Below are 144,179 nucleotides of genomic sequence, written 5' to 3' on the forward strand. Positions count from 1 at the left end.
ACATGTACCCCGAGATGGATCCGTTTAAAAGTAGCTCCTACGTCACCTTATAGTCCGTTTGAATGATAAAAAAAGGTAGATAACGTATTCGTTGAACCTTTACAGTAAGTCGAATGCGCTGCTCTTCCAGTCAGCGAAATAGGTCTACATAAACTTTGTGTACAGAGCTATTACTACATAAGGGGCCTTATGGTGGCCCAGTTCTAACCCCTAAACTTAAATAATCTTCATCTACTCCTACAGACATTACCATAACCAATGCTTTCGAGAGATTCTTGAATTTTTACTATACCGTCAAGTCAACCAACATCCACCAAGCTCCCGATGGACGCCAGGCTTCTCGGTTTGATAACGGTTAGTGTTTGAATATCAGGGGTACGAGAATGTGTCTCTATAAATGATTCATTCATTGCATTTACTTCTGGAGCATAATTTGGCTCCACGTTTTGCCTGAACCATTAAACCTGGCTAAGTTTAACACCTATGGTACTAGTCATTTGAAAAAAGTTTACATGGTAAAGGCAAGTGGATCTTAACTGTTATGTTAATGTCTGTATTGGACTTTCATTGATGAAATAGATAAGTATATAGATAGTGGACAGATAGATAGATGTATAAACAATTAAATATAGATAAGTAAACACAAAAATACATATTGTAACTGGCATCACAGAAGAGAGAAGTAGGTTTTACTATCTACGCAAATATTAACAAGCACAACAACTATGCAATAAACCATCACATATCATACTTGATTATACACGTAAAATTCAGCAAAAAACGAAGAAAAAAACTTGTGGTAACCATATTCAACATTATTTAAAATTTTGTATATCTTAGACATAACTCACGACAACGATATTTATAAAAACAATACTCACGTCTTCCCTCGAGTCACCCTTCATGGAGGGCGTGGCCGAAATCTCGAGATAGCGGAAATCGCCTTCGGTGGCAGGCTCCCACCGGAAGCCCAGGGAATCGTCAGGCGTAGGATTCCTGTAGGATTAAAAGGAGGAGTCCTTTACCCCCCTGTATATATGGCATCATTCAGTTCAAATTCCAGCAAAAGATTAAACAAAAACACAAACAAAAGAAGGTCGACAATTCCGTACCCGTAGTAGGCGAAATTCGTCCACGCTGTTAGCATGACGTTCCTGACGAAGAGGTCCTCCGCACTGGACAACTCCAGGGGCTTGTCAGCAGGCTGGTCTGGCAGCTTCAGCAAGGGGGCCACTCGAAACAGGTACAGTAAGTCGTCGGCGTGTGGAACCCCTTACGAGGAAGGACGGAGGAGAAGAGCATATATATATTTCTATAGATTTCTCGTGAGAGTAACTTTGAAGAGAGAATTCTAGTAAAAAGAATTCATAAAAAAATTATTGCGTGTGTACTATAAATAGCAGTTACAATGACAATAACATATACAAAGCCACAATTAATTAACTTTGCAATATAAATAGCAGTTACAATGATAACAACATATACAAAGGCACAATTAATTAATTTTGCAATATAAATAGAAGTTACAATGACAATAACAATAACATATACAAAGCCACAATTAATTAAATTTGCACTATAAATAGCAGTTACAATGACAATAACGTACAAAGCTATAATTAATAACTTTGCACTATAAAAATAGCAGTTACAATGACAATAACATAAACAAAGCTACAATTAATTAACTTTGCACTATAAATAGCAGTTACAATGACAATACATAAACAAAGCCACAATTAATTAACTTTGCACTATAAATAGCAGTTACAATGACAATAACATACAAAGCTACAATTAATAATTAGCTTTGCACTATAAATAGCAGTTACGACAATAGAATATACAAAGCTACAATTAATAATTAGCTTTGCACTATAAATAGCAGTTACGACAATAGAATATACAAAGCAGCAATCAATAATTATCTTTGCACTATAAATAGCAGTTACGACAATAAAATATACAAAGCCACAATTAATAATTAGCTTTACACTATAAATAGCAGTTACGACAATAAAATATACAAAGCTACAATTATTAAGTAGCTTTGCACTATAAATAGCAGTTACGACAATAAAGTATACAAAGTTACAGTTATTAAGTAGCTTTGCACTATAAATAGCAGTTACGACAATAAAGTATACAAAGCCACAGTTAATAATTAAATTTGCACTATATAACTAGCAGTGTCAATAACAACAGTGCGAATCATTGTCTCGTATACTTACAGTGCCTACCAATCTCGATACCAGGGAAATCGCCAAAGGAGATCTGACCTCGGTGAGCCATTTCGTACCTGAAGGTTAACACGCCCTCCTCCCGGGCGTGATACGAGGTCACTACGTCGTGGCACAAGTTGAAGAACATGTCGCCCATCATCTGCAGATATGGCGGGGCGCGTTATAGTAGATTCACATCAACCATGCATGATCTGATGTCTAGGCCAGTCCCTTACGACGCTCCTGATTGGCTGTTGATAAGCCAATCACAGCACTGGAAACTCAGTCTCTCGAGACCTACGGGATACGTCTTTCAAAAGTATCCCTCAGCAGGAGATGTAGAGCATATATCCTGCCTATGTAAACTCTCTCGAGAGAGACTGAGTTTCCTGCCCAGTAATTGGCTGATTAACAGCCAGTCAGGAGCGTTGTAAGGGGCTGGCCTGGACGTCAGATGCACGGTTGATGTGAATCTACTATAGTTAAGAATGATTTTCGCAGACTGTTGGTTTTCTAGATAATATCAGATAGATCTTCATTTTTTTTTAATGTATGGACAGGATTTTTCTTATATGGCCATTTAACTTCAGGCAAATGAATAAATAATATTTGATTATTCATCAGTCACTAATACATAAGTTCGCACTGTATGTCGTAACTCACAATTGAAAATACTTACAGAATAGATACTATAAATCACTAATCTATGGTTCGTATTTTTTATATATAATTCGTAACTCACAATCGAAAATATTTACGAAAAAGATCAAAACTATAAATCACTAATATATTTAGTTCGTATTTTTTTATAATTGGTAACTCACAATCGAAAATATTTACGAAAAATATCAAAATTATAATCAATAATATATAGTTCGTATTTTTTTATAATTCGTAACTCAATTGAAAATATTTACAAAAAATATGAAAAATATAAATCACTAATATATAGTTCTCATTTTTCTATAATTCGTAATTCACAATTGAAAATATTTACAAAAACATCAGAACTATAAATCACTTCTATATAGTTCGTATTTTTTTTTATTCCTAGCTCACAATTGAAAATATTCACAGAACAGATAATATAAAGATAATAAATCACTAAGATATAGCTCGTGATATCATTCATAAATCAAAATAATAAATCACTCATATATCGTTCGTATTTTTTTATAATTCGTAAATCACAACTGAAAAAATTTACAGAACACATAAAAAACTAAATAAATATTTACCTGTGTGAATTCCTCAGCGTAGGGCAGGCCAAAGTTAGACCCTCCCAAATAGTAGTTGTAGATCTGTTTTGTGTTGCTAAGCGACTTATTCTCACTCAGAGAAAAACTTACTGGCCCCAGGGTATCGAGGTTCGCTCTCAGTTCGTCTATAAGGTGCCTCTGGGTGTTGTACATAGCTGCAAAAAAAGATAAATAAATAAATAAATAAAAAATAAAATAAATAAATAACAGATAAGGTTATTTCTATTTCAGAAGCAACGGAATTTACAAGGTGGAAAAAAAATTAGTTTAAAAACAGTTTTTTAGAGAGTGCCCGTTGCTGCAAAAAAAATAATAATTAATTAAACACTTAAAATAAATAATAAAAAAAAAAAAAGATAAGTTTATTTCGATTTCAGAAGCTACGGAATTTACAAGGTTAAGTTTGATGGAATATTTTTTTTTATTTAAAAACAGTTTTTTTAGAAAGGGCCCGTTGCTGCAAAAAAATAACAATTAATAAAACACTTAAAATAAATAAATAAAAAACAGAGAAGTTTATTTCGATTTCAGAAGCTACGGAATTTACAAGATTAAGTCAGATGGAAAAAAAATTTTATTAAAAAAATTTTTTTTAGAAGGGGCCGTTGCTGCAAATAAAAAATTAATTAATAAAACACTTTTGAAAAAATTATTGCCGTTTAACAAGCTATATAACCCCAAGAAAGGAACACTATAAAGTCGAAGTGTTATGGTAATGAGAGAGAGAGGTAGAACTATATAACTACCAGAGAGAGAGAGAGAGAGAGAGAGAGAGAGAGAGTAGGAAAATGCAGTCTAAATTCATATACGAATCATTACAGATTTTTTCTCAAAAAAAAATCCAGATTGAAAAAGATAAAAATAAATTAAAAAAAAACTACTGACATGAGCAGCAAAAAGAGCTACTAGACCAAATCAATCTAGATTAAAATAATATATATTAAAAAAATCTGCAGAAAAAAATTCTAGCCTAAAAAATATATTACTGACACGAACAACAGAGAGAGCTACTATTATAGGCCTAGGTATTCATGAGTGACGTCTTACGTTGCGTGAGACAGGCGCCTTCGTTGGCAGTGATCCCCGACATCAAGTTGACTTTGGTGTATCGCCCCTCCTTCATGAGCTTGGCTGGGTGGTCCGGTATATAATCTCCGTCCACCCTTGGCGCTGCCATAACAGGCAAAAGAAACCATTGCTGTAGGTGTAATATACAGTATATATATAATTCAGAGAAAGAGAGAAAAGGTACTAACAATACTTCATGCATAAATAAACAAAAACTAGGCAAAAAGTTAAATTAACCACCCCGAGTCATAGTAGGAATAATAAACTATTGCTGTAGTTGTTAATACAGTATATATATAATTCAGAGATAGGGAGAAAAGGTACTAACAATACTTCATGCATGAATAAATCAAAACAAGACAAAAAGTTAAATTAACCACACCGAGTCATAATAGGCATAATAAACCATTGTTGTATGTGTAATACGGTACGGTATATATTATATATATATATATATATATTATATATATATGATATTTTTATATATATATATATATATATATAACTTAGAGAAAGAGGAAAGGTATTAACAATACTTCATGCATAAATAAAAAAAAATAAAAACAAGACAAAAAGTTAAATTAATGACTCCTAACCATCAACTCTGGAGGTATGAGAAGCATTACTCGCTCATCGGAGCAGAAGAAGCAGCAGCAGCCTCACTCATATGTAAACAAACCTTAGACTAAAAAAAATGTCAAGGGAAAAAACTAATGGGTTTTGCGCTAACAAGCAAATCCTGAGACAAAATGTTGATCTTGCGGGCGTCGGCTTTCTGCAAACATTTCGAGGAAGGCTTCGCTGCCTGCGTCTAGGCTGCAGCCGACGGACGATCCAACCTTGGCGGCCCATTTCTTGTGGTCGGAGTTCGTGGCCCACGGAGCGATGGCCGATCCTGACTGCATGATGACTCCGCTAAACAGACCTCGAGGAGATAAGGCATAGTGTATATTAATTGGACATCATTCGGTTTCACGCCTTAGAGAGAGAGAGAGAGAGAGAGAGAGAGAGAGAGAGAGACTCTTGGTCTAAGTCAGAGCCTTCAACTGACAAAAAAAAAAAAAAGTTACATACATGACAGACAGAGAGAGAGAGAGAGAGAGAGAGAGAGAGAGAGAGAGAGAGAGTGGGGGGTTGGGTAAACATAGTATATAATTTAATATTCGGTTTCACACCTTACAGAGAGAGAGAGAGAGAGCGTGTTGGTGTTGGCCTAGGCTTTTGTGCCTTCAACTGATAGAAAAAAAAAAGTTACTTACGTTACAGAGAGGGATAGAGAGAGAATGTTGGTCTAAGCCAGAGTGTCTTCTACTGATAAAAAACACAGTTACACACGTTACGAGAGAGAGAGAGAGAGAGAGGAGAGTTGGTGTTGGTCGTTAGGCTTTTGTGCCTTCAACTGATAGAAAAACACAATTATCTTGTCTTCTGAACCTGAAGAAAAAAAATCAAGCCAGAGATATGTTATACTCCTCAGTACATCAATCAGTGAAAAGGCTGATTATACACTAAAGCATCTGCAATCACACCCTTTGCGTGTTGCAACTATAGTCCAGCAACGAAACAAGTCGCGAATTCTCCTCAACAACACCCTGGAGGCAAGGAAACACGCTCTCTGCTCGAGGCGTGTGTTTTTCGTGATGGGCGCATAAGATGAAATAGGAAAGTTCTTTCTGCTGACGGATATAATCCAAAGTTCACGTGGTACACTGAACTAGACTTATATATCTACAACGTGGTACGCCGAACTAGACTTATATATCTACAACATGGTACACTGAACTAGACTTATATCTACCTACAACGTGGTACACTGAACTAGACATATATCTACGGAGTTAATGTGGAATGCGATGTAAACGTTCGTATTTTAGGCGTGTGCTTGCACTCATTATCGTTATAATTATTTGCTTGAGGGGTACAATTTAATTACGAGATTGTATGAATTAGATAGAAATGTTGGCAAGCAATAGCAGAGGTGGCAATCACATTCACGCAATATGCACTCATACGAAGATTCGGTGAGTGAATTGCCGCTCTGTCAGCTTCATTTCTTTCTGGTGAGTGAAAACAACAGTTCTATTTGCTCGTACTAACTGAAGTTTGCAATGCGCTCGATAACATATAGATATCTGCTCGTTTTAATTGAAGTTTGCAACGCACTTCATAGTACTAAATGAGGGGTATGCTTTGGGTCTAATTGTGATCGACAAAAACTTGCTTTGAAGCTGAAATTATTTTATTTACACTACTTTGTCTGTTATTTTCTTGGGGATCATTAACCAACACAAGAACTGAAGCTGTTAAGTAAGGAGACCTTAAAAAATAGATAAGGGTAGAATGAAACTGAATATACAAAGCCGGAAACCACCAGATAAACAAGACACATATACCAATTTCAACTTCGTGAAGAATTTTACCTTTGGCTTTGGGCGTCAGCATCTGAAAATGGACGGACGCACCACCCGCACTCTCCCCGAAGATCGTAACCCTCTTGGGATCCCCTCCGAAGTTGTGGATGTTCCTTTGAACCCACTGCAGGGCTAAAGTCTGGTCTTTTAGGCCGAAGTTTCCGGGGATCACCGAGTCTTCCGTCGATAGGAAACCTTGGAAATTGAAAAAAGAATAAATTGGGTTTCTTGAATTTCTTTAATCATTTAATTGAGGAAATAACAAGAATTAAAGGTTCTACAAAAAAGTTTCTGAAATTAGGATGGTCTTTATTGTACAAAAACGCTGATGGCACAGTATCTACTGTAAATGTTTAACAAGATATGCAGAGCTACAGTGAAAATTAAATAAATAACAAAAACCTCAGCTTAGGTGGGGCAAATCGCAAGGTGACATTTGTTTACAAGTAAAGCAGAGAGACAGCAGAGTATAATTATTAGCAAAGATCTAGGCTGACACACTTGTTATTTTTTAGCTCTTGAAGGATTTCGACACGTAAATGCCACTCGATTGTGTTTTAAAAGCAAAACTGTCAAACAAAAATAGGTATGTACTTTTACACTTCTCTATTTTGGTCTTAACTGAGAACCCCAGTAGTTCATTCTGACTCTGTAGCTACAGATCAGCCCAAGCATAACTTAGTCAAGAGGATCTTTAGCCAAAATACTGATGTATCTTAACTTCATCAAAATCCCAATCATAGACACACACAGACGCACATACACACACACATACACACACACACAAACTGCTCTTTCCTGAGAATCCTAACTACCATTAAGGACTCTTACCTAAGAATCCTAACCTGTACTGAATGACCACGAGGATAATATCCTTATTCATTAGCACGTGAGGCAAGTACTCCTCAGCGGCGCCTCCAAAAAATCCTCCGCCGTGAATAAACACCATCACCGGAAGGGCGCTGCCCTTTTTTGTTGAGGCAACTGCATCAGCAGCAGCCTGCGAAGGGGAAGATGAAATGATTTACGTGAGTTTTTTGTCTTTTGAAGCGTAGCCTGTGACAATAGAAAACGGTGAAGCGGAGTGATGAACTATGAAAGAAAACAGGTCTAGAATAAGATACGATAATGGAAGAGTAACAAAACTCCGAAGAGAGCGATAGACTTACTTCTTAACGAACACGTAGTTATTTGGAATTTCAGTGTATACAGATATATAGGTATGTGAAATGAGTATGTATATACAGTGTATAAGTATGGGTATATATGGATATATATATATATATATATATATATATATATATATATATATATAATATATATATAGATATATATATATCGATATAATATTATATATATTCTATATATATATATAATATAAATATATATATTATATTATATATTAAATATATATAATAAATACATCGAGCTACAAATATCCTTTAATATCTAATTCACTCTACCTCGGAATTAATATTTTATTTTCATATATGCTTAACCGAAGGGGAATATTAGGCGATAATAGAATTGTCGGCGCCCAGGCGCGAACCCAGGACACCATACAAATCCAGGAACGTCAGTGAAGCTTTACCCACTCCATTTGTATGGTGTCCTGGGTTCGCGCCTGGGCGCCGACAATTCTATTATCGCCTAATAAAATTCCCCTTCGGTTAAGCATATATGAAAATATATTAATTCCGAGGTAGAGTGAATTAGATATTAAAGGACATTTGTAGCTCTCTCTCTCTCTCTCTCTCTCTCTCTCTCTCTCTCTCTCTCTCTCTATATATATATATAGATATATATATATATATTATAATATATATAATATATATACATATATTATAAATAGTAAATTCAAGTATGCTAAGCTATGAAAAAATATAAATAATTCTATTGATTCTGTATATAAATTTCATATATTGTATATTAATTTATTGTAAAAAGACCTTTAAAGTGTATGTTTTTTATAAATGAGAAAAAACTTCTTAATGAAGAGATTATAGAGAGAGAGAGAGAGAGAGAGAGAGAGAGAGAGAGAGAGAGAGAGAGAGAGAGAGAGAGAGAGCTTAGTCTAAAGCATTGCTCTGAGATGAACGTGTACTCGAAGCGCCGGCCTTGTTATATAGATACCAAAGATTATGCTCATTAATTTATTTATTTATAGAATGCATGATAAATCTAGAGAGGTGGAGGAACTTCGAGATAAATCAAGGATATAAATAAAGATGACAAGAATATGCACCAAGTGATGGAGATAACATAAAAAGAGAAGTGATTCATGAGGTCGAATATATCGAATGCTCAGACACAACAGTTATCAGTCTAGGTTCTCTATTATAATTTTTTTAATTTAACGAAAAACTAAAAAATGAAAAGTCAAATGAAACAATTAAATATGAAAGTAATATTATCCATTAGTCTAGTACTTCACACATAAATCATATAACAGTGAACCTATTATGTATAAGATTTCGTCAGTATGGGAATAAAGCTTTAAAAATATCGGGAGTAGGACTGAGATAGTGATGATATGAAGGAGAGAGAGAGAGAGAGGTGTATGTGCGCAGGTACGCATATATGTACGTATGTATACTGTAGACTCCAATAATCTCTCTTCTTTCAAGAATAAAGTTCTACTCCTTTCGGGCTATACTCACCCCAACCCCCACCCACCCACTCCTACTATTTTTCGGTACCATTATAGACCTACTGCAGAAAAATTTACATTTTGACGTACCTTCGGCAGGAACACATTCAGGTACAGACAGTCCTCCTTCCCGGGCATCTGTTCGGCCGGTATTTTAATCCCAAAGACCATGATACCGAAGGGTAAGTTGACGCATGGCGAGGGCATCTTAGACCCATCTTTGATACCCGTCCAGCCCCTGCTCGCTACGGGGTCCTGGTGCCGGGTTATAAGGAAAATGGAAGTGCATAGAATAGTAAAATGACTCTCAGAGCATTAGACAATAATCAGCAGCGTCTTTTTACTAAAATTTCTCGTCATGATTGTGTCTTCTAACTTCTAAGTCTAATAAATATACTATACTCTGTTTTTTTCCATCTGTCCATCCGCCTTGGTCGTCGCGCATGGTAACACTGCGTCCCGGGCTTTAAATAGCTACGCTATGTGTAAGTTTTAGGTAAATAAAGACATCTTGGTGTACATTTGCAACTGAAAAGTGTTTTAATAATTTACTGTATGCGAATTACACCGTTAATATTCGAAATAGGATATTATTTAAAGGCCGGGACGCAGTGTTACCATGCGCAAACACTACAGGCGGATGGACAGATGGAAAAAAACAGAGTATAGTAACTGAGGCTAAAGATAATGAATGTCGTTATAATCATTGTCCTTTCAGTCATTATTATTAAAATATTAAACCTTTCTTTAAATGCAAAACAAGACCAGAGACAAATCAATGCAATGTACAAAGAAGGCTTTCATGAACTGCACCTTCAGTCATTATTATTAAAATGATATTAAAACTTTCTTTAAGATGCAAAACAAGACCAGAGACAAAGCAATGAAATCGACAAAGAAAGCGTTTACGAACTGCACTTTGTGGCAGCTACAAATGAACGTATAGTACACATGTTCCTTAGCTTCAGAGATTAAAACCTGAAGCAGCATATTAGACAGAACCTCTTAAAAAAACAAAGACAAATAAAGAGAGAGAACCTTGAACCTAAGATCGCCCACGGGAGGCTCGGCGAACGGAATGCCGTAATAAGAGTAGAAGACTTTGCCCTCCGTCGCCTCTTCTGCCACCCCAGACACTCTGCCTCCTTCGGTGGGGATCACAGGGGCTTCAGGGGCGCTAGCTGAAGCGCTGCTCAGAAGCACGCTGATGGCGATGCTTGTCCAGATGGACGAAGCCATTCTGAAAAGCGAAAACCATGTTGGTCACAAAGATATAAGAATTAATGTGTTATGGTACTATTTACTTTCGGACAAAGGTGTTATGGTACTACCAGGACCCACTCAGTGGGTCCTGGGTACTACTATTCACTTTCGGACAAATTCTGAAAAGCGAACGCCATATTGTTCACAAGGATATAAAAAAAAAATGAAGGTGTTTGGTACAATTCACTTTGTCAAAATCTTTCTGAAAAGCGAAAACCATATTGTTCACAAGGACACAAGAATCTAGGCGTCATGGTACTATTCATTTTCGGACAAAGTCGTTCTCAAAAGCGAAAACCATGTCACAAGAATTTAGATGTTATGGTACTATTCACTTTCGGACAAAGTCGTTCTCAAAAGCGAAAACCATGTTGTTCACAATGAAACAAGAATTTAGGTGCTATGGTACTATTCACTTTCGGACAAAGTCGTTCACAAAAGCGAAAAACATATTGTTTACAAGGATATAAAAATCAAGGTGTTATGGTACCATTCGCTTTAACAGAAAACACAGAAACAAACGGCGGTGTGATAGTGATAGAAACGGTATGGATTAAACGAATTTTACTTAGCTTAGAGTCAAAAGAAGTAATTTTTTTATGTCAAAATTACATAAAAATGGCAGTACCAGTAGGCCTATTTAGAGGTCCCAGTCTTGAAAAGTCTTGTGACCATATTTTGGTCCACATCGACAAAAGTGAAAGCAAAGGTTTATTGAGCAATCATTTGTAAGCATTCCTTCCTTTTCCTCCGGGAGTTTCCTCGTAAACTCTCCTTTTATCATCATCATCATCATTATCATGTTGCTAGCGTGTCATCTTCGTAAAATAACAAACGAAAAACAAAAAACTGGGAGCCATGAAGCTTGAAATCAGCTCCTCGTCACAGCAGCAGCGTTTGACGTCATCGGAACTGCTTTTGAGCGGTTTTTTTCTTCTTTTTTTGCCGATGTGAATGAAAACTCGTCCGGTCAAATATCCCTTCTGTTCGCGTCATTGGCTTTGCCTGTTAGCAAGCTCACGTCATGACCGAACGAGACGGTCTTTTTGGACTTTCACGGCTACAATTTGGTCCAAAATGCAAGATATTGTGACTAAACAGAAATCGTTAGCGTTCGCCATCTTTCCCCCAACTAGAGTGTTTTTTTTTTATCTGCTCTGGGAGACGACAGAGAAGAGACATGGGCCTATATAATTCCATACCGCAGGCTGTAGGAGTGAATTCAAGTTATAATCGGCCCTTGTCGGTTTATATTTATCAAGTGACAAATTCTACACCTGCTTGAATACATACTACGTTTTTTTCTCTTGTATTTTTCAAAGTCAGGTACTCTGCTCTGTTGAATCTTGCAAGGCACGTTTCTTGTTTTTTAACATGTTCTTCAAGAGTTCAAGTTCATTATAAATACAATTAATAATTCAAAAGGAAGTACGCCTTCTTGACTTACAACTAGCAATCATTCTCGTGAAAAGTATGTTTCACTGCAACCACACTTATGCACTTTAGGCCTAAGTTAGGTTGTTTTTGCAGCGTCCCTTCGGCCCTGAGGTGAACCCACCTTAAAAAAAAAAAAAAAAAAAAAAAAAAAAAAAACTTTCGCCTCACTTTCAATCCCTCTAACGTCCTTCAGTCTCGCTATCCAACACCTCGAACGGTTCCACCTTGGTCAGTGTTTACTACGACGATCAACAGATGTTCCTATAATACAGAATTAAACAGCTCATTTTGCTTTCTATTTTGGTCACGTTTTCAGAAGTAATTTATCGATTAAAATGCAGCACTAAAGTTGAAAGAAAAAACATGATACGTGACTAACAGATTGTAGTACATAACCACTTCATACCCGCAAGTAGCTTTACTAAAAATAACGGCCTCCACAGATACCAATCTGCAGCAAGACAAGATAAAAAAAAAAAGCCAATTTTTAGTACTTGTGGTCTAAGTACCCGGATGGTTTCCAAGAATAAAAGACTTATCACATGCACTCTGTATTTCGTAATGAACGTGAGATGTTTGTCATTTCACCATTTATTGCAGGAAGAGTCAATCCTGAACCAAAACAGACAGTTGTTAGATAACTGGTAATAATAGGTTAGTCTTGAAAATGACAGATACTAAACATGACAATTCTTTTGTTGTGTGACTTCAGTATACAGGTATTCCTTATAACTGCTCAAATTGGTCTTCTACAATTATTCTTTTTATGAAATCTCTGGAAATTCGAGAATGACAGTACTGAAAACAGGTCACAAGCATTTCAGGAAAACGATTTACCTACAAGATTTTTCTTGTAGGCCTAATATCAACTAGTACCACTTTCAAATGCGGGCATTTCTATTGATTACCTTGAATTCAAATCTTTGCATGACAAGACTCAGAAAAATATATGTTAAAAAAAGTTAAATTGAGGCTCTTGTATCTTCATTATGTAGCGTTTCTCAGAAGCAGCGTTAGAAAAAGTCATATTAGTCTTAAAAAAAGAAAAAAACCGGAATAATAGGAAAAGATTGCCACCAGTTTCTATGACTAACTTAAATGTTCGAATTGTTTACTTATCACTTTTATTTCAAGAGTTATTCGATGTGGTGGCTTTTACACGAAACGTTAGTGTTTAGCTAATGAATGAAAACTAATGGTAAGAAAAACTAAAACAAAACAAAATATAATTATGATAACTGATTTGTCAGTTTGCAATGAATATTACTACAATTAAGAAAAGCGTATGTGATACTTTGAGTCTAACAGGGTATTAAATATTAGTCATATATCAGTTTGATATTCATGTAAGCCTAGTCACTAGACGCTCAAGAAAATTTTAAATATACTTGAGACAATTTTAGATATGCTGATAAATTTGACTGCTCACCATGAATACAATTACTGACATAAATCGACCGTCCACTACATTAAAACAATCGGAACTTTGATGGAGTAATTTTCTCAGTTACAATCCGAATAGAGACACAAAATAAGAACTAAGATTCTCGACTTATATAACCTTCTATTACGGCGTTTTGAAGTTTTCCCTTATCCGGTTTACCGATGTTACACAACCGAAACTCGGGTGAGGGACCAGCTGTAGTTAGAAAAAGACAAGAACCTGTTTTTGCCTTTTGCTTACTCGAGATGTTTGCTTTTTTTATTCTTGAATGTAAACGTTTTATGAATAACTGTTATACTTTTGTTTAGTCTCTCTTCTAGGAAGAAACCATAGGCTAGTCTTGCTTTCCTCACTTATGGTAGTACTTTTGTTTAGTATCCATTCTAGGGAGAAAACCAGCCTTGCTTTCCTCACGTATCTGGGGAGAAAACCATCCTGCTTTCCTCACGTATCTGGGGAGAAAACCATCCTTGCTTTCCTCACGTATCTGAGGAGAAAACCATCCTTGCTTTCCTCACGTATCTGAGGAGAAAACCATCCTTGCTTTCCTCACGTATCTAGGGAAAAAAACAGCCTTTCTTTCCTCGCGTATGAATGTTTCTTGTGCTGTCGACAGTTTATTTTTTGTGAATGAATTCGCAAGAATACGTCCTGAATACTATGTTAGGCTATGTAGTACACTCTTAACCACACACTATATACACATACACCCCTTTACTTACTTCCCGGACTATACACTCGGGTCGAGTTTCCGAATGGGTGTAGTATTGAGTAGTTCGGGCTCACACAGCAGACACTATGATACAAGCGAGTGTCGCGTCTTCTTATCTCCCGCCGACACACACATACTCTACTCCTCTCCCCCCCACCTAGACCGCCACCCAACCCCCACACCCCTGGCTTCCTGCTAACTCCTGCTACATCTCTCTCTCTCTCTCTCTCTCTCTCTCTCTTTATTTATCTATATATATATATATATATATATATATATATATATATATAGATATAGATAAAGAGAGAGAGAGAGAGAGAGAGAGAGAGAGAGAGAGAGAGAGAGAGAGAGAGAGAGAGAGAGAGAGGTAACTGATAGCTCTCAAGGAGCAGCCTGCTTGCTGGTTCGAATATTATACATTCAACGCCCCAACCCCTCCTCTCTCTCTCTCTCTCTCTCTCTCTCTCTCTCTCTCTCTCTCTCTCTCTCTCTCTCAAGCAAAATACGATACCTTGAATCCCTTATAATAGCCTCGGATAAACAAATAAACCAGCGTCCCATGACTGACTGATTCGTGGCGAAGACAAAACGCTGCCTTTCTTATACCAGAACAGCGCCGTCACCGTGACTAACATCTCTCTCTCTCTCTCTCTCTCTCTCTCTCTCTCTCTCTCTCTCTCTCTCTCTCTCTTGTAAACACGAAATTGGTTCCTCGTCGGTAATCACCGAGAATGACTCTTTGATTTTGACACCTAATGGGTTGCCCACCAAAGTCCTGATGGTGCTTTGTTTATACGAGTTGGACGTATAGGTCTATTTTTAAAGTAAAGTCCAAGGTCTAGAGAGGGAGAGAGAGAGAGAGAGGAGACCGTGAAAAAATCTGAGATAGACTTATAGTATATTAAAAAAAAAAAAAAAAAAAAACCACGTTTGATATAAACTTCACTGTTGCTATATAATTTTGTCAGTTTTTTTCTGCGCCCAAGGTTCAAGTGCCTTTAATGATAAGCAAATTAGATCATTCGGACAAAGGCCGTGAGAACCAAAGTGAAGATGCATGCATATTTAAGGTATCTAAGCAGATACGTACACCAAATTATGTATTATGTAATACACGTATATAATACACACTCATGCACACACACACATATATATACTACACACACACACACACACACACACATATATATATATATATATATATATATATATATATATATATATATATATACTACATATATATATACTACCTAATGATGTGCACAATTATGTATACTTTGGAATGTATTAAAATTCGAAAAGTTCAATATTATCCTTAAAGTGTTTGAATAGTATAGCAAAAAAGACAAGTTGACGAAAATATATTAAATTAACAAAAGAAAACAAAATATTCTTTCTTCAATCCTGGAGACCAGTTTTCTGAGAACATCGAGCTGTAGTCCCAATCTATTAATTAAGTAGTTCCCGCCCACAACCCATCGCCCACCCGTCCTTAGTAAGTAAATCAACCCTACAATTCCACTAAGTAGGAATAGTTTGTGAGGTTGGAAGTGAAGTAAAAGGCTTAAAAAGTGGATGCAGTTAGGCGCCAATACCCTTTAGTTATGTTTACACTGCGCCGTATGAGGTGTATTGACGGTACTAGTACGATACTCTGTTTTTTTCCATCTGTCCATCCGCCTGTGGTGTTTGCGCATGGTAACACTGCGTCCCGGGCTTTAAATAATATCCTATTTCGAATATTAACGGTGTGATTCGCATACAGTAAATTATTAAAACACTTTTCAGTTACAAATGTACACCCAGATATCATTTTATTTACCTAAAACTTACACATAGCGTAACTATATAAAGCCCAGGACGCAGTGTTACCATGCGAAAACACCACAGGCGGATGGAAAGATGGAAAATAACAGAGTATAGTCCTCTCCAACACCACCCCCAACTCTATCCCAAGGGGTATGTGTTCTCGTGGGTGGAGCTAATGTGGAGCTGTCTTTACCAAAAAAAAAAATAAAGGAGAAACTCTCTGAATGGCTTTGTGTTGGAACAGACAGGGCAAATTGGACTCTGAGTCACGCAGGTATTAAGTAGCCATCCGCCTTTTCCAGTTTGTGTACGGAGAGTCTAGTCTCTAGTCGTACTGGAATTACTCATCGCTATCATTATCATCATCATCATCAATAGCGTCACCAACACTTGCCAGACACTATAATGAGTGACAGGGAATCCTTTTTGAGCTGGTCATCTGATTAATCTCACGGCTAATTAATTGGCTTACCGCGAACATAACAAGTGATTATTGCGAAATAAAGCTTTTAAAAGTGTAGCTGAATATTTTCTATTTGAAAATAATTAGGTCTGCAAGTTGAATTTGTTTGATTTATTCATGTTAAATGCTGCCAAAATATGTATTTATAGATGCAGTGTATATATATATATATATATATATATATATATATATATATATATATATATATATATATATATATATATATATATATATATATATGACTGGTAAAAATGTTTCTGTAACAACAGAATTCCATCTAATAAAAGGAGCCCATAAAAACACCAAAATGTAGAGAGAAAAGTACTATATTTCAGAGACTGCTGTCTCTCTCTTCAGGTATATGAATGAGAAAAGTTTACAGAAAAGGTGGTATTTATACCAAGAGATTCGTCCACAAGTAGCCAATTTAGGTCACCCCCGCTGATAATCTTCCTTTAATCTTCTTAAGCGTTGGTTGAATGAACACTGCGTCGACGATATCTGATATCCAATTCCCTTTTGAGATGTTCATTACCTGCTTTCTCTTTTATTAAGGCCGATTCCATCATTTGACTCTTGTACCGGCAGTTGCTGCTATAAATTACACGTGACATATTCCAGTTTATTCTATGGTTATGTTTCATTTATATGGTTGAAAATAGCCGAGTTCTGTTGTCCATACCTAACTGACCGTTTGTGTTGTATAATCTCTGGGAAGTGATTTACCTGTAAATCCGATGTAAGATTGGTCACAGTCCTGGCATGGGATCTCATATACCCCAGAGTCTTTGGGAGATGTCTTTTGTTGGACGTTAATCAGGGATTTGGCTAAGGTATTTGGGTAGGTAAATGCAAAAGGGTTGGATTTCCCAAGGGTGTGAGTTACTCTCTTAATCGTCTCCAGGTGGGGAATTTTTATTTTATTGTTGGGTGTGTCTCTGGTCTTGTCTTTAAGGGGGTCGGTAGAAAATTACGTTTGCTTTGAATTGCTTTCTCAATTATATGGTCAGGATACTTTAAAGATGAAAGTTGCTTGCGAATTAGTTCAAATTCTTTTTCCAGGAAATCTGGGGAACAAATTCGTAAGGCTCTTAAGAATAGGTTGCTAGCTACACCTATCTTGATAGTATTGTCATGATAGCTAAAGTAGGTGAATATATGAAAGTGAGAACGTTGGTTTTCTGTATATGGTAAAATTTTGTTTATTCTGTCGTGTCTCTGATTATTAAAACATCAAGAAAAGGAATTTTGTTGTCTGTTTCCCATTCAACCTTAAATTTGATGCTGGGCACTAATGCGTTTAATTTTGAGAGGAATTCATTAAAATTACCCCACTTATTATCCCAAAATGTTAGTATGTCATCCACGTATCTCATCCACAGCATGTTTTTTGGGTTTTATTGCATTTATTACTGTAGTTTCAAAGTATTCCATGTACAGATTGGCTAAAATAGGACTCCAAATAAAGGACTACCCATACTACACTCCGAATTTTTGCTTGGAGAATGATTCCCCGAATGAAATACGTTATTAGATCCACATAATTCAACTAACTTTATTATTTGTCAAGTGCCAAAGGGAAATGATCTGAATAGGGGGATAATTTTTCCCTTAAAAACTGAAGAACGTCCTGTACTGGTACTTTTGTGAATAGGGAGTCTACGTCAAGGCTTAAAAGTTTTATGTTGTGAAGTGGGTATATGTGCTTCTCTGAATTTTTTGTGACAAAAGTCTTCCGAATGTTTGATGTGACTGGAGAAAAGGTGCCTAAAAAAGGAGAAAGGAGGCCAGCTAACCATTTAGAAATTTTGTAATTGAAAGCTCCGGCGCATGAAACGATGGGTCTGAATGGAAGATTGTCTTTGTGAGTTTTGGGAAGACCATAAAAGTAGGGTAATTTAGGATTAATTACTTTAAATTTCTCTAATAGTTCAATACTCTTTTTGTCTTGGCCAATTAAGTTCAAGAATATTGAACTATTAGAGAAATTTAAAGTAATTAATCCTAAATTACCCTACTTTTATGGTCTTCCCAAAACTCACAAAGACAATCTTCCATTCAGACCCATCGTTTCATGCGCCGGAGCTTTCAATTACAAAATTTCTAAATGGTTAGCTGGCCTCCTTTCCTCTTTTTTAGGCACCTTTTCTCCCAGTCACATCAAACATTCGGAAGACTTTTGTCACAAATTCAGAGAAGCACATATACCACTTCACAACATAAAACTTTTAAGCCTTGACGTAGACTCCCTATTCACAAAAGTACCAGTACAGGACGTTCTTCAGTTTTTAAGGGAAAAATCATCCCCCTATTCAGATCATTTCCCTTTGGCACTTGACAAAATAATAAAGAGTTAGTTGAATTATGTGCATCTAATAACGTATTTTCATTCGGGGAATCATTCTACAAGCAAAAATTCGGTGTGTAGTATGGGTAGTCCTTTAAGTCCTATTTTAGCCAATCTGTACATGGAATACTTTGAAACTACAGTAATAATGCAATAAAACCCAAAAACATGCTGTGGATGAGATACGTGGATGACATACTAACATTTTGGGATAATAAGTGGGGTAATTTTAATGAATTCCTCTCAAAATTAAACGCATTAGTGCCCAGCATCAAATTTAAGGTTGAATGGGAAACAGACAACAAAATTCCTTTCTTGATGTTTTAATAATCAGAGACACGACAGAATACAAATTTACCATATACAGAAAACCAACGTTCTCACTTTCATATATTCACTACTTTAGCTATCATGACAATACTATCAAGATAGGTGTAGCTAACAACCTATTCTTAAGAGCCTTACGAATTTGTTCCCAGATTTCCTGGAAAAAGAATTTGAACTAATTCGCAAGCAACTTTCATCTTTAAAGTATCCTGACCATATAATTGAGAAAGCAATTCAAAAAGCAAACGTAATTTTCTACCGACCCCCTAAAGACAAGACCAGAGACACACCCAACAATAAAATAAAAATTCCCCACCTGGAGACGATTAAGAGAGTAACTCACACCCTTGGGAAATCCAACCCTTTTGCATTTACCTACCCAAATACCTTAGCCAAATCCCTGATTAACGTCCAACAAAAGTCATCTCCCAAAGACTCTGGGGTATATGAGATCCCATGCCAGGACTGTGACCAATCTTACATCGGATTTACAGTAAATCACTTCCCCAGAGATTAATACAACACAAACGGTCAGTTAGGTATGGACAACAGAACTCGGCTGTGTTTTCAACCATATAAATGAACATAACCATAGAATAAACTGGAATATGTCACGTGTAATTTATAGCAGCAACTGCCGGTACAAGAGTCAAATGATGGAATCGGCCTTAATAAAAGAGAAGCAGGAAATGAACATCTCAAAAGGGAATTGGATATCAGATATCGTCGACGCAGTGTTCATTCAACACCCGCTTAAGAAGATTAAAGGAAGATTATCAGCGGGGGTGACCTAAATTGGCTTACTTGTGGACGAATCTCTTGGTATAAATACCACCTTTTCTGTAAACTTTTCTCATTCATATACCTGAAGAGAGAGACAGCAGTCTCTGAAATATAGTACTTTTCTCTCTACATTTTGGTGTATGGGCTCCTTTTATTAGATATATATATATATATATATATATATATATATTATATATATATATATATATATATATATATATATATACTCTCGCATACTACTGTTCCATCCAAGATCCATATAAATACTGAACTTATATGGTAGTAAAACTTGCCTTAATTAGATAAACACACACCTTTGAGAATATTCTATTGCCACAGACAAGAATATGCTCAAGTAGAGGAAAGTTTCCATCTTTATTTGCACTTACCTACTATGAGATTCAGGGCCTCTGTAACACGGTTTTTTGGACTTTGCTCCTTGTCAAAGCATCGGATGTAGCTGAAAGTTGACATATGTATATTTTACAACCACACACAAATTTTGTCAGCATTATCAATAACCTAAACCCGATAGAATGAATTTTTATAGAGTAAAAATGATCTAGCCGACGCCATGGCCAATGATTACGAGCCAAGAGTCGAAAAACATTTATTATGTAAGCAAGGTAAACAAACACCTTTTGACTAAATGTTGCCCCGCCCATCCACCAGACAGAAATTCCATCGGCTCCGAAACCCAAAGACTTTATGAATGGCGGAACGATACAAAGATATGGTTGGGGTATCAGTGCTAGCGTAGTAATACTACTGTAGCAGCAGTGCCGCAACAGTATAGCAGTAATATACAAGAATTAATCATTTAGGCCAACTGCTGGGATCCTTGAGGATCATTTAGCACTTCTTACAACTACTCGAGAAATTAGTTTTTATAGCCAGAAGTTAAATTTTCTAATCCAACAATGCCCATGGTAGCCTTCAGTATTATCCTGAATTATAACGAGGCGAAAGTGGGTGGAGCCTCATGAAGTCACCATTCTGACGATAATTATTGGTGAAGGTTTAGAGCCAATATACGGTACCGGCTATTTTTTGTCAGTAAATAGATAGATAGCCAATAAATAAAAATTGCTTGACATATAGCAGTTATCAAATCAAGCTTGTCTACTATGTTTTTGATAATTACCAACTATTCCCTACATCTTGTCAATCTGATTGTGACCTATAAAGTAGACTGTAATTTCTTTGGAAACTTATTTTGGAAGTTAGACTAATAATCAAAGTGTTTTTGTATTTATTAACATATTTTGTTGGTTTGTTCATTATGACAATTATCAGAGGAGAGGTTCCAGAGTTCATAAAGGTGTACTGCTTTGCTTGTATTTAAATTTGTAGGTCATTGTTGCCAGAGGTTTAGCCTTCGTTACGTATAGCCAATCATCCATCGAGAAAGAGGGAAAAAATGCTGTCATAAGTTACGTAACGAGTGCGTTCGAAACCTTTTCTCTGAGTAAGTTGGCCCGTCTTCAAAAAAGGTCACTTTTACATTATAAGTACCAAATTTATTCAACCTACGTTGTGCAGAATACACTCAAAATTTATGTGTTGATATAATATGTATTCTGAATAAGTGTTATATTTATTTGGAAAATGCAAGATAAAAAAGTTATATTGCGAAAAAAAAAAAAAACAAAAACCGTGTTACAGAGGCCCTGAATCTCATAGTAGTTCGTATATCACCAATAATAATTGATTTACATTATTATCTATCAGTTCATTAACTTCTTGATTTATTTTTTTCTAATAACTGGTCCCTTCTTTCTGTATATTTCCTGTTACCTTCTGTTATTTCTTGTTCCATATGAATAGGGTCCATTTTCTGAATAACAATAATAAAAAAAAGTCCTATATATCTTGGACGATGTCTTGCAAACCATGAAATGTGTACAAATAACATTTATGGTGACATATCAAACCCTTTGATTGACTGGCTACCGTAAAAAGAGTGTAAATTATCGTATAGTGATATGCCATTGTGTCCTGCAGTTTTAAAATTATTCCTGTTCACAAAAAGTGTCCATCGTGTATAGATGATGTAAGTGGTACCAATGTATCAGTGACTTTTTATGTCCTACTTGACAGAAAATAAACAGATACTTTATATTGTCTTTCGTAGCGTTGCTGTTGCGCTTAGAGCCGGCTGCCAAATGTACAATGATTATTCGCTCTATTTTCCGTCAGCGTTCATGACATTTAAGGGATAACCGCGCACCAATCACTACCGTTCCCTGTTCAGCTTAAACCACGGTCTAGTAGACCGGGTCTTAAACCGTATGTCTATATAAAGAATGAGTATTCGGTTCATAAAGTTACGTTTTGAATTATATACTTAAGAAAATAACATGGTCTCGTACTAATAACTGGTACCTAATGTTTATGCTCAATATTAAGCTAACCTCATGCATTTCACCGTCTTTGTTTTAGCTGTTGTTTTTTGTTATCATTGTCGGGCCGCTATTCTACTTATTTCATAGACTTGTTTTACTATTTTCTCAACGGTCTGTCGTCTGATTATCGTCATTATTCTTCCTTTGGAATTTGTTTCCACTGGTACTAGAGCTGTAGTATAGATACTGGACACTAATGGTTACTGTCTCAAAGACTATCGCTATTTGGAAAGGCAGTTTTTCAAGAGTGAAATATTTCCAAGGGCATCTCTCTCTCTCTCTCTCTCTCTCTCTCTCTCTCTCTCTCTCTCTCTCAAACGGACTGAGGTATTAACCCGGTATGTCTCCGCCTCCTCCGAGGTGTTATAGTCCTATATAATAAGCATGGCCGAAGCTCAGTGGGACGCCTTTTTTAGTACTAACCCCTCGGGGATCAAAGTATTTATTATATACGTTAAAAGCCGCCTAATCAAGGGCAGTCGAAAGGCTGCTAAATAATAATATCGACAGGATTTCACCTTGAAAATCGCCGTAACTGCCTGCGGTCAGTTTCGACTAGCAAGCAATTACTTATCTGGTCCAGATATCCATTTTTTCAAATGAATATATCAGAAACATTTCATCTTTGAAACGCTTTTAGTAAATTGTTTCCAAAAGGCTAATGAAATCTACCACATTCGACCAAGTAATAAAGTAAAATAGAATAAAACACGTATGAAATAAATCATTAACTCAATACTGATTCACCTCACACACTGTGTGGTGCAGAGGTCATTGCCTTAGAGAGTCTACACATACAGTATGCCTTTGTTTAAAACGCATAGACCTGTATTCATCAAGCAGCCACGCAGCGATTTCTTTTTCATTTTTAGCTGGGGAACGGCTTCATTATGACCTTTAGTTTTGTATGATGCGACCCCCCGGCACTATCCAGCTTGCTGGTGGAATGGAGCTGGTGTTTGGAAGCTGAAATAACATTCTGTTTGTATGAATTGCTTATATATATATATATATATATATATATATATATTATATATATATATATATATATATATATATATATATATATATAATACTTCTAGGGCACAATTTTTTCACGGATACAACATTCATTGAATAGAATGGCTTTTTCACTGTTTACCAGCTTTTTTAAATTGATTCATATTTTCTAATTATTTTCTTCACTTCATTGTTCAGGTTACTAATGGACACTAATGGGGTTCTTCCATTACTCCAGTATTTTTTACAAAAACGCGACAGCTGTTTCGTCAACCTATACGTATTGACGTTATCAAGCGTACTGATATTTGTATCAGTACGCTTGATAACGTCAATACGTATAGGTTGACGAAACAGCTGTCGCGTTTTTGTGTAAAAATACTGGAGTAAAATGGAAGAACCCCATTATGTGTCCATTAGTAACCTGAACAATGAAGCGAGAAAATAATTAGAAAATATGAATCAATTTCAAAAAAGCTGGTAAACAGTGAAAAAGCCATTCTATTCAATGAATATATATATATATATATATATATATATATATATATATATATATATATATGATAAGGAGTTTTCTGGAAAAATTTTATGTATACAAACTTTTCTGGCGTGTAGCCTATGTGTGTGTGTGTGTGTGTCACATATTACCACAGTTGATGCATTTGCTAGGTACTTTTCCAGGATTAGGACAAGACTTTGAAGGAAAGGGAGAGAGAAAGAGAGGAATAATTGTTCCACTATATAAAGGTAAAAGGGGTAGATTTAGGTCACTGGCGCTATTTTTCAACGCCACCACTTTTGATATAAACTGGATATACCTGTGGTAGTACTATCTTAATTTAGGTCAGCTGAGAGTCGTAGCTTCTTCACAATTCCGGACTTTTTAAAGGGTTAGTTATAATCAGAATTGATATAACTTCTTTATTCGGACTGTCATTCATCCCTTTTTTAATAAAGTCTTTATTATATTTTATATTAACGCTCGTGTGTGTGAGAGAGAACGAAACGAAAAAAAAGGCGGGGACTGTCGTTTTGGCGAATTCCCGCCTCTCACAAACAAAGAACGCGTACAGCTTTAAACGGCTCGCACTTTGCCGCACTCGCTAATCCATTTCCACAACATTTTAAACGCTCTCCTCTTTTGATGCACTTTTACTTTATCCGTGTAAGGACAGAAACCACCGTAGGGGGAAAAAAAGCAAAGTTAAAGGCCAGGAATGCAAAGTTGGCCAGTGATCCCATGCATGTGCCCCGCCTAGAATTGACTTAAATAGACTGTCTTTGAATAAATGAACTCGAAGCTTTGCTAGACACAACTTCGCCTATTATTGGAATGTCACAGTAGGAACTTGAGCTACCCAAGGGGAAAGACCAGGTATTACTATTCCCCATTCCATGTTCTTTTCGTCCTCAAGTCACCGTAATCTGTGCGGTAAATAAATGATATAAATGAATAAGAAAAGAGCGAACTTATTAACTTAGCTACCTAAATTGTTTAATCTGTCAACAGTGACAACGACAAATGATAAAATAATGGCAGTGGTCATCGTTTGTAAAACTCAGCCTCTTTTTTTTTCGGATTTAGAGTTGGCAGATATTTTTGGTTACTTTACAAAATGACAATTACACTGCTGTTGGCGAACTTATGACTAATGTCAAAGGTTACAAAATGAGGTTTCGAAAAATAATGTTAAAGTGTCAGTCAGTATGAGTGTTGCACTGATTTAGAGAAACACTTCACCTTATATATATATATATATATATATATATATATATATATATATATATATATATATATATATATATATATATATATATGTGTGTGTGTGTGTATATATATATATATATATATATATATATATATAGATATATATATATATATAGATATATATATATATATATATATATATATATACAAGAAATGTTGCTGCAAATCAATGCAGCACGTAGACTGACACTTTAGCATCATTTTTTCAAAACCTCACTGTGCTACACTATATATAATAATATATATATATATATATATATATATATAATAATAATATTATATATATATATTAATATATAATCATATATATCAGATTTTTTAATATATCGTTTAGATTAAGATAGTTTTGAGTATCCTAATAAACGAACTGGAAATATATGCAGAACAGAAATCGTGCCAAACTAAGATGCTTGCAGGAAAGTAAGACGAGGGGAAAATAAGATAAAAACCGATAAACCCTTAGAATTACGAAGATGAGAACGACCTGAACGCATGGCTAAATACGTAAATACGTTCCTCATGTTAAACATGACAGTATATAATCCCCCTTCAACCTGGTAGAAGTGCTGCTTCAAAATCAAATGCCAAAGGTGAGACCAGGAGGAGGAGGAAGAGGTAGAGGAGGAGACCAAACCTCCATGATGCCGAGGGAAGAAGAAGAAGAGGCGGGGACTTGCCCAGTGTAAACAACTCATGGTGGCTCACGGAATTATACTCAGCTGTTTTCTTTCCCGCAACGTTATGCAATCGGACTCCTCACTCTTTTAACCCGAGGACTCGTCGCAGGGAAGTCATTTTTGGGCGTCTGATTGGCCCTCTGCACCGCCCTGTCTGCCCTTAACGTCAGGTATATACTAGGTAGGTACTAAAGTGCCTCGTGGAGCTTTGGCTTACGTCAAAAAGAGGGTCATTTTGACGTCTGGTCGAATTGGTGTCTTTTTCCCGTATTTTAGAAGTATGGCGGGATAAAATTTTGATGTTAATCTTGGTGAAAACTATTTATTGAAGCATCTTTAGTGTATTTTCGTGCCTATACTTGCTATAACCTATAGGTTTACTATAGGCTAGCCTATACCTATAGCTAGGTAGGGTAGATCATCACAGCAAGCCACGCAGGCCAGCTACCATCAATGCAAGCCACCCTCCGAAAAAGTACATTATAACGCGTCCTGACACCCGAGATGGGCATCAGTCGCGACTTGTTGTTGGTGAGAAACGGAGCTAAAGACCTCTACTCTCCTTTCGAAGTACAGTATTTTCCCCAAAGTTAGAAATTAAGGCCAAATTTTAAGATTTAAACAGATTTAAAACAGAGGGTACTGAAAACGGTCTCAAACGTAGTGCAAATCTCACCAAAACGCGTTCACATTTTTACTTACAACTCGAGGTATTTAGAAGATTGACGCCATCTCGATGTTTACGGAGTAGCTTGTGTCAATAAACTAACCATTTCCTGTGATAAATCCGCACACCACTTGTGCCCACAGACGCTGGAGCACTTTTATCACAACAATCGAAACACGATTTCTCATCAACAACAAGCCAGGCGTAAAACAGCTGTTGGGGTAGAAGATGACGAGAAAGCGTGCTCTTGGCTAATTTTAAATAAGTAGTAAAACATCAATATTTTACATATTTATGATGATTAATTTGAAAATATTCGTTATTGAAAAAGTAACTCGACTCTGACTCAAATTTAAGTAATTATTTTTCTGAATTAAGAACGTTCTTTCAAGTTCTGTATTATGACGTCACGACATCTTGACTTTCGTACCTATTGTAAATAATTGCTATACTCAACTGTCATTGCAGAACAGTTTACCAGTTATTCGTGCAGATTGTTATCAGCTATACATGTAATTATTATAATCGTAATGCGCATATATATCTTTATTATTTACTTTTTGGATATATGAAGATGTTTTACTGCTGGATTATCGCCGTAGTGTGACGCAATCGTTTTCGGTCCATGGGCCTCTGTCTGTTTTTGCACCATAAGAAATTATGGGGCCGAATTTGCAATGATCCAGAAAGTCGTTAAAACAAGAGGAAGTTAGCATTGAGGGGCATATGTTTTGACTGAGAAAAATACAAATTTATTCAATAGCTAGCTTGTAAAAAATACTTGGTTATAAAAACTTGATTGACAACTAAGCAGCATGTCTACTATGGGTTTCAGAGACAGTGCAAGCACGTTTTTGGGCAATACCTATTTCTGTAACGAACACTCGTAACAGAGCGAGATTTTTCTTTAGTGCATTACCCCCAGTGCCGTAATTTATAAGGGTATCGTGAATCACTAATCGTAAGAATACTACACTTGTCCTTGTACTAATAGACCAAAACTCCATTATCCAGAAATGGATAGGAACACACCAGTAAACAGCTCCACCTACCCTCTCCCCCCACCTCCACCGCCACCCCTGTCCTTCTTCCTTCCTTCACCTTCCCTTCTCTCTCTCTGAAAGTTGTTGCAGTTTAAACTTATTTTCTATGGATTTTTCCATCTATCTATCTAATAATAGTAGTTTACATTGGTGGATATCTAACGATTCACTCGGTTGTTACCTGCCCATTGACCGATATATTTATACATGATCCACCCTCAACTCTCTCTCTCTCTCTCTCTCTCTCTCTCTCTCTCTCCTATCTCTCTCTCTCTCTCTCTCGTGTCTCTCTCTCTCTCTCTCTCTCTCTCTGTTTTCTTTTATCGTAATTCGAAAATGAACAAGAAAATATATTTCATACTTGTATAGCATTAATTAAATACTTTCAAGTTTTTAATTCAGTCGTAATGATGAATGTAGGTGCATCTACTAGTGCTCGCAAAATAGTTTAAGCAGGACATAGGTATGTAAAATTTAAAAAATGAGAGAGAGAGAGAGAGAGAGAGAGAGAGAGAGAGAGGAGAGGAGAGAGGAAGAGCGGAGAGAGATAGAGAGAGGAGAGAGAGAGAGAGAGAGAGGGAGAGAGAGAGAGAGGACGGAATAGGAAGGGACATTCACTGTGGCCAATCGGTATGTGCTTACCCTCCACTGGGTATAAGACTATAAACAAAACGTTGAAATTGGTGAAATTAGGCTATGTATTGGAAGTATATATACATAAATATTAAAGCAATTTTATCATTCATTGCATTACTATGACAACTAGAATTCATGGAAACAGTTTATAATAATGGAACGGCGATGTGTGAAGCCTCCACTAATGTGGCAACGATGATTTTGCCATTCTTAGCATGCAAACATTAAAGCATGCAAACATTAAAGGTTACATTTATTTCTGGCATACGATTATTTAAGAAATTCAAAATACTAATAAAGACTGAAATCAATGAAAAGTGCTAGCAAAAACAAAAAAGCAAAAAAAAAAAAACAAAAAAAAAAAAAAAAACGTAGTCTTTCCTCTATGCACTTTTCCGTATTCGTTCCTCTATGGTTTTCGGCAGCCAGATGTACGAAAACGTTAGAAACATTTGATTTTTATCTACGTTAGAAATATCTGTAATTTTTCGGGGTAATTTGGTTGCAAAAAGGGATAATATACATGAATTAAATCAAAATTTTTTTTTTTAAATAACAATGTAAATTTAAACTAAATAACGAGTAAAGTAAACAGTTTAGGGAATAAAACTTTGCAGTTTCGTCGTCTGTCGTCGTCTGTCGTCGTCTGCTGTTTGTAATTGTGTTTATGGCGCGCACCAAGTCGCTTAGAAACAAACCAGGAACAGCAACGGGTTTTAAAGTGCAATGTGGAGTGAACTGAGACCAAAATGTGTATAATAACAATCAAATAAGCACTGTGGAGTTTCAGTTGTGATGGCAGTAAGGATAAAAACCGCCGATTACAAGGTAAGAATGAATTCAGTTCCAACCATAACCCCGGGAATAACAAGTTTCATACTTTCACTAATATAGGCAACAAAATGTTGTTTTATTGTGCTGATTACAACTGCAATCTTGAGTAAGATCAATAAACGTTACATACATACGCTAACATTGTTCAAATGAGTGCTGGGAAGGCTGGGGAAAGATGGTGTCCGTCACTGATGAGAACCGTCCATGAAAAACGTAGCCGCCATATTGGATTTCAAACTGCCTTGAAAACATATTTTACGAAGAGCTCACATGCTTATTTTAGTTCGTATGGGGCTTTCATATATCACAATATGTTGACGAAACTTCAGTCTTTTAAATGGTATGCTTAGAGTTGCAATTGTATTCATGTTTCACCAATTAAATATCGAGTGAATAAGACCCGTCTACCGTGATGAGGGTTGGCCTGTACTGATGTTTCCCCCTATCCTATAAATGGATAATAGTGATATCGAGATACCTAGACAGCAACCTATCCCGTATTGTACCAAATTAGGAGCATAATGGAGTTAAATTTAATGTTATTCTTGGTGAAAATTATTTATTGAAGGCTATTTAATGCATTTTCTTGCCTATATAACCTATAGGTTTACTGTATAGGGTAAAGAACCGCATGGCTTGGATCAACTCACCGACGATCACAGCATGCCACCGTACGAAAAAGTACTTAAAACGCGTCCTGACACCGGAGATGGGCATCAGTCGCGACTTGTTGGTGAGAGACGGAGATAAAGACCTCTACTCTAATTTCAAAGTAAGTATTTTCTCCAAAGTTAGAAATTAAGGCTAAATTTAAAGGATTAAACAGAGGGTAGTGAAAAGGGTGTCCAACGCAGTGCAAATCTAACCAAAACGCTTTCAAAATTTTTACTTACGCTTAAATATTTTAGAAGATTGACGTCCTCTTAATGTTTACGGAGTTGCTTGTGTCAACAAACTTCCCATTTCCTGTGATAAATCTGCACACCAATTGTACCCATAGATGCTGGGGCACTTTCATCACAACAATCGGTACACGGTCCCTAACCACAACGTTTTTAAGGAAACTACTGTTTTGGTAGAAGAAGACGATGAAGCGTGCGCTAAGATAATTATTTAAATAAATGGTAAAACATCAATATTTTACATATTTATGATGATTAATTTGAAAATATTCGTTACTGAAAAAGTAACTCGATTCTGACTCAAATTTAAGTTATTATTTTTCGGAATTAGAACGTTCTTTTAAGTCCTGTATTATGACGTCACGACATATTGACTTTCGTACCTATTGTAAATGAGTTGCTATACTCAACTTTCTTGCAGACCAGTTTACCTTATTCATGCAGATTGTTATCAGCTATTCATGTAATTGTTATACATAATCGTAATGCACATATATATCTTTATTATTTACTTTTTGGATATATGAAGATGTTTTACTGCCGGATTACCGCCGTAGTGTGAAGCAATCGCTTTTGGTCCCTGGGCTTCTGTCTGTTTTCGAACCATAAGTAATTATGGGGCTGAATTTGCAATGACCAGAAAGTCGTTAAGAAAGGAAAGTTAGCATTGAGGGGCGTATGGTTTGATTGAGAAAAATACAAATTTATACAATAGCTAGCTTGTAAAAAATACTTGATTACAAAAAACTTGATTGACAACTAAGCAGCATGCCTACAATGGGTTTCAGAGACAGTGCAAGCACGTTTTTTGGCAATATATCTGTAACGAACACTCGTATCAGAACGAGATTTTGTTATAGTGCATTACACCCAGTTCTGTAATTTATAAGGGTATCGTGAATCACTAATCGTAAAGAATAACGACACTTGTCCTTGTACCCAGAGACAAAAACTCCATTATCCAGAAATGGATACGAACCCGCGTAAAAAGCTCCACCTACCCCCCCCCCCCCCCTCCACCGCCACCCATGTCCTTCCTTACCTTCGGCCTTCTCTCCTCTCTCTCTCTCTCTCTCTCCTCTCTCTCTACTCTCTCGTCTCTCTTTCTGTTGCCATTCGGTATGTGTTCAACCTCCAAACTGGGTATAAGACTACACAAAACGTGGAAATTGGTGAAATTAGGCTATGTATTGGAGTATATATACATAAATATTAAAGCAATTTTATCATTATTGCATACTATGACAACTAGAATTCATGGAAACAGTTTATAATAATGCATCGGTGTATGTGTGAAGCTCCACTAATGTGGCAGCGATGATTTTGCCATTCTTAGCATGCAGACATTAAAGGTTACATTTATTTCTGGCATACAGTGATTAAAAAATCAAAATACTAATATAGACTTAAATCAATGAAAAGTGCTAGAAAAAAAAAAAAAAAAACACTTATAATCCACTTATCTGTAGTCTGCTCCGCTATGGTTTTTGGCAGCCAGATGTACGACAAGGTTAGAAACGTTGGATTGTATCTTCTTCAGAAATATCTGTAATTTTTCGTGGTAATTTGGTTGCAAAAAAGGGATAATAGACATGAATTAAATAAACATTTTTAAATAACAAAATAAAGTTGAACTAAATAATGAGTAAAGTAAACAATGAAGGGAATAAAACTTTGCAGTGTTGTCGTCTGCTGCTCGTAACTGTGTTTGTGGAGTGCATGCTTAGGAACCAGGAACAGCAACTTGGTTCAAGTGCAATGTGGAGTGAATTAAGACCAAAATGTTTATAATAACAATCAAATAAGCCCTGTGGAGTTTCAGTTGTGATGGCAGTAAGGATAAAACCACCGATTACAAGGTAAAAATGAATTCAGTTCAAACCAATTAAATATCGAGTGAATAAGACCCACCTAGCGTGATGATGGTGGATCATCCGTGATTGTTTACCCTATCCTATAGGCTTAGCTAAATGGATGAAAGTTATATCCAGAAACCTAGGTATGATGTGGTCTATTTCCTGTATTGGCGGGGTTAAATTTAATATTAATCCTAGTGAAAACTATGTATTGAGGTATATTCACTTTATTTTCGTGCCTATATAATTTATAGGTTCACTCTATATCGTATAGTAAATGGATAATAGGGATATCGACATACCTAGGTAGCTACCTATCCTGTATTGTACCTAATTAGGAGGATAATGGAGTAAAATTTAATGTTAATCCCAGGAAAATGATTTATTGAAGGCTGTTTAATGTATTTTCTTGCCTATATAACCTATAGGTTTACTATATATCCTATGAATGGATAAAAGTGATGTCGAGATATCTAGGTATGATGTGGTCTATTTCCTGTGTTAATTAGGAGCATAATGGAGTAAATTTACCCCCCCCCCCCCACCACCCCCCCCATGCTTCTAATTAGTTATATGGGAAATAGATTATCATACCCAACTCGATATCATTTACTACTTTTATCCATTTATACGATACAAGTTACCTAGTAGGTCTTATATGGTGATGAAATTAAATTAAATAGCCTTTAATAAATAGTTATCGCCAGGATTAACATTAGTTTAACCCTGCCATGCTTCTAATTACAATACAGGAAATAGACTATCATAACTAACTCGATATCATTTACTAATTTTATCCAATTGTAGGATATATAGTAGGCCTATAGGCTATATAAGAACGAAAATACACTAAATAGCCTCAATAAATAATTTTCAGAGGGATTAACATTAATTTAACCCCACCATACTTCTACTTAATACAGGAAATAGACCACATCATAGGTTTCTCGATATCACTTTTATCCATTTAGCTAAGCCTATGGGATATATAGTAAACATATAGGTTATATAGGCAAGAAAATACACTAACTTCAATAAATAATTTTCACCAAGATTAACATTAAATTTAACTCCATTATGCTCCTAATTAGGTACAATACGGGATAGATAGCTACCTAGGTATCTCGATATCAATATCATCCATTTGTAGGATACCTATAGATCTACCAAGGTAATTGATAGACCTATCAAGATAGGTATGGTAGTTTAGGCTTGTGGGTAGTAGCATATTTAGGCAGGGCTATGTTCGGTTTTTAGCGTAGACTTAGCCTAGGCCTATTTTAATAATTGGCTAGAATGTGGTTATAATTTTTATCAAATCAAAGGTAGGCGCCTAATGGCTAGTCTGAATTATCATACGGTAGTTGCCTAACCTCAGAGGCTAACTTCAGCCCCTCCCCTCCCATTTGTAGAGGCTCTCATAATTGTTATAGGCCTATGGATAAGAATTCAGAAACAATTGGTTTGTATGAAAAATGTCAAAAAAAAAAAGTAAAATACTAAAATGCAAGTAATATTGGACTAGTCAGAAAAATACTGTGATTCTATTGAAAAGCTCAGCACATATATATTTCAGGCCCTAGCCCTAATTGATTTAATGACAGCTTTTTGACTGAAACAAATATAGAGAAAGGTGTATTTTTTTACTGAACAATATAGAGAAAGGTGTAGTACAGTGTTCTTTTAGAGGATGTGCTGCTGTGATATTTTACATTGAGTCCCAAGTTGGTTTCCAAAAAAAAAGATTAAGATTTTCATGAAACTCGGGTGGGTTGTTTATTTTTTAAATAATTTTTAGCTATTATGTATTTTCAGTGCATAGGAGTATGGGTGCATGAGCACCACAAAACTTTGTTTTGTTATATCTGCTTGTATAAGTGTATTTTACTGATTTTTATTCTTTTAAAGTATTCATTCAACATAACATTCCCAGCATTAAGATATATGACAGTGCTGAATGACCTTCCATTCCCAACACAGCTTTATGCCCAAGTACCATATTTATTCATTAATTCATTTGCATAATTTTACATTACTGAATTACTCATTTCAGATAAATTTACTGTTACATCGATAAAATGCGGTGCCATTACGAGGTCCTGGGCGTTAAACAAAATGCCACTAATGAAGAACTCAAGAAGGCCTATCGGAAGATGGCCTTACAATGGCATCCAGGTGAGAAGTTACACTGTTTGGTATCCTACTTTTAAATGTAATTTGTTTCAACAGAAATGGAAGCCATTACCTTTTACAAAGGAGCATTCCTGTCTGAGCTGGACGTGGTAGTTTAAGCTGATGGTAATTTTTGTGTGTGTGTGAGGTGTATGGGGATGGGGCACACTCACCCTCCTTAAGGCAACACATTTTCTTTAGTGGTTTAGTGGTTAGGATATGTGTGGGTGTGTGCCCTTTACCTGACTTGTAGTTGCAGCTACTGTTTCTGTATCGAGTATACTGTGGTGCTTGTGTTCACTCACAAATACAAACCATATCTTTATGTAGAAGTTTATCTCAGGGACAGCTGGAAATGTTAATTGAAACTGGTCACTAAGTGGTTAATTGGAAGTAGGTGGGTATGGGATCGGGGGCTGGGGGGAACCTCTCTGATCCCCCAGAAGCCTGTACTTTTTCTTTGGCTGTGGCTAAGTTAAGAGGTTTGCTTTGCTCTGAATCATAATCAGGTTAAAACTTCCTTTATCATTTTCATTGTTTTGTATGTACAGTCATACCCCTACATATGAAAGTCCCTACGTACAAAAAATCCAGGTTACGAAGGCAAAGATGAAGATTTTTTGTATCTGTTTACGAAAATAATTCAGGTTGTGAAAGGAGAACAATTTTAAAACTTGAGTGCTGCCAACTCAGTAGACTCGCCACCATCCTCCTGCTCTCCCATTGGTTTCTAATGCTAGTCACCGCCGTAAGATCCTGCTCTCCTATTGGTCAGCATCTGTCCCATCATGCATCTATGTAAAGGCATTCCTTGACCATTTCATTGTGGCAGCGTTATTGTAAACATCTGGAATTCAGTCATTCACATAGATTTAGTTTGTTAACGTATATTCATGTTAATGATTTCGCCGTCGTTGTACTGTAAGTTACTTTATTGTGTTGTGTATGAACTTAATTATTTACGTTATTAGCCTTGGGTCCCAAGAATGTTGCTGAAGTTCACGGAAAGAAGAGGATGCTTTCTATGGAGACGAAGATGGTGATAATCAAGAAATGTTAATGTTTTCTGCCATTTGTTAATGTGTTTTGTAAAGTTTATTGTTAATGTTTTCTGCCATTTTTTTATGTTTCGTAAAGTTAAGTGTTCATGTTTACTGCCATTTGTCCTTCTCCTCAATCGCCACTTTCGGACAAAACCTCACTCGACAAGTAAGGTTCTACATTTCACTACGCACATACGTACATGTATATACAGTATTTCTTGTATCCTGTACACTAATACACTTTATTTACAGGTATAGTCACGGTTAGGTTAGGTATTGAATGGTCCAAATTGTTGTATTTCATTATTTATTGGTCAATTTAGCTTTATTATAAAATTTACTGTGGTGTTTTTGTAGGGCCTGGAAAGGATAGGCAATTTACATGTAAAACATACATAGTTCTAGATCCGAAAAAATCAGGGTATGAAGGCCACTTCGGAACGGATTAATTTCGTAACCTGAAGCACTACTGTATAGTGTTCTGTGTTTTTGTTCAACATGGATTGGAACAAGGAAAGTGAATAACAAAAGGTGTGAAGGACTTAAGTAGGTGTTTGGCTGCTTTATGTCCTTGGTGTTTGGGTAATCGCTTTTGTTGTTCTGCAGGGATAGGTCCTGCAGGAAGAGTGCTAGCTGGTCTCCTTCAGTGGAGGTTGGCTGCACCAGAAGAAAAGTATATAAGATATTGGATGGTTACTTCAAAGAGGATTACTGTACTCTGCCTTTGATACTATTGCATTGCCTTGGCTTCTTCCTCCTGGACTGTCCTCTCCCTTTCCCTACCTTCTTGGTAATTTTAATAAGAATTCTGCAATAAATTTTTATTATTTTGGCTCAGGGATATTTGAAAACTGAATTGCATATATAGAATCCACAGGAACAAGAACAGGATAGCACTGCTGTATAAAATAAGACCAATAGAACCTTTTTTGGAATCTACCCATAAATATGTCACTTCAGAAAGTATAGTATCTCACCCAGGGCTGTCATGAAACACAGAATACATTTTTTTTATCAAGTATCATCATGTACACAAGGTACTGCACATACCTATGCAGTTGGACATGTGCAGTGTTGCGTAATTCATTCTAGAGCATTTATTCTTTGCGTATGTAACTGTATTTGTATCAAAATATTATAATAACAAAAAAATCTTATCAGTAAAGCAGAGGTTAAATGAAAATGCATCTGTATATTAGGCCATGGCACCACACTTGTCAACCCATCCTATTTTCTATGTTCACCAATTTTTCTAGTTAAAAATTGGAGAGAGAAGAACTTCCATGGCCACTTAGCAATCTGCAATGTTGTACATATACAAAACAACCTTACTATTAAACAGTAGTCTAGGTTGAATATAATATAAGGGAGAAGAGTATATACATGTATTGTGACCATTATATGGACAATTGATGTCACTGTAATCCAAATGGGTTTCAGAGTAACAAACTCAACTGCACTGCTATACAAGAAGCATGTCACATTGTTTGAAGGTGCATAAGCCTCCTGAAGTATAGGCATATAAGGGAATTTAGTAGGTGTTGATGACAAATGATGACAATTTGTAGTTTTTACATTTGTTTGTATGTATAACTTTCATCTTTTTGTTGCCAGATAAAAATCTTGACCAGTTAGAAGAGGCAAAGAAGCAATTTCAGCTTGTTCAGGCAGCATATGAAACGCTGAGTGACCCTCAAGAACGAGCGTTTTATGACCGTAACAGAGACAGTTTTCTAAGAGAAAGAGGTAAGATATTGATGTGCTCTTGGACATAGCTTTCACTTTCACATTGCTGAATAGTTTTGTATTTGTGTCATTTTACTATTTTCCTGGTCAAGTTACGAATTGTTTTTTTTGCACTGTGTCGATCATAGTTATATGAGTGAAGCAAACATATTATTTTAATCATTATTACCAAAGTTTATATTTGGAAGAAGACCTCTCCAAGGGCAGTTTTATAGAAAATAGTTGATGTTTTAACGTCATTCAACATACAAGGCTCTTTATTTTTCTTGCTGTATTCTTCTCATCAGTTTGCTCCCAATTGTAGTTTTTAGCTCCAATTTCCATCCTTGAAATATGATAAAGAAAGAGGTGGGACCGGCAAAGTGGGAAAAGAATGATGCTGTGATGATAGGCACAAAAAAAAAGTTCACACACTAGTATAAAGAAAAGGCAAAAGACAAATATTCATGAGTGAATTTTGTTTGAAGATCATATCAAAAGTTAAGAAGTTGCTGGGAGATGTGATGTCCTGAGGCTGGAAAATTTATTTGAGATCTTAAAGATCGAGGTGATTGTGGTAATGGGATCTTTAGTGAAGGAGTTTTTCCAATCAGTAGTCCATATGAAACTACTGGGATGGAGTGTAGAAGGATGCTCAGCAAATTGTAGGAAAAGGGGGTAAATAAAGACTCACACTAGGTGAAAATTCAAGTATAGTATGTAAGGACAGGGAGAGGATATATATATATAGTTATATATATAGTATATATAATTATATATATAGATATATATATATTATATATATATAATATATATATAATATATATATATATATATATATATATATAATATATTTTCTTTACATTGACTTAGTAAAGGGAAATGGACATTTAATAGCAGTACTAATGGTGATGGTGGTGGTCTCTTCCCAACAAGCTGGCCAATATCATTTAATTTTTTCTTGGTTCAATTTGTACCCATATTTTCATCTGTGCAATATGCAGTTACCATAAGAAAGTAATTTTTTGTAGCATTATACATCACAAATACCAGTTCCTGCCCTCCCTTCATTCTTGCTGCTTTTATAAGCAGGCATGATTTTTTTATGCACAGATGATTTTTAAAATAGCTTAACCTGTGGCTTCCAACTCTTGTGTTAGAAGAGAAATAATGGGGGCTCTGTTTTAAGATCAATAGTACACCTTAAGGAATGGACTGTAAATTAAGATAGTCATTGTTTTCATTTATGCGTTCTTATGTATTATAATATATACATATATTTTTTTATTATATTTAATGTGATTATTCTTTGGTATTTTTGCAGGTACTGAAGGATCTAGTAAAGGTTCACAGAACATTGATCTGTATGAGTACTTTTCCTCTCAGTGTTACTCTGGTTTCAATGATTCAGAAAAAGGATTTTACACTGTTTATAGGTAAGGTATTTTTTCGGAGGGGGTGTGTTACCATATCAAATGTCAATCAAATGGGAAAATTTGTTTTTGAAAATATACAAGTATGTTTTGGGTGTAGGTATTCAGCTTTCAGTGAATTTTATTTTTAAAGAGTTCATTGCAGAATGATTGTCCATGTCATGAGGGGTTGGTAATGACTGTAGCTTGTAAGGTAGTAACTAAAAACATTTAATGTAGTTAATTTAGGTACTGAATGAGGGCATAGTTATTTAAGTATAAGGCAGTCCCCGGTTTACAACGGGTTCTGTTCGTACGCTGCGTCATAAACTGGAACATCATTGAAAATCATCAAAAATCCTAATAAAAAAAACTACTTTCAATGGTTTTGATGTATTGCAAACAATGTAATGAATCAGATGATGGGTGATAATAATAATGATGATGAAAAATTTACAGACAACTGTTTGAGAGAATTGCAGTTAATGATCTGAATTATATGGATGAAGAAGATGACATCATAATTCCAAGCTTCGGACATAGTGACATGGATTTAGAGGTACGTATGTGGGAAAGAAAGTCTGCATTTTTTTAATAGTCTGGATATTTTAGTCTTATTTGTTTCAGACTTGAATCTAAATTGTTATTGAAATATTGATCTTCTACAATAATCATTAGGTTTATCATTTTGTACTTTTACTTTATTGTTCAAGCCAATACCTATAGGTGGTGAATGTTGTCAGTTTGAAGGTTTTAGGAGTAAAGCATAAAACTGTTTTATCATCTGTAAGATAAAAGAATTGTTGCTCCATGATCATAATAAGATATTTCATTAACTTTGTGCCCCCTCCCCCTTTTTTTTTAAATCTTTAAAAATTTGTTTTGTCTTCAAAACAGGAGGTTGCTCGATTTTACACTTACTGGTCAGGGTATTGTACTTCAATGGCTTTTGAGTGGGCTGATGATTTGAACATAAAGAAGCTCATCAAATGGGACGTTGGGTGGAGAAGGTGAGTTCTACCAAAATGTTTTCAAGCTAAAAGGCTCCCGAGTTATGGCCAGTATACGATATGAATGCTTTATTATTCACCAAAGAGGTATTGTTCTTTAATGTACTTTTCTTAAAGTTGTTTAGAATATTTGTTTTGGTTACCTTAAGGTTTTGACGCACCTCAGTAGTGTGGTTGGTATGGTGCTGAGGTCCCACCTCAGTTGTTGCGGGTTCGATTCTCGGCCATTCCATTGAGGAGTGAGAGATGTGTATTTCTGGTGATAGAAATGCACTCTCGACGTGGTTCGGAAGCCACGTAAAGCCGTTGGTCCCGTTGCTGAATAACCACTAGTTCCATGCAACCTAAAAGCACCACACAAACAAAACCTTAAGGTTTTGTCTTTGTTAGCCCACCAGTTATTTTATTTGCCGGCATATGAGGCACACTTTTTCCAGCGAAAGGTCAAGGAAAATCCATGTGCATCTTATATGGTAAAAATCAGTGTCATGGTTACCCTGTGGCAAGCAATGAGCCACTGGTTCTAGTAATAAGTTGCCTGTAAACTGAACTCCAAACCCCTCCCGAACAAAATTGGTTCCTAAATTATTAGTAACTACTGTGCTGTTATAATTGACTATTATCCAAGTCTGCATTATATAGCAATAGTCTTATTCATAAAGAATATGGTGAAAGCCTTAAGTAATGAATTCCACTAAAACAGCTGGTCCACACAAACAAAATAGTGTTATGTTTTCCTTCTGCAAGTGGTTGTTTAGAGCAATTTAAGAAGGAATTTTAAATTCCCCTAAATACCCACTTTTTGTAGATAAAATATAATAGACATACATAGTTAAATATCTTCAAACAAAATACTTAATGTATTTATTTAGTACTACTATGGTAAATTTCTTTAAAAAAAAATTTTTTACACAGTTTTCTTGTACATAAATTTTAGATGTATTCCTTTAAATACTGAGACTCTTCAACTTAGCCACTATCTTTAATACACATTCCAAATTTTCAGAAAATTGAAAAAGAGAACAACAAAGCCCGTCAGAAAGCTCGTAAGCAGTTTAATGAAGAAGTTAGGGCTTTGGTGGCCTTCGTTCGCAAGAGGGATAAACGCTGGCTGGAGCGTAAGGTATAAAAATTAGTTTTGAATTTTGCATTAAAATAGTCATTTAAATTTGTAATACCAGATATGAGTGTTGTAATATTAAGTCTCCACTACTGTAATGGTGGTTCATCAACTTTGCCTGTTTTAAGATAATGTTTATAATTTTTGTTAATCATAACATGAATCTGATAGCTTGGTATCTGTATACAGAAATTACAAGCTGCCAAAGCTGAGGAAAAAGCTAAGCGGCAAAAAGAAGCTCAGGACAGAGAAAGGGAAGAAAGAAATAAACAAATGGAAGAAAGTATCCAGCAAGAAAGGGAAAATATGGCTGCATATGAAGAACAGTTAAGGGTATGTTTTATTATTTTTGTGTGAAAACTAAAAGGTTTGGAAGTGTAGCATTTGATTTGTTTAGTGTAGGCCTTCAGGAAGACAGAGGGGGGGGGGGGGGGGGGTGGGGGGGGGTTAATAATAAAGTTAAGCTTTAAAGGGTCTAAAGGGTCATTCGATTCATCTCAAGGTGCAAGTTATAGGAAACAGTAAGTGGCAGTTCTTTACTGACAAAACATTTCGAGTACACCTGGTGTGACTAACCGTACTTTAAAGGCATTGTTTTTTAATGTTATCAGAAAGCCCAAAGCATTGACTTTTAATGTTTTATTTTTTTTTTTACACACCCTACAAATTCCATACGTAAACGTATAGTCAAGAACATATACCAGTAAAGTATTCACTATTATGGCCTGAATTTATGACTGCTTCAACTACAAAAGCAGCTACAAGGTTACCTTCTGTTCGTTTAATGTCTGTACAAGCTTGGATCCAGCCTAGTACAATATTGTTGTTAACTACATAGATAGAATAGTATACACCATTTCATTTTTAGGGGTATAGTGGAGTCTTATAAGTTTTTGGATAGAAATTTTAAGTCAAGTAGGTTTGATTAGCATTTTGTATAGTGTTTGATGGTCAAATAATGGTCGAATTGCATCTTAATGGTTATATTATTACATGATTAATCAGACAGCATCAGATAATTCCAGTAATTTGTAACAAAGGTTGTTTCCAGACTTCACAAAATTGTGCTATACAGTATGGTATTAAATTGCAGCATTCTGGATAAGATTTCTTAGATATTGATGATCTGGATAAGTATACAGTACTTTTTTTTTATCAGGACAAGATTTTTCATAAATTTTATGCTTGGATAATCAAGTGAACATTATTTAATAGGAAATGGAGGCCCGGTTTGCAAAGGAATGGGGAATAACTGAAAGTGAGGAGAGTGATTATGATGATGAAGAGGCCCTGGTCAGTCAGGATGCTGGTGATGGGGTGGCTGAACTTGGTGACGACGAAGATATCGCCGACTATCTTATTGATAATCTCTATTGTGTTGCTTGTAATAAAACTTTCAAGACTGACAGAGCGTAAGTATGCTCTACAGGTTTTATGTGCCAGTTCGTTAGTGTGGTGTAGTTCCTCGTTGGAGAAGGGGTTTTCGCTCTCGGCTGCCAATCCGGTGGTCTGAAGTTTGATTCTCGGCTCTGCCAACGCGGAATCAGAGGAATTTATTTCTGGTGACGGAAATTCATTTCTCGATATAATATGGCTTGGATCCCACAATAAACTGTAGGTCCCATTGCTAGGTGACCAATTGGTTCCTAGCCTCGTAAAAATATCTAATCCTTCAGGCCAGCCCTAGGAGAACTGTTAATCAGCTCAGTGGTCTGGTTAAACTAAGATATACTTAACTCCATTGTGTGGTAATTGCGAGAAGCTTAACCCGCTTTCATGTATTTTTAAAAGTATCTCTTACCCTTTTATTTTGAGTTATTTCAAATGATTCATGGTCCCCAGCATACATACTGGGAATTCATGCGCTAGGCAAGGCTTTTATTGTTTTGAATTCTAATTTAATTTTCTTGTATCATTTCTCATAGATGGAAACCATGAGCGATCAAGGAAGCACCGAGAAAACGTGAGTCACTGAAGGTAACAATGCTGGCAGAAGAGAAGCAACTGGAAGAGGAACAACCTGTAGAAAACACTTCACGTCTTGCTGATAGCGGATCAGCTGGTCAGTTACATCTTCAGATAATGAAAGTTTTTAAATATTTTTAGATGTTATACTCATGTACATATTCTAAATATTTTGCTCCATGTACTTTTCATCAAGTGTTGGTTTCTATTTTTATCATATTAATTCTGCTTCAGCATATCTTGAATTTAAAATTTGTTGTAGAAGTACTTTGCATTTGTTTAAAAAAAATTTTCTAACATTATATAATTATTGTTTCTATTTCCTAACGTATTTGTTATTCTCTGTGTTACTAAATATACTACTAAATATTTCTTTCAGATGATGAAACCACAACAGCATCCATGCCAAAATCAAGGAAGAAAAAGAAGAAGAAGAAACAGAGTTCTACAGAAGATGTCACCCCCCCACTTACCTCTACTAGCAAAGCCGGTGGAAAATCAAAGAAGAAGAAGAGACAACAGTTAATCTTGGAAGACAGCTCAGATTGCAACCCCTGACACAGAAAAGTTATTATTGTAATGGCGACAGGACCACAGTAAACGGCCATGAAAACTCAGAGGACAGTAGCCAGAATAAAGACATAGACAAAGAATCTAGAGACGATGTTAAAGAGCAGAGTGATCAAGAAGTATCCTCAAAGGCAAAGAAGGGAAAGAAAGCAAAAGAAGAAAGAAGAAGAGCTAGAGAAGCAAATGCAGCTTCTAAACCACCAGAAACTATTGTAAGATTTTATAATTTTATATTACTCTCCATATTTCCTTTCAAAATATGGAGTGCCATTGTGAGTTATTTAATTTTTTTTTGTAAAACCTTTTGAAAGTGTACTAAACATTTTTTAATATTATTTTGCTTGCTAAACTCAAATCACTTTAAGAGCTTTATGCTTTTTTTGCTATTGTAAATAACTAGTCATTATTGAACTTTTCTTCTGGTTTGAAAAAACAACTTAGATTTCAATCCCTACGTGAAACATGTTTATCCATCTTTTTAGAATCCTATACTTCATTGTGGTAATGCCCAAGTATATTTGACAAAACATAATTAGTTCACAGGGATTCAGTGCTTGGTGCAACCCATTAACCAAGAGATTTGGCTATTGAAAGTTACAGCTGCTAAGTGTTATTTCATAAAGTGTCTTTACTGATTCCATTTTCAACTATTAAAGGATTCAACTACATTTTCATGAGATTGTGTAGGTATTATTCATACATTTCTAAAGGTTTGATTCAGCTTATCATTTGTCTTTTCAGGAGCTACGTTGTACTATTTGTGGGGCTGAGTTCCCCTCAAAGAACAAGCTTTTCACTCATATAAAGGCAGAAGGACATGCAGCCCTAAAAACTACTGCTGGCAATTCTCAGTCTGGAAAAGAAGCAAAGTGCGTGCTAAATAAGTAAGTATATGATATATTAAAATATATAGCTGTTTTACTAATTTAAATAAAACTTTGTTGTGAAATTAGTTTTTGCTTCACCTTTGTTTAGAGGAAAATTTTAGGTTGTGTAATGATACATTGAAAGCTTTGTGTGACCGTTTTTAAAAAAAAATTGTAGAGGGATTATTTCTTGATCATTGTAACTCGTCTCAAACATCAATTATTAGCTAAGTATACAGTGCATATTAGCCTCACATATTTAAGCATCCCTTCACGGCTATTCCCTCTATCCTTTTGCCTGAATTAGGAAAATGATTGTGTTGCATGCACAATCTCTTACCTCAACTTGAGTTGTATATAGTGAAAACTTCCAATTAGGCTATAATTTTTTGATAGTTTCATGAAAGTTTTTAGCAAAGTGATTTGATGTATACAACTGAAAAGACTGATACTTGTAGTTAAATATATTTTTTACCCAAAGAAAATCACTCAAAAGTTTTGTCTTAAGTGTAAAATAACTGAAATCTTAAAATGAATATACAACAGGTTATAATTTAACATGGAATCTTGTTTGAATATGGTTACTGTTCTATAGTTTTCCTGGTATCGACTTTTTAAGGCTCAAATAGAATTTTGCAATACAGTTATATCCATGGTACTTGTCCATTTCATTTGGTACAGAGGTGACAAAGCATTTTAAAATATACTTTCCATTACTGTCATGCAACCCTAAACCATGGAAAAGAGAAATGCGATAACATAATGTTTGGTTCACTAATTAAGTCTTGCTCCTTTAATAAATAAAGTTGAAATTCTAGACGTACATATACAACTAAGTCTGTTGTACAGCTGATGTTTTCTTCAGCATTTTGCATTTCCAGAAATTACCTCAGCCTTTACTTCCATCTCCAGACCCAAGAAGTTAATTTTTATGACAATTAACTTTCACTGGATCTACGAATAATAATGAAAACCATACCAAAAATACATGAATATATGTATTCTCTCTGTAAAAAAAGTCATGATATGATACAAATAATGCAAACTATTATTTTACATCACAGAGACTTATGCTAATCCTATTTGTGTAAAGAGCAAAAATTTATAAGTATAAACTGGCAGCAAAAACAATGTCACGTTTCAACAACTTGATGCCCTCAGAAAACTTGTTTTTCAAGATCTATTCCAATTGCTTTTGATGCTTGCACCATTTGTCTTAGTAGTTTCCTCCAGTCGTCTCATTGCTCGGATAATCGAACCTGAAATTGCATACACAAACAACAAGTTATAAAGTTGTCATCCAAAAAGAAATTTTTATACATTTAACTTACCTGTCAGATATATACTTAGCTATTTGACTCCGTCGTCCGACAGAAATTCGAATTTCGCGCACACGCTACCTGTAGGTCAGGTGATCTACTTACCTGCCGCTGGGTGGCAGGACTAGGAACCATCCCCATGTTCTATCATATTTTTTCTGTCGGCCATACTGGCAACATCGTTGTGGGTATCTCCGGCTGGATTCGTATTTTGCATCGCAATTGATCTTCGTTTGGACTTCTCTGTGACGTATTTGCATTGATTGTACTGGCATACGCGATTGTGGACCGTTTTTGGAATTTGATTTGGATTGTTCACATGATGTCTGATTCTGGAAATGTGTGAGAATGTGTGTGAATGCGGGTTGTAAAGTTAGGATGCCGAAGGCATCAATTGATCCTCATACTATTTGCAGGAAATGCAGGATGTATGAATGTTCTTTTGGTAATACTTGTAATGAATGCAAGGATTTGAGTGAGGAAGAATGGAAATCTCTAACCTCATACGTGAAGAAGTTAGAAAGAAACAGGGTGAGGAGGTCTTCTTCCAAACCTTTATCTAGTTCTAGCGGGGTTATTAGTAATAATATACCCTCTCTTCTCCTTTTACTGCCCCATCTAATGTACCTGCTCCTTTATTAGAACACACAGATTCGGCATCTGAGATAGCGAATCTTAAAGCGCTCTTCGGAAAATGGAAACCAAAATGGCGGCCTATGAAGGTAAGCAGTGTAATTATAGTGCTGTGGATAGTGATAGTAAGTGTCCCCAGTGCAGTGGAGGGGGCGTCTGATTGTCTTCACAACGCTCCCAGGCCTAGACCTCTTTCAAGCTCCCAAGCCCAGAGGAGAAGGAATGTCGAAAGCCGTAAGGAGTTGTGGAGGATCCCCAACAGTCAGACGTCCCCTTCGGCATTTTCTGTATCGCCACAGAATGCCAGAGAACGTTACAGAAAAGCGTTCTGCGTGAGTGTTTCTCCTCCTCGAGAATTCCTCACCTAAAAGAGGGTGGAGATCGGCGGATCTTTCTCGCCCCCTTAAGAGACGTTTGGATGAACCCAGGATTACTTTCTAGTCCTGAGCGTTTTCAAGAGGAGGACCATCCAGTAATTAAACAACGAGGGTAGACAATAATGAAGAGACTAAAAGAATCCTTCGCACTATGCAGGATTCCATCACTTCTCTTGTGGGAGTTCTGTAAATTAAAGACCCTCCCAGAAGGAAAGACGATTTCCTGCCTATTAAGAAGTCTAGGCTATCGAGGGTCAGACTCGCCATAGTATTTTGTCTTCCTCTGATTTGGAATCGGATTCATCAGCCTTGCATAGTAGGCCGAGCAGGATCCGTTCTCCTGTCAAAGCGCAAGCACGAGACGCCAGACAAGAGCGTCGAGTTTGCGAGACGTGAAACGTCAGCCAGGCGCGAGCGTCAAGATAGGCGCGTCATGCCATCCAGAATCAGGAGCCTCCAGGAACGAGGATCCAGGCAAGAGCCAAGGACGCTACGAGGCGCGAGACGTCAACAAAAAGTAGGGACAACCTCTCAGGAGAGAGTCGTCAGGCAAGCGTCAGGACGCTCCAAAGCGGTTGACGCCAGCCAGAAGCATGACGCCTCCCAGGAGCGAGGTGCGAGGCAAGAGCCAGGACGCTTCGAGGCGCGAGACGTCAACAAGAAGCAGGACGCCTCTCAGGAAAGAGTCCGTCAGACAAGCGCGAGGACGCTCCTAAGCGGTTGACACCAGCAAGAAGCAGGACGCCTCCCACGGGAGCGGCTTCTCCTGATAGTAGAATCGGTCAGGAAAGAGCGATCTCCTTCTAACCTGGAACTGGAAGAGATTTCTGAGGAAGAAGTTTCAACCTACGACGGGACTTTCCAATTATAAAGTTTTTTTTTAGCCTCTCGTTACTTCTAGAGGAGTTTTGCGATTCTCTTAGTCCTGCAGCTCCTCCTTCGCCGAGATCTCTGTTTTCGAGCACAAAAACCCCGAAATCCTCGGCTTTCTTAAAGATGAAACCGGCGATCTCAATGAAGAAAGCCCTCCAGTCTTTAGATTCGTGGCTTTTTTATCTAAAAAGGAAACTTTGAGAACGGTTTATTGCTCTCCTCCAAACTGACGGGGAAAAGTTACCACAAAACGGAAAAAAAACGATAGGCATTTGGTATAAGACAGAAGAGGCGATGGGATTGATGCTCCCTTCGTCGGCAGATTCAGATTTCTCGAGTCTTGTAGAGTCTGTGAGAAGACAGTCTCTCAATTCAGCAAAGGCGTCCTGGAGTATGTCGGAGTTAGATCAGCACCTTAAGGGAATTTTTCACGTCTTAGAGGTATTCAACTTCTTGGATTGGTCTCTTGGGGTGCTGGCTAGAAGACGAGTGAGCCAGATTTTCTAGATCCAGAAACTTTGCACAGTGTCCTATCTTGCATGGATAAGGCTGTGCAAGATGGTTCTGGTGAGTTGGCGGCTCTTTTTTTGGATCTGGGATGTTGAAGAAAAGATCTTTTGTTCCGATACGTAATACAAACCATCGGTCCTTTAACAATAGGAAGTAGCTAGCGGCAGCTGGAACGGTCGTAAGCTTCGAACAAGGGGAGAACGGTAGTTTTAACTGCTTGTCCGACAGTCGCGCGCCCGCGCGACTGGGAGGTAAACAAATCACGTTTTGCTTTCTTTCGGCCGCGGGTGTGAAGGACGTGTTCGTCATCGCTCTGCTGCCCTTCTTCATCGTCGTATGCTTTGTTATATTGTGTTTTTCTACTAATGGTTTGTTTGACTTGAAAATGAAACTGTAAGTACACTGTTTTTCATTTTCATTACTTAATTATGAACCAAAACATGGAGTTATCGCCGTAGATGCGGCGATTTCCTCTCTTTTCATGAATTGAACCCTTGAATTATGCCTCGGTGCCGAGGGCGAACGCGCTCGCGCCGAGTCATGTATTTTGGGCGGGAGTGTGTAATGAAAAATGTAAGTACTCTCGTTTTCATTATATGTTTGCCCGTGCGTTCGTTACCGAGAGTGTGTTTGCGCTCGGCACGAGCCTTTTAATTTTGTATAATAGAATGCAATGAAAGTGGATTCGCAATTGCAATATTCTTTTCATTTTCATTTATTTATTTGCATGAAATTTAATTTGGATCAATTTTCGTTCTTACCCGGGAATTGATCCTTACGATTTTTTTTATGTGAAATGAAATCGCAAGTGCAGTATTCTGTTTCATTTTCATATATATTTTATGATAGCATCATATTATTGGATCAAGTTTCCGTTCTTACCCGGGAATTGATCTTTTCCCCTTTAAGTTCTATGAAGTGAATCGCAAGGGCAGTATTTCTGTTTTCATTTTCCATATTAACTTTTCACTGCTGTGCGGGGTAGGGGAAGCGAAGGTCTGCCAGGAAGTCGTCGAAAGCTCTCCCGCGACTCCCTTGGTATCCGATTCTTCTTGTCTTCCTTCCTGCCCCCCGCTAGCTTCTTCGTTGTATTTTGTATTTGGGGTCTTCCTTGCGTTCGGGGTGGGCATGTCTTCCCCCGTGCGTGAGGGAACCCCTCTTAACTAATCTATATGTTACCGCAGGTGCTACATCCGTGGGAGACGACCTTGGACAGGTATGGACCACCGCGGAGGCAGGGCGTGCCTAGCATCCACGGGCTGCTGCAGCGTCTAGCGAGGTCTGGGGCGGTCTCCACTACTACCACGGCCGCTTATGCTGCTCCCCCCCTCCTGGTCTACACTCTCCATGCTGTTGTCGATGACGCCGTCTGCCGCTACTAGGCCGCAGCCGTACCGAGGTGGGGTTGCCGCCGCCGCCTGTTTTTTCTTCGTGTTGCCTGCCCCAGACTTCCGCTGTTCAGCAGCTCGCCCCTGGACCGGCCGCCAGGACCCAGGTTCCGCTGACTGCCGATGATTCTACGAGGCGATCGCTGGGCCTGCCGTACCTGCCGCTGATGTGATTCCCGCTGTTGGCTTGGCTGTCCCTTCTGGGTCTACCGCTGCCACCGCTGTTCCTGGCCGCTCCTGAGCTGGTTGCTGTTCCTGTCGCTCCTGATTCCTGTGCCTGTCCCATGCTGGTCCTGCCCACGGTGGTGTCTTCCCCAGTCCCAGGTTCCTTCCGACAGGTGCAGTCGGGCCCGCCCTTTTGCTTCGGCAACTGCCCCGGCTCCCTCCTGGATGGAGGACCTGACGACTGTCCTGCGAGAGCTGACGAGGAAGAGGAGAAGAGGAAGCTGTCCATCTTCGTCTTCATCGTCTGCTGCTGCCTCTTCCCCGCCTTCGACTTCTAAGGCCATAAGCCGAAGAAGAAGAAGGCTGCCTTCCCCCCTAAGAAGTCTCCTTCGGGAACTTCTAAGGGCCCGTCCCACCTCGGTGGGACGGGGGGTCCTTCTGCTGGTCCTCCATGCTCCTTCGGGAGCGGGGCCCGTCTCCCCTTCCGTAAGGAAGAGATAGACGGGGTCCCACAGAGGAGTATCGGTTAGCTCTGGTACTTCCTCGCCTGTGCTAGCGCGATTGCCCGCTACGCCAGGTTCCGGCTCGGTCTCTCGTTCGCGAGAGATCCCGAGGTGTACGTTCTCCCTCTGGGAGACGTGCAGCCAAGTGTTTCGGCGGCCAGAGTTCGCTCGGCGCCAAGACGCGGCACGGAGCAGAAGGCGGGTGAGAGACGCTCAGGTGACTCTTGCCAGCCAGCGGCCTGACTCTTGCAGCGACCAGCTGGTAACCCGGGTTTTTTTTCCCCCCTAAGAAGAACTCCTTCGGGACCTTCTAAGGGCCCGTCTCGCTCCGGCGATTCGGGGAGCTCTTCTGCTGGTCCCTCCTGCCCTCCCTCGGGAACAGGGCCCGTCTTTTCTTCTGACCAAGGAGAAGAAGACGGGGACCAGAGGAGTACCAGCTTCGGCTGGCACTTCCTCGCCTGGTTTTAGCGGTTCTGCCGCTAAACCAGGATCAGCCTCGGCTTCTCGTTAGCGAGAAGTACCGAGTGGACGGTCTCCCGCGGGAGACCGTCCAGCCAAAGTCTTGACACTCGAGCTCGCTCGCCGCCAAGACCTAAGCGCGGAGCAGAAGACTGGCGAGTGTCGTGCAGACGACTCTCGCTAGGCCAGTGGACGCTCTCGCAGCGACCAGCTGGCTGCTCGTTGTTGACGTGACGGTCGCTGACCAGCCACGGGTTGAGGCGAGGAAGGGGTCCCCGCGGTCGTCGGTAACAGCCACGGCTTGGTACCAGCGGCTCGACGCGCCGAGAGACGCTCGCCGGTTCTCACCGCGACAACGAGCCTAGCAGGTCGACCTGACGCCGCTCCCATCGGGACCGGGCGGAGACGGTAACCAGCAACAGCTCGCCTGACGCTAGACATCAGCGTCGACGTTCTCAGTCGAGCCGCTCGCCACAGGTGCGGCGGCACGGCCAGGCCTGCAGATCGATCCCCACCGCGGGTTGGTGATCGGCTGCAAGCCCCCCACGTACGCTGGTCCTGCCAGCGAGCGGGGGGGGAGCGTCAGGTCTGTCCCTCCACTACCTTCAACTTCCTCGGGCTACACCGGGGATAAGAGCGAGGTAGCTAGGAGTGATCGTGAGAGGTGCGCCGCTCACGATCCAGTCACGACGCCGCACGTGCCACGTATGGTCTTAGGACCAACCAGGACGTACGCGCAAGTGATTGGAGGCGACCGTCAAGGGGAGAGGGGGGTGGTTAGCGTCAGTTTCTGTCTCTCCGATACCTTCAACTTCCTCGGCATACGCCAGGAAGAGCGAGGTATATAGGAGTGATCGTGAGAGATGCGGCCGCTCAACGATCCCGTCACGACGCCGCAACGTGCCAGGTTGGTCTTAGGACCAACCAGGACGTACGCGCAAGTGATTGGAGGCAACCGTCAGGGATCTGTTGCTGGCCCTTCTTCTGAAGGGGAGGGAGGGGTCCTGGGAGCTGCTCTTGTTGGAGGGACTGGACGGTCCTACCTCCTCAAGACGCTGTAACTTCCGAGATTCAGAGTAACTTTACCCCAGGTTATTGCACTGATTCGTCAGCACAACGACCGGGGGTGGGAAGGATCGCCGCTCCCACCAGCAGAGCCCATGTCTCTGCTCGAGTCGTTTTGGGGCCCCACCGAGAGGGAACCCAAACCGACGGTGGGTTTGCCGCGATCGGAGCTTGCCGATTCTGTCTTGAACCAGAGTCTCTCGTCTCCGGACAAGAAGGCTCTCTCAGTTCTGGCCGGTCGATCAAGCTACTTCCACCTCCTCTACTGCGACAGCGGCGTTTCTACGTGTCTTCGGACACCGTATTTAAATACTCCTTCGGTCCCTCCTGAGAGGTTTTCGACCTCGACGAGGACTGGAATGAGTCGGAGGACGGTATCGGCTCTCTCCTGTCAGGTGTCGATCAGCCCCACCCAGACGACGTTCACAGTGGCGGCAGACCCTTACCTACAGTGAGAGTTCGTAACCCTCCTCGGGAAAACGTTTTCTCCTGACGATACGTTTTCCCAGACTCTGAGAGGCATCGCCGCAAGGCGATGGCTGCTCCTACTCTTCTCCAACTGCTAGTTCCACTGGGAAGGCGAGCGAGTATCCAATTCCTCCCCCATTCCCTCTCTCCTTACGGCTACGAGGGAAAGGGGAAGGATCCTACAGAGATTTCTCTGTAGGATCCCACGTTGGGGACTGCGCTACCAGGGGGGACCTTCGGGTCCTACCTGACGTAAGCCCCGGTCGTTGAGGAGGGATCCTGCCCCATTCTCGATTTCTACGGGAATCGAGAGGACCACCAGCCGATATCGTTTGACGAATTCGGTGGGGTTTCGCAGACTGCTTAGAATTCTACGGAATTTCTAGCGCATTCAGAGTGTTAGAGTTTCTTACGATCTCCAAACACTTAGGCGAGACCACGGTCCCAAAGTGAGCGAGACGAGAATCCCCGATATGTACACGATAATCGGGAACCTCGCCTATGCTCGAATTCCTGGAATTTCTAGCATTAGGGAGAAGACTGCTGCTGAAAGAAGACTATCTCACAGTAGGCGACCAACCTGGAATAGAGAAGAACGGACGGGAATATCCAGTTTGGCTGGAACTATCGTCTTAGTATTCTGTTCACCATTGAAGCTTTCCTTCGAGGAAGACTTCTCCTTCACTCTCTTTAATAGAGAACGAAGGTGGTCGATCTCCAATCCTTATTTTTGTTTTTCTTGAAGGAAAGAATTTAGGATGGAGATCGTTGTTCAGAATCCTACAAATATACTACGTATATTAACCTCGCGACATGATTCTGCTAAGCAGTTGAATGGTCCGAGGGTAGGCGCATATCCTGGTTATTCTACGGATTGCGACTTAGACGAAAAAGTATTCTAATTGAACTGCAACCCTGGGTTGCCTGCAACCTCCCAGGAGTTTCCAGTTTCAATTTTATATACTTATGGTGTTGTCACAACAACACCATTTAAGCTTTTATATTTACCGAAATTCGTTTCGCTAAATATAATTGCTCGAGCATATCTTTTTATGCTCGGTGGTTCTAGCCGAACGCATTCCTTCGTGGAAAGGATTACTTGGCAAAACTCAGGATGACGAGTCAGCGACAGCTACTGCGTATTGAATTGCCCGAGGCATTTCAGTATCAGCTGCCGCTTTGAGGTAGACGGTTGTTTATGTCTTTCTCACCTGCTTTGATTGAATAACAACCGTATCTCTGCCCAACAATCACGGACTTAAGTCTCTGATTAACGGGGATTCTCGCATACATGAATGACCATCTACTGCTGTGAAACGCTAGTATTCATCGTCTTCGGTATTGCGAGAATTTTAAACAGAGATATCTATTCGACTCTCATCTTTCTGTTTACCGCACGGTAACAAAATCTGTAATAGTCTCTTGCTGCATCGTATCCCGATAATGCGAATGATTTTTGCGGAATCTGAGTTTGTCCTCAAAATATCTTGTATTCGGAGGTGTACAATTGTTCATTGTTCACCCCGGATTAGCAGATGTATTGATGAAAGACATCGCCTACTCCCACACCTGCCAGCTCTACTTCCAAACGTTCGCGCCCATGAGAAGCAGTTCTTCAAGCGGCTCTCCCCTGTGTTTCATTACTGAAGAACGCCCCGCTTTCATTGCACAACGGACAGCAATGAAATGGCGGTTAGCGTTTTCAGTCATTTGTAAGCACAGGTTTTAGAATCTTGAGATTCCTTCTCTCGATTCAGCTGGAAGACGTAGGTTGCATTCATTGCCTACCTTCGTCTTCAACGTCACATAGTGTTGTTTCTCCTTAAGCTGAGATTCAACGTCTATGACATTTTCTTGCCATCAGGGACCTCGGTCTTTTGAAGGCAATTGACTTTCGCCTTTTGAGCTTATGCATTAAGAGAATCATCGCCGCGCCGTCCGGCATCGGTGACTAACAAATATTTTATTTGTTGGTCTCTCAGCATAACTCTTTAAAGGGCGAAGGTCACGTGACTTACCCGGATGCTTGGACAACTTGCCTCTACTGATTCCGAACCAGTCAGTCGGCAGCTGTCAGAGCGCCCGAGTCAGTTTACGAAACTATGCTGTGGACTTAGTTCGGTTGTTCCAGAGCAATCATTACTTCGTCTAATAGCTTGTCAGTATGAGTACTGTACATAACCAAAGTCGAGAAGAGGGATAGGTCATACACTATTCCCTTCTTTTCGTCTTAGGTAAACTGCATGACTTCTCTTGAGAAGTCAAGCACAAAGGGATGGGGATTTGTGACGCTCGATTTCGTACCGATTCTTCGTAGCGAAGACTCAGAACCCTTCGGTAACTGACGATTGGTTCGAGTCCTTCACAATACCCTCCTCCCCAATGGACTTCACCGCCTTCGATGCGAAGGAGATGCTGCCTTGTCCGCAAGAACTTCTCCGTGGCGCAGGTACTGAAGGCAGGGGTCTGGTCAACCAGACCACATGCCCTTCCTTCTACCTTCGGGATATTGCCCACAGGTCCTTGGATCCTTTTTCCTTGGGACCCGTGGTGGCTGCTCAACACGTTGTGTAGCGAACCCAGACCCTCGCAGGCTGAACAGCATCGAGTCCTGGTGTGACCATAAGAATGGATGAGTGAATGAGAGTGTGACTGGCTCCTCTTCCCATCTTTTTCTTCCCCTCTACCTGTGGTTAGAGGGCACGGTCGTCACCCTGCTGGATAAGGACAAGATGCAGGTGAGCTACTCAACAGAGCCCCATCCTATCCCTTTCACTAGGATAGGAGCGTATATACCACCACTTCCTCCAACAAGGGGGAGGAAGTGGATGCCAGCTTGAGACAACCCATACTTTATGTTGCCTCTTGCAAACAGGAACAAGTTTCTTGCTTGCGGGTACGAAGAGATACGCTTGCCTCTCTCTTAGTACTCGGCCCAGAGGTCTGACCATTGATCCTGCGGTGCACACCCCGATCAATCGGACAGAGGCTTGGATCCCTCCCTCGCTCTTACGACCAGGGAGGCATTCCAGGGATGGACGAACACCAGTCTGTTCATCAAAAGACTCAGATTCCTCCCACCAAGAAGTGAGTCTTCCTATTGTTAAAGGACCGATGGTTTGTATTACGTATCAGAACAAATGACAATTTGTCGAAAATTGCATTTTTCCTAACTATACAAACCTGAGGTCCTTTAGATATGGTCCCTCCTCATGCCACCCCTCTCTCTGCGTATTTTGCATGGGCCAAAAGCAAAAAGTGATTTGTTTACCTCCCAGTCGCGCGGCGCGCGACTGTCGGACAAGCAGTTAACTACCTTTCTCCCCTTGTTCGAAGCTTACGACCGTTCCAGCTGCCGCTAGCTACTTCCTATTGTTAAAGGACCTCAGGTTTGTATAGTTAGGAAAAATGCAATTTTTGACAAATTGTCATTTTACAGTTCCTTCCTAACGAAAGGAGTTTCTCCTTCTCAGAGGTCCGCTTTATTATTCGCACCTCGGTCAGAAAACATCTGTTTCCTTCATCTTTAGTGAAGGATGTTGCGAGATCCTTGTCGGAAAAGGCTACGCAGGACCTTCTTGTACAATCTACAAAGAAAAGTAGACCTGCAGTAAGACTCAGAAGAAGGTGGCTCGGACTCCAGTGGTGCCCTTTCGTGGAGCCCCTTCAACTCGATCAACTTCGGAGAGAAGACCCTTCGACAAGCGAGGGAGGTCTTCCTTCCGCTCTTTTAAAAAGAGCAAATAGCAGCCATGTCTCCAAGCACAGGTAGGGGCCAGACTTCAATTACTTTCTGGATGCCTGGTCCGTAGAGAAGCAGATCCCTGGACTCTGTCTGTCCTACAGAAGGGGTACATCATTCCCTTCGTAGACAGACCTCCTTTCGCAACATCTCCAAAGGATTTGTCGACGAGTTTACAAGGACCCTGGACTGAAACGAGACTCTCCTTCCAGACGGTGGTGTCGATGAGGGACAAGATGCTATAGAGCTAGTGCAAGATCCTTTCTCCCGGGGTTTTACAACCGCCTTTTCTTGGTTCCAAAGGCTTCGGGGGGATGGAGACCCGTCTAGTATGTAAGCGTCCTGAACAGGTACGTGGAGAAAAAGAAGTTCTCCATGGAGACTTCAGCTTCAGTTCTGTACTTCCCTACGTCAGGGAGATTGGATGGTATCCCCTGGACCTTCAGGATGCTTACTTTCATGTTCCGATTCACCCATCGTCAAGAAAAATATCTAAGATTTGTTGTTCAAGGACAAATCTTCCAATTCAGGGCCTTGTGCTTCGGCCTATCGACCGCCCCTCAGTATTTACGTATCTGATGCGGAACGTGGCCAAATGGCTTCATTTAGAAGGGATACCGCATCTCAATGTATCTCGACGATTGGCTAATCCGGGCCAAGTCAGAGAAACGGTGTTTGGAGGACCTACAGTCTACTTTGAACCTAGCAAGACGTTAGGATTACTCGTGAACCTCGAGAAATCGCAGATGATCCCCAGTCAGAACTTAGTCTATTTGGGGATTTTCGGATGGATTCTCGGGGTTTTCGGGCTTTTCCGTCCCAGGAAAGGATTGCTCGGGGATTACAAAAAAATCTCGAGCTTCCTAGAGAAAGAACGGAGTCGGTGAGGGAGTGGTTAAGTCTTCTGGGAACCCTTTCCTCACTAGAACAGTTCATTTCGCTAGGAAGACTCCACCTTCGCCCTCTTCAATTCTTCTTAAGAAGAATTTGGAGTTGAAGAACGGACAGCTTTCGGACACTTTCAGTATTCCTCTGGAAGTAAAGAATCATCTGAAGTGGTGGATTTTTCCCTTAGAAAAGAACGAGGGCTTGTCTAGAAGTTCGGAACCCAAACCTAATCTTGTTCTCAGACGCTTCAGAGAAGGGATGGGGAGCGACTCTAGGGACAAAAGAAATATCAGGCCAATGGAGGAAGGATCAGCTAGACTGGCATATAAACTCCAAAGAACTTTATGCCGTTCTTCTAGCTCTAAAAGCCTTCGAGACACAGGTGTTAGGTCAAGTGGTACAGGTCAACTCGGACAACACCACAGCGTTGGCCTATATCAAGAAACAGGGGGAACTCACTCTCTTTCTCTGTTCCACTATAACAAAAGAGCTGTTGTATGGGCAAAAGAAAAGAAAGTGACTCTTAAAAAAAAACTCACAAGATTCGTGAAAGGAAGAGAAGAACATCAGAGCAGACAGGCTAAGCAGGTTAAACCAAGTTCTCCCCACAGAATGGACCCTTCACATTCAGGTGTGTCAAGCTCTGTGGTCCCTGTGGGCCAGTCCACATATAGACCTATCGCCACCTACCTATCCAGAAGGATAGAGAACTTTTGCTCCTTAGTGGAAGACCCGAGAGCGATAGCGGTGGACGCATGCTACTGGACTGGTCAGGCCTAGATGCGTACGCATTTCCCCCTTCAAAATGTTAGGAGTGGTGTTAAGAAAAGTTTGCGGCATCAAGAGGACGAGATTAACACTCATCGCTCCCTTTTGGCCGTCTCAAGATTGGTTCACAGAGGTACAGGAATGGACAGTCGACTTCCCAAGATCTCTTCCACACAGGAGAGATCTTCTCAAACAACCCCATTTCGAGAGGTACCATCAAAACCTCCCCGCTCTCGCTCTGACTGCCTTTCGACTATCGAAAGACTTGTCAGAGCGAGAGGCTTTTCAAGCAAAGCTTCAAAAGCAATTGCTAGGGCCCGGAGATCTTCAACTATTCGGGTCTACCAATCAAAATGGGATGTATTTAGAAGATGGTGTAAGAAGAATAAACTGTCCTCTTCCGATACCTCTGTGACCAACATAGCTGATTTCTTGATTTTCCTTAGGGAAGAATCAAAATTATCAGTTTCTACCATTAAAGGTTATCGAAGTATGCTTTCGGCCGTATTTCGAAACAGAGGTTGAGAATTGCAGAAGATAATGACCTCCACGATCTTATTAGATCTTTTGAAACCTCAAAAACCTTTTCTCCTCGCACTCCGAACTGGAACCTAGATGTAGTTTTGAGATTTCTATCATCTAGTAGATTTGAACCTCCTCTCAACGCGTCGTTTAGAGATCTAACGAGAAAATGTATTTTCTTGTTGTCGTTAGCGACTGCGAAGAGAATTAGTGAAATACACGCTCTAGATTCTCGAGTAGGATTTAAGAGCGATGCGGCAATTGTGGTTCTTTCCAGACTCTGTTTCCTGGCTAAGAACGAGAACCCCTCTAAACCTGGCCAAAGAGTTTTTTTGAAGTTAAAGGACTTTCAAATCTAGTAGGAGAGGAATTAGAAAGATCTTTATGTCCGGTTAGAGCTTTGAAGTTCTATTTAAAGAAGAAGACTGAACTAAAACGGATGTAAACAAAGCCTGTGGTGCGCAGTTAGGGATCCTAGTAGACCCATGTCAAAAAATGCATTAGCATTCTTGTGAGGAGCATTATTACGGATGCTCATAATGACTGCACTGAAGACTCTTTCAGGACTCTCCGAGTGAAGGCTCATGAGGTTAGAGCGGTAGCCACTTCATTAGCATTTCAGAAGAACATGTCTTTAAAAGACATTGTGGATGCGACTTACTGGAGGTGTAATTCAGTGTTCGCATCGCACTATCTCAAGGACGTTAAAGTAACATATGAAAAGTGTTTCTCTCTGGGTCCTTTTGTATCAGCCGATACAGTGCTGGGGCTGGGAGCACATAACGATCCTTAGAAAAAAATTTGTATTTGTTCAAAATTTTGATAGTACATAGATCTACCTTGTGAGACGAGTTGTTGGTTTTTTCTGCTGATTAGTATGCTTGCTGGCGTACGGACGTCCGAGCTTGGATCAGTGGGGGGAATCAAGAGACGTCTTACTGAATAGATTGTACAAACATTTTTTTTTAATTTTATTTTTATTTTTGTACTTTACTGTACGAATGTTTGTGTTTCGAGTTTGTGGTCGTTTGCAAGAGGTTAGGGATAACTTCTTGCAATCTTAGAACTAACATGGATAGGTTGAGGGTGATCGGGATCGATGTTGTGCTCCTTGTATAAGGTCTTGTCAAGTAAGTGGATAAGCACCCATTGACGTAGTCCTTCCAGGATCTACCAAGTAGCGGGTAAGACCCCTTTGGCAGAACCACAAGAACTCTTAGCCATAGATCAATATCTCGCTGAGGCTCTTGAGACTGTCTAGACTCCTGGATTGTACGTATTCATGAAGTCTTCAGTCTAAACAGGTAGGAACCAAGGTTTTATTTATTTATTACCTACAACGATAGTTGTGATTCCTGTTTGATTCTATATTTAGCTGTCTCTTTCCCACCTCCAATGTGTGAATCAGCTAAGTATATATCTGACAGGTAAGTTAAATGTATAAAAATGATATTGTTATGATACAATAAAGTTTTATACATACTTACCTGGCAGATATATACAAAATTATACCCACCCTACCTCCCCTCAGGAGACAGGCGGTATAGAAAAAATATGATAGAAACATGGGGATGGTTCCTAGTCCTGCCACCCAGCGGCAGGTAAGTAGATCACCTGACCTACAGGTAGCGTGTGCGCGAAATTCGAATTTCTGTCGGATGACGACGGAGTCAAATAGCTAAGTATATATCTGCCAGGTAAGTATGTATAAAACTTTATTGTATCATAACAATATCATTTTTCATCAGCATTTCAAAAAATTAGTTTTGGAATGTGTGTAATGTATGGTAGTTTGAGACCATGAAAATTTGTATTCTGTATAAGTGAAATAAGTGCAAGCTTATGCCAGACATATGTGTGTGCACAGATGCCAAAAAAGGATTTTAAAAGAAAAACTTAATGAATTAAAAACTGATGCAAACTCCCACCTTCAAAAATATCTGTCTTTTTGCAAAGTTCCAGGAAGGATGCTCCGTTACACCATTCGTAAACAACATCCATAAGGAAAGGTCTAAACTGCTCTACATACAAGTCTTCATTGATCTGGAAATAGATGTGTTTGTCAAAATTTACTCTTTAATCAAGAAATTCAACAGTATACATCTTACAAAATTGCTGTTTCATTACTCTGGATATAGTATCAATGTATTTCTATTTCACCACTAATTTGTCAACAAAAACTGAAAAGAGAGCTTGGTAAACATACTTCTAGTTTACACTCGTGACTAACACGAGCTATGCGTCGGGCCATGTCTTGCATTTGTCTAAGTGGACCTGATAATTCCTCACCAAGCCTGGGCATTTCTGTGCCCTTCTCATCACAAACAAACGGTGCTTAAACAGAGCACATGTCTGAGCAGCTGTAAATATAATGTTATCATGTTAGATAAGATGTTATGCTCTTAATAGTACATTCCAAATACATACTACCATATGTGTGTAAATTTCATATTGTATGGTAATCTCACATATTTCCATAGATTTTTTAAAACTTGGTATTTTTTAAGTCATCTTTACATTTGTATAAGACACACTTGATAAAAGTACACAAAAACGTACGTGATAAGTCTTTTAAAAGTTAAAAAGACCATTAAAAAGCATTTCAGTAATGAGGAGTTCGTCAGCAGCTGACAATTCGCATGCGACCACGTCCTTTGCGTTCGATGACATCCTGAGCCGTTTGCATATCCTAGACGACGCAGAACTCTTTTACGACATTTTAATTCATCCATTTTCAAAACACTTTTAGCTTTCTTTAGGTCTATTCAGCATTCTGGTACTCTTTCATCATCTGAAAATATATAGCATTTGCAAATGTAATCCAATTTAATATACCGGCATCAAAATAATCCATTAATGATTAACATTAAAGTTGGGAGTAAAATATATATTGCATCTTAATGTATGAAGTGCAGTGATTATATAAGATTCATAAAAGCAGCATATGAATCAGAAACAATGATTTCCTACACTGGAGTGAAAGTAGCGTGTAAAAACTGCTTGATTGGAAATATCCTTCATTAACATAAACATCTGCATACACAAAAGATAACCATACCAAGACAACTGACTCAATATGATCTACTCAAGGAAAATAATGTAAAAATTTATCCACACAATCACCATCAGACTCATGGCTACCACGTTTTCACAATGCCTATGTTATCACTTTGCTTTACCAATGTTGTTTTTATAACAAGGAATTACAATAAACAAAACGGGTTGGAAAGAAACACAAGACAGACAGACTGGAGTGTGTTTACTCAATTCTCCCCCATAATGATCATATATAAGCTTTCTGTCAGGATTATCAACAAGTCACTTTTAGTGGAAAATACAAAAAGCTGGGACAGTTATAAACAAATAGTACATGTAATTAAAAAAGGCACTGGCCTCACTCCATTCTTTTCTTCATACACAGCATACAACTCATCACACTGTGGATCATTGTGCAGTTTGTGAGATTCTAATCGAGCGCTGAACTTTTCTAGTTGTCACAAATATCAACAAACACTTCATCCTTATCTTCATATTCCTGATTGGGTCCAAAAGGAACTGGTCTTCAGGAACACGCCTTAGAGCCTCCTGTAAACAGAGGAATTGACAAAGTAAGGCAAATTTATATTCACGCCTTACTGCTACCTGTCGTGGATCCGCGAAGTGAAAAACCCTTTCAAAACAAAAGCTTATAACTGCCAGATACCATGTACCTCTTGTACCTGCCTATTTTAACAGTTCACTGACTAATTTAAGAAGAAAAAAACCGAATTAGTAATAATTTAAAGATATAGATATAGAAAAATTTGCGAATTGGTTAAAGTTCCCACAAAAATGTGAAAAAATATGTTCCCCAAAAATCTGTGACAAAGTGAAGCGGGAAAAAGTGGGGTAACAATGTGCCACATTACATTTTGATGACATTTCTTAACAGTAGTATTTAATACATATTTACACCAGACACAGATCTGAATAAGAAATAAAGGCTGTGATCAACTTGAACGTTTACCTGAACCATTTTCATAACCATCACTCTCTGGTCAAGTGACTTCAGGTCCCTCGGGTAACTTTAAGTCTTACTGCAGAAATATCGTGAAACTAGTTTTAGTAAACAGACATCACCACTGGCTCACTCTTTTCTCCCGGCTTTTGGAGGCTTCAGTTCCGATGTAACCTGAAAGAAAATGTTTGCATGAATAATTATGTAGTATAAAATTCCAAACAATCTATGTTACTTTTCCTATAGGTGAGGGGAAGCACTGTAAACAATATCTACAATCACAGCAGTTTGACACTGTTATTAATTTCCATAACAGCGAACAGGAATAAGGAAAACGATAAGAAAATTGGATAGTCAGGCGATGGGAAGCAGTTACAAAACTTGTACGTATACTGTGGCACAATGTAAGACATTTCTCCAACAACAAGAAGCATAGTACACAATCCTAAACTTCATCCAATGATTGGAAACAACCTTGCAATATGGAATTATACACAGCCTCTCTTCCATGAGAGCTACTAGAACCATTGTAGTAGCCTAACGTAGTATACTCCTTCCCAACAGGAAACCTCTAACCCTTGAACTCTCAGTAGTACTAGTGCCTAAGTATTGAAACTCCTTGATTGCTCACTAATGACTTTTTGTTCTCATAAAAGGAACTGCAGCCCCCATGGATAAGAGTTTCGTGTACCATAAACTCTCATGCCCTAGCTTCAAATCATCACCACTGTAGTACTTGTAAAATATCTGCACTGCAATATGAAGGACTTATTCTTACCTTCTTGGCTGCTGACGCCTCTGAAACTCGAAGAATGGCATCTATAGTTACAACAGGAGCTTCCAATGGATTTTTCTTATCCTCTTTCTTCTTGTAAGTTAGCACCACTCCCCAGCCAAAGTCATCTTCATTATTTTTTATCTAAGGAGACAATACTTTTGATTTAATAATAAGAAATGGTACATCACTGAGTAATATACTGCTACAACACTAGCTTACTAGCAAATCCCAATGACCCTGTGAGATTACAGTACCAATCAAATACTTTAATTCCCACATTCTTGCATTTATATAAAAAAGAGAAGAGCTAATAAAATGTTTAAAACTTTGAAATACTACACATACAACTTATTACAGCTACAGCAAAATATTATCTTTAAACAACAGCATAGCAATTTCTTTCACAATGCAAGTATTTTCTCAAATTTTAATTTGAAAAAATAAGATTTTCTTTGTTATATAAAGCTCTATTAGCATCTAGTGTGGTGGTGGATGCTAGCAGTGTAGGTGGTATCCCCTACTTTAGCATGAAATAAAAAGTGACATATGCACTTACTACACAAAGTCTCCCTGGCTGCAGAAAGGCATAATATATATTGGCCTTGTCATGAAAGCATGACGCTCCATCTTAAGATTGTGGATGGTTTGCTTAATCTTGTAATAGCTCTCCACTTCTGATTCTCTTGGTATCTGCATTTTCTCCAAGTCTTTCTCTGATTTTGCCACACCTAAAATTCAGGAAAAATACAAAGTAAAATTATTCTAGTTTTCAGAAACATGAAGTAAAGAAATACTAATGTACAGAAAAAATTCCATTTGATATGAATTAATTCAAGTCCAAAGGATTAGGTATAACAGTTAGTAGAAATTGGAAAATGCCAAAATCCAACCCAGTAGGAAGTTATATACTGTACGTACTTAACTGTTTAACACTCCATCTAGTCTGTTTTCTAAATTTCACAGCATTTAGCCTAAAAGCCTAAAAGATTGGTAACCAAGATGTGGACAAGATCATAGCAATCATAATGTTTAGTTGAAAAAAGGATTACAAAACCCTAAAACTTAAACAGTTTTTGCTTATGGAAAGAGCTTGTTGAAGTTCGAATATATGTAGTTGCCTACGAATAAAATGAGTTAATTTTTTTCAACTTTGCTTAATAACCTGAAAGATGAAATATCCTTAATTTTTAAATAAATAATGTTTGTCTGTATACTTACGATCACAAAGTTCAGGAATAGCTGAGAAATTCTGAAACTGGTAGAAGGACCTTTCAAGATGTACTCAGGGTTAATCTGTTCAACTCGAGCAGGTTAAGAACCATGTTGTAGGTAAGATGGAAGGCTGAATCAATGGGATCTGCTTTTCCCTAGAAATAAGATGAGAAACATTTATATAATCATACAAACACAAGCAAAGCTTACAATAACTAGCATAAAAATATTCTTAACGAGAAAAGTCAACCACAAATTTCCACTTACATGAACAAGGTTTTTCACCACTGAAGTGTTCAGCTTTTCATCAACCATCATGATTACAATACCCTTGTCATCCTTTCCTCGTCGGCCAGCTCGACCAGACATCTGAATATATTCTCCTGAAGTGACCTCGAAGAATACAAATATCCTATATACTATATATCTTATAACACTGAGTTTTTTATTATAAGTACTAATGTATTCACACAGCCATCAACTTGAAAAACGATCACATATCACTTCAACAAATAGCATGCTCTATTTCAATCAAGAGTAGAAGCTAATACCTATTCCATTACTGAAGTAACTACCTATTCCATTACTGAAGTAAAGTAATAATCTCACCCATCTGAAATCTGTGCCCATCAAACTTTTGTACAGATGTGAAGAGGACAGTTCTAGCAGGCATGTTCAAACCCATGGCAAAAGTTTCAGTTGCAAACAAAGCTTTAATCAATCCTTCACCAAACAGAATCTCAATGGCTTCTTTTATGATGGGTAAAAGTCCTGGTGAACAGAGAAACAAACAAAGTTAGATGAAAACCTTCGATGAAGGATGGTATTTCATAAGGGAACTTTTAAGAATTCTCAACTTCTCCACAAGTTGCACCCAAACTTCACAGAGAGTTAGAGGAGTTCTGCCCTCCTGATGTAACGAAATCCCCAAAAAACAGCTTGTATGCTTTTCATTCAGATGTCCAAAAGTAATTTTCTCATGTAAAACTGTGGTTAATTTTATGAAGCCAGAGTATAATAAACATTTTTATTTCCAAAGTTTACCAACATGACTGCAGTTTCATTAGTAGGGTAGCACAAATCATTTAGAAATACTGTACCTCCATGATGGATACCAATTCCTCTTCTTAATAATGGTAACACAGAAATAACTTGTGGCAGCTGCCTGTCCTCATCTGATAAAATCATGGAAATGGCATTTTCAAAAACTTCATCAACAAGTGTCTTTCCTCTGGTTGATTAAAGTCTAATTTGGACATCTGTAGGGCATATGCTTCACACTCCTTTTTGGAAAAACTGAAGATAATGACAGGCGCAAAATTCCTCTCCATAATCATTTTTACTATTTTAAAACAGTCACCAGCTTGCTGAGCTCCAACTTTCCTTCCTTTTGGAGCTGCCTGAAACATAGAGAAAAAGTATCTAATGAAAAAGGATGGTTTCACAAATATTTCTTTTTCTGAGTCCCAAGAACATGTTAATGTTTATTCCATATGTAATTATGAGTACGTACTATGTCCATCGACACAGTACATAGTATCATCTTCTTGAGTACAGGACATACTGCACTGAACAGAAGTAGTTTAGGGCATAATGCAGATATGGAAAAGTGGTTATGTGACAAAGATACAGTAATCTACAATATTATATTATAACGTTTTTCCATTTACAAGAATATTGTTTTAAACAATGGTTCAAACAAAAAATTCACTTTGACCTTCAAAATATTAACAATTCAATAGCAATACATTCAAAACCTCTTATGTATATTGTATTTTTCAATGAAGCCACAATACCTGTTCTGGACCATTTGAATAATGGTCATGGCAGCGTTTGAAATTGTCTTCTCGAACTTGGAGTGCTCATCTACAACTAGGTATATACCTTCACCACCAGCAGGAAATATGTAATGTTGGAGTGGTGTGGGCCGATAGTCAGTGTATACAACATGGCAAGGTTGGTGGTGGAGATAACATATCCACTGGGCAAACTGTAAACAAATTCAATTTAACTATGAAAAGGTTAAAATATGCAAAAAGGGTTTATCATAAACTTATCCTGGAAATTTTCAAAATAATAAAGGAACCACAATATTTCATACTGATTTTACTCATGCATACTGCTTGATGTGCAATCCTTTACACAAAGCTTAAAGCTATCATTGAAAGGCAATTCTGTCATTTTCTCAAGTCTCTTACACCATATGACAATTGAGGTAGCAGTGAGGTTTGTGACACAGCAAATAATGCTAGTGTGGGACATTTAACAAAGAATACGTATGCTTGCCCTGACCCTAGCGAACAAGTAAATTGTCACAAAAAGGAAACTATAAGGATCATAGTAAATCAAATAATTTTCAAATCAAAAGAAGTTTTAAGCTAAAGAACTACTTCAACTTGTATTCCTCCACTTACCTGACTGGCATTTGGTATAGTAGCAGAAAGAAACACAAAATGAACAGTTGCTGGTAAAAGAATAATGGTTTTCTTCCCAAACATAACCACGCTCCTTGTCTCTCATATAATGAAATTTCATCAAAGACAACCCAACCAACTTCTCTGGTAACTTCAGAGCCTCTGTAGAGCATGCTCCTTAGAATTTCAGTTGTCATAATAAGACAGGAGGCATTTGGATTGATCGTGACATCACCAGTAACAAACACCCACATCTTCAAATTCATCACTAAAGTCACGATACTTTTGATTACTTAAAGCTTTAATGGGTGTTGGTAAATGACTCGCTGTTTATTCTGCAAGCACTTTGCTATGGAGTATTCTGCAACCACTGTCTTACCAGCTGATGTATGAGCAGACACTAAAACACTCTGCTCATTGTCTATGCAAAGAATGGCTTCTTTTTGAAAAGGATCTAGCATAAATGGGTAGGACTTTGCTGGTTTGTCCTTTGGGGCTTGAAGTGGAATGTAAGACTGGCCAACTGGAACAGCAACTTCATGCGTGCAAGCTTCATACGTTTCTATGCTGTGAACTGCTATCCGTGGAATTTCTTCTGCTTGCCTGGAACAAGGTAAAAATGTTACTGCTAAAAATAATTACAGCTAGAGGTTTAATAACAACAAAATATTTATTACAAACAAAAGGAAAGGAATTACATCTTTTTGTGAGCTGTGAGCACAACATTTATTTTTCAATACAACCCATCAGGTTTTTACATCAGCCCACTTGGTGCAGGCAAGAGCAACTTCCAGAGATGCACAGTAATCTGAAGCTGAAGGTTTTTGGAGGGTCACACAACCTTGCATTGATTTCTTGTTGGCAAAACCATTTTTTGTATTCTTCGCTCTCAAGCTTGGTTAAATATGATATAATTATCCCATTCATGAGCTCTTTCAGCCACTAGAATGTGAGATATTGCTTTAAACAGTGTGACTCATGCTTATCCCTCTTGCTGAACTCACACTTACCATTCTTGCTGAAGTCCAGCAAAGAGGGAATCAAGTCTTTAGGGCCATAGTCCTACTGATGTCATCTCTGAGGGGTCAATGACTGGGCTTGATAAATACATGAAGACACCAAGGATACATCCCAGCACTGAGAACCTTCAAGTTCTAGAAGATACTCCTCACTCTAAGCTCTACCACATCTCAACTCACTCAACGAGCTGAGGTGCAGTAATCAATTATAAAATTTCATCAACAAAACAACCAGGACTTCACTTACCGAAGCTCTGACTTGGTCTCTTGAACAACATGAGATTTTAATTTTTTTGAAGAACCCTTAATATTTGGTTCCTCTTCCGCTTCTCTCTTCACAAGCAGTTTCTGTAATTCCTTTGCAGCTCTGTAATAAAAAATAGCCAATTACAACTCCTGAAAGGTTTCAAAATCTTAACCAAGATAACTATATCAATTTTTGTAGAGAATACAAGATGCACATGATCAAATCTGTAAAAAAGCACAACTGAATATTTGCAGTAAGTTATTCTGCAGTGATAAGATGATAATAACTACAAAAAAATCTAACTGATTATAAATATAAATAAACTAAGACAGTAGTATATGTATAGAGCAGAGGAAAACCACCGAGGAAAAACATTTTGCAGACAGGCATTATCTCTATAACATCTATTTCATGGAGGAAAAGCAACCCCCTATATAAATTCTAAACCATGGAGAAAGATTGCAGAATGTGGGGATTACCTTCCTGGAATGGTCTTTTTCAATAAAATAAAGTAACCCACTAATATACTAAAAATAACCAAACCCCTCCCCTTCCAATAATTTACCATTTGTGAAACATTTACGATCCCCCTTTATTTAAAGAATGAAATATCACGCAACCTGAATTTGGGATGATTGAGGTGACACACCATGATCACCTCAAGAACTACCTACAGGAGGCAGGTGTTGTATAACACTGTTTACATCAGTTGCAAACTTAGAAAAAGTTACTTTTCACATAAAAAATTGTAGATCACCAATCTGACTTAAATTCACTTAAGTTTGGTTTCTGAGTGGTTTAGAGCACAGAGAAATACTTTTATTCTATGGAAGTTTTTGCTAGAAGGAAAATTTTGGAAAAGTGCAAACCGGCAGGGGGCGACTGGATACATAATAGGTATATTGCAGCCCTAGTTTTTACCAGACCTTACCTTCCTAACCTGAAGGGACTAGCTCCCCCTGGAACCCCCCCAAGTACCCAAGTAGCACTAAATATCCTTGTCCTATGGTAAATGACCAAGCGGCAACATAGCGGGGTATTTCTATATGAGCATTCCGCCATGACCAACATCGTTTGTCCGCAGTGAATACGAAAGCCCACGAGGAATTGGGCCTCCGTCAAATGTACTTCGCTGTGTTTAGTACGAGCCCGCCTTGGGGGTTAATTACCAGTTATCCGAATAAATATTACTTACAATTCTTGTTCAGGAGGTAAGACTGCATAGAAAAAAACAAATCGCCAACTGCCATAGTCGAGGCCACCGCGGAATGGTAATATAGATCTACCCATAGCGGGCACCGATTCCGGAATGCAGCCACTTCCCGAAAATGCGTTTGAACCATGCCATGATTTCGTAATTTTGGAGAAAACACTTAGGGTAAAACACCGCATGGACTGGCCAACTCACCGACGATCACGGCTGGACACCCTCCGAAAAAGTACTTATAATGCATCCTGACACCGGAGATGGTCATCAGTCACAAGTTGTTGTTGGTGAGAGACGGAGCTAAAGACCTCTACTCACCTTTCGAAGTAAGTATTTTCTCCAAAGTTAGAAATTAAGGCCATATTTTAAGCTTTAAACAGAGGGTAATGAAAAGGGTGGCCAACGCAGTGCAAACTTCACCAAAACGCTTTCGAAATTTTTACTTACAATTAAATAACTTAGAAGATTGACGCCATCTAGATGTTTGCGAAGTCGCTTGTGTCAACAAACTTCCCATTTCCTGTGATAGATCCGCACACCACTTGTACCCATAGTCCCATAGATGCTGGGGCACTTCATCACTTCAATCGGAAAACGGTCCCTTGCCATGACGCTTTTAAGGAAACTACAGTTTTGGTAGAAGACAACGACGAAGCGTGCACTAGATAATTATTTAAATAAATAGTAAAACATCAATATTTTACATATTTATGATGACTAATTTGAAAATATTCGTTATTGAAAAAGTAACTCAATTCTGACTCAAATTTAAGTAATTGTTTTTCGGAATTAGAACGTTCTTTAAAGTCCTTTATTATGACGTCACGACATCTTGACTTTCGTACCTATTGTAGATTAATTGCTATACTCAACTTTTTTGCAGAACAGTTTACCAGTTATTCATGCAGATTGTTATCAGCTATTCATTTAATTGTTATAATCGTAATGCGCACATATATCTTTATTTACTTTTTGGATATATGAAGATGTTTTACTGCCAGATTACCGCCGTAGTGTGACGCAATCGCTTTTGCTCCCTGGGCCTCATGTCTGTTTTCGCACATAAAGAAATTAATGTGGGGCCGAATTTGCAGTGACCAGAAAGTCGTTAAAAGAGGAAAGTTAGTATTGAGGAGCATATGTTTTGATTGAGAAAAATACAAATTTATACAATAGCTAGCTTGTAAAAAATACTTGATTACAAAAAACCTGATTGACAACTAAGCAGCATACCCACTATGGGTTTCAGAGACAGTACAAGCACGTGGCAATATTTCAGTAACGAACACTCGTATCAGAACGAGATTTTGCTATAGTGTATTACACCCAGTGCCGTAATTTATAAGGGTATCGTGAATCACTAATCGTAAAGAATAACGACACTTGGGTCTTGTACCAAGAGACAAAAACTCCATTATCCAGAAATGGATACGAACACAGGAGTAAAAAGCTCCACCTACCCTCCCTCCCAACCTCCACCCCTGTCCTTCTTCCTTCCATCACCTTCCCTTCTCTCTCTCTGTTGCCAATTGGTACGTGTTCACCCTCCAAACTGGGTATAAGACTTACACAAACCGTGGAAATTGGTGAAATTAGCCTATGTACTGGAAGTACATATATATACATAAATATTAAAGCAATTTTATCATTATTGCATTACTATGACAACGTGAATTCATGGATCAGTTTATAATAATGCATCGGCGTATGTGTGAAGCTCCACTAATGTGGCAACGATGATTTTGCCATTCTTAGCATGCAAACATTAAAGGTTACATTTATTTCTGGCATACAGTTATTAAAAAAATCAAAATACTAATATAGACTTAATGAAAAGTGCTAGCAAAAAGAAAAAACAATTCTAATCCACTATCCGTCGTCTGTTTCCGCTATGGTTTTCGGCAGCCAGATGTACGACAAGGTTAGAAACATTGGATTGTATCTACTTTAGAAATATCTGTAATTTTTCGGGGTAATTTGGTAGCAAAAAAGGGGTAATAGACATGAATTAAATAAACATTTTGAAATAAAGTAAAGCTGAACAAAATAATGAGCAAAATGATATTGTCATGTTACAATAAAGTTTTATACATACTTACCTGACAGATATATACTTAGCTATAGACCTCGTCGTCGACAGAATTTCAAATTTCGCGGCACACGCTACCGTAGGTCAGGTGATCTACCGCCCTGCCCTGGGTGGCAGGACTAGGAACCATTCCCGTTTTCTAATCAGAATTCTTCTCTTCCACCTGTCTCCTGCGGGGAGGCTGGGTGGGCCATTAATCGTATATATTTTGTCAGGTAAGTATGTATAAAACTTTATTGTAACATGACAATATCATTTTTATACATTCAACTTCCCTGCCAGATATATACTTAGCTGATTAGCACCCATTGGTGGTGGGTAAGAGACAGCTAACTACTGAAAATAGACAGGTAAACACAATATGTTGTAGGTATTAATAAACCTTGGTTCCTACCTTATTAGGCTGAAGACTTCGCGGCTACTGCCTTGGAGTCTGCTTAGCCTCAAGAGCCTCAACGAGATATTGATCTATGGCTAAGAGTTCTTGTGGTCTGCCAATGGGGTCTTATCCCACTTACTCGCAGAGCCTAAAGGCCTTTGTCATTGGGGTGCTATTCCACTAACATGACAATACACCTTGTTCAAGGAGCACAAAACCGATCCCGATCACCTGATCCTAACATCCATGTTAGTTCTAAGATTGGTAAGGAGTTATCCCCGAACTCCTTACAAACAACCAAAAAAAAAACTCGAAACCTAAAATACACTTTCATTACAAAATATACAAAAAAAAAAATTTTGTACTCCCCTACTAGCCATACATACCCTTGATCCCCTACCAGCAATGACACTATGCTCCCGTCGGACATTAGTGAGCTTGCTAAATATAAAACCAAGCACATTATCTGACAAGAGGGTTTATGTACCGATAAAAACACAAAATTAAGGATCAGTCTTTGCTCCAAGACCCAGCACTGTATCTGCTGATACAAAAGGACCTAGCGAGAAGCACTTCTCATAGGTCACTCTCACATCCTTCAGATAATGAGATGCAAACACTGAATTGCACCTCCAATATATAGTCTCAATGATATTTTTTAGAGACATATTCTTTTTGGAACACCAAAGACGTTGCTACTGCCCTCACTCATGGGTCTTGACTTTAGAAGACCGAAGGATTCCTCCGAGCACTTCTTGTGAGCGTCCGTAATAACGCTTCTCACAAAGAAAGCCAAGGCGTTCTTGGACATGAGTCTTTTGGGGTTCTTCACCGCACACCAAAGTACCTTGTTGACAAGCTCCCATCTGTCTCTTCCTCTCTAAATAATATTTCAGAGCTCTGCACTGGACAGAGAGACCTCTCTATCTCTCTGCCTACTAGGTTAGATAGGGCCTTTTACCTCAAAAACTTCTGGGCACTGGTTTTTGACGGGTTTTCGTTCTTTGCCAGAAACATTGTCCTGGAAAGAACAGATGGCAGCATCTCCTTTGAACCCCACCGTGGAATCCAGAGCGGTGAATTCGCTGTCCTCTTGGCTTGTGTAGCGAGAGCCCCAGGAAACAGCATTTCCTAGTGACGTCGCGGAAGGAAGCAGATGTAAAGGCTCGAATTTATCCGATGAAAGGAATCTCAGGACCACGTCTAGATTCCAACTAGGTGTTCTAGGAGTAGCTGCCTTTGAAGTCTCAAAAGATCTAATTAGATCGTGTAGATCTTTGTTTGCTTGCAATGTCTAGGCCTCGGATTCCTAAAATACTGAAGAACAGCATGCTTCTGTATCCCTTTATTGTTGAGACAGATTAGGTGTGATTCCTCTCTCAGAAAGAGGAGGAAATCGGCAATATTCACTATAGAGGTACTGGAGGAGGACAGTTTCTGACCCTTACACCACCTCCTAAAGACTTCCCACTTTGATTGGTATACTCTTCTCGTCGAAGCTCTGCGGGGTTCTCTAGCGATAGAGCCCGCAGCCTTGCGAGAAAAGCCCCTCGCTCTGACAAGTCTTTCGATAGTCGAAAGGCAGTCAGAGCGAGACCTGGGAGGTTGTGATGAAACCTCTCGAAGTGGGGTTGTCTGAGTAGATCTAGTCTGTTTTGGAATCGATCTGGGGAAGTCCACTATCCACTCCAGTACCTCCGTGAACCATTCCTGGGCTGGCCAAAATGGGGCTATTAGCGTCAACTTCGTGCTCTTTCGAAGCTACGAACTTCCTGAGCACTTCCCCCAGGATCTTGAACGGGGGAAAGGCGTATGCGTCCACACCCGACCAATCCAAGAGAAACGCGTCTATTGCGAAGGCTCTCGGATCTTCCACTAGAGAGCAAAAATATCTCTATTCTTTTGGAGAGGAACGTCGCAAACAGGTCTATGTGAGGTCTCCCCCACAGGGACCAAAGACTTCGACACACTTCTTCGTGTAGAGTCCATTCTGTGGGAAGGACCTGATTGGTCCTGCTCAGTCTGTCCGCTCTCACATTCTTGATCCCTTGAACAAACCTTGTGAGGAGAGTTATGCCTCTTTCTTCCATCCAGGTTAACAGGTGTCTTGTTACTGATAGAGGGAGAAAGAGTGCGTGCCTCCTTGCTTGCGTATGTAAGCCAGAGCCGTGGTGTTGTCCGAGTTTATCTGTATCACCCCAGCCTCTGACTATCTCTTCGAAGAACTTTAAGGCTAGGTGTATGGCCACTAGTTCCTTGCAATTGATGTGCCAGGACACCTTTTGTTCCCTTTGTCCAGGTGCTCTGAACACCTCCCTTGCTCCTAGCGTCGCTCCCCATCCCGACTCCGAAGCGTCGGTATATAACACTTGGTCTGGGTTCTGCAGGGCAAGCGATAACGCCCTCGTTCTTTTGAAGAGGAGGGATCCACCACTTCAAATGATCTCTTCTCTTGTGGAAGTTGGAAGATGTCCGAGAGTTGTCCGTCTTCCAACTCCACACCTCTTTGAGGAAAAACTGAAGAGGGCGAAGGTGAAGTCTCCCCAGAGAAGAACTTTTCTAGTGAGACAGGGTCCCTAAAAGGCTCAGGTAATCCCTCGCTGAACTGTTCTTTTTCTCTCTAAGAAGCTCGAGATTCTCGACAAACCTCGAGTGACTCTTTCTCGCGAAGGATATACTCGAAAACCCCCCGAAGAAATCCATCTGAATCCCCAGATAGGACCAAGTTCTGGCTAGGGGATCATCTGTGACTTTCTCGAGGTTGACGAGCAATCCCAGCGAATCTATCATGTTCCTTGTTACTGATAAGTCCTCCAAGCACTGAATCTCCGACTTGGCCCTGATCAGGCCAGTCGTCCAAGTTAGAGGGAGATGTTTATTCCTCTAGGTGAAGCCATCTTGCCACATTCGCCATCAGGTTGGTGAATACTTGCGGAGCTGTAGACAGACCGAAGCACAGAGCCCTGAACTGAAAGATCTTGTCTCCTATTACAAAACGAAGATATTTCTTTGACAAATGGTGAATGGGAACGTGGAAATATGTGTCTTGCAAGTCCAGAGAGGACCATCCAATCTCCTGGACGAAGAGCCGACATTACTGAGGCGGACGTTTCCATGCGAAACTTCTTTTTCTGAACAAAGCGATTCAGAGCGACTTACGTCCAGAACTGGTCTCCACCCCCCCCGATGCCTTTGGTACTAGAAAAAGGCGATTGTAAAATCCCGGGGAGTGTGGATCCTGCACAAGTTCGATGGCCTCTTTTTCCCACATTTGTTCCACCATTTGAAGGAGAGTCTTTCTCATTACCGGGTCTCTGTACCTCGCTGACAGTTCCCTCCCGTAGGCGTAGATGTTAGGGAGGGCTGTTGTCGAAGGGGATTACATATCCCTTCTTTAGGACCGACACTGACCAAAGGGTCGGCTCCCCTTTTTGCCCATACTCCTGCAAAGTTCAGGAGTCTGGCGCCCACTGGTGCTTGAAGGAGCAACAAGTCACTTTGGATTTTTCTTGAAGGGCCTAAAGGAAGACCTTCCTCTCTTATCAGAGCTCTTCTTTCTGCAGGGGGACGAGCCGCTGTACCTCACGAAAGGGCTGCTGAGGAGGACGAGAGTCCTTCTTAATCGCCGACACTACAGGGCGTCCTTTCTTGGACGTTTGTGTTAGTAGGTCTTGTGTCCGCCTTCTCAGTTAGCGAGCGAGATATATCCTTCACTAACTGAGAAGGAAACAGATGATCCGATAGAGGGGGCGAAACAATAAAGCAGTCCTCTGGCTCGGAGAAACCCCTTTCGATAATAGGGATCCATATACTGATCTCTTTTTCAGGAGACCAGCACCAAAAAGGGAAGCCACTTCACCCGAACCGTCCTGTATACCTTGTCCATGCAAGACAGGACGCTATGGAGAATCTCTGGGTTTTAAGAAACTCCGGATCTTTAGATTTGTTGGCCAGAACTCCGAGTGACCAATCCAGAAAGTTGAACACCTCTAAAGTGACAAAAAGTCCCTTTAGAAAGTGGTTCAACTCTGAAGTGCTCCACGTCGCTCTGACCGATCCTAAGGAGTGACGTCTAGAGGCCTCCACTAAATTGGAAAACGTCCGCATCTGCAGAGGGCAGGTAGAGAAAGACCCATAGTCTCTCCTGTCCCATACCAAATACCTCTCTTTTCCATGTAGTTTTGGAAGGAGGCATGCAGAATACCGTCTTTCCTAACTCCTTCTTCTTGTCCATCCAAGAATCTAAAGAATGGAGTGCCTTCTTCATCGATATAGCAGGCTTCATTTTCAAAAAGGCCGAAGATTTTGCCGTAGCCGAGCTCGAAAAGAGAGAACGAGGAGAAGGAGGAGCCGCCGGACTAAGAGAATCTCCAAATTCTTGAAGCAATAATGAGGCTAAGACTTTATAACTCGATAGTCCCTCATTAGCAGGAGGTTCGTCATCAGACAACTCGTCTAACCCTCGATCAGACGAAGGAGAAAGTTCACGTTTGGAGGGAGAGTCCTTCCAAGACCTCCTATGCTCTGAAGGAGAGGAGCTCCTATTTGGAGAAGAGTCATAACCTCCAGGAACGAGTCTCCGACTCCTGCCTCTTGGCTCTTGACTCTTGCCTCCTGACTCCTGCCTCCTGGCTCCTGACTCCTGCCTCCTGACTCCGGACTCCTGCCTCCTGACTCCGGACTCCTGCCTCCTGACTCCGGACTCCTGGCTCCTGCCTCCTGACTCCTGCCTCTTGGCTCCTGGCTCCTGCCTCTTGACTCCTGCCTCTGCCTCCTGGCTCTTTGCCTCCTGCCTCCTGCCTGGATGCCTCCACACTCCTGGCTCTGGGCTCCTGCCTCCTGGTTGACTCCTCACTCCTGGCTCTTGGCTCCTGCCTCCTGGGTGACTCCTCATCCTGGCCGGTGCCAGACGTCTGATCGGTTCATCCAGGTTCGTACAGGAAACCTCACCTCGAGTAGGAGTATCGATCCCATGGCGGCAGATACCTCCATACGTCTGGAGGATCTTTTGATCGGAAGGGAAGAGTCTTTCCTTCTAGGAGGCTCCTTTGACAGAACTCCTACAAAAGACGAAATCTGCTCTTGCATCGCCATCATGAATCTCTTCGTAGCCTCCTCTTTATCCTCTTCGGGAGGAGGGGAAGGAGGAGGGGAGGAGTCCATAGCCTCCACCTCCTGCCTCCTTCTCACTCTGGTTGAAAGAATGGCTCTTCTTGCCTTCTTCACTCCCGAGGGAGACTCCTCAGGGAAGTTTTCTGGCTCGAATCAATAGTCGGAGCCTTCAACTCCTCTTGAGTGGCCGAGATCGATCTGAATCTCTCCAATCACGTCTCGGAGATGAAGATCCCGACGACGAAAAACACTCACGCAGGACGCTTTTACAATAGCCATCCTTGGCAGTCTGGGGTGTCACAGAAACCGCCGAAGGGACACCTGATCGGTGGGGATTCTCCACAACCTCCTTTCGGTTTCGACATTCCTTCTCCTCTGGGCATGTGAGCTTGGAAGAGGTCTAGACCTAGAGCGTTGCTGAGCCGACCAGATGCCCCTCCACTACACTGGGGACACTCATATCACTGTCCACTGAATAATCACTAAGCCTACCTGGTATGGCAGCCATTTTGTTTTCCATCAACTTGAAGGCTGCTTTTAGATCCGCAAGTTCTTTTGCTGGATCTACAGGTTCTGCAATAGGAGAAGGGGCTGCAATGGAAGGAGAAGTAGCAATACTTACCCTTGGGAAGATCCCAAGCTAGGAATTAGTTTTTCAGATCTAGAACTACTTAAACTCTATAAGAAGCCTTCCTCACTCTTTCTCTCTCTAACTTTTTAAATAATTAGTTAGATTCTTCCATTCGTTCTCACTCAAGTTCTCACATTCCTTACAAGTATTAGTAAAAGAACATTCATACTCCCTGCAACCCTTGCATACCGTGTGAGGGTCTACCGAAGCTTTCGGCAACCTCACCTTACAGCCTACATTCACACAACGTCTCACAACCATTCCAGAGTCAGACATTATTAAAGAAAATTCCAAAATCAAGTCCACAAAACAGTCCACAAAAGCGTATGCCAATCCAACAATCCAGATACGTCACCAAAAGTCGGTCAAGAAGATCAATTGCCGGTAAAAAAAGAAAAACCAATCGAGAGGAACCAACAACAATGTTGATGGTCCGGGCGACAGAAGAATTCTGATTAGAAAACGGGAATGGTTCCTAGTCCTGCCACCCAGGGCAGGGCGGTAGATCACCTGACCTACCGGTAGCGTGTGCCGCGAAATTTGAAATTCTGTCGGAGACGACGGAGTCTATAGCTAAGTATATATCTGGCAGGGAAGTTGAATGTATAAAAGTAAACAATTAAGGGAATAATTATTAGCTTTGCACTTCATAAAGTGTTGTCGTCTGCTGCTCGTAACTGTGTTTGTGGAGTGAGCGCTCAGGAACCAGGAACAGCAACGTGGTTTAAGTGCAATGTGGAGTGAATTAAGACCAAAATGTGTAATTAAATAACAATCAAATAAGCACTGTGGAGTTTCAGTTGTGATGGCAGTAAGGATAAATCCACCGATTACAAGGTAAAAATGAATTCAGTTCAAACCATGACCCCGGGAATAACACGTTTCATACTTTCACTAATAAAGGCAACAAAATGTTGTTTTATTGTGCTGATTACAACTGCAATCTTGAGTAAGATCAATAAAAACGTAACATATATACGCTAACATTGTTCAAACTGAATGCTCGGAAGGCTGGGAAAGATGGTGTCCATCCGCGACTAGACCCATCCAGCCACACGATCGCCGCCATATTGGATTTCAAAACTGCCTTGAAACATATTTAACGAAGAGCGTCACATTACTTATTTTAGTTCATATGGGGCTTTCATATTTATCACATTATTTGTTTTGACAGAAACTTCAATGTTTTGAATGGTATGCTTAGAGTTGTGATTGTATTCTTGTTTCACCAATTAAATATCGAGTGAATATGACCCGGCAAGCGTGATGATGGTGGATCGTCCGTGATTGCTTACCCTACAAGGTAAAAATTAATTCAGTTAAATCATGACCCCGGGAATAACAAGTTATATAATTTCTCTCTCCTTTCGAAGTAAGTATTTTCTCCAAAGTTAGAAATTAAGGCTAAATTTAAAGCAATAAAGAGGGTAGTGAAAAGGGTGTCCAACGCAGTGCAAATCTCACCAAAACGCTTTCGAAATTTTTACTTACGCTAAATATCTTAGAAAGATAGACGCCATCCTAGTATGTTTGTGGAGTCGCTTGTGTCAACAAACTTCCCATTTCCTGTGATAAATTCGCACAACACTTGTAGCCATAGATGCTGGGGCACTTTCATCACAACAATCGGAACACTGTCCCTAACCACGACGTTTTTAAGGAAACTATGGTTTTGGTAGAAGACGACGACGAAGCGTGCACTAGATAATTATTTAAATAAATAGTAAAACATCAATATTTTACATATATTTATGATGATTAATTTGAAAATATTCATTATTGAAAAAGTAACTCAATTCTGACTCAAATTTAAGTAATTGTTTTTTGGGATTTAGAACGTTTCTTTGTTTTAAGTCCTTTATTATGACGTCACGACATCTTGACTTTCGTACCTATTGTAGATTAATTGCTATACTCAACTTTTTTGAACAGAACAGTTTACCAGTTATTCATGCAGATTGTTATCAGCTATTCATGTAATTGTTATAATCATAATGTGCATATATATCTTTATTATTTGCTTTTTGGATATATGAAGATGTTTTACTGCCAGATTACCGCCATAGTGTGACACAATCGCTTTCGGTCCCTGGGCCTCTGTCTGTTTTCGCACCATAAGAAATTAATGGGGCCGAATTTGCAGTGACCAGAAAGTCGTTAAAAGAGGAAAGTTAGTATTGAGGGGGCATATGTTTTGATTGAGAAAAATACAATTTATACAATAGCCAGCTTGTAAAAAATACTGATTACAAAAAACTGATTGACAACTAAGCAGCATACCTACTATGGGTTTCAGAGACAGCACAAGCACGTTTTTTGGCAATATTTCTGTATACGAACACTCGTATCAGAACGAGATTTTGCTATAGTGCATTACACCCAGTTTCCGTAATTTATAAGGGTATCGTGAATCACTAATCGTAAAGAATAACAACACTTGTCCTTGTACCAAGAGACAAAAACTCCATTATCCAGAAATGGATACGAACACGCGTAAAAAGCTCCACCTACCCTCTCCTCCCCCCCTCCACTGCCACCCCTGTCCTTCTTCCTTCCTTCGCCTTCCTTTCTCTCTCTCTCTCTCTCTCTCTCTCTCTCTCTCTCTCTCTCTCTCTCTCTCTATTGTCAATTGGTAGGTGTTCACCCTTCAAACTGGGTATAAGGCACAAAACGTGGAAATTGGCGGTTGAAATTAGCCTATGTCTTGAAAGTATATATACGTAAATATTAAAGCAATTTTATCATTATTGCATTACTATGAAAACTAGAATTCATGGAAACAGTTTATAATAATGCATCGACGTATGTGTGAAGCTCCACTAATGTGGCAACGATGATTTTGCCATTCTTAGCATGCAAACATTAAAGGTTACATTTATTTCTGGCATACAGTTATTTAAAAAAATCAAAAAACTAAAAATAGACTTAAATCAATGAAAAGTGCTAGCAAAAAAAAAAAAAAAAAAATTATAATCCACTTATCCGTAGTCTGCTCCGCTATGGTTTTCGGCAGCCAGATGTACGACAAGGTTAGAAACATTGGATTGTATCTACTTTAGAAATATCTGTAATTTTTTGGGGTAATTTGGTTGCAAAAAAGGGGTAATAGACATGAATTAAATAAACATTTTGAAATAACAAAGTAAAGTTGAACTAAATAATGAGCAAAGTAAACAATTAAGGGAATAAAACTTTGCAGTGTCGTCGTCTGCTGCTCGTAACTGTGTTTGTGGAGTGAGCGCTCAGGAACCAGGAACAGCAACGTGGTTCAAGTGTAATGTGGAGTGAATTAAGACCAAAATGTGTATAATAACAATCAAATAAGCACTGTGGAGTTTCAGTTGTGATGGCAGTAAGGATAAATCCACTGATTACAGGTAAAAATGAATTCAGTTCAAACCATGACCCCGGGAATAACAAGTTTCATACTTTCACTAATATAAGCAACAAAATGTTGTTTTATTGTGCTGATTACAACTGCAATCTTGAGTAAGATCAATAAATGTTACATATATACGCTAACATTGTTCAAATGAGTGCTCGGAAGGCTGGGAACGATGGTTTCCATCTGTGACCAGACCCGTCCAGCCACACAATAGCCACCATATTGTATTTCAAAACTGCCTTGAAAATATATTTTACGAAGAGCGTCACATGATTATTTTAGTTCTTATGGGGCTTTCATATATCACATTATGTTGACGAAACTTCAATCTTTTGAATGGTATGCTTAGTTATAATTGTGTTCTTGTTTCACCAATTAAATATCGAGTGAATAAGACCCGTCCAGAGTGATTGATGGTGATCGTCCCGTGATTGTTTACCCTAGGCTACATTACTTGATGAAACTTCAACCTTTTGAATGGTATGCTTAAAGTTATAATTGTATTCTTATTTCACCAATTAAATATCAAGTGAATAAGACCCAGCCAGCATAATGACGATGGATCGTCCGTGTTTGTTTACCCTACTTCGAGAGAAACGTAGATGTCTCGGTGTGCTGCCAGGATGGGCCACAGCTCTTGACTGATGCTCATGGCAGCAAATTAAAGTACTTTTTCGGGAAGGTGGCCGCATTATGGGATCGGTGGCCGCTATGTCACCGCTCGGTTATTTACCCTGCACACCCGACCTTTCCTTAAACTACTAGCTAGCTAATGACCTAGAGTATTGTGCCCAGACTTGGTTGGGGTGGGGCTTGGCCCTTCTCCCGTTAAAAAAAAACTAGGTATTTATGCTACTTCTGTGATAGTTTATAACCAATGATCTGCCGTCAACTCAAATAAAAATAAAAACCTAACCTTACCTACCTACTAGCTAGTAGCTAGGATACTACCTAGGTAAGCCATGGCAAAGGCCAACAAACATCGGTCAATTAAAGGCAACGTTTCGAAGAAAGATTCTGCCTCTTATCACTAAACTTACTCTTCATTTTCATCTTCGTCGACTGCGTCGATTTCTGGCAGTCTCTCGACCTGCTCATTGTCCTCTTCGTCGACGAAATCAAAGAGGTCTTCGTCAAAACACGCCATGTTGATCGGAATGTTTACATGCGCCTAAACTTCTTCTTCTTCAAGACTTTATGACAGAGCGTAACGCAAGTGACAAAGCGATTATATGTATTTGCATACCCAGGAATAGTGAAATACATTGACTCATGCTATTTAGAAGTGAAATATGTATAAGCCGTAGTAGTCGTGATCTAATCCCGAAGTATAACTCCATTCATTAATCTTGTCATTACATTCTATATATTTTGCAGCTTCCCAAGTCGCATCTTAAGTAGATTGTGACAATTTCAATCTCCATTCTATCCAATGAAACAACAGCATACTAATCAAGATTTTTTGTGACAAAGGCAATATTTCTAAAATGAAGGACCATAACCCTTACAACACAATTAAATTAAGTAGTGCTGAGTCTAGCAGCACACCTAAGTCACAATTCAGCTTTTTGTGGGGAAATAAATCTCTCTGTTATGCACAAATATCTTGAACTTTTCTCTTTTACATTTCTCTGCAGTAGGTACCTACATTTCACAATCCAGTTGTCATTGGTCAAAAACGCATTAGACCTAACAGTTCCTGGGAGCACAACTGGTGTTCCTTTTCTGTTTCATAAGATGGGTATCCGGTCATTTCACCCACTTCTTAGTTGTATGCCTTCCATAATAGTTCGAACCAAAACTTATTCTTAAACAGGTTCTTACATCGGACCCCTATGCTGATATGATGAAAACCAATTCGGTTTCCTAGTGCACCAATTTCCATTGGTACTGTCATAAATTTTAAAGGAATGATTACCCTCATTACATAATGATCGATGGAGATGACATAGAATGTGTGGAGAAGGAACTTATATGTGGGCGAATTGATTCTTATATGTGGGCGAACTGATTCTTCTATGTAGGCGAACAGACTCTTATTATGTGGCGAATTGCATGTGGGAAGAAATATTTAAAAAAAAAAAAATCATTACCATGTATTTTTATTACAAGAAAGAATAACGTGCCATATGGGATACTCTGGGCAGGGTAAGTAAGAGGCACTTTTCCCGTGTTAATGGTTTATTACAGAGGCTTCTTAATAATCCTGATAAAAGAAGCCCATAAAAACGCCAAAATATAGAAAATAAGTACTACTATTTCAGAGACTGTTGTCTCTCTCTTCTGGTTCTGGCTAAATCATTTACAAATGCTGCATTTTAAGTTGATTTTCCCCCAAAAATACAGATTTTGACGACTATTTCGAGTTCTCACGTCACGGTAAGATTCAGTGAGTGCATATAAATCTCTAGTTTGACATTTTGTTATACTTGTCAATTTCAGACCATCTGTCATGTCTGCATCGTTCGCCGAACCTTTCCAAGCGACGTTGCAAACAGTGTTTGAAAAGTGGTTAAGCTTTTGCCCCACAAACATCTACTAAATTATCGTATATAATGACATCTCAGTCATGGTACTGTAATATGATTTTATTTGTATTATAAGTATTATTATTATATCAATATATGCATGAAAAAAATGCCAGTTTCTCGCTTTAAAATGTATTTAAAACTGAGGGAAGGGAACCAGGTTTGCCTAATAGAAGCTGACTTATAATCCTAACGAAACGCGCCCTCGTTGTCTTCTTCCCCACCAGACACAGACGCCCGACACAAACACAACAGCCGACGAGGGGACCACTATCTAGGATATCTCCGGTTTTATCACCTGTGTCTGACTCGAAGGACTTGCCGAAGGACTCAAGATAATGATGTCGAGGTCACTCAGGGCAGAGACTCGCTCCCGAGGGAAGGAGGACTCCAAAAGGCCCATGCAGTCGTTAGATAAGGTCCGACGATGGTGAGTACCTACTGCTACGATGGCTGGCTGGGCTTCCAGTAGTAGGTAGTTTTAACCTCAACTCAAGTTGACAGCTTTCAATGAAGCCAAACATGTTCTATGTGTATTTTTAACGAAAATTACCATTGTAACTTTATTATATTCGAGCGCAGCTGTAAAATACCTAGTAGTTATTCGGATATTTGTATTACCTATAATTTTGAATTGGCATTCATTTTCGTAGGAACTGCCATTTTAACTTGTTACAACCATATTTTTTTGTTTGTTTACAAAAATATGTGGACTTCAGTGAGGAAATGGAGATTTTTTATGTGTTTTTTTCTAAAATGATACAACAGCTTGTAGGTACTACCTATCGTAACCTGATCTACAGTAGCTAGGTAGGTCAGCGATTACAACCATAACCTACTAATTTATGGTGCCGGGGTTTCCCTACTAACAAAAATGAATTTTACAACAAAGTTAATAGGCTAGTCTGATATTATTACCTTTAATGTCTTGCTAAATATATGAAATAGGCAATTGCAGTTATTTAGGATACCGAGTTTGAATTTTTATAGCTAGGTACTAGGTATGTAGCCTAGGTTTACAAATCTTAATATATTTTATGGGGTTACTTTTTGCATAAGGTGGTACTGCTGATGAGTACCAGCCATGTTGTGATTAATATTAAGGTAGTTCCCTTAATTATGAGACATCAGCGTGTAAGATACCTCAGTCTTTGGATCATAGAAATCAAACCTCCTATTTTATACAAGGGACATTTTCAGGTTTGATTTAACAGGTTTTAGGTATATAGCGTTATTTGCCTTAATATTAAGAATATTGCTAGTAGATTAGGTAATGAAGCATTTAAGTTGATCACTCGATATACCTTAGATAGTGGCCCACAAGAGTTTTAACCCAGTGTATAACCACTTTCCGTAAACCATAAACAAAAGACTGTAAAGATAATAAAGGTAATGACCCCAAACAAATTTTAGTTCAAGGTAATGACCACTAAACTTTGCTGGGGGTCACTAGCTAGTTAAGAACTAAATTTTGCTTGCGTTAAATTAATCATATAGGGTGTTACTAAGGAAAGCAGAATAATAAATAAATAGAACAGGAGCAACAAAGAATGTTTTGAGACCTTCTTGTTACAAGAGTATTTTTTCTACATCAAACAACCACAGAGGAAAAAGACATTGTTTTTTTTTTTTTTTTTATTTATGATTGCAGAACACACACAAAATTTTACATAGATATTGATATTAAGAAACTTAAATTTCAAAAGGGGATTAACATCTGTTTGGTAATAAAGGTTGTTTAGAGTAGTTGCACTGTACCACAGTTATTTGCCAAAATATAATTTTTCCCCTAAAGTATATTATCCAGGTCACTAAAGTTATCGTTTCCAGACTTAAAGAGGGCTGGATAGAAGGTTTTGTTCTTAAGAATTGGAAGGAAAAGGTTAGAGGTGGAAAATTATTTGGAAAAAACCAAAGGGAAGGAATGAAAAGGAAAAACTAGAAAATAAGAGTACACCTGGTGCTGAGGGATCTTGCATAGAACCTTTGTACGTACTACTAACAGTGTTTCATGTATGGCATCCCATAGACAGTACCTCCTTGTAGTATTATTACTCTGACGACATTGTTTTGATTTTCATTTCTTTTTCAGGGAGAAAAAGTGGATTACGATTCATGACACCACAATGAAGATTTACAAATGGGTACCAATAGCTGATGTAAGTATTAAAGTATTTCCTTTCTTTCTTGTGTAACTGTCGTATTACTGTTCTTATAAATAGGATAATATCATGGCTGGGCATAGTTTAGTGTGGCAGGTGAATTTATTTCCATCATTTAGAGGCTTATTCATACTTGCAGAAAGATTTCAAAACTAATTAAATTCTCTTCTAAAGAACTGCTTGTCTTTGGTAAAATCAGTTTCAGTAAAAACTTGTTTTATCTGTGCCCCTTCATGTTCTCTGCTGATTGCTTGAAGGCTTCCTAGGGCCCTACTGGTGCAAAGAAAACTTTTGGAAATTTTATTGGTATTATAAATTACTGTAGGTTCATTTTAAAGCTGATTTAGAATGCAATTCTTAGAGGGGGATGTCTCACCTCCCAACCTAAACTATACTCGGGTTTTTTTCCATCTGTCCACCAGCCTGTGGTGTTTGCGTATGGTAACACTGCGTCCCGGGGTTTAGATAGTTACATTCAGCTTACATTCAACAATTATAATAATATCCTATTTCGAATATTAATGGTATAATTCGCATACAGTAAATTATTAAAACACTTTTCAGTTGCAAATGTACACCCAGATATCCTTTTATTTACCTAAAATTTAGATGTAGCGTAACTATTTAAAGCCTGGGACGCAGTGTTACCATGCACGACCACCACAAGCGGATGGACAGATGGAAAAAACAGAGTAGTATAGAAATATATACTATTGTTAATTAATATTTCGGGATTGGGTCTTTCCACCCTGAAAATGGTTATATATCTTTAGATATTTTTTTTAAACTTAAGGAAACCTGTCAGTATCTAGAGCAAAAAACAATGTGCATTTCAATATTTATGGAAAGTACGTTATTGAATCATTACCTGTATTGAAGCTAAGTATTCATGAATTCATCTTAGAATGTTTTATTACAATCAGAATAATTATTTCAGGTGTTGTTATCATAGGTTTATGAGTATGCAAACTACTGTGATTTTTCAGTGCAGACTGATATTAGGTTATTTTTACTTTTGATAATGCACAATATACTTTGCAATGTTTCAGGAACGTAAGAAGAAGAGTGGCAGTAGCTCCAAACAAAGAAAACAGAATCTCTAGTCGTGATAGCAGCATGTCTGCATTTCAGATGGGTGGTGACGATTCTACAGGTATGTTTTCGTTTCTTAAAAGTTCGCAGAAGGTACTAATGGCAGTCACTCACTAGCTTCCATCTGTAGCTCCTTTGTTAACAAACTTCAACTTCAGAACTAGCTTTGCACCAAAGAATTCTTCTATATAAAGACTAAAGTTTACTTGAAGCCTGTATCAATTGTTAGAATATATTCAGTCCTTGCATATGTAGGTATGAAAGCTGAATTTATGTGGCTAAATCAAGTAAATACCAGTTTTTTGTTAGTGACATGGTATTATCTCGTAAAATGTAGGCATTGTGTAATAATGAATCTTACAATGATAAATTAAAACAGATCTAACCAACTTTTCGATTGGTGTGTTGTCCATTCGAAAATGCATGCCACATTGGTGTACATACTATCCTGTCATTAGATTGGTCACACTTGTCTGACCAGTTGGCATTTGATGAATAAACCACCTTACCCAATCCTTGAATGTAGAGAATTCAGAAAAATGCCTACAAGCAAACATATCTCCAGTTATCCAGTTTTCACCCACAACACAAGAGTCAGAAACATACTCTTGAAAGAAATTTTGTCTGAATCTTAATTTTTTTTTTTTTAATCCAGTTACTCTATGAAGTTTTTAAGGAGTTGCAGCATATCAAATAATATGTACTCTAATAATCAATAACAAGCCCATAAGGCTTTTGCCCTAAAACTCATACATCCATCCATCCATAAGACAAAAGCAATATACATTTAGAAATGGCTATTTTGCTAAATCATGGGACATTAGCTGTAAATGTTATAGTATTTTGCATGTATTTCATTTTTCTAGCAAACAATGTATGCTCATCTTTATTTTCAGCTATGTCTGTGATGAGTGACTCTCAAGATGCAACTGACTTCTCTTGCAGTCAGTTCAACATTTCAGAAGATTCCAACTCAGAGCCACCATTTAAAAAGAAAATTCAGCAGAAAGTTAGATTTAGGTTGTCGTGGCAAATTGTTCGGTATATTTTTATTTTATTACAGAGATGTGCAGATTATAATTAATTTCCTAAACAGAAGGGCATCAGCCCAGGTATTTGAGCTTTCGGTTATTTTGAAGGGAAGACGTTACTATATGTAGTAGAAGGAATGTACTGGAGTGAAGACCAAATAATCAAAATTGATTATTTCATATATTTTAAAGTCCCATTTATGTACTTTTGACTCCTGATATTTATTTTGCACTGTCCTGTGCATGACCAAAAAATATACTTTTCCAGATTGAGAGGAAAGCTGATTTTTGTACTTTAACATTGAGAGTTATATAATAGTGTAATATTGTTTCTGTTTAGTATATCAGGCAAAATGAATCCTTATTGGTTAATGTTCTTAAATGTAAGTGGAAGTTAGCTGTTTGTCTTTGGAATTAGCTCAAGTCTGTCTTTTGACTAGGGTATTTATTTATTTCAGAGATTTTTAGAGGTATTTAAATGTTCTTTTCTGTCGTTAATCATTGCAAAGTAAAGAGTTAATAAAATGTCTGTGCTTCCAACACAGTTAAGTATTTAACCGAGCATCACCCAAAGTGATCTCTCTGGAAAATTAATGTTATGTATTTTATATATAATAAAGTATGTACTGTAAATCTTAAGCACTCAAAAATTTGATAAATAGAAAGTCAGCCAAGCAAAGTGGGATTTTAGACATTTTATGTAGACCAGGTAGGGAGGCAAGTTTGCCAACAAGTGAAGTATGGCTTTATATGGTTGCATATGTACTAAAAACATGAGTTTTAATTGTAATCAATTAAAGTCCTGGATAACTTACTTTTCCATTTTAAGGAGGTTTTTTCAATTTTTAACCAGCTGTACTTAATTGCTGTTGGAGTAACAATGACTTGTGTAAGCGATGACTGTCCTAGTGTCCACAAAATGTATTCACTAATTTTTTGTTTGACTTAACTTAGAATGTATCATCTGTGAATAACTCGGACCCCTACTATACTAATTTACGGGAAAAAAATACTTTAATATTTTTTGACCTTGTGTAGTATGCCTATGCTACTTTTATGTAAAATATCATGCTTTAAAATATTTTGTGGTTCCCACTTGTTACATAAAGGGGCAATGGCATAAAATTTTGTGGAAATAGAAAGGTGGAGTTTTTCAGTGTTGTGTCATAATATAAAAGAAATCATTAGGAATTCTGTAACTAAAAGTGAGAGACCCCATATGAATGTATAGGTTTACCTTGCCCTAAGAGAGTATTTTGTTAATACAAAAGTTCATAAACATGAGAGATGACTGGGGAGATAAACGGCTGGTGGCACCGTGTTTAGCCCAGACATGTTGTTGAGGGAGAGTTTGAAACTTGTTCGCTATGGTGAGGGAGTGAGCCTACAGTACCTTCGTTGCCCAGGCAACAGCACAAAATTAATTCCTTTTTTTAAATGCTTTATATAAGACAAACCTCTGTACTCTATATTTTTCCATGGTAATCAGAGTTATTACTGTAACTAACTGAGAAATCATGGTCTTATTAAAGTTAGTTTACTGTTCTAGAGTATATTAGCTTTGTAAATGGTAAGAATAAAAAGTCATGAAAAGTTATTACAAGAGAATAATTTATTCTAACAGATGTAATTTGGAACAGATGGTAATGTGAACCTTTAAGTTAATATGATAATTTTGATACTTTTTTTTGTCAAAACTCAGTATTACTTTTGTATTTTGAAGCAACTGTGAAAGAAAAAGAAAATACACTTCTCTAAATGTTGGAAGGAGGTAATTTAATCCCAGTCTTTGTTTAATTGTGAATTACATTTATTTATATTTTCTCGACGACCAATAATGTTATGCAACATTAAACCCTATATTAAGGAGTAATTCCTCTACTGTAAGTGTGAATAAGAATACAGAGAAGGTTGTTTTAAACAATACCAGAAAAAGAAATTACCAAATTAACCATTATTCTCCTGTCGGGGGCTTCATGCTGCCAACATAACTTCGTCTTATTTGCAGTATCCCTTTGGCACCTAACTACAACCTCTATCATTCGTTTTACTGCACCTCTCTTCATGTTCTCTTCCATGCTCCTGTTACACCTTTCAAACGTATGCTCTCAATTTTTTTATATATATATATATATATATATATATATATATATATATATATATATATTATATATATATATATATATATATATATACATATATATATATTATATATATATGATATATATTATATTAGGGTAAAGGTTTTTTTGCCACGAAGGAAAAAATGACAAAAAGCGAGATAGCCGAGTACTTTCGGTCCTATTCGGACCCTTTACTGAGGCAAACTGATTTTACAAAGAACACCATAGTCAAAAGAAGGCTTAATATACAAATTGACACTACTAGATTAGTCATAAGGGCGATTTTCACTCTACAGAGAGGAGTCGCCATAGGCTAGCCACACCAGAAAACAACAGGGAGCATATACAATTTAATAATATGATTTTACACATTTTCCCAACAAAAATTATTATTAATGAAAAGACGAAAGAAAATATAAATATATATATATCGAGCAAGAGAAAGAGGGAGAGAGAATATCGAACCAGAGAGAGAGAAAGAAATAATAACTAGATACATGTGGGACTCATTTATTAGTTGTTCATTTATTTTGAGGTCCTTCATAAACATCTTACAAAATATATGGTCCAAATGGTACATTCCCAGACTAAGATTTAGGTTGTTTTTATTAGTGATTTGTATAATTGCCGATTCCAGTAATTTCTTTGAAACATAATCATTAGATCTAGCAATTGCCGAGGTATCACCCCAATTAATACAATGAGATTTTTCACTCAGATGGATAAACAGTGCATTTGAAGTCTGGGCTGTTCTAACTGAATACATATGCTGCTTAATCCGAACACATAAATTTTTACTAGACTGACCAACGTAAAACGATGGGCAATCCTTACAAGGAATTTTGTAAATGATGATGTTATTTGTTACGGTACTATTCTTAGTTAGCATATCTTTAATGGTATTGTTATAAGAGAACACTACATTAACATTAAATGATTTAAATATTGATTTTATGGTTTCAAATCCACGAAAATAAGGTAAGCTAAGTACATTTTTAGGCATTTCTTTTTCATTAATAGCAACATTATAAAACTTTTTATGAGCTTTTTGATAACATAAACCAATTAAATGAGGTGGGTAGCAGAGATCGTTTCCTATCTTTTTAATGTATTCTATTTCTTGGTCTAGGTATTGTGGACTCGTGATACGCTAAGCGTGTAGGAACATAGAAGAAAAAATTGAAATTTTAATATTAAGATGGTGGCAAAATTATATAGAGATATATATATATATATATATATATATATTATATATATATATATATATATATATATATATATATATATATATATATATATAATATATATTTATATATATATAATATATATATATATATATATATATATATATATATATATATATATATATATATATATATATATATATATATATATATATATATATATAGTTATATAAGATATATATATATATATAATATATATATATATATATATATATATATATATTTATATATATATTATATATATATGGTTCAAAAGGAGGCAAGACAAGTGTGCAGGTAGCTGGCTCTCATGTCTTCTGGAAAGCAAGTGGCCAGAACAACTGCTGTTAAAATATACCAGGTGTTTTCATGCATGCAATCATCGTCTTCGTTCGAGTTGAACATGTGTCCTTTATTTTAGAAAATGGTGAAATTGTTCATTATTGTCATTATTAAAAGACCAGTCCAAAGGTATAGTATGACGAAGAGGAGGAGGAGGGTTCCAAGAGAGATGAGGAACTGGGTAAAAGGAATAAACTTGTGGTCGTAACTGAAAATATGAAATTAAGGGAATTTTTTTCTGTAATTAGCATATATTTACATTCCCTAAGTACATTACCAATGTTGCCTAAGCGTGAAAACAAGTAGGTATTCTAGCAACAAAACTGTTCGGTACCTAACACTTCCTAACAAATTATGTCGTAAATATGAGAAATGTCATGAATTACTCATCCACGTTGCTTACACAATGGTTTTTATTATCACCAACTTTATTTAGGTATACCTGGAAATTTCATTGCATTCGAGTCTTTTTTTTTTTTTTTTTTTTTTTTTCCAGTACATTGTGGCTTTAATGTGGTGCTCTAGGAATAATAATAGGTTTGGTCTAAATCGTTATAAGATCCTAATTTTCTTAACATCAACAGTTCACTCTCAAATGGAGTGACTGTAATACTAGTACTACTACTACTACACCTGCTGTTGAAGTTATGGCCAAAATATCGCCCAAACACCTTGTCTCAGGTGTAAGGACTTCCTAAAATAGATTTTGGTGGATATGAATAAATTCCATACCTTTTTCGGCTGGCTTCTTTCTCGACTTGAAAAAAAAAAAAAACTCTGTAAGTAAACTTGCTACCGAGATCCCATAGGGACTTGTACTAAATGTAACTCCCTATTTAAGTCTAAAGATGGTAGTAGTTTCTCAGCCCATCCGTTCTTTTTCCATTGAAGTTATTCCTGTGTTTCTTCATTTAGCTAATGCGAATAGCGAGGACAGGAAGAATTATTTACCATCTTCAATCCTGTAACGTAAAAGGGGATCTACAAAAATACAGGGGAAAAATATAGTCTTCATGGCGTGATATCGTCGTAATGTAGGTATATCCCTGTTCTTGGAAACGTCAGTGATAAGCAGGTATACGATATGAATGAAAGCCATTCTTTGTAGTTTGTGGCTTGACTACATCCAGTAACATTGACGTTTTTATTCCTAGATAGTATTTGTTAAATCGATGATAACAAACAATAAAAGATAAAGCGTATGTAATGGAACACGTTATCTTAGTGAAATGATAAGCACGTACGATTTTGTCTCGAACCAGACGAGTAGTACTACTTTGTTTTATACAGGAGTAGGACTATTAGAATTCGAGATGCTGATGTTATCAAGACTAATTTGTTGAAAGGGAAACTTTAGAATGCACGACTGATAGAACTGTGAAAATTATATAAGATACCCGAGAGAAACTGGCTGTTATTAAACCAATTTTGAAAGATACTGTTGATTAACAAAGCCTAGCTCGTGCAGACGCGTTTTAAATCCATCAATTCACGACCAAAATCAAGAATATAGTGTTCCTACTGGGAAGGTGACCGAACGTAGTTATCTGGCTCATGGCACCGGAACACGATAACATATTAATGCATGTATCGTAGTGCATGTAATTTGACTTTTATTGGCGTGATACAATCTTTGATATTTCCATTCGATGACATGCTCCATCCACTACTACAGCACTTGCCAGCAGCAGAGACATTCATGTGTGTCCATCATTAGCTCATATTGCCGTCAGTCACGCCATGTAGTACTATTATTTTTGTAATTTTGATCCGGTAGGGTTTCGTTAGATGATGATGTCTGTAAGATTCAACCAAAAGGTATTTTCTTAAGCTCTGGCGTTTGTATAATATAGTATCTACTACGGCAATTACCAGCAAAGACTTTCAATAATTTATGTCACCATGTACGTGTGACCTATTGCCGTCAGCTAGTACGTTTGCGTGCATCGGTTCGGTCTCGTAATTTTAATAGGGTCTCTGGTATTCTATAGCTACGTTTTATATAAAAAAAAAATAAAAGAAACTTTTACAAATAAGCTTACGACCATTATAAGTCCGTGTATGCTGACCGTTATTAGCTCTACTACATTATATACATTGGTCTCGTAAATAGGAAAAAAAAACAAACTTATAATTCCGATAAGGTAGTCTCTGGTAGTCTATAAATGTTATATAAAAATAAAAAAAAGGCGTTTTTACAAACTTTTTAATGACCATTTAAAAGTCCATTTTACCGAAGGATGATGATAGTGCAAAGCTATGACAAGCTGTTTACTGGCTTCTTTACTTCGAAAATATATTCTCTGGTAGTCTATAAATATTATATTAAAAATTAAAAAACACTACTTTTAATATCTTTTTGTGATAATTTAAAGTCCATTTTTATCAAAGGAATAGTTACCAAGTTATTAACCAGAAGATCTAACAAGCCAAATGTCTAGTTGTTCGCTGGCTCCTTTATTTGGAAAATATATCTCCGGAAGCTTATAAATGTTACATAAAAATGAAAAAAAAAAAACTTTTAAAGCTTTTCATGATTATCATATACCCATTTCACCGAAGGAATACTAAAGGAGTAGTGATTAACCCAAAGATGTGACAAGCTGTTCGCTGGCTTCCTCATTTCGAAGATGACGGCTCTGGTAGTGTCTAGTAGTCTATGAATATTATATATGATAATAAAAAATAATCCTATAAAGCGTTTTAATGGCTAATTAAGTACATTATAAATTATCAAAGAAACACTTATTAACCCAAAGAACTGACGAGCTGTTCGCTGGCATCGAGGCTCGCTCGGGCCCGCGGCTGGCTTGCTTGTTGGCCAGTCTTAAAAAAGGTTTCCGACTAACGGGAGCGTGGGTTACGTTCCTCCTCAGTGTTTACTGGTTCCCCGTAACGTTCCACGTTCCGCCAGGTCCTTCTTCGTCGGCGTCTCCCCTCCAAAAATCACCAAGGTAACGGCCAGTCGCCATTTAATCTAATTAATAATTGATTTGATTAGGAAAACCAGGCCTATAAGGTCGTTGTAGGCCCAGCTGTCAAAAATGCTTTAACTGTCTACTTGAGACCGCTGTCTAATGGCTATTGATAATAAAATGTCTATAATTTACGTCATATTTACGGTCTAATCAGATTAGACGGTCTAATTTTATGTCTATCTACGTTCGACCGAAGAGCTCGAATACTGATGGTTTTAGGTATAACTAGGTAGGTAGGTAACCTAGCTTAGGCCTAAAGCCTATACGGTGCTTCCAGGTCTCGTAAATTACGAAAAATAAACCCAAAAATATTCTAATTATACGAAAACTAATAACCAATTGACCATTAAATGTATATTTAGCCTTTAATTTTACCAGTTTTAGCTAATGCGATTCGTCCTCCACACTTGTAAAGTGAAAGTTTTTGTCAATTTAACGTACGTAACTTTAGGCCTAAAAATGCCAATCGTAACCTACGCAACCTTCATGCTAAGGCCTACTGTAAGCGATATTATGGCATTATATCTCAAATGAATGGAGAGTTTTGGGGGCTTTTAGTAGGTAGTAGTAGTTTCTTTATATTAAACCTCTTGAGTAGTACTACTATACAGGTTTGAAAGTTCCAGCCTTTAGGCATAGCCTATAGTAGCCTAGGCCTAGTCACAGCCGACAGTTCACTGCTATTTATTGAGGTCTTTGTAGGCCTAGTTTTAAATAGAGAATGTGAAGATCTAGTTTTAGGCTTTTAGGTAAAAGAATGACCTCGCAAAGAGATTTCCATTAATACTAGATAGAAATATATTTTTGGCAATAGCTAGGTATAAAAAGTGGTGTAGGGCTACTACATAGGCTACCTAGTAAATGGTACAATTAAAGGTAAAAGGGTAGATCTAGGGTACCTATCCACAACGGCCCAGACTATGGCAGTTGTGGTTTTCTATGCAGTTTTGCCTACTGAACAAGAATTTTATGTAATTTTTATTCGGACGACTATAATTAACCCCCAGGGTCAGTACTAAACGGCGAAATAGTACATTGGATGCCCCAATCCCTGGTAGATGTCGTATCCGTGGTTAAGTTTCTTGCAGGGTAATTCTAAAGAATATGGTAAAAAACCGCATGGTACAGGGGTGGAGCATGTACGATTAATGTGTACAACCCCAAGAAAAGTACATTATAACTCGTCCTGACACCGGAGTAGATGTCTTTAGCTCCGTTTCTCACTAATAAGAAGTCGCGTCTGATGCCCATCTCCGATGTCAGGACACGTTATAGGCTAATGTACTTTTTTTTGGGGTTGTACACGTTGATTGTACATGGTCCACCCCTGTACCATGCGGTTTTTTACCCTAGTAGTTCTGCACGAACTGCAAGGAACGTAACCGCGGATACGACATGCACCAGGGATTGGGGCGTCCAGTGTATTTCGCCGTGTTTAGTACTGGCGCCTGGGGGGTTAATTACAGTCGTCCGAATAAATATTACTTTAATTCTTGTTCAGTAAGTAAAATGACGTGTGAAAACGTCAATTGCCATAGTCTAGGCCACCGCGGATTGCTTCTGTAGAAATATTGGTAAAAGTTTAATTAGTATCGAAATTTAGAGAGAGAAATGAGGATTTTGCCACATGCTTTTCGCTTTCGTCTCCCGAGGGGCTGGTACTAAGCACGGCACCTGTGGAACTAACGCCGATTTCTCTAGTTATCTCATCTATTGGTTAGCTAAATATATGTAGGCCTATCAACGATAGATCTGTGCGGCCGTCTCCCTTACATAAACTGAAAATCCAGTCAAGTTGCGTCCATTAACCTAACCTATCCAAGGGCACTGTACCCTGACCTGGCTGGAAAACCCCTAATGTGATAATGTTCATAGAATGCATGCGCAACTTTTCTGCCGGGGTAGTTTGCAGAATGAGGAGGGGAATAACTCCGAACGGAAGCTTAGTCCATTGTCTCTGCTGTTTAGTGTTACTTGTTGTGTGGGGGGGATGGTCTAGGGAGGGAGGGGGGCAGAGCTCCCCTTCCAGCCAGGACAGGGTCATGGTGCCCTCAAGCCGAGGTTAGGAAGGCAAGGTCTGGTTAGGCCAAGGACAGAATACGGTTTCTAGGAAAGGTTTGGTTTGTTTTCATCTGTGGAACCTTTTCCCGTCATTCTATGCTCGCCCCTTCTGCTGTAGTGCTGGACTTTGAGCTGATATAGTATCAGCTTTGTAAACTATGAAATGTGCGAAACCATAGTGTTCTTTTCACTTTTCATCTTTTCAAAAGCATTGGATTACTTACATAAAGAGAAGCATTGACATATTTGTATGAAATGTGGGAGATATTAAAACTATATAATCTGTTTGAATATTATAGCCTAGTACGTGTGTTGGTGTTGGGTGGGGGGATGGGGGACATTTCTGGAAGGTTACTAAAAATGCTTTTATCAGATGCATTAGTATTCTAGATTAGGCCTATATTGCAAAGTGATTGATTATGCTATTTAGTAGATACTTTCTTAATTTGAAACACTTATTGGAAACTGAAGAATTTATACCTCTTTGAGGTCCAGATAGGTTATTTAACAGTATTCAATTTGGCCCTAAAAAAGATATTTGCATATTTTCAAAACAATTGCTTGGAACTTAAAAACATTATTTGTTTTAGGGAATTTACAAACATTTGTTTTAGAGGTACAGATCAATTATTTTGCAAAATTTTTTGTTTCGCAAAAATCAGTTACGGTATTTTGCAAAAAGATTTTTTTGTTCCGACACGGCATACAAACCTTCGGTCCTTTTACAATAGGAAGGTACTAGCGGCAGCTGGATAGGTCGTAAGCTTTCGAACAAGGGGTTCGGTAGTTAACTGCTTGTCCGACAGGCGCGCGCGCGCGACTGGGAGGTAAACAAATCACTTTTTGCTTTCGGCCTCACAGTGGATGGACGTGTGTGTTGCTCTCTGCCCGCTGCTCGTCGTTTGCTTTCTAAGTTTGGTTGTAATTGTGTATGAAAGAGTATTGTAAGTACAATTATTCTCTCTTTACATATTAATTACGGCTTTCAAGTGAATTAATGATGGAATCTCCCTCGCCTCGCTACCCCAAGGAGACTTTGCCCGGTATCGAAGGGCGCAAAAATGCGGGAAGTTCAGATCATTCCCGGAGATTGACCCTCATATTTGTGTGCTTCGGTGTCGGGGGCGTGAATGCACTCCCGGCCGAGCCCTGTGATGTATGTAATGACTGTCGGTTAGGCGCAGTGGACTTTGTATGAGGGCAGGAAGAAGCGAAGGCCTGCAAAGGAGTCCGTCGGAAAGCTCTCCCGCGACTCCCTTTGGTGACGGACACTTCGTCTTCTTTCCTGCCGCCCGCTCAACTTCCACGTCTCGCGCCTTCCCCTTCGGGGGGGGTGTCTAGGTCCTTCTCCTCTCCTGACGTGTCGAGTGTGGAGGAGGGCGCTAGATACCCTGACGTAGAGTTGTATTCTGGGTCCTCTATCCGCTCGTCTTCGCGCGAGCGGGTAGAGGATCCTTCTAATCACCCGACTTTTGCCTCCTCAGGTGCGGTTGCCGTGAAGGATGACCTCGGACAGGTGTGGGCATCGTTGGGGCTGCAGGGCGTGCCGAGTGTCCAGGGGCTGCTCTATCATCTCGCTGGCTCCGTGGCGGTTACTCATGCAACAGTCACAACCACCACCACGACCCTGACAACACCCGGCTACGCGTCACCGTCCTCACCTGGTGTACACCCAGCACGCGGTCTCTGTAACACCCACAACATCGGTGCAGGGGCCAGTCGCCGTAACTCGGGGGGGGGAGTGTGATGCCGCCACCTGGGTTTGCCGTGCTGCCGCGACCGGACTTCATGTGCCCGAAGAGCTCGCCCCTGGACCTCCCACCGGTACCGATGACGTCTGTGCCGCTGGTTCGACCATCTGTACCGCCCACACAGTCTGCCGTACCTGCCGTGACCACCGCTGCTGTTCCTGTTCCTGCTCCTGCCGTCTCGACTGCCGTTCCTGTGATGCCGCACCTGCTGATGTTGTTCTGTTCCTGGCGCCGCTGCTCCCGATGCTGGTCTGTCGGACAGGTACGTCCGGGCCCTGTTGCTTCGGCAACAGCAGCCCCGGCTCCGTCCTGGATGACAGATCTGAACGTCGGTCCTGAGGAGGTTGAGACGAAGAAGAAGAAGAAGAGGAGGAAGGTGTCGTCGTCGTCTTCATCGTCTTCTTCGTCGTCGTCGTCGTCTGCCGCCTCTTCCCCTTCTTCTTCTAAGGCTCCCCCGCCTAAGAAGAAGAAGGTCGCCTCCCCCCCCCTAAGAAGTCTCCTTCGGGAGCTTCTAAGGGCCCGTCTCGCTCTGGTGAGACGGGGGGTTCTTCCGCTGGTCGCCCACCTGCTCCTTCGGGAGCAGGACCCGTCTCTTCTCCCACCGCAAGGAAGAAGACTACGGGGACCAGAGGGGTGCCGGCTAACACCGGCACTTCCTCACATGCTGTTAGTGGTTCGGCCACAGCAGCAGGATCCGGCTCGGCCGCTCGTTCGCGAGAGGTACCGAGTGTACGGTCCGCCTACCAGCGACCGTGCAGCCAGGAACCAGACCTCTGAGTCCGCTCAGCGTCAGGTTTCACGGCACGGAGCGGAAGACTGGTGACAGCCGCTCACGCGACTCTCACCAGACCAGCTCTCGCTCTCACGGCGAGCGGCTGGCATCCCACCCGCGGACGTGACGGTCCATGACCGGCCACGGGCTGAGGCTGGGAAGAGGTCCCCCCCCCGTTCGCCGGCACCAGCCACGGCTGGTACCAGCGAACTGACGCACCGTGAGGATACGCACCGATCTCACCGTGACAGTGGAGCTCGCCGGTCGCCTGACCGTCGCTCTCACAGAGAGCGATCGGGTACGGCGACCAGCACCAGCTCCTCTGACACACGAGACCGGGGCCGCTGTTCTCGGTCCAGCCGTTCTCCACAGCGAGACGGCTCGACTAGGTCTGCAGCTCGATCGCCACCGCGGGTTGGCGATCGCCTGCAGTCCTCCAAGCCCGCTGGTTCTGCCAGTGAGCGAGGAGAGAGCGTCAGGTCTGCCTCTCCCATACCTTCAACCTCCTCGGGTTTACACCAGGGGGGGGAGGGGCGAGGTATTGAGGAGTGATCGTGAGGGGTGCGCCCCTCAGGATCCCGCCACGTCGTCGTACGTACCAGGCTCGGTTCTCGGACCAGCCAGGTCGTACGCACAGGTGGTTGGAGGAGACCGAGAGGGGGCTGTCGCTGCTCCTCTCCTTGAGGGAGGAGGGTCTCGGGAGGTGCTCCTGTTTGAGGGACTGGACGGTCCGACTCCACAGGATGCAATCACTCCCGAGATCCAGAGAACTTTGACCGAGGTTATTGCGCTGATTCGTCAGCACAACGACCTCGGGGAAGGATCGCCGCTCCCACCATCCGAGCCCACGTCCCGGCTCGAGTCGTTCTGGGGCCCGAAGAGGGAACCCAGACCGACGGTGGGTTTGCCGCGATCAGAGCTTGCGGACTCAGTGCTGGACCAGGTTGAATCGCTTGTCTCCGGACAAGACGGTTCGCTTAAGTCTGGCAGGTCGAGCAAGCTACTTCCACCTCCTCTGCTACGACAGCGGCGGTTTTACGTGCCATCTGAAGACCCGATGCCGACCCAAATAAACAGGTTGAAGCCCTGGAGTTAGCTAGGCTGACTCCGGGCGTGTGTCTCTGCGAACAGCTCCTGTCCGAGAACCTGTGGTTCTCGCAGCAAGAGGCACTCGGCCTGGAATCTACCGCCATGGCAGCTTTCCAGGCCGTCTCCGGGGTGGCTAGATCTGTGGTCCCTCACAGTATCTAAGGTCGCAGCCAACTCCGGGGGAATTTCTCCCGAAGATGACTCGGCCTCAGGAGGACTTTGCCAGTCTGGGGGAAGAGCCATCTCCTTCCTTGCCCACCAGACGGTGAACCTGTGGGCCAACCTGGTTCTCCGACGAAGGGACGCTGTCCTTACTCGGGTTTTCCAGGCGGCCGGGCGTGAGGCGGCGTTGGGGCTTCGAAACGGACCTTTACGGAGTTCCACGTCTCTCTTCCCAGGAGAGATGGTGGACGCTGCGGTGGACAGACGACGCACTGATGACAGTGACCGTCTGGTTCACCAGGCAGTCTCGAAGGCTTCTGGGCAGCCTCGGACTGCGGCCAAGTCTAAGAGCTCGGCTAGCGCTTCCCTCGGCTGCTAAGACGGTTGCTGCGTCGAAGCCCCGAGGAATGACTCTGTCTTCTTCGACTTCTAACAAGGGGATCCAGTAACCAGGCCCATCCTCCCAGCCCTCCTCATCCCGTGGATGCTCTGGGAAGAATCGAATCGTAAGTAAACGGGGGGGAAACGCTAGGGACGGCGTTCCCCCTCACCTGCTGCCGGAAGTGGGGGGGGGTGGGTGCCTGGCCAGCCATTGGGCAACTTGGCAGCGCTACGGCGCCGAGACCTGGATTGTAGATGTCCTTCGGGAGGGATATCTATTACCCTTCGAATCTCGGCCACCCCTCACCTCCAACCCGGTCCAACAGCAGTCGTACGTTCCAGGGTCATCGAAGGACGTAGCACTCAGACAGGAGATCAAGACCATGCTGAGCAAGAGAGCTGTAGAGATCGTCACGGATCAGTCACCGGGCTTTTACAGTCGACTCTTCCTGGTGGAAAAGTCTACGGGAGGCTGGCGCCCGGTGATAGATCTCTCTCCCTGAACCGGTTTGTTCGCCAGACCCGGTTCACGATGGAGACGGCACGCTCAGTGCTCGACTCCATCAGGGAGAACGATTTCATGCTTTCTTGAGTGGACTTGAAGATGCGTATTTCCAAATACCCATTCATCAGTCCTCCAGAAAGTACCTCCGCTTCATCCTCGACGGGACGGTGCGTACCAGTTTCAGGGCACTGTGCTTCGGTCTCTCAACCGCCCCACAGGTGTTCACGCGAGTGTTCACTCTGGTGTCTGCTTGGGCCCATTCGCACGGGATACGTCTGATGAGGTATCTCGACGATTGGTTAGTCCTGGCGAGCTCCCGCTCGCAGTTGCTACAGGACAGGGATCGACTGCTCGAGTTCTGTCGCGATCTGGGGATCGTTGTGAACTTCGAGAAGTCCGATCTCGAGCCCAAGCAGAGGTATGAAGTACCTGGGTATGCTGATCGACACGGTAGCAGGGCGAGTCTTCCCCGCAGACTCGCGGATCAGCAGATTCAGGGAGGCAGCCAACCAAGTTCCTAGTCGCGGCAGGAAACAGGTTAGCCTCAGCGATAGGCAAGGTCTGTGATCGGACACCTGTCGTCACTCGAGAAGTTAGTCCCTCACGGGCGTCTTCACCCTGCGGTCTCTTCAGTGGAGACTAAAGGAGAGTTGGTCACAGGCGACGGATCCCCCAAGCTTTCCAGTGTCACTGACACAGGAGGTGAGGCAGGACCTAGCCTGGTGGCTCGACGACAGGAACCTCTTAAGAGGAGTGCCACTGCGCACTCCCCCCCCGGACATGCAGCTGTTCTCAGACGCATCGACCGAGGGATGGGGTCGCACACCTGGAGGAGTTGCTGACTTCAGGAGTGTGGGACGAGAACGACAAGCACCTTCACATCAATGTTCTGGAACTCAAGGCAGCGTTCCTCGCTCTCCAAGAGTTTCAGGACCGCTTGATGGGACACTCAGTGGTGTTGATGTGCGACAACACCACGGTGGTGGCTTACGTCAACAAACAGGGGGGAAGGGGCTAGTGTCTCTCCCGTTGTACCAGTTGACTCGGCAGGTGCACGAGTGGGCTCAGGCACATCAAATAGAGCTGTCGGCACGCTACATTCCAGGGAAGAGGAATGTAGTAGCAGACACCCGCTCAGCCGTCGGGATCAGGTGATAGGGACCGAATGGTCCTCTACACCAGGACGTGGCGGAAAGGCTCTTCGACCTGTGGGGCGACCAGTCGTGGATCTGTTCGCCACCCGGCACAACAGGAAGCTCCAGGTGTTCTTCTCGGCCGTGCCGGAACCCATGGGCAGCTGCAGAGGACGCTCTTCAACACCCGTGGGACAACCTCTTCGCCTATGCCTTCCCCCGTTCAGCCTGATTCGCAAGGTGATCAGTCGAGCGCTGGTCACCCCGAATCTCAGGATGATCCTGGTGGCTCCCAAATGGCCACAGGCCATTTGGTATCCGGACCTGCTGGCTCTTCTCGCAGGAGAACCGAGAGAGATTCCCCCCCCTTGGCACAACCTTCTCGCCCAGCCACACGTCGAGCGGGTACCACCGAGCAGTCCAGTCCCTACGTCTTCACGGCTGGCTGTTATCCACCATCTCTTGCGAACGAGAGGCTTTTCTCGTAGCGCAGCAACAGAGATGGCTGAACGTCCGTCAGTCCTCTGCAGCTGCTGTACCAGGGGAAGTGGGCCGTCTTCTGTGGTTGGTGTCGTAGACGGGGTCTATCTCCTCTCAGAGCCACTCTTCAGCAGGTAGCGGATTTCCTCGTTTTTCTTCGCCGAGAGAAGCTCCTCTCAGTCCCCACAGTTTAAAGGATACAGAGCCGCCTTGGCGCTCGTCCTGAAACTGAGGGGGTTGGACATCTCGAACTCGTTCGAGATCTCCTTGCTTATGGAGGAGCTTCGAAAGGTCTTGCCCACCCAGGGAACCTCAGGCCCCCTGCGTGGGACGGTGACTCTCGTCCTTAGGAGTCTGACTCGAACACCGGTTCGAGCCACTCCGAGAGTCGTCAGACAGGGATCTGACCCTCAAGACCCTCTTCTTGCTGGCCCTGGCATCGGCGAAGAGAGTAGGGGAACTTCATGGTCTTTCCTATGATGTACGACACTCCAGGGGATGGGGATCCGTGACGCTCGATTTCGTCCCGAACTTCGTTGCGAAGACTCAGAAACCTTCAGTCCCCTGATGACAGGTTCGAGTCATTCACGATTCCCTCCCTATTGGACTTCACCGATAATGATGCGGATGAGATGCTGCTTTGTCCTGTGAGGGCGCTACGGCGCTATCTGAAGAGAACTCGACACCTCAGGCCTGAGTGTCGACGCCTCTTCGTTAGCACCGTGGGTCACCAAGAAAGAAGTATCCAAGAACACTCTTTCATTCTGGCTGCGTGAGGTCATCAGGAGGGCGTTATGATGGCTGATGGTAGTGACGACATCCGTACGTCCCGTCCGAGAGCTCACGAAGTCAGAAGTATTGGCCCCTCGTTGGCGTTTCGCAAGAACTTCTCCCGGGGCGCAGGTCCTGAAGGCAGGGGTCTGGTCTAACCAGACTACCTTTACGTCCTTCTACCTTCGGGATATTGCCCACAGGTCCTTGGATTACCTTTTCCTTGGGACCCGTGGTGGCTGCTCAACAAGTTGTGTAGCTAACCCAGACCCTCGCAGGCTGAACAGCATCGAGTCCTGGTGTGACTGTGTGGATGGATGTGTGAGTGAGTGAGTGACTGGCTCTCTCTTCCATCTTTTTTCCTTCCCCTCTACCTGTGGGCAGAGGGCCATGGTCGTCACTACGCTGGATGAGGACGAGATGCAGGTGAGCTATATGACAGAGCCCCATCCTATCCCTTTCACTAGGGATAGGAGCAGAATATCCACCACTTCCTTCTACAAGGGGGGGAAGTGGATGCCTACAAGAGTCAAACCCATGACTTTATATTTGCTCCTGTACAGGAACAAGTTCTTGCATTGCTGGTACGAAGAGATACGCATGCCTCTCTCTTAGTACTCGGTCCAGAGGTCTGACCATTGATCCTGCGGTGCACACCCCGATCAATCGGACAGAGGCTTTGGATCCCTCCCTCGCTCTTACGACCAGGGAGGCTTCCAAGGTTGGGCGAACACCAGTCTGTTCACAAAAGACTCAGATTCCACCCACCAAGAAGTGAGTCTTCCTATTGTAAAAGGACCGAAGGTTTGTATGCCGTGTCGGAACAAATGACAATTTGTCCAAAATTGCATTTTTTCCTAACTATACAAACCTGAGGTCCTTTTACACATAGCCCCACCTCATGCCACCCCTCACTCTGCAGTTTTGCTTGGGCCAAAGCAAAAGTGATTTGTTTACCTCCCAGTCGCGCGCGCGCGCCTGTCGGACAAGCAGTTAACTACCGAACCCCTTGTTCGAAAGCTTACGACCTATCCAGCTGCCGCTAGTACCTTCCTATTGTCAAAGGACCCTCAGGTTTGTATAGTTAGGAAAAATGCAATTTTGGACAAATTGTCATTTTCACAAATATTTAAATTTGGCAATATAAAGCTATTTTCATAGTTTGAAAATCTTAGTGGAAACTTAACAGCAACTAACATTTATTTGAGAAAATGGGCTATTTGCATAGGATGGAAGGGAAGGCCACAAATTGAATTTCTGGAATAAAAGTGGCAAGTGTAATTATTATCAGATTTTTAGTGCTCGATTGTCATTCCTCAGATAATACCATACATGATTATCGCGAGGATTTTAAATTTACTCGTTACATAACGTGTTTTTTAAGTTGCCATGCTTTGTATGTATTTTGGCCAACTTCAGTATTTGTTTTTCCTATGTATTAGTCTTACTAATGTATTACAGCCTATTAGATCCCAAATATAGAGGTGATTTTGACTTTATGAGATGGGAAAGGCAGCAGTTAAATCAGTTAAAAGCAAACTGCAATTTTGTAATATTCAGGAAGAATATTTTGATGACAATCTGGTATGTTGTCCTGAAGAAATTCTATGTAGCTATTAACATTGCTGTATCATAGTTGAATTGCTTCTATTATGAGTCCAATTTTTCTTGATGTATTTCTTGTGTGTTTCCCATTGGGTACTGCAGTTGCATTAATGTTGCTGCTCTATTTTAACTAGTTTCAAGGTATTAATAATTCAATTTTTTTTTTCCAGATGTCTGTTGGCAAGATCATATTAAAATCAACTACAAGGATGTCGCTGAATGACCGGTGAGGCTTTTAAAATTGTCAACCTTTCTAAGTTGGCATCTCTTCTCTGATCTGAGACTGGTACCATACATGCCATCATTATATGAATTTTAGTATGGAGTTAAAGACCTGGTTTCCTTCTCAAATACTTGCCCTGTACTGTTTGCCAACTAGCTTATAAAAGAAAGCTGTTGGGTTGAAGTTTGGAGTACAGTACAGTATTACATCGTAAAGTCTGTTAGTTGTACTATGTCATGCTTTGATATATCTAGTGAGTATTATGTGCATTTATTGAAGGCTAACTAGCACAGTATATTACCTTTGATTACAAGGTAGTGCACTAATTATTCCCTACCACAATCTCTTAAGCACTACTTATTAAAGAAAGTGTGCTTAATGAATTGCTTATTAAAGAAAGCAATTCTGTCCAAGGAAGTTTTTCTGGCAGAAATATTTTGTAGTGTACCCTCATGACATGTGTCAATTCCCACATCTCCAAATGCTTGGATCTCTTTCCCAATTGTTTTGTCTCCCTCTTAACGATGCATCTGCAACATCGGGACATCCAGCTTTGGGGTCTTACAGGTAACTGCAAGAGTATAGATCAGGATCTTTCTTAGAAGAGATAGAGATGAAGATAGAAGAAGAAGAAGAAGAAAGGGAAGAAAAATGGATATAACTCTCAAGATAATATAGTACTAGTATTGTGTTGATGATCAAGAATGGGCACTTGGAGCCAGGTGTTGATCGATGTGCTTAAATCTTTGCACATTTGTTAGATGGTCATGCATTTGGTTTGGAGAGTTGTACGTTAGATTCAAGATTTTTATGTGAACGTATAGCCATCTGCAAAGAATTTGACCTCCAGTAAAGCATGAATTGTCTTACATTGTTATGCATCAATAGTAGACAGCAATGTAGTCAAGTTGGAGGGTAGGTTCAATGTAATAGAATGAAAGTTTGATACCTGCATGTACATTGTATCCAAATATTATTTGGTTTACTGATTAATGGCCAAGAAAGCAGGAGCTACCTATTTAAAAATGCTATGTTAACACTGACTCACCTTCTGCAAAAAATTGAAACCTATTATTTTACATCAGCCATTATTGTTCATTTTGCTGGTCTTGAACATCTTAGCAATCCACAGCCTACTGTGAGAAGACAAAAATGCAGAAGTCATTTGTGGTACGTTTTTACTTCAACATCTTTAAAACTTCAACAAGAGACAAGCATTCAGTGACAGATGTATACATGACCAATCATGAAAATACCATGCTGAATAGCTTTTATTTAGGAAGCATTACCGACCACTGACCACGCCATTGCATTGAAAGAGTCTGTAGTGCTCTGTGTAGGTAGCTGATAAAACCATTTGCATGTTGTTATAAGCAAAGCAACTTTCACCGCGTTGTGTTTATGAAGGCCAAATACATAAAGGCTATTAATGGAATATGCTCTGGATGAAGTTGATTGGAGGAGGTGATGCATTTCCTTTGTCCAAGAAGCTGTTTTAGTGAACAAACTGCCATCAGTGGTGCAGCATCAGTTGAACCTGTGAAGTTTTGAAGAGGACCATTTCAAGCTGGCTGAGGTGGCAACACCAGCAGGCATGTAATTGTAAGTAAACTAATTACTGTATCCTGCTGTGTACCATATCAGGAATTTTCGGCGTCTTTACAGTAATCAAAGGTTTTCGAGGTAACCTGCGTAGGAAAATAAATCTTTTATTATGACAGATGTCACAGCTACCAAGTAAATGCGCTTAAATAGTATTTGAAGCCTCACAGTGCATTTCTTAATTTTCCTTAATTGGTAATGGAACAGAAGCTTTTTATTTCTGAGAGAATGTATTACACACACTCGGGCATCTGTTTTCTCATTTTGTAAAAACCATTTTGTGACATTAGTATATTTGAATTTTTTCAAGGAACAGAGGTTGGATATAGGTAACTGGTTGTAAGGGAATGCAGTACTTTGATTTAATGCATTTTTTATTTTGAACTACTACTGTAGTAAAATAGAATGCTATTTAACATTTCCAGAGTTGTTAAAAATATCTTGGTGAAAGGTTTGGATATGGCTTCCACACATGTTAAAGGTGCATTTGGTTAGTCTGTATTATTTTATAAGAGAGTTAAGATTCCCTGTACTACATCAGATTTCAGAGGTATTCATCTAAGTCACCCTGGCAGAAGTAGTATCCCTATTGGTTGTTTTTCTATGCAGTAATCCAGACATGCTGTTTGCCTGCCTGCTTCAAGGACTGTGTAGGTGCTACATGGTACAGTGGAAGTCAGTCAGTATAGCATTAATAGGACCAACTGGGTGTCTTGTAGTCAAATTAATGCTCTACTAGCAGGTGACCACTGAAAAAATTAACAGTACTGTACAACAAACATGCATAATATGTGAAGCTTAAAAATGTTACACATTTTAGGTATTCTAATTTGTGAATAATTTAGGTTTGCATTATGTGTATAAACTCATTTGATTAACAGTAATAAAAGATTATAATTTCAAAACATACCAAGCATTCATGTACAGGCGGTCCCCGGGTTACGACGTGGGTTCCGTTCTTGAGACGCGTCGTAAGCCGAAAATCGTCGTAAGCCGGAACATTGTCAAAAATCCTTAGAAAACCTTACTTTTAATGCTTTGGGTGCATTGAAAACTGTAAACTGCATTCTTATGGCATTTTTCATCAAAAAAACCTTCAAATATTTATTATTTTGCATTTTTGTTGTCATATTTCATCTCTCAGATGAGCATTGTAGGCGTCGTAACCCTGGAACATGCGTCGTAACCCTGGAAATAACATCTATTGACAAGCGTCATAACCCCGCAACGTCGTAAGCCAACACCGTCATAACCTGGGGACTGCCTGTAGTTATAACATGAACATAAAGCCAAGGGTGTGTTCTCTGTTTTGCCTGCTTTGGTTAGTCAGTTGTATATATGCTACCTTGTCACTGGCAGCTGGCATGAGTGAGTTTAAAGTTTTTTAAGTTATTCCTTACTCTGCCAGCATTGTGGGAGTAATTCACACCAAGGATTTATGATCTCTAATTGAATTATTGTTAGTGACAGTGTCATCGCCAGATTCAACTCTGATAATTGCAGTTCCCTCCTTAATAGGCTGACTGTTTTGCATTCCCCTTCAAGGTCAAATCAGTGATCCTTCTGATGTCTTGGATTCCTCACATTATACTGAACCTCTTAAATTGAAAATACACCTGGAAATGTTAATGATGGAGGTTGGATGAAGATTGTCTTCTAATATAAGTTAAGATTAATATCTGGCTTTAGTGGATGAAATAACTTGATTGAATTTTACATTGGAAGAGGCATCCTTTTAACAGAATGCTCTAGCTTTAGATGTTTACAAATTGGAGAATAAATAACTTCAAGCATCCACATAGTATTTGAAGGGACAATGACTGCATTGGACTCTTGTGATTTATGGAGCTATCCAGTATGTGAATGAATGAAATGAGGGAAAAGAAGCTTAGAAACTCTTAAGTTCTCTGTATAGCTAGGTATGACTTGTGGCAGTGTGAATATGAAATACAATAGGGTGCCAAAATGTGCTATTGTAGTTGTGGGAAATATCCAACACTACTAATGGGATACAATATATATGAATTAAGTTACAATAAATTTTATTGAAGGCACTTTCAAAATTGACTAATGGCACCTTCTCTCCATAGATGCTAGGTAGTACTGACTCTAGTGAAAGCCCTCGGCACCCTTTAAACTGGGGCCCAAATAACATGCAACGCATCATCCCATGGTTAGACTTCTGCAATTTTAGAAGCCTGTGTCTCAGAACAAGTCTTAATTCAAACTACAGGGAGTTCCCAGTTAATGGCGTTTCGGTTTTACAGCACTTGGCTAATGCCGATGTTAATCAAAATTTGGGCACCAATAAACCACTTAATGGTGCTGTTGGCAGATCATAGGCACTTACAGGTGCTGTTGGCAGATCATAGGCACTTACAGCGTTATCAATGTTATTTATTCCGTTACAGGCACTCGCCCGAAAGCTGAACCCCCACCATTAACCAAAAGGTGGAATATTTTTGGTGTTTGGAAGTATAAAATTTTGGCAGATTTTTTTTTATTTATTTATTTTTTTTTTAATTTATACCAGAACACCACATTTGTTTGAAGTTGATGCCGGCCTTTGTACCCTATTGATTATGAGGATTAGTATAGCATTAGACCGATTAATATAGAATTAAGGATTTGAGAAGTTTTGTATTTGAAACGGGCTATCATGAAAAAGAGAAGACTCGTGTTATTTAGGAAATGGAGAGAAAATGATAATGTTGATCATAAAATGTTTGGGAATCTTGTGTAGTTGTTGCAAACAATTTTTGATTGTCTTAAATTAAAAAAAAAACCAAAGGCATGTACTTTTAAATGTAAAAAATTTTCATTCAGTGATATGCAGTGTAGAAGAATATATTACCTCAAGTTTCTCCTGAATTTTTGTTTACATAAGTTTTTATTGAACTTTCCAGTTGTCGGTACTTGTCTTCCCTGTCCTGGATCTTATTGGTTTGTTCTTGAATTTATGAATAAGTTCAATTTGATTATATAAATACTAGAGTTGTCTAGGAGAATAAAGTTTTTATTATTCAGTATGAGACTATTAGTGCAGCTCCATATAGTAAATAGTAATACACTGTCTCTTATGACAACATCTTAATCTATTCTCTTACAGAACGAAAATTGGTAAGAGATTTACCATGTCCTTTATCATTTTAATAAATAAAGATATTGTGTTATAAAGTAGATTTTAAGACCATTTGTAGCTCAGTTTTGGAGATACTTTCACAGTTGATAGATTTGTAGTTGATATATGGAATGGTTTATGCAGACAACTTGGCCGATATCTAGCATATAGTTTTGATTGATTGTCAATTTTTATGTATTAAAACCCCCCTCAGATTACAGTGTTGCGTCAAGAAAAGCCTTCAGGTCAAGGTGCTATAGGGCTAGAAGAAAGACGTCAACAAACACAAGCTTCTAGACGTAATCAAAGACTAGCTGCGCAGATGGAACGCCGTCCTGCCGTAGTAGCAGCTCTGAAACTGAAAAAGGTAGTGTTACAGGAGTCATAACATATCATTCATTTTGTTTCATTACTATAGAAGACGTGCATTACTAAATTATGTATGTGTGGTTTATCATCTGTAGCAGTTTTACTTCACATTGTTTGCTTAGTTCACCTGAATGCATTTCACACAGTGAATGGTATTGTCAAAACATGGTTTTATATTAGTAAGTAGTCATAGGCTACCATACATACTATGCACTTGAAGGCCTTGACAATTACGTACTGTAACTTAGAATATTTTATTTGGTTTTCAGAAGCCCCAGCAAAAGAATGAAACTTTCATACAGAAGCGTGCAGAACAGCAGATTCAGCAGCGACCAATAAAACAACGACTGGCCGTCAAAGGTCGCCTTTCACTTCCACAAATGAGAATATCAGACGCATGGGAAGTGTTCGTGGCAGAGGAGGAATACGTGCTTACGAGGGTGCGACAGGAAGTTTCCGAGGAATAGTGTAAGGGGGTCAAGTTACAGAGGTGGACGGGCTTTTCCTTAGCAATAAAGGTAAAGAACTACTTATGTTGTCTTGGTTTAGGTCACCCAGTAAAATCTCGCTTCATGTAATATTTATTAGCTACTCGTACGTATCATCGAGTATTAAAGTGCTCACGAAGTAGTGTTAGTTTACCCTAATGGCAGTCATTTGATTTATGTTGGCTGTGAATAAGCCAATAGCCAAGATAGGTAGTAAGTCTGCATGCATGATTTTTCGTCTTATCCTCCTTCAAAGTCATCCAGTTCCAGTGAACTATTGAATGCAGTTATGAATAGTTGAACAAGACGCCTTCTTGTATATAGCCACAGTCTATTAGTTACATGTTGATAGCCAGTCTAGTAGTTACATGATGCAACATGCAGCCTTGCCATTCAGGTAACAGGCATCAAAATGAGTTCAGTATTGGTACACATTGTTTTGATGAATGGCTGTGCATTCAAGCAAGGAGTCTGCATCATGAACTACATGTTTGTTCCGACACGGCATACAAACCTTCGGTCCTTTACAATAGAAGGTACTAGCGGCAGCTGGATAGGTCGTAAGCTTTCGAACAAGGGGTTCGGTAGTTAACTGCTTGTCCGACAGGCGCGCGCGCGCGACTGGTAGGTAAACAAACCACTTTTGCTTTCGGCCTGCTGGCGTGTGGACGTGTATCATCGCTCTCTGCCCGCTTCATCGTCGTTTGCTTTCGCATGATTGTGTTTTTCTTTTTCTATGTATCTAGTGAAACTGAATTGTAAGTACAATCATTTCATTGAATTCAATTGTGAATTAAAGGATCTTGGTTCACAACGCCTCCGATTACCCGAGTGCCGGGACTGAAGGGCGTAATTGCGGGAATTCATTTTCCCAGAATGATCCTCGTATTGTGTATGCTCGGTGCCGAGGGCGGGAGCGCTCGCTCCGAGCGTATATTGGGTTTGGAAATGTGTAGATGAAAATCGTAAGTAGTGCTCTTTTTCATTTATAATTTTTTTGACCTGTATGCCCGTTGCCGAACGAATGCGCTCGGCACGGAAACTTATTCAGTATGAAAGTGGAATCGCAAGTACAGTATTCTTTTTCATTTTCATATATTATTGTTTATTGTAGCAATACTCATTTTGGATCAGTTTCCGAGCTTGCCCGGAGATTGATCCTTCCCCCTTTTTAATTTGAATGAAGTGAAATCGCAAGTGCAGTTCTTTTTCATTTTCATTTTTTTATTGAGATTGCATTGTTGACTGGGATCAATGTTCCACTATTCACGGGAATTGATCCTTCCCCTTTTATTTGTATGAAGTGAAATCGCAAGCGCAGTAGTCTTTTCATTTTCATATATTTGTTGATTGCATCATTTCATTATGGATCAAGGTTTCCAGAAACCTTGATCCATAAAGGTAAGGAATGAAACCTTTCACCCTTGCGCTCGGTACCGAGGGCGCAAATGCGCTCGATCCGAGCCCTTATTCATTGTGAAGTGAATCGTTTTGCAAGATGCATTTTCATTTTGTTCCTTATTATTGATTGCATCAATTTTATTTGGTTCAAGTTCCGCTCAGTCAGGGAATTGATCCTTATGCCTTGTATTCGTGCCGATGGCACGATTGCTCTAGGGCTCTTATTTTGTTGTTGGGTACATGGGGACTGTGCGGGGGTGGGGAACGAGACCCCCCCCGCTCAGTTCCCACAGATGACTCTTCCCCTTGGGGGGGGGGAGGTTATCGGCGTTCTTCTCCTCGCCGATCCCGTCGAGCGCGGGGGAGGGCGCTCGGTGCCCGATGTACAATTGTATTAGGGGTCTTCCACTCGTTCGGGAGGGATCAAACCCCCGCACGAGGGGATTTCCCCCCATTATCGCTACTACTATTATTTCCGCAGGTGCTACTGCCACGAGGGTGGACCTTGGTGAGGTATGGGCGTCCTTCCAATTGCAGAGCGTGCTGGTGTCCAGGGGCTGCGGTTCTATGTCTGGGCCTACTGCGGTCACCCATGGAGTGGTGACCCACGCAACCAGGTGACGACGTCCCATCCTCACTGGTGTACTCGCCTCACGTGGTAACAGTCTTGCCTACAGCCGCTGGTGAAGTGCCGTTCGCCGTACCGAGAGGGGGGCGTGCCGCCGCCAGCTCGTGGTTGCCGCGCTGCAGCGACCACACTTCCGCTGCCCTAGAACTCGCCCCTGGACCTGCCGCCGGTACCAGGATGCTTGGCTCGCTGCTCCCCTTCCTGGTTTTTCCGGTGCTGCCTGCCTGTGACCTCTGCCGATTCTGGGCTGACTGTCCATGCAGTTGCTGCGCTGGCTGGCCCTGCCGTTGCTGCGCTGGCTGTCCTGCCGTTGCTGCGCTGGCTGTCCCTACCGATGATGTGCTGGCCGTGCCTGCTGTTCCTGGATGCCCATACCTGCTGATGTCGTCCCTGTTCGTGGTGGTACTACCCCAGACTTTGGTCTGTCTGTACAGGTGCGTCCGGGCCCTGTGGCTTCGGCTACAGCAGCCCCGGCTCCGCCCTGGATAGCAGATCTTACGTCTGTCCTGAGGAAGCTGACGAAGAAGAGGAGGAAGGTGTCGTGGTCGTCGTCTTCATCTTCTTCATCGTCGTCGGCCGCCGCCTCTTCCCCTTCGACTTCTAAGGCTTTACAGCCGAGGAAGAAGAAGGTCGCCTCCTCCCTCCTAAGAAGTCTCCCTCGGGAGCTTCTCGGGACCCGTCACTCACCTCGGTGGGACGGGAGGGTTCCTTCCGCTGGTCCTCCTGCTCCTTCGGGAGTCGGGGCCCGTCTCTTCTTCCGCAAGGAAGAAGACTACGGGGACCAGAGGGGTACCGGCTAACACCGTACTTCCTCGCCTGGTGTCAGTGGTTCTGCCACTGCATCAGGGTGTCCGTCTCGGCCTCTCGTTCGCGGGAGGTACCGAGTGTACGGTCGCCTACCAGCGACCGTGCAGCCAGGAACCAGACCTCTGAGTCCGCTCAGCGTCAGGTTCACGGCACGGGGCGGAAGACTGGTGACAGCCGCTCATGCGACTCTCACCAGACCAGCTCTCACTCTCGCGGTGAACAGCTGGCTACCCGGGGACGTGACGGTCCACGACCGACCACGGGCTGAGGCTGGGAAGAGGTCCTCCCGTTCGCCGGGGTGCCAGCCACGGCTGGAACCAGCGACGTTGACGTGCCGTGAGGACAAGCACCGGTCTCACTGCGACAGTGGAGCCTGCAGGTCGCTGACCGTCGCTCTCACAGAGAGCGATCGGGAACGGCAACCAGCACCAGCTCTTCTGACACTCGAGATCGGGGCCACGCTGTGCTCAGTCCAGCCGTTCTCCACAGCGAGACGGTTCGACCAGGCCTGCAGCTCGATCGTCACCGCGGGTTGACGATCGCCTGCAGCCCTCCAAGCCTGCTGTTCTGCCAGCGCGACGAGGGAGCGTCAGGTCTGCCTCTCCCGTACCTTTCAACCTCCTCGGGTTACACCGGGAGGAGCGAGGTATTGAGGAGTGATCGTGAGGGGTGCGCCCCTCATGATCCCACCACGACGCCCTACGTGCCAGGCACGGTTCTTGGACCGGCCAGGACGTATGCGCAAGTGGATGGGGAAGACCGAGAGGGCTGTCGCTGTTCCCCCTTCTTAGGAGGAAGGTTCTCGGAATATGCTCTTGTTCGAAGGGCTTAACGGTTCCCACTCTGCAAGATGCTGTGACTTCCGAGATCCAGAGGAACTTTGCCGAGGTTACGGCGCTGATTCGTCAGCACAATGACCTCGGGGAAGGATCGCCGCTCCCACCAGCAGAGCCACGTCTCGGCTCGAGTCGTTTTGGGGCCCGAGAGGGAACCCAAATCGACGGTGGGTCGGCCGCGATCGGAGCTTGCCGACTGTGTTGAACCAGGTAGTCTCTCGTCTCCGGACAAGAAGGCTCTCTCAGTTCTGGACGGTCGAACAAGCTACTTCACCTCCTCTACTGCGACAGAGGCGTTTATACGTGTCTTCGGACACCGTATTTAAATACCTCTTCGGTCCTCCTGAGGTTTCGACCTCGACGAGGACTGGAATGAGTCGGAGCGGTATCGGCTCTCTACTGTCAGGTGTCGATCAGCCCCACCCAGACGACGTTCACAGTGGCGGCAGACACTTACCTCATATGATGATTCGTAACCCTCCTCGGGAAAACGTTTTCTCCTGACGATACGTTTTCCCAGGCTCTGAGAGGCCATCGCCGTAAGGCGATGGCTGCTCCTTTTCTTCTCCAACTGCTAGATCCGCTGGGTAAGGCGAGCCAGTATCCAATTCCTCCCCCATTCCCTCTCTCCTTACGGCTACGAGGGAAAGGGGAGGGATCCTACAGAGATTTCTCTGTAAGATCCCACGTTAGGGGCTGCGCTACCGGGGGGACCTTCGGGTCCTACCTGACGTAAGCCCCGTCATTGAGGAGGGATCCCTGCCCCTTTCTCGATTTCTACGGGAATCGAGAGGACCACCAGCCGATATCGTCTGACGAATTCGTGGGGGGTTTCGCAGAGTGCTTAGAATTCTACGGAATTTCTAGCGCACTCAGAGTGTTCGAGTTTTTTTACGATCTCCAAACACTCAGGCGAGACCACGGTCCAAAGTGAGCGAGAATACCCGATAATTGTTACACGATAATCGGGAACCTCGCTTATGCTCGAATTCCTGTAATTTCTAGCATTTGGAAGAAGACCGCTGCTGAAAGAAGAGTATCTCACAGTAGGCGCTTAACTGGAATAGAGAAGAACGGACGGGAACTTCCAGTTTGGCTTGAACTATCGTCTTCGGTATTCTGTTCACCATTGAAGCTTTCCTTTGGGAAAGACTTCTCCTTCACTCTCTTGAATAAGAGAACGAAGCGGTCGATCTCCATCCCTTATTCTCATTCCTCGAGGGGAAAAGAATTTAGGATGGAGGTCGTGGTACAGAACCTACAAATATCTACGTATATTCCCTCGCGACATGATTCTTTAACAGTTGAATTGTCCGTGGGGTAGCGCATACCGTAGTAACTCTACGGTTTGTGACCGAGACGAATTGTATCTTAATTGAACTGCAACTCGGGGTTGCCTGCAACCTCCCAGCAGTTATCAGTTTCGATTTTAGATACTTGGTATTGTCATGACAACACCAAATCAGCTTTTGTATTTACCGAAATCCGTTTCGGTAAATATAATTGCTCGAGCGTATTCTTTATGCTCGATGGTTCTAGCCGAACGTATTCCTTCGTGGAATAATGGATTACCTGGCAACTCAGGATGACGAGTCACCGAGAGCTACTGCGTATTGAACTGCCTGATAGCGGCTCAGTATCAGCTAGGTCTCGGAGATGCACGGTCGGTTACGTCTCTCTCTCCCCTGGTTGGATTGACTACCGAACCGTATCTCTGCCCAACAATCATGGACTTAGGTCTCTGATTAACGGGGATTCTCGCAATAATGAAGGACCATCTACTGCTGTGACGCTCGATTTCATCGCCCTTCGACATTGCGAGAATTTTCAACAGAGATATCTCTTGGACTCTGTCATCTTTCTGTTTACCGCACGGTAACAGAAGTCTGTACTAGTCACCGCTGCATCGCACTGCGATAATGCGAATGATTTTTGCAGACATCTGAGTTTGTCTTCAAAAACAAAATGTCTCGTATTCGTAGGTGTGCAATTTCATTGCTCGCCCCACCCCCGAATTGAAATAGATATGTCAGAAGACATCGCCTACTCTCCGACCTGACAGCTCTACTTCCAAATGTTCAGCCCATGAGAAGCAGTTCTTCAGGCAGTAGTTCCCTGTCTTCATTACTGGAAGCGCTCCGCTTTTATTGCAACTACGATCCTCACCGGACAGCAATCAATAGCGGTTAGCGTTCTCAGTCTTTGTAGCACAGGTTCAGAATCTTGAGAATCCTTCTCTCGGTTCAGCTGTGAAGACGTAGGTTGCATTTTCTGTACACCTTCGTCTTCAACGTCACATAGTGTTGTTTCTCCTTACCCGAGAATCAACTATACTATGAGATATCTTGCCATCAAGGACCTCGGTCTCTAGAAGGCAATTGACTTTCGCCTGTTGGGCACATGCCTTAAGAGAGTCATCACCTTGCCTTCTGGCATCGGTGACGAACAAATTATTTGTTTAGTCTCTTGGCATAACCCTGTTAAGGCGAAGGTCACGTGACTTGCTCGGGTGCTTGGACAACTTGCCTCCTACCGAACGCAGTCAGTAGGCAGCTGTCAGAGCGCCCAAGTCTGTTACGAACTCGCGTGTGGACTTAGTTCGGTTGTTCCATAACAATCTTTTCTTCGTCCTAACGGCTTGTCACAGTACCCATACCATCGACACCCACCATTGAGTGTCGGTGGCCTATCCACTACCGAGAACAACTTCGCTGCAGACGGATAGACCAGTATGGGTACAGGACATCACCGAAGTCGAGAAGAGGGATAGGTCATACGACAATTCCCTTCTTTTCCTCTGAGGTAATTGCATGACTTTGCCTGCGAAGTCAAGCATCCAGGGGATGGGGATTCGTGACGCTCGATTTCGTACCGAATTCGTAGCGAAGACTCTGAACCCTTCGGTTCCTGACGATCGGTTAGAGTCCTTCACAATCCCCTCCCTAATGGGCTTCAACGCCTTCGATGCGAAGGAGATGCTGCTTTGTCCTGTGAAAGCGCGACCGCGCTTTCTGAAGAAACTCGACATCCCAGGCGGAGTGTTGAAGACTCTTCGTCAGCACCAAGATGACCTAGAAGTACACTCCCTCGAGTTACACAAGAACTTCTCCGTGGCGCAGGCTGAAGGCAGGGGTCTGGTACAACCAGACCACTGGCACCTCCTTCTACCTTTTGGATATTGCCCACAGGTCCTTGGATCGTTTTCCTTAGGACCCGTGGTGGCTGCTCAACACGTTGTCTAGCTAACCCAGACCTAGCAGGCTGAACAGCATCGAGTCCTGTGTGACTGTAAGAATAGATAAGTGAATGAGAGAGTGACTGGCTTCTCTTCCTATCTTTTTCTACCCCCTACTACCCTGTGGGTAGAGGGATACGGTCATCACCTTGCTGGATAAGGACGAGATGCCGGTGAGCTACTCGACAGAGCCCCATCCTATCCCTTTTCACTAGGGATGGGAGCGAATATCCACCACTTCCTCTTCCACAAGGGGGGGGAAGTGGATGCCAACAAGAGACAAACCATAACATTGTTGCCTCTTGCAAATAGGAACTTGTTCTTGTTTGCTGGTACGAAGAGATACGCTTGCTCTCTCTTAGTACTCGGTCCAGAGGTCTGACCATTGATCCTGCGGTGCACACCCCGATCAATCGGACAGAGGCTTGGATCCCTCCCTCGCTCTTACGACCAGGGAGGCTTCCAAGGTTGGGCGAACACCAGTCTGTTCACAAAAGACTCAGATTCCACCCACCAAGAAGTGAGTCTTCCTATTGTAAAAGGACCGAAGGTTTGTATGCCGTGTCGGAACAAATGACAATTTGTCCAAAATTGCATTTTTCCTAACTATACAAACCTGAGGTCCTTTTACACATAGCCCCACCTCATGCCACCCCTCACTCTGCAGTTTTTGCTTGGGCCAAAAGCAAAAGTGATTTGTTTACCTATCAGTCGCGCGCGCGCGCCCGTCGGACAAGCAGTTAACTACCGAACCCCTTGTTCGAAAGCTTACGACCTATCCAGCTGCCGCTAGTACCTTCCTATTGTAAAAGGACCTCAGGTTTGTATAGTTAGGAAAAATGCAATTTTGGACAAATTGTCATTTTACAGTAGTGCCAGCAGCTTGAAAACGTTAACTGACCATTTTTGTTAATTTAGAATTCTCAGATAATGTGCCTGACACAAAATAACTTTGATGTGATATGTACATCAGTGTCATAACAGTGCCTTTAGGTGATTGTCTTTTCTGGTGCTCTTGAGTTTGTAGAATGGGCATGAGCATAGCCATCAAAAAGTGCACTTGTAGTTCTGTATAATATATGTCAAACTTCTTTATTCCTTCTTTATTCCTCAAACCATTGGACTGTGGAACAGTCTTCCTGAGGATGTTATGCAAGTGGAACTAAAAATATTTCAAGGGATGATGCAATGCATTGCTATCCTTATACAATTTGTGTTGCATTTTAATAATTCACTTAGATTTTTATCTTTATTAATTTCTTTTTCTTTTTTGAAAACTGACCTTGTCTTCTCTTTGCGTTTCCCTTTATGTTCTCTTATATCTTTGTAATGAACACCATTTGGAAGCTTAAATTTCAAGTCAGTGCCCCCTGTGGGCTTGTTCTGTATGAGTAGGGCTCATCTTCTGAATAATTATAATAGTAATGATAAATCACTGTGCAACCAAACAATGCTATGAAGTCCATTATCAGTAGTATAGTTTTGAGGTGTCAGCAAGTCTTGATGGAAGCAGTAAAAAAAAAATTAATAACCGCTTTTAATGGCTGTCTCTGGGAACATCATTGAACACAATAGGTGATGTGGATATAATCTGGTACTTTTTGTGCAATATTTTGTTTTGTGTCTGGGATTGAGAGGATTCTGCTTAACATCTGATGGGCTGGACAGCAACTGTTCTTCCTTAGATCTTCATTATATTGTCTGTGGAGGCAGGGATTTAACTTTTTGCAAGTCTGCAGGATTTTGTTTGTTCTATGTATGTATTATAATTAATTTTGATAAAATACTAATACGTAGTACTAACATACTTTATATGATCTATCCCCTGGTATGAAAACTAAAAATAACCTTCAAGCCCTTTGATAATTTTTTCTTCAGGTTTAGATAATTGTGTACTGCAAGTAAAGATTATGCAGATGAATATGTAGCTATCTTTTATTTATTTTAGAAGAGTGTCTTTTGCCTTTTATATTTTATGATTGGCATAAGCAAGGTTTTTGTAATTTTGGTTATCTTAGAATGTTTTTGTTACAGGTGGTGGAAATATGGTACGAGGTAGTGGAAACCGTGGGATTATGCGTGGTGGCATGAGAGGAGGTCGTGGTGGAAGATTTTTAAGAGCAATTGGTGGAGGTCGTGGAGGGCTTCCGGGAAGAGGTGGATATCGAGGTTATGGAATGGCTGGTGGTCAGGGTCGAGGAGGACTAAGAAGAACAAGGTAAGTGAAGTGTTTACTTTTTCCTCTTGTTGGGAACAATGAAACTTTGATGTAACACTTGTGCATTAATGATTGTTGATATGCAATGTTCAAACTTCTTAATTCCAAGATATGTATCTACTACAGTATGTCATTCTCTGTACGGTTTTTCTGAGTTGGTTTTGTTTTCCACGTTATACAAAGTGAAGGGGGTACATTACTATACTTTTAATGTTAGTAATGTACCCCCTGAAAGGGTACTAGGGGAGAAAAAGGTTGAAAACCTCTGGTTTAGATTTTTTTTTTTTCTAGATTTTAGATAGCATTTAGTGACAAGGGCAACTGCTCAGTATTCTTGTACTAGCTTCCTCCTCAGTGTGAAAAGTGAATATGGGCTGGCAAAAATGTCTTCTTACCTGGTCTTTCAACTATATCTGTCAGTTCAATAAGAGAAGATAGGGCCTTTGTCACTATAGTGTTGGGTGAATGTATTGGTTTACCATGTTTTCAGTCTCCTCTTTGACTGCTATGTACAACATTGAAGCACCCCTGGCAGCCAAAGACAACATTTTCTGGTCCCTCAGCAACAACAGATTTCTAAAGGAGTGTAGGTTTACCTCAGTTGAATGAGCATTTTGTCCTTTGTTACTACACTATACAGTGTTCATCTGCATTTCAGGAGCTAAACTTGATGACATACATTTTATTTGAGATGAATCTTACCTACTGTTAAATTTAGCTATATCTCCCCGCCGATTAGGCGATTCGGCATTCAAACAAAAAATTGAACGGCTACCTGGATGACTGTCTAGTTTACCTGTTCTCCACCAGGTGTGTTTCGAATGTTTTAGCTCGTCAGAATTTTCCTTGCTGCCTTTGCGGCTAGGCGATTGTTGGTATTCTATGAAGTTTGGCTTTTTTACACCTGTTTACAGTATTGTAATTTCATTTTCCTGGGATACCTTCCACTGGAATCAAAACCAATAACATCAGGCTATGTACGAATGTTTTTGGTGTAACCAGGATGTTGAAATTGGAAGTTGATCAACATTCCTTTGTACTAGCAAGGGTAAAGTGTGTGATCTTGGAACTACTAGATGTGAAGAGTTGAGGGAATTGTTCTGACAAATTTATGCCTGAATATGTCAGATATAGGAAAGACGGGAACTAACACACTGTGAAAGCAATTAGTTAGGTCAGGACTATCCCTACTCAGACTAGACATTAAAGTAGGCTAGTATTGACTTCCTTTGTAGCTCCGCCATCTGCTCCCCATTTGGTTCAGGAAAAGCGTAATGAGAAGTTAGAACATTAAACTTATTTTTAGTTCTAATACCAGTTGAACGGAGTTCATGACGGGAACGTTTCGAATCGCTCCATAGTGTGCGCTCTTTTCCGTGTTCCCTGTTAGAAGTAAGGTGTTGGTGCCCTCATCTTTACGTAGCCTGAGCCTAGGACTGCTCTGCAACAGTTGGTAGTGTCCGTTGCCAGGGAACCGGGTTGGTTCTTGGGACGATGGGATTCTGTGCCCTCCAATACCTACTTCACCCTTTTCATGGTCTGAATCTTGTTAAAAGCGTTCGCCAAAGGATCGTCAAAGCAATTGCCTAGGACCGTTAAAGCGTTCGCATAAGGACCGTTTCGGTAAGCGTTAGTGCTTGCTCTGTAGGCGCATTCTGTTGTCTTCAACACCCAGTTTGAGGTGTTAGCATGCATAGGTTTAGTAATATATAATATAGGTATAGATATTTTATTGAGGTGATAATGTATCTGTAGCAAGTTTTACACATTTAGATATGTCGACTCAGTCGACTGTTTATCTCTCACGTTTGGGTTATTTTAAATTCTCGTCTGCTAGCAGCTTGTGTTCGTTCTTTGCTTGCTTCCTCTTCGGCTATTGGCAAATCTCTTACTACTGCCTCGTTTAATTTTTCTCTTTCAAGTCTACACTGCCTGTAGTATCTAAAGTTCTCGCCAAGTTAGATATTCTAGCTTCAGAGATTTCTAACTTAGTTTCATATAGGAATGCTTTCAAGTATGTACGATCGCTTTCAGACGAGGCGGGAGCGTTGTCGTAACTCCTCTCCCACCGCCTCCCACTTTGGCACCCCGTTCTCTTTCCCTCAGTCGACTCGTGTGGACTGCGAACGTTGTTGACTCGTGTGAACGCAGCTGACTCGTGTGGACTTGGCCGAGTCCTGAGTTGCTGAAAACAGCTTCTTCTCATTGAGTCGTGGTGGATGCGATACAGCACTCGGCTGCTGTCACCTCTTATTGAAAAGTGTCGCTTTTTGTCGCCAAGGGTTGCGGAGACAGAGCAATCCTTCAAGCTCTTTTGTTTACCTCCTTTTGCCAGCTGTCTCCTCCCATCGCCTGCTGACAGAAGAAGAATTTGAATGGAGTGTGAAGAACTCGTTCGAGCTGGTTGGCATTTGTTGCGACACTACGCCTTCCTGTATCCTCATTTTGTTGAGGAAAGAGGCCACATAGAGAGTATGTCTTGATTGTCTTAGCGTATTTTGGCTCCCTCTAATATTGGAGAAGAGAACCAACACTTTCTCGGATGCACAAATCTCCTATGGGTCTGTCTTGGCTTGTCGTCTTGTGTCTTTTAAAGTCGCAGAGAGCCAAAGGCCGCCTCTTGCTGTGCAAACACTTATTGGTCCTTTAACTGAACTCGAGACTGACAGACATGCTGATGGATTTTCAGTCTAGCTTGAGTTGTTACCTTTTAGCTAAGTTACCTCGTCTCTGCGACTGCTTAGAGAGGTGGAGACGCCAACCCAGCGAGTTTGTGTAGTCAGCTTAAGGGTTTGTCGCCAGCGGGAGTTTTTAGCGAAGAAAACAAGCAACTCATTTCTGATGCTGCAGGGTAATGTCCTCATGCTTATACTCGCTCGGTTTGAAAGAAGTGAGAACACTTTCGCTTCCTTCTGATTATGCAGCTCGGTTTAAGGCGATAAGGGATTATCTATTGGTAGTCTTGTTTTATACATTTCGGGGATAAGTGCAGACTCAGGTTCTGGGATAAGGACAGTTGCCTCCTAACATGCATGGAGAGACTTGGGACCAGTATGTTACATAGTGGAGATGGTGAAGGGCAGTTGTGATTCTTTTTTGGTTGTCCTCCACTGGGTTAATCTCCCTCTTATAGGATCCATTGTCTTCAGCAGAAATCTCTCATAAGTCTTCCATAAGTAATTGGAGATATTCTTGGACATTTGGAGACTGAATAACAGGAAGTGTCTGCCATGTACTTGTTGGTTTTCTAGCATGGTTTTAGTTCCTTTCCAAAGAATGGTCAGACTTGTGGTACACATGCAGAATGTATTCCACTTACCAATACATCCACAGCCATGCAAGTCTCTTCAAGATGTTTTTATTAGAAGGTACTGCTGTTCTGTCCACTTTGTTTGGGTTAGTGTGCAGCCCTCTATAAGTTATGTCAGGGACTTGTTGCCCATTGGTGGATGGTGTCGACTTTAGGAGCAAGATACTTCTACTGAATCAGTGGTTCAAGTTTGCCAACTCTATCAACAGTATTCCAAAGGCCAAGGACCTGTTGCTTCTTCTGGCCTAATTTCTATAAATTATATTGTTAATTCTCTATATCCCCAGTCTTATCTAGTGATGTAGGGATGATACTTAATTATGCATGCTTGTCGGTCAAGATGAATAGGCATGTGCTGCTTGAAGAATTTTAGGCCTGAAGGAAGCTTCCTATATGGTAAGGGCTTTTCCTCATTAGGCCTCACGGGATATTTTCAGATAATCATTCTCAATTAATGTACAATTTCAGCGTAAGAATTACGACTTACAAATAAAGTTAATTAAATTTGTAAGTAATCCAGAACCAACTTTGGCTCCATGACTGTAGGAGGGACTCTGTAACCGAGAATTGTCCATTTTGTTCTTAAACCTAAGTCCAGGTTTTGGTCTTTTCCCTCTGTCATGCAACACAGAGTTTAACTAGTGTCATTACAATTTCATGCAACATAGAATGGTCAACACTACACCTGGTAAAACTTTTTAGATGTCAGGGCAGTGGAAAGACTTTAGGATGCTTAGCAGGTTTATTCCCAGTCAGAAATAGTCTTTGTGGGAAGTTTGCTGCTTTGAGTGAAATGAAACAACATACTGGTTTGATCATTCTTTTTGTAGAAGGACAGTGTTTTGGCCCATGGTGTGGGATTTAAGGAGCACTCCTTAAGACTTACTAGCATGTAGATGAACAGGGACATCCAAATGATTACTACTACTTTGTTGGCCCTCAGGCTTGAGCAGTGGATGTTTCCTTAAATTTTGCCTAATTCAGACTCATAGGCCTGCCTCTTGTATCTACTCTGAATACTATTGAGCGATATCAAGTTCAAGAATAGCTTTGTGTCTCCTGTAGAGCCCTTGTAGCCTCAGGGCAAATGATTTTCAAAATTTCCAATGCACTTGGTAAATGTCTCATTCTTCCGTTGAGAAGAAATCAACTCTACTACACAACTTCATACAGTTCCATTAACGTAGGCATCTCCCTAACTGCTTGGAGATGTTAGAATGTCTCCTCCCAATAATAAATTGTTCAAGTTATCATAGGATCTGTCCTTAATTTAAAACTGCTATGGCCAGGGGTCAGAAGCAGTGGTCTGTTTATTGCTGAGGGTGCCCACATTCTAGAGGAATTTTCAGCACTTGGATCCATGTAGATGTCAATGTTTTTTGTTTAGAGGAGATAAGACTTTTCAGTCTACTACCAAAGTTATCGTTCCATACTTACTTTCCTTGTTATTGCATCAAGTACTTTTAGATCTTGCCGAGGACCAGCACTGTAAGGTGTTGAGATTGAAGCCCCTTCATCTCTGTATCAGTCTTTCTCTTAAGTTTAGATGCGGGTCTAAACTTTATCTGAATTTACTGTAAAACCTTTTATTTAGCACTAGCAGTGGTTAATAAGTAAATTTATTGTCAGCACCCTTCTTTAAGCTGGTGTAAAGGGAATACTATTTTAGCTTTCTGCCTTAGAGCTGAAGGTTATGTTAAGGCTATGCTTTACAGTGCCCTGTAAGAATTCCAATGTAACCCCTTAGTGGGGAAGAAGAGGAAACTCCTCTATCGTGTTGGGGCATTTAAATTTAAAGGTTAAACCTAGAACATTTTATCATCCTTTTAGAAACCTTGAACATCTTTGTCAAAGGTAAATGCTGGAAGAGGCAAAGTTAACCTTAGGTTTTGTGGTTTTAAGAAACATAGATGATGTCAAAGGTTAAGCCTGGAAGAGGCAAAAATCAACCTTTTGTTTTGTGGTTTTAGAAAACCTAGCTGTCTTTCCCAATGGTTAAGCTTGAAGGCAAAGTTAACTTTTTTTGTGGTTTTAGAAAACCTAGAATGTATTTGTGTAGGTTAAGCCTGGAAGAGGCAGAGTTAACCTTTTGTGTTGTGATTTTTAGAAACTTATAATGCCTTTGCCAAGGGTTAAACTTGAAGGCAAAGTTAACTTTTGTTTTGTGGTTTTAGAAAGCCTATAATGTATTTGTGAAGGGTAAGTCTGGAAGAAGCAAAGTTAACCTTTTGTGTTGTGATTTTTAGAAACTTTGTCAAGGAACACTAGGTCCCCTGTGACGTATTGGATAGGCTAGTGCATGAGAACTAACTCCAGGATATCTTCTACCTTTATTGAAGGTAAACATTCATAATGTGAGCAGCAGTTGCAACTTCATTTAGTGTTAAGTCAATTTGTCACTCCAGAATATGATTGATGTGACACAGTGGAAGTACAATTCGGTTTTTACCTGATCACCACCTTAAGTATACAGAATTGTGTTTGAAAACAGTAAAGCCCTTAATCCACTACTAGTAGTGGGTAGTCTTTTCCTGAACCAAAAAAAAAAAAAGCAATTCTTTAGGCTCTTTTGTTTAAATCCTGGGTTTTAATATTTTGGGGAGTGTGAAGGTACATATTTTGTATAGGAGCGTACCTTTATATCATAAAGGTATTTATTTTAAGTGACTGTCGTTTGATAGGGCTTTTGGACCCAGGCACAGGGGTCCCTCATACCGCTTGCATTTCATGCTGGCTGAATCGAAGCAGTTTTCTCCGCAAGGCTGCTCTTTGGTGCATATGTATGAGAGCCTTGCTCCCTAAATGGAATCCAACTTCTGGTGGTAGTAAAATCCACCAGGGATTCCAGATCAGGTGAGAATGTTTTGGGTTTCATACAAGAAACCTTTAGCTCGAATGGCTGAGTGGAATTTTGTCTAGCTGCACTACCCACCATCCCCTTCTTTAATGTGGGAATCAGCTAAATTTAACAGTAGGTAAGATTCATCTCAAATAATATAAGTTTTCATAAAATGTATTATTTGGGTACTTACCTACTGTTAAAGTAGATCCACCCAGCCTCCCCACAACTTACTGGGCTGTCAAGGAGAATTCTGACGAGTTAAAACATTCAAAACACACTGGTGGAGAACAGGTAAACTAGACAGTCATCCAGGCAGCCATTGGATTTTTTGTTTGAATGCCGACTCGCGTAATCTTTGGGGAGATATAGCTAAATTTAACAGTAGGTAAGTATCCAAATGATAAATTTTATTATGAAAATTTATATTTTGTGTAGCAGCCACATCATATTCACAATGTGCTTGGGAGGTTTAAATTTAATAATTACAACAGTTGAAATTTGAATACAGTCACAAAGTTAAAATTGATTTCATAGCTAATGATAACAGTAGTTCAGCATTGGAACCGTTGTATTTGCTTGACTCTTGTCAAAACATTCAGACACTCCAAAGCAAAGATACAGGATTTGTGTTAGGTTAACTGTGCTTTGATTGCTAGGCACTGACTGATGCTGTGGTGACTGCATCAATTATGTCAACTGGTTTGTGCAATCTCATGGCATGCCTTCCAACCAGATATCACTACCTCCAAAGCTTGGTTTTTTCTGTAAATTAAATTAACATTATTATGAATTTCTGATCATGAAGAAAATAATTTTAGTAAATACAGTACAAGCAATAAATCATTAAGCTTAACATAGAGTTAAGTCCAAATGACTTAATGAAGTATGCAGCTGGAAATGGAGTTTGAATTTAGAATTGGAGATTGGGGAAATTTATGGTCATAGTAAATATACTAAGTTTCATGGTACATGTTTACCTGACAAAGTTTTATGGTACACACTTACCTGAATTTTGTTTTTTCAAGGGGACAAGGACGTGGCGGACGTTTGAACCGTGGTGGCCGTAGGGGCAGAGGCGGAGCAAACATGCAGAATGGCGGGAACTTCACACGTGAGCAGTTAGATCAGCAGCTTGATGAGTATATGAGCAAAACAAAGAGTGATTTTGATGAACCTATGAATGATGTGTCTGTTTAAATTGAGAGAATGCAAAGTCAAGGAATACAATACTATATAGTTTATTTTCTGAAAGGTGAGACTGCAGTATCTTGTTTTTATGAGGAATTTTGATGTTTAACAAATAGCTTTAATAATTTCACTATAAACTAAGAGTAGTTTATTTTTGGGATGCATTTTTATTTAGAAAGTGATCAGCAGTAGATGTATGTAGTATACCGAGAAGTAGAGGAAGTTAGAATGTTAGTGTGTGGATACATGGCAAGATTCATGTAGGGTTATGGTGGAGGTTCTGTCCCCGTCGGAAAATGCTTTAACTTGGGACATTGTAATAAAAATGAATAAAAATTAATGAAAGTGAGAGAGAGAGACTTGTGTAAGCCTGGGGAGAGAAACGAGGTTTTAAGCTTTACTCTGGTAATAAACCTGTTTTCTCCCCCTCCTTATAGGAGAGACTTCCTTGAGAGACTTCCTTATAGTGAACTCTCCCTGTGGCTACAGCTCTCTAAACCACCACTCAGAATCCTAGTTGAACCATAACTTCAGAACATCAGCTGTAACTTGGAACTGATTTTTTGGATGAATATACAATATTTGAAAAAGTGCTGTAAGTTCAGAACAGCATATATACAGTATTTGAAAAAGCGCTGTAAGTTCAGAGCCACCATAACCTGGGGACTGCCTGTATACTGAATGAGGATTTATGATTGGGATTGATTTTAGTAATCCATGACCTTCACTAGGTAATCCTGGTGTGTTGCATCTATGTTGTCTAGCTTTGGTTTTGTACTTACATGTGTTCTTGGTAAGGTCATCTTCAGATCTTTTGCAATAATTATTTGTAATTGTATTATCATAAGTATCACGGATTATTTTGCCCGAATACAAAATACAAACCTTTTCTAATATTTTTGTATGCTGTGTAAACATAATTCTAATGAGTTCATTTTAGGTGACAAATAATGTTTCTTTTCTTGTCTCTGAAGTGATTAACTTGTGGAAAGTTAATGCAAAAATGAAAATTATCAAAAGTTCATTTGTCTTTGTAACGGATTGTTGGAAGTGTCTTGTTAGAACTGTTATCGTAAAACAACACTGACCCCACTTTGACCCCACTTCCACAATTGTGTTGTGAGGTTTTGAAGGGAAGATTTTCATTTCATCTATCATGACCAAGGTATTTACAAGTTTATAGGATATAGGAAAGTAGCATAGTATTGAAACAAATATACTACAGTCTTAAACTGAAGATTGTAAATTTTTAAACTTTCTATATTAAACAGAAGTCAGTTTTCAGATTTTCATTCTATTCCCTTACAGATTATTAGTCTGAAAAGAATTGCCAGTTCTATCCCTATAAAAATGCAGCTTTGTACATAGTCTATTGACAGTACAAAAATGAAAATGCTTTCTTTTGAAAGTTTGCTCAGTGGTAATAAATGACACCGCACCAGCTTATCACTATCATGATAAGTTAGGATCCAGCCATTAACTGACTTGGCAAAGAGAGGAATTGAGGTTTGCCCTTTTTCTATTTACATTACAAAATTTTATGAGTTATTGAAATTGAAGATGTTAAGGCAATTTTGACATTAAAAATCTGTTTTCCATTGAGCTTCTATATGTTAGAGCTTTATAGTTAAATGTGTTGAGAGTTAAGCCTAAGAATGGTTAATGAATGGTATGCGATAATCTAATCTTTTAGTCATTACATATCTGTTTTTTTCTGCAACACACTTGTGAAACATGATTGCTGTGGTTTGTTTTTTCTATGGGGCATTGGAAACCTGCTGATGTATCAGTTTTTATTGTAGCATTATTGATGGTAAGTCGAGTATGTCTAAAAGTTTGACTGTGTACCAGATTGCAAAATCATCTATTTAAATGGTAGTTGACTATATTGTCATTTACTACTACCTCAAAGAGGTTGCAATTAGAATTAATTGTTGGACCCATTTGTCTCCAGTGTTTAGGTTTTGATTGGGTGTAATTAATAAGTTGTACTTAAAAAGTATAGTCTGTTGTAAGGTTTTCAATGAAAAATTGGCAAATGACCACATTCATTATCTCTTAAGGTTTTCGACACTTGAGTATCTCTGTGGTATAGTAGGCCTTTTGTATAAAGTTAATTTTGCTCAAATTCTCCAATAATTTAATTTTCCAGTCAGCTTAGCGATTCTATAACAGATCTTTTGTGCTCTAATCTGAACTCTGTAGGCACCAGTATCATATTTTTATGTGTGTCATGCTAGTTGTGCGTTTGCCATTTTCTTTTAACAATTTGCTTAAGGGAACAAATTTCTGAGGAGGCACAAATGATATTGAAATTGAAGAATTTATGATTTAAAAGCAATAATATTTGATCATTTACATATAAACAAATGTGATTGGCACCTAAACCAGATATTGAAAATTTTGAGGTTCCTAATCTTATACTTTAGTACTCATTTTTTGGGTTTGATATAAACCCTTTTGTTGTTGGAAAATTTAGTGGGTTTGGTTCAGTTCTTATTTGGTATCACTAAATTCCTCTCTATTATCTTGAATTTTTGCCATACTTTTGTACAGGAGTATTGCTGGAGAAGTCTGATTCAATTTTCTTCATAGTTGTCCATTGGAATGATTTTGTTTTATTAATTTTGACATTATCAGACTACCGTTTGTTAGGATGTTAGAATAGCATGGGTATGCAGCGTTTTGGATAATTTTTGTTGTTAGTTTTGTTTTGGTCTCTTAGTCACGTGAACAGATGGATTTGTCGTGTGTGTAGCTGGTACATTTCCCATTCATCTTGAATATTGTAATGAGGAACGTGATCTGTTACATTCCCTGCAAGATTCAGCGATAAAAAATTTAAATCCTAAGTAAGGTTATTGTAATCAAAATTGCAGTCATGTAAGGGCCCCTCAAAGATTACCTATGAATTCTTGTAAATTATTATTATTTGGTTAACCATATTAGTCACAGATTGTATAGCTGTTTTCTTTCCTTTTAATCTTGAGTGCTGAAAATTTTAATGTAACGTTCAAAAGTGATTTTGCTATAAATGATCTGTGTATATATACTGTATTGCAAATTTTAAGTTTCCTCTTCCTTTTTGTCATGTTGCTTGTAAATATTTGCCCATTGATGGGGTTAGTTTGTCCATATGTTGTCAACAGAAATCTAATGGTTCGTTGTCTTTAAGGAGAATTATTTCTCCAAGGTGTAACCTGGCTGAGGACCAACTGCATCTCAACTTGTTTATTTAGGTATTGAATATTTTATGCAAGAGTGGTGAGGTTTTTCTACTTCATAAAAGTTTTTGCTTTACTCTTTATTTTATTGGGCTATCTTTTATTTATTACCAGAACTTTTTTTTTTACCAACTTTTGTTATATTCTTGTTTTCGTTGCAGGCTTCAGTGAAGCATGTACTATTACATCTACATAGGTCATCATATATTTCTGCCTCTTGTTTTGTCGTACAAATTTTTGTGGTAAGTACTGGCAATTGCTTGATTACCTTTTCACTCACATTCATTTTGTTTTATTGTTTCTTTTCCTTTTTGGTATATATTTTGAGACGAGGCCTCTGTTGTCTGGTTTGGTATTTGTGGTGATGGATTAATTTTTCTTGATATTGGTTGGTGTCTTTCATTTTTTTTATTTTGGTTTCACAGCTTGTTTTTGTTAAAGTCATTAGTATTGTGTTTGTTGTCTTTAGGGGAAGCTCTTTCTCTTGGTATTATTTTTTTTAAATTGGAACATTATGGTGATATTCTTTTAATTTTTCTCAAGTGTTTTGGTTAATTTCCTCAACTTCCAATTATTCCTAGAGAAATACAAACCTGTGCCTTTATACAGGAGTATCCTTTGGTGTGAGATTGATCGGTCATTGAACTCTATGACAAGGTAGTTAACTTGGTGGAGAAGAGGGAGTTAGTGTGGGAAGACACCTCACTAACCTTCTGTCATGACTCGCTGGATAGTACAGATATGCTACACTTTACTGTACTCTGATGGTTGAAAACTTTGATGGGAAGCCAACTTTTTGCTTGTTTGGTGATTTTTTTTGTGTTGCCTTGCTGCTTATTTTTTTTTTGTGCAGTTGATAAAAACATGAACAACATTATTATGATTATTGTACTTGGTCAGTGATACACTTCTTCATGGAGTTGTCTTCTATCTTCTGCCATGATGTGATCCCAAGACTAGACAAGAAGAAGCATCATCCAATGAATGCCACTCCTTGGTAAATAGTGATGTATAAAGAGATCCAGTTGTCCACTCGTAAGCAGAGGTCTGACAGTGCATCCATTTGACTTGAAGTATGTCTTAGCTTTTGTCAGTGCAAAGAGGTACCAATGATGAAGTGTCCGGTTTTCATAAACTTTGCACATCTTTTTCGCAGAACACTCCAGGCCCCAACAGAGAAGGTGAAGGTGTTCCTGTCCACCAGTGGCATAATGTCACATGCTTTATCTGGTAACCCTTCTCACATGACTTGTAGTATGGCCAAAAGTTGGTCGTCAAGTAACACTTGGCAATAGCTTAGTGCTTGGCTGAATCCATTTACATTTTTTGTTGACACTTTTCAAGAGAAAATTATATAAAATGATGAACTGTTAAATAAAAACCTGACACAATTGTATATTTTATTTAAGAACATATGAATACATATCAAAGATGGGACTGGTATTCTAGCACGAGCTGGAGAGCATACAACTTGAGGTTATCGGGACATCTATATTAAGCTCTTTTGTGAAATCAATTAAAAAATATTTTATTTAAAGTTGCTTAATATTGAACTTTCAAGTTCATTACAAAATAGACACATCATTTGTTTATATTTGTCAAGTTCACAATTCTATCAGACCTCAATGATGTCCCAACACCTACCTGAGATCACAAAAGGTAAGTTCACTGAGCAGTGCCCCCTCACTGATATGCTGCTACTGATAATACTGCCAAGTTCGTTCGGTTAATTTCTCGGTACTGTTTAACATATTGAGTTTTGCTGGCCTTGGCAAAATTTGACGTACATTTACCTATTGCACAAACCTTGTCGTGCTTCATCCACAACGTTTTACAGTCGACCACTTTTCCTTTTGAACGTCACATCCTCTACATAAATTAAAACCAGTGTTCTGACAAAGCCAGGAATACAAAACTGGGGTACTATGCTGATTTCTCAGTGTGACCATGCTGTTAGAATTTAATGCCTCACAAGCCCAAGTGTGTATCGTCAACCACTCACTGACTTCAGTCTCACTAACATTTGTGCACCAAAAGCATTTATTCGGACAAATATCTGTAAAAGGAACAGAACCCACACTGTAGGGAAATAATTAACCTGCATCACCTGTAACATTTAACATGTCTTTTCAAATTACAGTATATCAATATAGCAAAGATCAACTTTATTATTACAAACACATAGTCCATGGATACAATTAAAACTATATATAAAATATTGGGAAAATCCACATTGTAATATATTTATCCTAAGGAAAAGCAACAGAAGTATTATCAAATAGAAAATGTAGCAGTAAGATGAAAATCTAATGTATAACAAGGCAATTCTGTCATAGATTACAGTACTACATTGAACAAGAAATGTTATGATAAGGACTAGGTGACCAAGTGTTTATGGAATCACTTAGAGTAAAATACAGTAGAATTCCATCACTGCTTGTACAAGATAAAGCTAGTCCCCAACCAGTATGTTCTTATACTTCATTGAAGTATTTAAGCATACCAAAATGAGGACAACAACAACTTTGGTTTTATATTTTTTGTCTTAAACATCCTATCACACAAGAGACTTAACAATTTTTTGTACAACTGAATTTTATCTATCCAATGTTATTACAAGGAAAGTAAATTAATTATCCAAATAAAGACTTCAAGCTAGGAAGCATTCATTACTGTGAGAAAGTCGCTACACCTAACTTCATTATGAGCTAGTAAATGGTGACCCATAAAAATTATACAATGAAATAAGACATTTAATGCAAACTGATATATAATGAAATGATTGACTTCAAGGCAGTAACTCCATTGTAAATTATTTTTTTTTTACACTCCAAGCGCAGAAATCAAGGTCAAAACTGCCTTGAGACTAAAGGTCTGCTAAAGTTGGGTAGGCACAGATTGGATCTCTACAGATACTGGACCAAATAATGAGAGTAGGAATGGGGAAGAAAAAAACTGTACAAAAACCATTTTGAGACAGCCTTCCTCATTCATTAAGTTTTCTTGAAATGAACTAACTTGGGAGACTAATTTGAATCTCCAATTAAATTTTCAAGTTGGAGTTTAGCTATAGACTTGCTTGCTTGCTTTTGCATTTATCATGAGATGATCTTGAACCCAAGTTGGCTTTACTTGGTCTTCAACTCAAGTTTTACAAATGTTGACAAGCGCTCGGTAAATTTTAAATCTGCCTAAGTATGGCTTTTACTTTCTTAGCTGATCAGGTTTGCATCTGCCTTAGCATAGCTTTAACTTTCTTGGCTGGTCAGGGTTTCCCTGTCTAATGTTTTTGTTTATCCTACAAGCTTATGGTAAACATGTCAGATATTTCCATTTTTTGTGATTTTCTTTTAGAATATTCGTCACAAAAATATTAGTTTATATATTTCAAGATTAGCTATTCAAAATTGCCATTGTTCTATTTTTTTTTTTTTTATTATAAATAGCAGTACCTAGAAGAAAAGCAGAATGCCTGCTTTCAGTACCAGCATTAAATAAATTTAAAAAATTTAAAAAGTAACTTGCATCTTTCCTAGGTATACAAACCAGTGTCTTTTATATAAATGTATCCTTCTGCACCAGCTGGAATTGGTCATTAAACTTGGTAACTGGTGGTTAAGGGGGTGATTGAGGGAATAACTCATTTATCACTGCTAGTCACTAATTCATTGATTGTGGAGAGAGAGTGGAGTAGTTGGGGTGGGTTTAGTATAGAAATGATTGGTTTGTGTACCTTGGAAACTATAAAAATTACTTGAACAATTTATTTGTTCCTGAAGAAATACAAACCATCTTTTATACCAGTAATTACTTAGAAGGGAGGTTGTCCCTATTACACGTGACAAACTGAATGCAACTGGAAAATATTGTGCACCTGGTAGCACTTTGATTCAGAATAAAGCCCATTTCCTACAGGCAGACATCCCAATGATGTGGCAAATCATCCACTGTGTATCTGCAAATGCCACAAAGCAAAGCAACAGCAGAACTTTTATCTTTGCTTGGCAAAGTTCCCACTGAAGATGTTTTGTAATGAAAGCACTGCTGAGTATCCTATCAATTAGTTTTGGAAACCTGCAGGGAAGCAATACTTAGTTCCAAGAACGTAGGCCTGTAGATGAGGTAAGTGCTAAGGCCAGAACCACCCTTCCTTCCCTAAACAATCCTGAAGAATGTTTAACCTCCCTTCAATGCAATTAACAATAAGTACCAGTACAGCTATCTCAGAATTTTGAAATTGAAAGCCTGGTAGCAGCTAAAAAGAGGAAAACTTTTTCCATGGACAGGTGTTCAAATATACATGTTTCTTTGAAATATGTAAGCATGAAGACATACCCTATGATGGACTACCGCACAGCTTGTGCCATTCCATCTAAAAGATTATGTACCATATACATCCTCCTCAATGGATAGGATTTTAGACCCAGCAGCAGTCCAAGTCAACTTCTTGGGTCCTAACAACTTTTTGCTCCTTTAAACCCTGCCAGCAAGGCTACAGATCTTGGAGAACATGAGGGAAAGGTAAGACAATGTGTTGTCTGAGAAGAAGGTAGCACTCTTCATAAGACTATGGTGACTGCCCCAGAGGCATAAAATCCAGGAATCCACTCCTGTCTCTGTACCATTTTTGAATGGGAATGTTACATACAGTTACCACCCTTTTCCTCATTCTTTCACCTTCCCTCCTACTTTGTTGTAGCTTGAGGACGACAGAAGAGGTGGGGAAGTCTTCATTCCTTTTCCTGAAGGAAAAAAGGCCTAGGATACTCGTATTGGAGTTGAAATGTTCTTACTTCCTAACACAGGAATTTAAAGGCCTAGTCACACCCACAGGAAAGGCTACAGTTCACTTTGCTGCCACTAGGGCTGATAATATTCGGTTGGTAGAAAAGATAACTTGGGATTCCTGTTCCCCTCCCTACTGCCAACTCCTCGTTACTTCTAAATGGGGTAATATCGAATCCAACACCAATCTGAGGAGGGGGTTTCTTGTTCCTTCCCTAAGGAAAGAGAAAATGAACGTGCAGTGAAGGGGAGGAATAGGAAAAAACTACTCTTCCTTCATACCCGTGTTGAATCTAAACTTCACCATATAGTGAGAACCAGAAGCCTATGATAGTCATTTCTCTTGTGGAAGGAGTCATGGCCAGTATCACCAAGGCATTCTACATGTTTGTAAGGAAATTATAAGCTTGATTGCTGAAGAATAGGAACTCTTATCTACAGATCAGGAAGTTAACCTGACCAAAATGCCACGAGCAGAATGCAACCACAGCAGTCGGAACACTTTCTTTACCTCTTGACTGGCTGTCAAAATCTCATTTAATAAGGTTCACAACAGGTTAGCAGCATTTTTTTCCTCGACATTGTTAGGCTCGCCACAATCCAAACAGTCTATGTACCAATACTGTGCTGGGGTACTTGGAGGAGAAAAGCCACTCCCCTCCCATATATTTTTCTGAAAGCCACTCCCCTCCCATATAAATTTTCTAAGGCAAATGCTGGACTACCCCTAAGTACATACTTCAATAGCCTTGGGTTCTCATCAGGAGTGAATGTAAGCATATAGCAAAATGGTCATGTCCCAGCTTTATGCAAGAGAGCATCATGTCAAGTGGTTAGGTAATGGGAACCCATACCTGACTTGCCCAAGGCTAAAAGGCTCACATGCAAGTGACAGAACCTCTGGCCCCCTTCGAAAAGGAAGAGCACTCATGAGCAATAAAGACTTCATGTGAGATGTCAGACCCCTTCTATCCCTCCTATCGTAAGGGAGAAGGGAAGAAAGAGGTGGAGGAGGTGAGCTCAACGACAAGGGACAGGTAGTGGCAGGAGAGAGCTTCCCCTCCTCACTAATTGCAGTAGCAGCAGGCTTTACAGATGATGCATAGTCGAATGAGTATGATCCCATGTCCTTTGACAACTGGCCCCCTCCTCAGGAGGAGTAAGAACAAGGAAGGAGCTGGAAAGACGGGTAGACAAAGGAAAGAGGTAAGAGGTAACTGACACTTGACTGAAACCTCATCACCTATCATTAGCAATACAATCTCCCCTTCAACTTAATACTGCTGAAATTTTAAAGGTTAATAAACAAAATAGTGGGAAATAATGAAAAATGGAGGGGAAGAAGGGACTAATCCTTCAAACCTCCAAGAAAAAACTCAGAAAACAAGGAAATACACAAGATCAACTTTGGTGGAGCTAAGCAAAATGTCACATGGCAGTGGCTGAAGAAAGTGGCTAGTTTCGGTGAATGAGTGAGGGGTAGTCTCTCACTCATCCCCCTTAATCACTAACTACTTTCTTGGAAGTTCAGCGATGATTCCAGTTGGCACTGAAGGATATTCCTATAGTATAAAAGATAATGGTCTGTATCTCCCTTGGAGCAAATTTATTTTTAGGTTGTCAATAGGTCAAAAAACTAGTGTCCATTTACAATTTCATCTTATATTACTGTTGAAGATAACAGACTACATTGTGTGCACTGGGGATTTCAAGTGAATCTTATTAGGTACTGTAATATACATGACTCTTTTCGTGTTAGACTTACTTGAGACTTACTTGAGTTTCAGCAGTCTGATGATAAATACTTCTGATTCAGATTAGATTACCTTATATATTTACTATAAACAATTTAGCCAATGTTAAACAAAATTGGTTTCTTTACATGCTCAGCATGTATAAATGGAAACCAAAGAAATAAACCTGTATAAGCTGCTAAACCTTGACTAAGATTATTGGCCCAATAAGGTATCTAAAACATAATGTTTAACATTCTAATAATAAAACTTAATACTTGCTATAGTATGATCTTTAACATTGTCTATGTTAATTTTCAGATTCTATTGGGAGTGTATGAATATAGTTTTCTTTAATATGAAAAAAACTAATGCAGTGGTTAAAAAGAACACCTAGAAATTAATGTGCTCTTCACCAATATTGCAATGCTGCATCTTATAAAAAATTACTAAATGCCATTTTGTATGACATTATTATCACCAGCAATTTTCCACAATATTACAGCACTATTTTATCTTTTTTATACAAGAAAAAAAGTATCTACTGGGAATGAATAAATAATGGAATTACTTTTCAAGTATCTTGTGGGGACACAAGTATCAGTACCTTCCCCTGCTTCCATTTTCCTCTTCATCCATAAAACACAATAATTTACAGAAAATGGAAGCACTTAACTTGTAAGCAGCAATAAATAGATTATAAAAGATAGCTTTGTTGGTTTGTCTAAAACCTCCTTACAGCATCTGGATAAGTTATTTGACAACTATGGGGATGATTCTCTCCATCAGAACATTCTGTATGTTTTCAGGTATACAGTAACTTACAATGTTACTAGATAAATCATAATCCATTTGAGCAACTGGACATCCTTCACCTGGTATGATGTAATTTTCATCAATATCATTTTATAGAAAAGATCAATTACAGTAGAACATTTGAAAAATAATACTGTCATAATAAACACCATAAAAACAAGAAATATGTTGTGAGTAAAAAAAAACTTTAACAAATGCCTGGAAGCTTGGATAAAATGCATTCATGAGAATGATAAAAACATACTTGATCCAAAATTTTACAGCTGAAAGATAATCCCTGTCATGAAGGAAACTTTTAAAAGTCTTGGTCAAATGTTAAAAAAATGCAAACCACACAGAATTATCCCCTATAGTCAAAATTCTCATCTGTGCTCCAAAAATGTTTGAAATCAGTAATATAATAGAGAAAAACTGCATTAGATTAATAGGTAACTACACCATATCAACTTCGCTCCGCTGAAGTTCACTTATAATATAATGATCATTGTTTACAGTAATCATCCCATGACAAACATGGTGTAATTGATCTTAAGGAGTCTTGACTAGATACCAAACAAACCCTGGTATTCCATTTTTAAGACAGTCTGGTCGAGTATACAGACCTGTAGGATCTGTATTATTCAAGACTGTTTTTTGAAGCTCACTACTCTTGCTAGACATGAGTTGGAATGATAGAAAAAAAAATAAAAAGTAAAATTTCAACAATCGTAATGAAAATGACCGATCGGAGCCCCAAATACACTTGCTCGAGTTGAACACCTATTTTTTCAAATGTCCACATTACATTAATTTTAACTTGTCACTGTAAACCAAAGACAAAATCTTGTGAAATGGAATACTGTAAAAATTCAAAAGACCAGCTTCTTAGAAAAAATATATCGAGGACCAAAGATGTGCAAGATTAACTGGAATTCCTGCCAATAAATATTGATATTAAATGGGCCCTTAATTACCACTGACAGCTTCTGCTTACAAATGATAAAAATGTAAATGACATGATTTGACCTGTAAGAGAGCTGTCTTATATATTGTTTCTGAAACATTAGAAGTAATAACAACTCAATGAAATGAAACTTATGGCAACAAAAGATGACCTAACAGTACAATACTGTTACTTTCATGTAAAAGAAATGTAAAGTCTAATAAACCCATGTAATATAATCATCTAAGATCACCTTAGAGACAATGTCTTTGGTTTACTTGTGGCAACAGGGAGTACTTCATACCTTTATAACTGAGAACAGCTGGTATCTTACTCGAAAAAAAAAATTTACACGAGATGATAATGGTGAAAATTATCAAAAAGAATATCCGACAGGACCTTTTTCATATAATGAATACACTTCATAGAAAAAAAGATCAGCACTAAGTACTTAATGAACTACTGTACAACTGACTCAACTATATTGCCCAGCAGGGGCATGGTTCAAAAATCCAGTCTAGAGTCTGTTCAGCAGCATAGGTGAGCAAAGACCACAGAAGCACTACCACTAACAATCACCACAGTATCTACACGTATGTACAAAAGGTAACTGAATTCCACCATTGTAATCAAGGTATATGCTAATGTGGCATAAATATTTCCATGATGATGCATAAAAAACACTAGCAAGAGTACGAAAACTGACACTGTTCTAAATGCAAAGGCTTTTAGGCCCCAAGAGGGTGGAGCCATCATACCCTCCTGATTCAGGGCAATGAGGAATTGTATGTACAATGGGTCAAAGGAGGGAGGGGGAGGGGGTGCAAATTGGGCAGGGCTAGTACAAAACTTGATGTGAAGACCTTGGGATAGGCAGTGTGGCTGTCATATACAATTCTTAATAAAGCACATGAGTTGAAGGTATGGCTGTACAGCATCATTCTGTCAAGCCAGTCCTAGAAATAAATCTCTAATCAAAATTAAATCGTTTTGTATGAAAACTTAAACCTGGTGTTATACAGATGACAGAATACTTTTCAATGAAAATAGCCAATATCATGACAAGTATCAACCTGACATTTTGCTCAACAAACAGCACACTTAACACAACTGAGTATATTTAGCATGATTTAATGATCACTACGTCTGCCACTACATCAAGTCAATTGAGCTGTACATTTCATCAGTATTTTCAAAACCTGACATGTCTCTGGAAGCATAGCTTCAATGCAATAAAATAATATTGATAAATTATAACATGTGATCATTAATTATCAGTTCATTCCTGATGAGAGTAACTTTGCATACTGTCTGATGAGTGATGATACCATATGAAAGCATGAAATTGCTGTCAATGCGTCAGTAACACAAAGCCAAAACGCTCCCAAGTTATAAGATAACTGTCCTCTCAATTTCAAAATATTCAGTCTTTAACTTCAAAAGTAAAACAGAAAGAAATGGGGCACAGAACAGCACATTGCAGTATTTTTGCACCTTGAAGCACTTCTACTACTGATTTTAAAAAGGCTTCTATTGTTGTGATTGTTTTACTTCATATATACTTGCAATATATGAGCATTAAAAATGTTTTTCCCCATTACACCAAAATTCATTTTTGGTACAGAAGGTAAATGGTCCCTAAATCACACGTCCTGCAAAGTTGACTTTTTGGTAAATGCCACCAAATACTTGAATCTGCATTTCTTCAGTTCTTATCACACTTATCTTCGATTTAACTCCATTTTCACAGCTGTGGAAAAAATATTTTAGAAATTAATAATGAAAAGAACAAAAGATTTGTCTTCTATATTCTGAGTTTAAACTCGAACTGCAGGAACCTTTCTAAGAAGTCAACAGAAACATCATTAACTCAGGATGACTGGTACACTACACCCTACAATCAATGCAGCTAAGGTTAAACTAGGAATGTGAGTTTTTTTAGAAATTATAAATATAAATCAGAAACATGTTACACTTACCATCAATAATTTCTTGTTTAATTTTCTCTAGTTCCTTCCTCATTTCATCCATGATTTCATCTTTTAATCTATCTAAATCTCCTGCTGATGCACCACCAGCTCCTGCTGAGTCACCAATACCATTGACTTTAGGGGCACCATCATCTGATGTGGAACCAAATCTTTTTCTAGGAGGTTTGGGAGATTCTGGGCCAGGTTTTCCATTAGTAGAAGTGTTGCCTGGGCTCTTTTGTGATGATCTTGGTGGATCCTATTAAAAAAAAAAATGCTTTAAAAACATTGCACTGGTCAACAGTTCTTAATTCTCAACAGGGTAACTTGAAGCATTGACTAAAAAAAAAAGTATATTTTAGTGGGTTGAAAAATATTTAATGTTCACAGTTTTTAAGTCAATTATAATTATATTGTGTAACAGCTGAACAAGCTTAATGGGGATTCTTCATCACTCCCAGCCTCAGGACCTTACGGTAATGTTCTGGACCTAACGCCTGGATGCTAGCACATCAGGAAATACACACAGTCAGTTCAGTAAGATCAATTAAAACAGAGGTAACATGACTACGTAGATGTGCACATCTAATCACAAAGGTTCAACCTTAAAAAAAATACTTAAGACTAACCAGGGCCATAGTTAACTGATTTTGGGTATAAGAGCAGCCAAAGGCATGCATCTTATTATCGGGGTTAACACTATGGTGGTTCATTGCAATAACTAGTACACTTGTAAACAAAACAAATTTATGACTAACTTTTCATTATCTAGTTCACAGCTATGCCATTTGCATTGCTGTGAGCAAAACTGCAAAGCCACACCATAATGTATTTCATTGGCTTCATTCTTTGAAAAAATATGTCTTAAAGAAATTTTACTTTAAAAAATTTTCCTTTAATCATCAACAGAGCTATTAACTCCATGGTAAAATGTTTTCCAATTTCTTCTAAACTGATTATTCTAATCTCTGCAAATATTATTTGCTTTGCACCGGATCATCAATCATCAATGATTCGATTGCTTCAAAAGTCTTAAAGCCTCTTGAAATTAAAGGTTAGTCACACCTACTATTCATAAGAATTTTTAGAGTAATTTTGTATTTTACTAATTATAAAGACATCACAATTTTTTTTTTTTTTTAATTACAGACTATGATAAACTTCTCAGCCATAATGACCGATGCAAGATGTCTATATCGTGATGGCCACAAAGTTAACAGGACCTCACGTGCAACTTCCCTAATGCTACACCAATTTACTGGTTAAATTCACAGACCTGGGATTGTGTCGGCGATGATGGAGGATCCTTGTTTTTAGCCCTACGACGTGCTAGCGTTGCAGCCATTTCATCCATCATAGACATCATACCTCCTAAACCTGGTCTCTCACCAGAACCTCGGCCAATGCTGCCTCCCGAGCTGCTTGAACCAGTGCTCTCACTATCGGGGGCCCGTGTTTTACGTAATTTTGCACCAGCTAAAGCAGCTGCTAGACCACTATTTCCAGATGGTTCATCTGATGACGACTGTGATCGGGCAAGTCCTCCTGGGGGTGGAGGTGGTGGGGGAGGGGCACCTGCACAGGGAGGTGCTGGTGGTGCCGGAGGTGGAGGAGGGCCACCAGGAGGTGGTATTGGTGGTCCACCCATAGGAGGAGCTGGAGGAGCAGGTGGCCCTCCCATAGGAGGAGCTGCTGGTATAGGAGGACCTGAAGAAGGCAGTGGTGGAGGTCCACCAGATGGAAGAGGAGGAGGAGGACCACCAATAGGAGGGGCAGGTGGCGCGGGAGGTGGAGCATTAGGTGCAGAATTTGTACGATGGTGACCAGGTGGTGGTGGTGGTGGAGGAGCTCCCATGTTTTGTTGGCCAGCCATGCAACGCTCCTGCATAACAGCCACGTCTTCACGAGTCATGGTCCTGAAACAAGTATTGTAAATGATATTAACAACCTAATGAAAACTTGATGACCTGAAAAAATGCTAATATGTGTAGAAAATATTCACAGCAATGCTATAATCATTAAAAAAATATCCATCATCATAAAAAATAAAAGCATGCTTCACACACTCCACTACAAAATTTGTATCATAAAATATCTACATTAAAAACTTTGTACAGTGTATCAAGCTACCCTAATGTCAAAAAGCATGTAGCTAATATATCAGCGCTATATCACAATACTGCACATCCAAATTCACTATTGCAAATCAAGGAAACTAAATCAAACTAAACTTTCTAAAGAACAGAACACCACTCCCAGCAATTGCCAGAGGAGCCTAGAAACCAACTAGTACTCTAGCAATACCGTAGGAGGATTCGACTACACATTATCGCATGACGGAGAAATGAAGGGTCAAGGTGCACAAATGCTATCCATCAGCACTGTATATGCTGCATTTGAATATATAACAAATATTTCATGAATATAAATACAGGATACATCTTTCCTGGATGACTTCAAAACACATAATAAGATGGCCAACCAAACAGCAGAGAAGCATATACAGAGGCGATGGAACAGCCACCCTATCCCCTTCCGTTAGTGAAAACAGCTGTGAGTCAGCATCAACGCAGCATCAGTAGAGGAGTAGCGGTAGTAGTGGTCCCTCGCCCGTGCACCAAGAGAGAGCATCAACAGCCCGGGCAGGATGTATGGCTCCAGCGTCTTTACTTTACCGTGTGTCATGATAATGCTGGAAGTTGTCGTAGGTCCTGTCGTAGGTTTTCTCGTAGTGGTTGTTGTAGACATGGGGATCAGCATACCTGTACCCCATATCCTCGTCGTTGTAATGCTGGTTGTGGTAGTGCGGCTGGGAAGGCTGGGTCATCATTGCTGGGGGCTGCGGCGGAGGCTGGTGCTGCTGCTGCTGCTGCTGCTGCTGCTGTTGCTGCTGCTGTTGCTGCTGCTGCTGCTGCTGCTGCTGGATTGCTGCCATCTGCTGGGCTGGGGGAGTTGCGTGAGGGGGAGGAGGAGGAGGAATCTGACGAGCATTCCCACCATTATTGAGCACCTGTTCCACAAAAAAAGCTTTGTAATTAGTGAAGAATATTAGGAGAAAAATTGCCACTATTTTAATTATCCTTTTTGCAAACAATTTCTTTTGCAAATATTTCTACAAATATACTTAAAAATAAATAAGGGACCATTTCACATTACCTGTTCTATGCAATACATTGGTCAAATATGAGTACTAACAATTACTGTACCACTATTATCACCGAGATGTGATAATGCACATTTTCGTGTAATATGAATATGCAGCAATTCTCTGCCATTTATAAACAAGAAAGAGAAAATTTATTTTATTTCACTAATAAGCTTGAATTTTTCAATTTTTCAGGCTGATCTAAAAACGAGTAACGATTATAAAACCTTCTTCAACCCAAAGACTGGAACCAAGAAATCAGAGTAGATCATCTTCAGATACTTCCTTCAATCAACAGTACATGAAAACATGTATATGTACTACAAAATGTTCCTTACCAGAAGAATGTTTCCTCAACCATGAACCTGTACTCTACCTGCTAATTTAATAATCTTGCTTAGTTTGAACTCTACTGTTTAATGTTTTTGAAAGCGTTCACATTCGGAGGAAAATTCTACAAACACCTCTTTGTCCTTCCAGAGATGAAATTTTCTATAGCCATGATTTTATGACAAACGAGCCAACAGGGAATAACTCACCTCCAAAGCTTGGAGCATGGCATTTGCAAAGGCATCTGCATCATCTTTACTGGAGAAATTTAGACCATAAACCTGGCGATTGTCCCTCCACTGATGAAAAGTTACGGTTGCTTGATTATATTTTAATCCTTTTAATATGGCACAATTTATTACAACCTGCAAAAGTAAAAGAATTCAGTTAAGCATGACTTACACATTAAACCAAATCCCTATGTTCAGAGCTGTCCTTTCCCTATGTATAAGTATCAACTCTTCTCTCTCTCATTACTTCTTATGCCTCACATGACACAAACGGTTCATCTCAAACTCTCTGACCCCCCCCCCCCCTCCACTCCATTTGCATACAGCAACCATACTTCAATTTCACAGGGGAGAATTGACTCAACAATCCTCCCATATATTTGTACTTAGGCTTCAACAGAAAATTCAAGCTCAATTTAATGCACACACCACGCTACTATTTTTTTTTTCAACATGTCATTATCTAATAAAGCCATGATGAGTAAGATCATTAAAATCAGTATATTCATAAAAGTTCCTAGGGTAAACTCGTTTCACCAAAGAGGCTTCAAA

At 39.8% G+C, this 144,179-nt stretch overlaps 5 protein-coding genes and 1 pseudogene across 8 annotated transcripts in view; 3 read left to right on the plus strand and 3 right to left on the minus strand.

Annotated features, from left to right (window-relative positions):
• Positions 1-11,258, minus strand: part of LOC135209665 (juvenile hormone esterase-like) — a 13,912-nt gene extending 2,654 nt beyond the window's left edge. The window contains 12 exon segments of the mRNA XM_064242398.1: positions 882-996; positions 1,113-1,272; positions 2,232-2,382; positions 3,461-3,636; positions 4,529-4,679; positions 5,280-5,337; positions 5,339-5,474; positions 6,970-7,155; positions 7,792-7,960; positions 9,701-9,865; positions 10,649-10,850; positions 11,209-11,258. Coding sequence (XP_064098468.1) covers positions 882-996; positions 1,113-1,272; positions 2,232-2,382; positions 3,461-3,636; positions 4,529-4,679; positions 5,280-5,337; positions 5,339-5,474; positions 6,970-7,155; positions 7,792-7,960; positions 9,701-9,865; positions 10,649-10,850; positions 11,209-11,243 — 1,704 coding nt within the window. The 5' untranslated portion in view covers positions 11,244-11,258.
• Positions 11,259-25,971: 14,713 nt separating this feature from the next.
• Positions 25,972-42,244, plus strand: LOC135209666 (dnaJ homolog subfamily C member 21-like). Its single transcript, XM_064242399.1, is given in 10 exon segments — positions 25,972-26,225; positions 34,036-34,157; positions 36,812-36,943; positions 38,247-38,358; positions 38,794-38,893; positions 39,232-39,307; positions 39,310-39,344; positions 40,351-40,467; positions 40,654-40,797; positions 41,680-42,244. Coding segments are annotated over 9 exon segments (1,014 nt in total). The 5' UTR covers positions 25,972-26,225; positions 34,036-34,060; the 3' UTR covers positions 41,881-42,244.
• A 2,723-nt stretch (positions 42,245-44,967) lies between these two features.
• On the minus strand, positions 44,968-81,213 carry LOC135209667 (exosome RNA helicase MTR4-like; annotated as a pseudogene).
• A 1,554-nt stretch (positions 81,214-82,767) lies between these two features.
• On the plus strand, positions 82,768-87,144 carry LOC135209759 (B-cell CLL/lymphoma 7 protein family member A-like). Its single transcript, XM_064242546.1, is given in 6 exon segments — positions 82,768-82,973; positions 84,636-84,702; positions 85,755-85,781; positions 85,783-85,858; positions 86,694-86,806; positions 87,097-87,144. Coding segments are annotated over 6 exon segments (423 nt in total). The 5' UTR covers positions 82,768-82,881.
• A 22,824-nt stretch (positions 87,145-109,968) lies between these two features.
• LOC135209669 (uncharacterized) lies at positions 109,969-127,752 on the plus strand. The gene is made up of 3 exons (XM_064242405.1): positions 109,969-110,037; positions 118,949-119,132; positions 126,310-127,752. The coding sequence occupies exons 2-3, from the start codon at positions 118,960-118,962 to the stop codon at positions 126,479-126,481; spliced, it is 345 nt and encodes a 114-aa protein (XP_064098475.1). The 5' UTR covers positions 109,969-110,037; positions 118,949-118,959; the 3' UTR covers positions 126,482-127,752.
• Positions 127,753-131,082: 3,330 nt separating this feature from the next.
• Positions 131,083-144,179, minus strand: part of LOC135209668 (protein enabled-like) — a 58,667-nt gene continuing 45,570 nt past the window's right edge. For 3 of the 4 annotated variants that reach the window (XM_064242401.1, XM_064242403.1, XM_064242402.1), the window contains exons 3-7: positions 143,607-143,762; positions 142,598-142,932; positions 141,199-141,838; positions 139,932-140,181; positions 131,083-139,702 (exon numbers count right to left, since the gene is read on the minus strand). In XM_064242401.1, coding sequence (XP_064098471.1) covers positions 139,674-139,702; positions 139,932-140,181; positions 141,199-141,838; positions 142,598-142,932; positions 143,607-143,762 — 1,410 coding nt within the window. In that variant the 3' untranslated portion in view covers positions 131,083-139,673. The remainder of the gene's footprint in view (positions 139,703-139,931; positions 140,182-141,198; positions 141,839-142,597; positions 142,933-143,606; positions 143,763-144,179) is intronic. The other variant, XM_064242404.1, reaches the window with a different exon arrangement.

This window comes from Macrobrachium nipponense, chromosome 38 (genome assembly GCF_015104395.2).
Source record: "Macrobrachium nipponense isolate FS-2020 chromosome 38, ASM1510439v2, whole genome shotgun sequence".
In the NCBI taxonomy this organism is placed as follows: domain Eukaryota; kingdom Metazoa; phylum Arthropoda; class Malacostraca; order Decapoda; family Palaemonidae; genus Macrobrachium; species Macrobrachium nipponense.

What these genes read in the sequence shown, in the direction of transcription:
- LOC135209669 (XM_064242405.1), top strand. Translation starts at nt 118,960, where the DNA reads ATGGTACGAGGTAGTGGAAACCGTGGGATTATGCGTGGTGGCATGAGA. An exon ending in GGAGGACTAAGAAGAACAAG is followed by an intron (nt 119,133 to 126,309) that starts GTAAGTGAAGTG and finishes TGTTTTTTCAAG; the next exon opens with GGGACAAGGACGTGGCGGAC.